Source organism: Tachysurus fulvidraco, chromosome 5, assembly GCF_022655615.1.
Source record: "Tachysurus fulvidraco isolate hzauxx_2018 chromosome 5, HZAU_PFXX_2.0, whole genome shotgun sequence".
Classification (NCBI taxonomy): domain Eukaryota; kingdom Metazoa; phylum Chordata; class Actinopteri; order Siluriformes; family Bagridae; genus Tachysurus; species Tachysurus fulvidraco.
In genome coordinates, this window is record NC_062522.1 from 32,917,232 (window position 1) to 33,057,377 (window position 140,146).

Genomic DNA, 140,146 nt, shown 5'->3' on the forward strand with positions numbered 1-140,146 from the left:
ACGAACAACGACGGAGAAGGTGGAATGAGCTGATGGAGCATATCACATCGTTTCTGAGGGAAGAAGGTGAGGAGGATCAAGGTGTAAATCTTGCCATGTCACCTACCCGATCACCTCCAGAAATGTCACTATGCTCGGCATTCTTCACCCCCACAATCACCACACAGTGAGCTGCATGCCAACCAAAATGCTTGTGCCACCCCAGTAGGGGCCAGAAAGCCTATGGTGGAGGACTCAAATCCTGATTTCGCACCTATACAGCCAGCCAACACATTCCCCATGTTGGGAAAAATCTTGATATGTGCTCTTACTTATGCGCTCTTATGTCGTAGGACATATGGGGGTAGGCCAGATGTTGTAATAGTGTTGAGCTATATGAGTTAATGATTACAATATGATATATTATATATATTATATATATATTAACATTATATATATATATATATATATATATATATATATATATATATATATATATATATATATATATATATATATATATATAATGTTAGACGTGGTTTATTGGGTTTATTGAAGTTATAAAACTCAGAAACTCAGTGCTCAGAACTCTAAGAATTTGAGTAAAACAAGAAAGAAAAAGGGAACCTGTCCTTTAGGAGAGAAAAGAGGAACTAAGGCTTAAAAATAAAAATACATGTGCAGGCCTAATCTGGACAAACAAGACAGACTGAGATCAAATGTCTAGCAAACTTAAGGAGTCAGCATAAACATATGTGCAAAACAATATTATAAAATGCAAAAGCTTAGCTTAGTAATAGGGCAGTACACTTATACTAATCAAACAAAACGTAATCATAAGTCAAATACCACTGATATATGATCCAGTTGATTCTGAACCAGAAGGTTATTTTAATCAAAACCCATAATCCTAACCTATGATCATAAACTTATGTCATAATCATATTCTAAATCTGAACTCCTATACCATAGGTGATAGAGTATCATCATTAATCATTTTATATGTAGAGATGTGATATTAATATAGGTGGATATCTCATACATAGGTTTTTGTGTATGTCACGGTTATCATATTCATGTGTATGTGTGTATGTATGTGTATATGTATATGTGTATATAAGCGTATGATCAGTGGAAATCATATACAGACAAAACATAGAAAAAGGTAGAGAAAAACTCACACCGGTTTCATCAGGTAGTCTGTATTCTCTTTGGCCTGAACAGCAGCATGCTACAGGAGGAGGGACTGTACCGTTAATGCGTACCGAGCTGCAGGATGTTTCTGGAGGTGGTTTTCAGTGCCAAGTGCAGCAACCGCTACAGGCTCCAATACCAGCCTTTCAGCCCCTCAACGTACCTTACGTTCATTCACCAGCTGCACTCTCTTTACAAGGGCATGTCACAGCACCAGTCCTAGCCACCCCTTGCATACAGCCTTTCAGCCAGACTCTGAAGCATCCAGGATATTCGATGCCTCACCACCCTTTGCATGCTGCACCCCAGCCAAAGATTCCAGACTTCGTTAACGATAGTGAGAGGGAGTTTGCTAACCTCAAACTAGCACTTGAGAACCTCCCTGAACCTTATGCAGAGCTGGATGACACATATAAGTACCACATTTTGCTGGAACATCTCAAACTACCTGAAGCACAGATGATTGGCCAATCCTGTCGCCATCATCCATATCCCAATTCAGCAGCTATGCAGGTTCTCCAACTGCAATACGGCCAGCCCCATCAGTTGGCACAAAGTGAGATTGCAGCAATCCTTACTGCAACAGAAGTGAAACCAAACGATGCATGCAGCTTTCAGGGTTTCGTGCTTCGTGTCCACCTCTTAGTGAGTATGCTGTTGTCATTGGAGGGTCCTAGAGGCATGGCGCTAAACTGCTGCTCACATGTGGATCGTCTGCTTAGTAAGCTGCCCAAATTCTTAAGAGGTGGCTTCATAGAGTACCTTCAGCTACAATGAAAGCTCAACTCCCCTAGCATAAATCCGTACAACCTACAGGACTTTGCGAGATGGCTTCAAGTCAAGGACCAGCAACAAAGACTCTCTAGTAAATTAGTACAACGCAATCCCCGGAGGCCAAAGCCTCTTCCATTCCACAGGTATTACGTAAAAAAAAAAACACACCCAGGGTCAACTGCCTTTTCTGTGGTAGCAAAGAGCACTACATCACTCGATGCAGCAGTATTAAAGAGCACTCTGAGGCGGACCTTAGTAAGTGGATTTCAGATGGCAAGCACTGCTGGAGATGTGCTCGTTTACACACACATGACGCTTGCAATCTAAAGAAACCCTGCAATGACTGTGGTGGGATTCACCTCCAGGTACTTCATGGTGTGGCTCAAAGTCACACAACCAATACATCGTCAGTTACCTCTGAGAGCCGTGTCTACCTCTTACCCTCTATTTCGTCAGGCAGAGTACTTTTGAAAGTAGTACCAGTGCTGCTGCACCACAAATCAAAGACGATGGAGACATGCCATATTGGATGATGGAGCACAGCGCACTCAGCTCTTCTAACCAGTCACTTTTGCTGCAGGCCAATCTCTCTCCTGGCTGGCTCGCCACTTTTTGTAACCCACACCAATGGTGTAAATTTTGCATTAACTCCTCAACAGTGTTGTGCTAGTTACTAAGAAATAGCCTATTTCAACTTTGAGAAACTCATCTTGCTCTCGCCTTGACTCACCGCACATACTTGAATAAAAGTATTTAAAAAGTAATGCGTTAGAGTATTTACTGTCAAATGTAAAAACCCACACCTGTGGACTTCTTTTTTGGGCAGAGAGAGAGAGAGAGAGAGAGAGAGAGAGAGAGAGAGAGAGAGAGAGAGAGAGAGAGAGAGAGAGAGAGATTGGAACTGATTTAAATTTAGATTGTTGGTGAAGAAAAATTGCCAATTTTTGAAAAAAAAGTGCTGCTGGTTTTTAACATTGTATTGTAACTTATTGTTTATTTAATAAAGCTGAGTTAAAAAAAACACAGAATTAATCAACACCTAAACATCAATCAGAGTCCAGAATTCAGCAGCGTCATGTTAGATATTTATTCTTTTTATTTTGTTAAAGATTAGATAACAAAAATAAAGTTTATTTCTAAAATAAATGTTTATGTGAGAACAATTCAACTCAAAATATGACAAATTATGTTAATTTGGAAGGTTTGAGTAAAAAATAGCTAAGATCAAAAATTGTGTATAGTGTGTGTTATGTGTATAGTGTGTGTGATGTGTGTGATGTGTGTGATGTGTATAGTGTGTGATGTGTGTGATGTTTATAGTGTGTGTGTATAGTGTGTGATGTGTGTGTGATGTCGGCTTTCAGTGTCCTTGATTGTGTGTGTTTTCTGGTCAGTGGGATTGTGTTATTGAGTTACAGTGTTAGTGAACAGTTTTTATTTTTATTCCTTCTCTGTGGTCTGGTTACATTTTCTCGCTGTACGCCGGAGGATTTTCCCTGGGTGCTGTAGCCATGGCGATGCCGTGCATCATATTGACCTCCTGTGAAAACAACAATAATCATTAAATCATTAAAAACTTGCTGGAGTTGTTCTTAGCTTCAATCGCTAATGAGTAAATGATCAATTTCAAAGGTAATGATAATTGTTGTTGTTGATCCTACAGTGTTAGAGATAAATATAAATATAAAATATAACATGATTTCCATTAGATTAAATAGTTTATGTTGTATATTATATGACAAAATCTATGATAAACTCTTCTGAACTTTATACACAAACTCTAAACCTCCCTCCAGAACTTTTTGTTTTTGCTGCGAAAAAAATTATTTGTTGTCAAGCAGAACGCTAGCTGATAAAAGCTGTTTCTATGGCCACCGGTAGTAGAAAAATCTACTGACAAATTAAGTGCAGCGACAGGAGACATCCAAGTCTTTATATTGTTTTGTGGGCGTGGCTAAAGGTAGAACGTTCCGGGAAAGCACTGGATTATTTACATCTGATTTATCATTTTTTGTCAAGATTATTTCTCAGTTTTGGGCAAAAAGGTTTCAGAATCTTATGGTGGGTTTCAGCTGTGGGTTTCTCTTACCTGCTGAGTGTGATGAGGTGGGAAAGGGTTGTTCACAGGAGCACTAGGAGCAAAACTCTCAGGGTTCTGAACCACGTTGATGATGTTCACCTGTATTACACACACACACACACACACACACACACACACACACACACACACACACACACACACACACACACACACACACACACACACTTCAAAGTTACACAATAACACTGTATAAATAACACAAAATTGTTACCATAGTTACACTCCAAATGGATCCCTACAGAATCTGATCCTCACTAAATAGAAAGCAGACTTTAGTTAATGTCGCACTCCAACTCCCAGAATTCCTCACAACCTCACGATAGGGCACCAGAACTGTTGATGTTCTTACAAGGTTTCTTGGGGAGAATTTCTTCCTCTCACATCTGGAGATCTGAACCTACACCTGAACTGTCCACATGTGGTGTTCATAGAAACAAAGCTGAACTGAACTGAAGTGATTATCTGTGGAGCTGAAGGTGACCTCTGACCTGATCAGCTGACCTGCTATTCCACTGGAGGCTGTTTCACCTGCTGGATCTGAAGTAGCTTGGAGTTGAGCTCCAGCTAGCAGCAGCATCATGCATTCAGGTATCAAGGGGAATAAAGTGAAAGGTCAGAAAGATGAAATGCTTTTCTTCTTCTTTATACTCACGGTCGGTTCACTGGTGCAGGTGGCTTTGCAGGTGAAGACTGAAAGTGCGATAGAGATGCAGAACTGGAGCAGAGTGAAAACCAGCAGAACTCCAGTTATTCCCTGTCCCATGACCTGAAATAAACATCACCGTCACCATCACGGCAAAAAGTCATTCCACTTCACATCACTTCTTCTATTCTTTCTTTCTTTGTAACTCTTTTTTTTTGTATTACAAAATTCCTAAAATATATTTCACGATTACCAAAGTTTATATATTATTTTATCCTTACACACCTCATGATAAAATAAGAACAAACAAATAAATCAAACCTCTGCGGCGGCAGAGTAACTATAGTAACTATATCCATAACTCCCAAACACCAGTTGCAAGATCAGGAAGATGATGGCTATTCCTGCAGATACCGTGCTAAAAATATTCAGTGTCAATGTTGCCTTCACCTGAGAGAAAAACATCATGAAATAAATCAATATATCAATCAATAAATAAATACATTTGCACGGACTCATACACACTTTAGTCTGTTAGAACGTTTCCACTGTCAGCAGTGTTAGTTTGTTTGTTTGTTTTGTCATAACTAGAAAATTAAACTATAAAGAGATTGTAGGAAAAATTTAGCATTATATTATCTTTTAGGCAAATATAGACTGATTTATTGTATTTTTTTTATTATTTAAACATTAATTCATTTGTTTGTTTGTTTGTTTGTTTGTTTACTGAAACATTCTGTCTTTGTGGAAATTTTGTGTTGTTCACTTACATTTTATGTAAAATTCTTTACTCTTTAACCCATGTTCGAGTCTTTGTCATTCTTTATTTGTTTTCAGGTTTCGGTTCTCATTCTGTATTGTTTGTGTTCATGTCAGTGTTTGTTACAGTGACATTTAGAAGCAAAACTATATCATCAGATAAAAGAAACAGAAATCATGACGTACCACACAGGAGTTTAACTTGTTGCTCGCTGAAACAGCCAGAGAGCCGGAAATGATGTGCTGTGAGTACGGAAAAAAAATATTTTATTGTAACCTGAAATAATACCATTTTATATATTTGTATATTTATGTCATTAAAACTGAAGAACACTAACAAACACCGGGCTCCAGAAGACGACTCCGGAGAAGATGATGAAGGACTCAGGGAAGGTCACCAACACGATACCAAACAATAACGTCAACAAACCTACCATTATCTGTACAGTCTGTTTAAAACACACACACACACACACACACACACACACACACACACACACACACACACACACACACACACACACACAAACAATTGCACATAAAAAAACCTGTAAAAATCTTTTTAATGAATACTGTTGTGTGTCTACTGTATATAAACACAAAAAATCTACAGCTACTACCACAAGTACAGGTACAACTACCACTAATACTGTAACTACACAACTACTACTATAACTACACAACTACTACTATACTGTAACTACACAACTACTACTAAGAGAGCAAGTGTTTTGTGATTGTGTAATTGTGTGTGATTGTATTATTGTGTAATTGTGTAACTCACCCCCAGAGCTTTGGGTTCTCCTTTCAGGAACTTGCTCAGTGGGCCGAGTGTCTGAGTGGAATTTTGTTCTGCTGTAGATGAGGGAAGAACTTGAGTGACGACGGTGTAGCCGCTTCCCACATTAGTGAAAGGTAAAGGAGCGCTGGCCATCTTTACACCACAAAGTCTGACCTTTTAATCTGACAAAAAAAAAAAAAAAAACTTTTACAACGAGACAGAAGGAAACACAGGAGTTTTAATAACACTTATTGATCCCGAGGTGTTTATTCTCTGCTTGAGCGTGAACACATGGACTCGACTCAAGAAACTCGTTACAACTCTCAAAGGTTCGTCTGGTCAGAAACTTTGAGAACCAAATTCATCCAGAAACATCAAGAAAGTTCTAAAGTTTACAGAGCAGATTAGCTATTCCTTTGCCAGAAATGTGTTTCTTTTTTAGAGAAGACAAAGATGAAACAGAGGAGTATGCTAATGTTAGCCTTGTGCTGCCAGGTGAAGTTACATCCTGACACATATACATTATTATTATTATTGTTGTTGTTACTACTACTACTACTACTTCTGTTTTTTCTTTACGATTTACCAGAACATTTTAGTAGTTTAATTTTATAACTAGATTTGTAAAGTTCTTCACGACAAACTTTGATGTTGGCTTTGACAAAGCAAGTATTTGCAAAATACGGTGTTTTTTTCAGAGGCGAGTGGACATAAGGATCAGTGTTACGTTTGGAGGTAAGTGGACAGAAAGCTAGTGTGCCGAAACATTTGGAGGCAACTGGAGACGAGCATGTGATGTTATCGGAGAACTCTTGAGGAAGTTACCCACATTGGGCTGAGTGTTTTGATATGTTACATGTCCATGTTGTAAAAAGTTTTTTGATTTTGCATATATTGCAGGTGGGGCTGCGGGACAACCGAAAGGCCAGTTGGTACACCAATTTAAACTTTTGTTCAGAGTATCACCCTAAAGGAGCTGGCCGAGTTTGGTATAGAGAGTTCGAAAGCTTGCCGAGTTATAAAGCTCCAAAATTTATAATGAGAGTCTATGGGAAAAACTGGTACCGGAAGTACCGGAACTCGACTCGCTTAAGAAAAATAGCAACAAACTTCAGACCAGGGTGTACAACATATCCAAATTTGGTGCATGTGGCTCGAAAGCTCTAGGAGGAGTTACTCTTGATAAATTTTTGTCTAAGCTTAAATAGGAAAACAGAATGTTTGCTTCTACAAAGCGTACCCAGCGACTGTTACTTACTTTATTGTCCCCAAAGGGGAAATTCTTTTCCACAACACTGCACTTGTTCGACACACACAAAATAAACATAGACAGTCATAATACACACATGCCAAAAACATTCAGAATAACACTGAGTGATGTCTATTGTTAAGATACTTAATGACTGAGGGAATCAGGCTTCTTCCAAAGCGGGCCCTTCTGCACCTCAGAGCCCTGTACCTGCACCCTGAGGGCAGTGGGGCTAGATACTCATTTAGTGGATGTGTGGAATCCCATTCTATTGAAATGGCAAAGCGTCCGATAGCTGTGTTATTGAGTTCTATAAGGTTGGGTGTAGGAAGACCTAACTTTTGCAGCAATATTGGACACCTTTGTGAGTTTGACCATATTTTTAACAGAAAGCATGCCGAAAAAACAAGTTGAACAATACAGTAAAATTGACTGAATAATGCTTTGATAAAGTAGTAATAGTAAACGAGGAGTGACATTAAGTCCTTTGAGTTTGCGAATGACTGACAGTCTTTGATGACTTCTTTTCTGAATGTCCATAATGTGCTGAGCAAAGGTGAGTGTGCTATCCAGTGTCACTCCCAGATATTTGAAACTGTCCACTATTTCAACTGGTTGATTTTGAATGACAATAGGGTGCTGAGGTGTAGAGGGACTGACTATCAGCTCTTTTGTCTTGTTAACATTCAGATTCAGGTGGTTACCCTCACACCACTGAGTGAAGTGCATAACAGTGGTGTGATAATCCATGACAGAGTTGTTGTCTCTAAGCAGGGCAAGAATGGCTGTGTCGTCAGAATATTTTAAATATTTTATGCTAGACGAAGGGCTGATATTGTCATTTGTGTAGAGTGTATACAGAAATGGACTTAACACACAGCCCTGCGGTGCTCCGGTATTAATAGTAAGAGCAGAGGATGTAATTGAGCCCAGCCGTACTACTTGCTGCCTGTCGCTAAGGAAGTTGTGTATAAGTTGAATCAGCCGAGAGGGGATGTTGAGGTGATACAGCTTCTGAATCATCACATGTCTTTGGATGCAATTAAAGGCAGAGCTAAAATGCACAAAAACTATCCGAGCAAAATTGCCAGGGAATTCCAGGTGCTGAAGGAGGAGATGCAGCAGACAGGCTACAGCGTCCTCTGTGCCTCTTTTAGCCTTATAGGCAAATTGGAGGGGGTCCAGTTGTGGATTGACAACTGGCAAGATGAATTTCAGCAGCAGCTTCTCCAGGCATTTCACAATTATAGATGTAAGGGCAACAGGTCGGTAGTCGTTAAGCTCTGAAGGCCGAGGTTTCTTAGGAACCGGGATTATGATGGACATTTTCCATATGGAAGGTATGATGGCAGTGAGATAAACCTCGCTGAAAAGTAAGTGAAAGACATATGAGAGTTCTTGAGCGCAGTTCTTCAGCACCCGTGCTGAGATACCATCGGGACCCAGGGCCTTGCCCAGCTTACACCTGCTGAGCTGATGCCTCACATCTTCCATGGTAAAGGGGAGTAATTCATCAGGGTCTGGAGGAGGGAGGGCTCTCAAGATGTTATCACATTCAGTTGAAAAGTTCTGCTTGTCAAAACGAGCATAGAATGCATTCAGTTCTTCTACAAATAGTACTGGATCTGTTGCAGAATTTGTACATGAAGTTGTTCTGGGTTCACATCCTGTTAGTGTCCGTACTGTCTGGAATGCTTGTTTTGTGTTCATGTTGGAAAAATCATTTTCCATTCTGTCCTTGTATTTCAGTTTTGCCTTAAATACAGCATTCTTATGTCTTTTTTTATTACTTTTCAAAGCGCCGCCAGTCGACTCCATTCTGCTTGAGGAAATGCCCTAATAAATTAAACTCGATTCTGTGTTTTACCTACAGCATTGACCACGCTGCTGCTTCCTGAAATTTATTGTCGTCTGAACCGTTATATGTGTGTGGGACAGGACACGCCCACTTTGCATTTACTTCTGACGCCCGTGCCCGTGGTGGTTGATTAATGAACAGCAAACATCATAGACTATCGCTTAAACTTATAAGAAAAATACACTTATATATTAAATTACATTAATGTAAAAAAATATAATACATTTTATAGGAAATATGTTGCACAACCGCCTGCGACAGACAGACAAGTTTATCAGGCGTCCTTTAAATTTACCTCAGCGCGTTAAACATGTCGCTCATTTGAGTGTGAGGTTTACTGTTTAATACATTTTGCATTGTGTTTCAATAGGTTTAATATAAGATTCACTTTAAAATATTGCATTTTCTTCAGAAAATTTAATAATTTAATAATTGCAGTATATATGGTTTAGATTGTTATACCAATAACTGTTAAAAGTTCTGTTTGCTGCTGCATTAATACTTTTTTAAGGTTAACGCCGGTATCGGAATCAGATCGGAAGAGAAAAAGTGGTATCGGTACATCCCTAATTATAATCTCTATTATAATCTATATTAATGTCTATTATGAACTGTTTTATAATCTGTATTATAATCTGTATTAATCTCTATTATAATCTGTATTATAATCTCAATCCCAAAGACATTTTTACTTTTTTCTGGTTCTTCTTCAATCCTCTGTTCTTTAGGAAATCTTCACGTCTGGAGTTTTTACGCTGAAGTTTAACTTAAACACTGTTAGAGAGGAAACTTGTGTTGTTTGTGTAACAGAGTAAAAAAAACAGAGGAACAGAAACAGTGTGAACACAAATGTCATAAGCTCACAACACAAACTAGTTGTGTACCATTACAACACTGAGAGGTTTGTCTTCATTGTGTGACTTATACAGTTCGATTATTGTCCTCGACTGTTTATTATTGACTTTCACCGAAGTACGTTTTATGTTTAATTTCTTCCTCTTTCTGATGTTATTCATATTTTTATTTAGAATTTTTTCTTGTCATTTTTCCAGCAAGTCATTGCTTTATTTATACTGAATTTGAGGAAGTAAAATTTCACCCGAGGAAAAACCGCTAACTGAACACATTAAACACTGATCCTGTTACTTGTCTGTTAAAAACACAGAAATACTTTACTTCAGTTTGTTAATTCAGTAAAGAGAAAAAGTCATATTTTACCTTCTGTCCTTTTAGCAGTGCTCTCTCTCTCTCTCTCTCTCTCTCTCTCTCTCTCTCTCTCTCTCTCTCTCCTTTTCTCCCTTTCTCTATCTGCGTTTCTGTTTTCTTCTTCTTCTGTACACTTCTGCTTCTTCACCACGCCTTTATCTTCTGTTCTGAAAGAATGATTACGGTCTCAGTGACGCAGATATTCTGCCACTGGTTCAAGCACAGACACGAGACTTAAACTAAAAATTCCCCTAAAAGCTGCTGTGTGACCAGATGTGCTGAAGATGTGAACTGGATACAGGAACTGGAGCTCCAGAGAGAGAAGCCCAGAAGCCTGCTGTTGTTTATCTTCAAGCTCACTCTACAGTTAACAGCAGGACAGAATGAATACAGTCAGCGCTGCCTAAATACATGACCATACATGAATAGGTGCAAGCAGAGATTCGTGGGGCCAAGCACCAAGGGTGCAGCATTCATTTCCTGAGCAGGTGATAATTACATGATCGTATCTTTATCAGTGAACATACATGTGATCTCTGGGATGTGTGCAGTGGAACGTCACAACGTGACATGACGCTTTGTTAATAGTTTCACCATCACAGTACTAAGCAGCACAACACATTAGCATCATGAATATCTTCGACATCATGCTGATTAAATTTGTTCTAGCTTAAAAAACAACTGTTTAAGAAACTCAGTGGAAAGGCAGAAGAACTAGACAAAAATCCAGCGCTTCGATACCTGCACATTCTGAAGTGTTTTCTTCCTCTTAATTTTTACTTAATTTATTCTGCACTCATTGCTCAGACAACAAGAACTTGCTTCTTTAGCAATCTGACTTTTCTTTCGCAAACAAAAATAGCAGTTTGTCTTGTTCCTGAGAAACCAAAAGGAATTGTGAACTCCTCTGATCTGAAGATGTCGGGGAACTTAAAGCGGACTGAAACTACTTCTAGAAAAAAATCACTTTACAAAACTTCACCACATCAATGATCCGAAAAGAATCTCATTCAGCAGCATGTGGGATAATGTTATGTTTTTATTTTGTATTACTGTGTCCGTAGAAAAGAAAAAAGAAATCATAATAAATAAATAAATAAATAAATAAATAAATGTTTTTTTTATAATAGATAAAAATAAAATAAATTACATTAAAATTAGGATTAAAATATTAACAATAATTCAAATTAAAAAGAAAATTAAATAAAAAGAAAATATGTAATCAAGCATCTTTTATTATCCTTATAATGTGAGAAAAACTTTTAACGAAGTGTAACGAAAGCAGTATGAAGGTTTATAATCCGCTGGATGCTTCGAGTGAACATCTTGTGTACTGTATGCAGTTTGTATGTGAGTCTTTCTGTAACACGTTTGTTTCTTCCATCAACCATTATGACTCAATAAAAATTCCTGTTTTCCTGTGTGAGGTGTCACCTCCCTTTCCTGGTGTTGACTCCCTTTTTCCTTTCTCCACTTTCTTCCAAATCACAGTGTATTAAAATAAACAATAATTAATTTTTTTTTTTTTTTCATTTTTTTGTCCTTGACTGTACAAGTGTGTTTTTTCAGCTTGAGGTTTGCTCGTGTTAAATCCAATGCAGGAAATGAGCTTTGTGTGAGAACAATGGGGAAAATCAGTAAACGACACTGGGATAAAACATGGAGACGGATCTGAACCAGGAGGTATAATCAATAATCAGTGTGAGAGTCAACAGTTAACTGAAGATAGAGAGAGAAACTAAAACGAGCTGGGAGTCAGTTAACATGAAACATTGAATATGTGCAGAACAGAAGGGTTTATACAATAACTAACTAGGTAGATGTTCAAATCAATGGAAAATACCACAGCAGCCACCACACTGATTATATTCATAACCACTGAGACTTTCACCTACCGAGAGAGGAAACAGCACAGAGACAGCAGTGTAATAAACAGTCACAGCTACATGTACAGTGGAACAATGGGCCTCATTTATCAGTCATCAATATTTCAATGTTTTTCTATCATCAGTCTACACCTTTATGGAGGCCTTACAGCTAGTTAAACTAGTTAATTTACATTTACGCCATTTAGCAGACACCCTTATCCAGAGTGACTTACAACTGAGCAACTGAGGGTTAAGGGCCTTGCTCAGGGGCCCAGCAGTGGCAGCTTGGTGGACCTGGGGTTCGAACCCATGACTTTCCGATCAGTAGCCCAACACCTTAGCCACTGATCTACCACATCCCACATACCACATCCCAGTTAATAAACCATTGGTATTATCTTTGTTTGTTAAATGGGTTTATTAATGCGTAATGTTGTATAATTTAAATGAACTGATTTAAACTTCACTGCATAATCTGATAAACTTATCAAATTTACATTCCTTTTTCTTCATCTAAATCAAATTTAATTTGTCAATGCTTCAACTCAGCACGATAAATGAGGTCTATTGCCTTTTCTAACCTGAAATCTGTATGTAGGGACCTTTAAAAGTGCTTTGTTTTCAAAAATGTTGTGTAATATGACATGCAGCATTGTTTTATTTTTCAGATTTGTTTGTCAGGGTTTGTTTTATATAGTCAATTAATGGGTTAAATGTGTATATTATTGTTGGCCAATGACTGTTGAGTTAAAGGTAAAAGGTCATGTAATGACGAGTTACAGGTCGAAGAAAGGGTGAGGAGCCACGCACATGGCGAGAGGATACGTGCAGGCTGCGTGTGAGTGTGGGCTAAAACGGCAGAGGTTAGCATCTTTGGAGAGTGAGAATATTCATTGAAGTATTACGGCCCAAAGTGTAAAGAAACTGTATTCGTTTTAGTTTATTGGATTCTTCTCAAAGTTCAACGTTATTTTTATTTCACAGACTGTGTCACGAAGAGACACAGTGATACAAAGGTGAGTGAGGATCCAAATGCAGTTTAAAGTTTTACTAAATCAAAACAAGAAATAAACAACAAATAGGCAGGCAAAAACAGGGAACAGGAACAGAGACATAACTAGACAACATACTACACCGACAACGACTAACACCAGGGAAGTGAACAAACAGAGTAGATATAGTGAACAAGAACCAATAACAAAGCAGAGACAATCAGAGACAAAGACAACACACTTGCAGGAAAGATTGAGGACAATTAGTGTCCATGGTAACCAAGAAGTGGATGGAGCAAACAATTAACAGGGCAAGGCAGCAGACAGAAACAAAGGAAAACACAGAACTCATTACAGACTGTTTATAAGATATCTTATAAACAGTCTGTAATGAAGGCCTAGCAGTTATCACAGTAACAATGTGTGCCTGACAGTGACTGCAGACGGGATCGAGTTGGACCTAGGACTTCTTTGTTTGCCACTGGATGCGTTGCGTTGCTGCTGCTGTAAAGTTTGCATGTTTGCTCTGTGCTTGGAACGGCCTGACTCATCACACAGGAAGAATTGATCACTGGTAATCGTGAGTTGACTATTGACATTTCATCATTTTCCTCAGATGGATGTAAGTGGATCTATTTTCAACGATTGTGTTTAAGAGGATTGGTCATTATCCTTTACACTGCGAATGTGCACCAACTGGGCCCCAACGAAACACTAGTGTACGTGACTGAGTTGTTGGTTCTTATAAACTGTGAAATACTTTTCATATTGGGTTCTGGTTATATATTTTTTGCATTGCTTTATATGTTTTGAAGTGTTTCAGTGTACTAAAGAGAGATGCAATCTCATGTGATGTGATAGACATAATTTGTATAAATACAGGGTTGTAACAAGAATAGCCAAAGCAAAGTAGAAGGATAATTAATTTTCATACCATTTGATACATGTCTTATTTTGGGTTTCTGGTTTCAAATATTTCATCATCTACTTTTGTTTAATGGTTTCATACATTTGGTTTAAATGATAACTACGTTAAACTCTAAAAGGGTGCTTATTGTGTTTCATTTATTGGGATGGTTAATATAACACAAAGAGAGATTGTGATTTTAGACTGATGTAAATAGAATACTACCGGCCAATTCACTATTCAACTGCCGGGAATCCAGGTTTCTTACTGTAGTTAAGGATAAATAAAATTAAATAAGGAAATTATTTTATAACCTTATGGGTTAAAAACAGGGTTACATGTAAATAGAATTTGAAGTTCATAATCAAGTTTATGCACCACAGAGGGTCTATTGCAGTGCACAGTGCAGATTTATCTGGCATTACTCTTTCCTGTGGCAGATAAGCCATTTTTTGTTCCATTAGCCTTCCTCAGCTTCTTCTGCAGGTCACACACTCTGATGGGACCTTCCTGGCAGCAGAGTTTGCATTGATAATCCAGTATCTCCGACGTAGCCTGGACAACATGTGGTTTCTTCCTGCATGGCAGAGTTGGTGGTGAATATGAATGTTGCCACATGCATGTCTTTACACAGGGTGACAGGGTGCTTGGTCTCTGATGGTAATGCTGCCCTCTTGAGGCGGCCACCCACTCTGACGATTCCACTGTCAATCACTGGATCTAGCCTGTACAAGTTACTGTCCTTTGAGTGGGTGTCGGGGGGTCGCGGGATGATTTCCAGAAACTTTTATTTATTTATTTATATGTTAAAAAAGGTTGTATTGATGTCCTTTTTGGATCACTTTCATAAGTATTTCCCTGAAGGAGACGCTCCCGACCAATATGACTGGATAAGGTCACCATTCAATGTAACCACGGGAAATCATATGGTGTCAGATATGGAAGATGCGCTGATAGAACTTTCAACCGATCAAATCCTGAGGACGGCATTTGACGGCAAGACGCTGGATGAGTTCTGTGTTTCTGTCGCGCTGGAATATCCACAGTTGTCGAAAGACGTGTTGGATGTACTCATGTAATTTGGCTCAACTTATTTATGCGAAAAAGACATTCTCCGCGCTGACTTACATTAAGAATAAACACAGGTCACTGTTTAACTTGGAAGATGATCTGCGGGTGGGGATCTCCATAATGGAACCTAGAGTGGACCTGCTTTGCTCCATGCACAGCGCCCATCCATCACATTAGGTGTTTTTTCTGAATACATTTAATATTACAATAAAATTATACATGAAGTTATAATTGTTCCAAGGTGCCAGCCAACGCTGTACGTTTTACACAACAATTACACACATTTTTTTTATCTGTTTATGTGACCTGATTGGGAACCAGCTGTTGCTATGGAAACGATAAGGTATCAGAGTGAGTACATTAATATAAAACTGCTCTACAGTCAGAGCTACTGTTAGAGAGAATTAATCAACATCTGAACACCAATCAGAGTCCAGAATGTTATTTAATTATTTAATTATATAAATTATTTTGTTTAAGATTAGATACAAAAATAAAGTTTATTTCTAAAATAAATCTGCACAGCTGTTTATGTGAGAAATTCAACTCAAAAGATTACGAATTATTTTAATTAAACATCTTTATTTTTGGATGTTTTGAGAAAAAAGAGCTAGGAGCAAAAATTGTGTATAGTGTGTGTGATGTGTGTATTGTGTGTGATGTGTGTGTGATGTGTGTGTGATGAAGGCTTTCAGTGTCCTTGATTGTGTGTTTTCTGGTCAGTGGGATTGTGTTATTGAGTTACAGTGTAAATGAACTGTTTTTATTTTTATTCCTTCTCTGTGGTCTGGTTACATTTTCTCACTGTACGCCGGAGGATTTCCCCCGGGTGCTGTAGCCATGGCGATGCCGTGCATCATATTGACCTCCTGTGAAAACAACAATAATCAATAAATCTTGAAAAACTTGCTGGATTTGTTCTTGGCTTTGAGCGCTAATGAGTTAATGAGTAAATTATCAATTTCAAAGATAACATAATTTGTCATTTTTTTGTCAAGATAATTTCTCAATTTTGGGCAAAAAGGTTTCAGAATCTTATGGTGGGTTTCAGCTGTGGGTTTCTCTTACCTGCTGAGTGTGATGAGGTGGGAAAGGGTTGTTCACAGGAGCACCAGGAGCAAAACTCTCAGGGTTCTGAACCACGTTGATGATGTTCAGCTGTACCACACACACAAACACACACACACAAACTTTAAAGCTACACAATAACACTGTATAAAGTACACAACATGGTTACCGTAGTTACACTCCAAATGGTTCCCTACAGAATCTGATCCTCACTAAATAGAAAGCAGACTTTAGTTAATGTCGCACTCCAACTCCCAGAATTCCTCACAACCTCATGATAGGGCACCAGAACTGTTGATGTTCTTACAAGGTTTCTTGAGGAGAATTTCTTCCTCTCACATCTGGAGATCTGAACCTACACCTGAACTGTCCACATGTGGTGTTGATAGAAACAAAGCTGAACTGAACTGAAGTGATTATCTGTGGAGCTGAAGGTGACCTCTGACCTGATCAGCTGACCTGCTATTCCACTGGAGGCTGTTTCACCTGCTGGATCTGAAGTAGTTTGGAGTTGAGCTCCAGCTAGCAGCAGCATCATGCATTCAGGTATCAAGGGGAATAAAGTGAAAGGTCAGAAAGATGAAATGCTTTTCTTCTTCTTTATACTCACGGTAGGTTCACTGGTGCAGATGGCTTTGCAGGCGAAGGCTGAAAGTGCGATAGAGATGCAGAACTGGAGCAGAGTGAAAACCAGCAGAACTCCAGTTATTCCTTTACTCATGCTCTGAAATAAACATCACCATCACCATCACGGCAAAAAGTCCTTTCATTTCACATCACTTCTTCTATTCTTTCTGTCTTTGTAACTCTTTTTTTTTTTTTTTGTATTACAATATTCCTAAAATTTATTTCACGATTACCAAAGTTTATATATTTTTTTATTTTTGTTGATCAAATAACAAACAAATAAATCAAACCTCTGTGGCGTAGTTGCATCCGTAACTGTTCTCATAGTCGCAGAATCTATAACTCCCAAAAATCATATCTATGATCAGGAACATGATGGTTATTCCTGCAGATAGCGTGCTAAATATATTCAGTGTCAGTGTGGCCTTCACCTGAGAGGAAAATAGCAAGAAGTAAAATCAATCAATCAATAAATACATTTGCACAGACTCGTACACGCTTTAGTCTGTTAGGACGTTTTCACTGTCAGCAGTTTTTGTTTGTTTGTTTGTTTGTTTGTTTTTCAAAACTAGAAAAAGAAACTATAAAGAAATTGTAGGAAAATTGTTGTATTTTATTGTAATTTAGGCAAATATAGACTAATTGTATTTTTTATTATTTAAATATTTTATTGTTTGTTTGTTTGTTTGTTTACCGAAACATTCTGTCTCTATGGAAATTTTGTGTTGTTCACTTAAATTTTATTTAAAATTCTTTACTGTTTACCTTTAAACCCATGTTCGAGTCTTTGTCATTGTTTATTTGTTTTCTGGTTTCGTTTCTCATTCTGTATTGTTTGTGTTCACGTCAGTGTTTTTTAAAGTGACATTTAGAAGCAAAACTATATCATCAGATAAAAGAAACAGAAATCATGTCGTACCACACAGGAGTTTAACTTGTTGCTCGCTGAAACAGCCAGAGAGCCGGCGGTGATGTGCTGAGAGTACGGAAAAAAAATATTTTATTGTAACCTGAAATAATACCATTTTATATATTTGTATATTTATGTCATTAAAACCGAAGAACACTAACAAACACCGGGCTCCAGAAGATCATTCCGGAGACAATCAGGACAGTCTGAGGGAAGGCCGCCAACACGATACCGAACAATAACGTCAACAAACCTATCATTATCTGGACAGTCTGAGGTTAAAACACACACACACAAACACACACACACACTTGTACTTTAAAAAATCTTTAAAAATCTTTTTAATGAATACTGTTTTTTGTTTGTCTACTGTATATAAACACAAAAAATCTACACCCACAACTATTACCACAAGTACAGGTAAACTACCACTACTGCTGTAACTACACAACTACCACTATAACTACACAACTACTACTATACTGTAACTACACAACTACTACTAAGAGAGCAAGTGTTTTGTGATTGTGTTTGTGTAATTGTGTGTGATTGTATTATTGTGTAATTGTGTAACTCACCCCCAGAGCTTTGGGTTCTCCTTTCAGGAACTTTCTCAGTGGGCTGATTGTCTGAGTGGAATTCTGTTCTGCTGTAGATGAGGGAAGAACTTGAGTGATGACGGTGTAGCCGCGTCCCACATTAGTGACAGGTACAGGAGCGCTGGCCATCTTTACACCACAAAGTCTGACCTTTTAATCTGACAACAAAAAAAATTTTCAACCAGACAGAAGGAAACACAGGAGTTTTAATAACACTTATTGATCCCGAGGTGTTTATTCTCTGCTTGAGCGTGAACACGTGGACTCGACTTTCAAGAAACTCTCGAAGATCCGTCTGATCAGAAACTTCCAGTACCAAATTCGGCCAGAAATGTCAAAAAAGTTCTAAAGTCTTTAGAGCAGATTATCCTCTCCTTTTTCCAGAAATGTGTTTCTTTTTTAGAGAAGACAAAGAGGAAATGGAGAAGTATGCTAACGTTAGCCTTGTGCTGTTGTAAGCAAGAACAGAGTCTTCAGGTGAAATTACATCCTGACACATATACATTATTATTATTATTATTATTATTATTATTATTATTATTATTATTATTATTATTATTATTATTACTACTACTTCTGTTTTTTCTTTACAATTTGGCACAACATTTCAGTAGTTTTATTTTATATTATATAAGCTGTAAAGGTTCGCACCATTTTATCATGTAAAAGTATGTTAAAGTAAATTAAAAGATAATTTTATCTGTATTATCTGTATTAATCTCTATTATTGTAAGAATTATTGTATAAAACTATATTTTCTTATAATTAATAATAATAAAATTAATTAATAAAAGATTAATAAAAATCTTATAATAACCTTTATTTTACCAGGAAAGAAGCACATTGAGATTAAAAATCTCTTTTACAAGAGCGTCCTGGACAAAGCTTACAGATGCAAGCATGTTTGAGTTTAACAAATAACATCCAACAATACATACATACACACACAAGCAAATCCATCAAATTTCAATATCAATAAAACACCTACAGCCCAAAGTTTCATTCTCCAAATCATGTAAAAGTTTTTTAAAAATGTCCAACGGAACCTCACGTGTCCTCAGATTTAATGCACTTTGCAAACAATTCCAGGCAGAGGGAGCAGCAATTTTAAATGCCTTTTTCCCCACATTCAGTACGTATCACTGGAACAGAAAGTAAAAATATTTCTTGTGACCTGAGGCTATAGCTACAAGCATACTTTTTACAGATGTATGTACAAAGATACGATGGAAGTAAACACAGGATAGATTTATATGTAAAAACATGCCAGTGTTTTTGTCTTCGGATGGACAGCGCAGACCAGCCAACCCGAGCATACAACACACAGTGATGAGTGAGGGTTTTAAGATTTGTTTTAAACCTCAATGCACCATGATAAACAGTATCAATAGCATGTAAACACTGAAGATGCATGCATATATATATAACATCACCGTAATCCAGTAAGGACATAAAAGTCGCTTCGACAAGCCTCTTTATTGCCTCAAAGGAAAGATAGGATTTGATTCTAAAATAAAAACCCAATTTCACTTTCAATCTTTTCACCACTTGCTCGACATGAAGGCCAAAGGAGAGAGCGTCAACAATTAAAATCCCCAGATATCTATACTGAGACACAAACTCAATTTCTGAACATACACATCCCTTCTCTCTCTTATACACCCCCCTACACACAATCACGCACACATACACCCCCCCCCCACACACACACACACAAACACCCACACATACACATCCGTTCTCTCTCTTATACACACACACACACACATACACATCCCTTCTCTCTCTTATACACACACACACACACAATCACGCACACATACACCCCCCACACACACACACACACAAACACCCACACATACACATCCGTTCTCTCTCTTATACACACACACACACACCCACACACATACACATCCCTTCTCTCTCTTATACACACACACTCCCACCCCCCCACACATACACATCCCTTCTCTCTTTTATAGACACCCCCCCACACACACACACACACACACACATACACATCCCTTCAGCAGTTGTAAGAAACATGGCTGCTTTTGTAGACACTAGCAACTAGCATTAAGCTCCAGTACACACCCACTACACCCTCCCTCTTCTTGTACGAATATATACAGTATTCCTGTTTTACCTAATAAACTTTGGAACTTCTCGTTGAAAGACTGAAAGAATGGTTATCCTCTCCAAGCGGCAGATTTCTTACAATTATGATCTGTTTTATAATCTGTATTATAATCTCTATTATAATCTGTATTAATCTCTATTATAAACTGTATTATAATCTATTTTATAATCTGTATTAAAATAATCTATTTAATAACCTGTTTCATAATCTCTTTTATAATCTGTATTATTCTCTATTAATCTCTATTATAATCCGTATTATAATCCATACTATAATCTGTATTATAATCTGAATCCCGAAGACGTTTCACTTTTTCTGGTTCTTCTTCAATCCTCTGTTCTTTAGTAAAATCTTCACATATACAGTTTTTACGCTGAAGTTTAACTTAAACACTGTTAGAGAGGAAACTTCTTTGTGTAACAGAGTAAATAAAAACTGAGGAACAGAAACAGTGTGAACACAAATGTCATAAGCTCACAACACAAACTAGTTGTGTATCATTACAACACTGAGAGGTTTGTCTTCATTGTGTGACTTATACAGTTAGATTATTGTCCTCGACTGTTTATTATTGACTTTCACCGAAGTACGTTTTATGTTTAATTTCTTCCTCTTTCTGATGTTATTTATATTTTTATTCAGAATTTTTTCTTGTCATTTTTCCAGCAAGTCATTGCTTTATTTATACTGAATTTAAGGAAGTAAAATTTCACCAGAATAAAAACCGCTAACTGAACACATTACACACTGATCCTGTTACTTGTCTGTTAAAAACACAGAAATACTTTACTTCAGTTTGTTAATTCAATAAAGAGAAAAAGTCATATTTTACCTTCTGTCCTTTTAGCAGTGCTCTCTCTCTCTCTCTCTCTCTCTCTCTCTCTCTCTCTCTCTCTTTCTTTCTCTCCCTGCGTTTCTCTTTTCTTCTTCTTCTTCTTCTTCTTCTTCTTCTTCTTCTTCTTCTTCTTCTTCTTCTTCTTCTTCTTCTGTACACTTCTGCTTCTTCACCACACCTTTATCTTCTGTTCTGAAAGAATGATTACGATCTCAGTGACGCAGATATTCTGCCGCTGGTTCAAGCACAGACACGAGACTTAAACTAAAAATTACCCTAAAAGCTGCTGTGTGACCAGATGTGCTGAAGATGTGAACTGGATACAGGAACTGGAGCTCTAGAGAGAGAAACCCAGAAGCCTGCTGTTGTTTATCTTACAGCAGGAAATACAGTCAGCGCTGCCTAGATATATGACCTGGAGTAACCTTTACACAGCTCCAGCAACAAGATACCCAACAACAATAAAAAATGGGTGCAAGCAGCGATTCGTGGGGCCAAGCACCAAGGGTGCAGCATTAGTTTCCTGAGCAGGTGATAATTAGATGATCGTATCTTCATCACTGAACATACATGTGATCTCTGGGATGTTTGCAGTGGAACGTCACAACATGATATGACGCTTTGTTAATAGCTTCACCATCACGGTACTACACGTTAGCATCATGAATATCTTTGATATCATGCTGATCAAATTTGTTCTAGCTCCTAAACTCGTAAAATAAAATAAAACCCTGCAGAAGGAGAATTGAAACAACACGGTTATGAAACCTGCTCTGAGGTTTTGTGATGATTTAACGCTTCACTACGGTGCCAAATGTGAACAGTGTGAAACGACGATCTGTTAAAACATTAGAGCTCGATGTTTAGCAACAGACACGCTATCAGAAACTAAATAAAAATTGTTTTAAATGGTGACAGAAAACCAGTCAATTGTAACAGAGAGGAGAATTTTATTTTCACAGTCGTGCTCAGAAACGTCTGTTCAGGACAAACTGGATGGGAGTCAGCAATAAAAACAAAGAACTTTAAGAAACTGTTTAAGAGTGGAAAGGCAGAAGAACTAGACAAAAATCCAGCGCTTTGATACCTGCACGTTCTGAAGTGTTTTCTTCCTTTTTTCTTCCTCTTATTTTTTACCCTGGTCTGAAATTTGTCGCTATTACTTTTCTAAGCGATCCGAGTTCCAGTACTTCCGATACCGGGTCTCAAAATGGCCTTTTTTCCTATAGACTCCCATTATAAAATTTTGGAGGTTTATAACTCAGCAAGCTTTCGAACTCTCTACACCAAACTCGGCCAGCTCCTTTAGGGAGCTGAACAAAGGATTAAATCGGTGTACCGACTGGCCTTTTGGTTGTCCCGCAGCCCCGCCCCCAAAATATGCAATGTCAAAAAACATTTTACAACATGGACATGTGGCATATCAAAACACTCAGCCCAAGGAGGGGAATTGCATCACAGGTTTTCGGATGAAGTCACACGCTCGTCTCTACTTGTCTCCAAATGTTTTGGCACCCTAGCGCTCCACTAGATTTCGCAAGTTTTATGTCCACTCGCCTCCAAAAAGCACCGGCCTTTGCAAATACAAATACAAATACATCACATTAAAATTAGAATTAAAAAGAAAATTAAATGAAAAGAAAACATGTAATCAAGCATCTTTTATTATCCTTATAATGTGAGAAAACTTTGTGAACTATCGTATGTATTATACTTTTTTTTTATCCTCAGCTTTCTCATTCGCTTCTTATCTCGCGGTTGTTAACAACAAAGTGTCACATCTTGGATAATGAAAGATAAAATAAAATGAGGAACAAAATGCAGGACAACCACCTAGTAATGCATTACAATAGTCCAGTCTAGAGGTCATGATTGCAGGAACTAGCTTCTCAGCATCAGATACAGACAGGATGTTTCTCAACTTTCAACATTTCTAAGGTGGAAGAAGGCTGTTTTTGACAAGTGTAATATAACACCCAGGTATTTTACTGTCGAGCTACTAGTAACAGTACATCCTTCTAAATGGAAGAATTGAGCTTCTGTGTACTGGTTTGCAAAAGTATGCAAACATAAATGAAATACTACAGTAGAATAAGAAGAAATGAAAACAAACATATTATTAACAAACTAAACTGGAATAAAATTTGGGTAAGTCTCTTCATCTGTGTGTGTGTTTTAATATTCCTGTGGATTCTTCACGTTGTCTGCAGATCGTGGCATAAAATAATAAATAAACAAATAAACAAACAAATAAATAAAAATAATATTAAAAAATTGGAATTATAAAATAGTGATGCATTTATTTATTGATTCAAATTTTTAAGTAGACTAATTTAAATAAATAAATAAATAAATAAATAAATAAATAAATAAATAAATAAATAAATAAATAATGATCATGTAGAATACAGCAAAAAATTCATCATAAAACATTTAAAAAGATATAAAAATACTTCACGCTCTACAGAATTCAACACTGATTATTCTGTTAATTCCCTAAATTTGAGATCTGAGTGCTGTGATGTTGTCTGTGTGTATCGAAGGCAGTATGAAGGTTTATAATCCACTGAATGCTTCGACTGAACGTCTTGTGTACTGTATGCAGTTTGTATGTGAGTCTTGTTGTAACACATCCGTTTCTCTTTCTGTTTATCTTCGAACAACCGTTATGACTCAATAAAAGTTCCTGTTTTCCTGTGTGAGGTGTCACCTCCCTTTCCTGATGTTTACCTTGTCCCTTTCTCCACTTTCTCCACTTTCTTCCAAATGACAGCGTTTAAAAATAAACAATGCGCTTTTTTTTTTTTTTAAATTTGTCCTTGACTGTACAAGTGTGTTTTTTGTACTTGAGGTTTTCTCGTGTTAAAACCCATCGCAGGAAATGAGCTTCGAGTGAGAACAATTGGGGAAAATCAGGAAACGACACAGGGATAAAACATGGAGACGGATCTGAACCAGGAGGTGAAATCGATAATCAGTGTGAGAGTCGAGAGTTAACTGAAGATAGAGAGAGAGAAAATAAAACAAGCTGGGAGTCACTTAGCATGAAACATTGAATATGTGCAACCAACAATTGTTTATTCGGCTCCTGTTCTCCTTAAATGACTCCATATTGATTCTGAGAAATATAAATAAATACTCCTGAAATCCAGGAAAGTCCCTAAAGATTTCATTAGGAAGCGACATGATCAATCATTCTTGGTCTTTAATGTTAAAAATACAACAATCTGCCGTTTTGCTTGCATTTCTTTTCATAATTTTATCGATCTATTCTCTATGACGGTCATCTGAAGCCTCCATCAAACACACCAGAGTCTGAAGGAAATAAAAGACTGGTACAGAAGCTGGATTATTTCACATATTGACTGCTTTAATGAGGTGTTCTTCAACCTCAGAAGAAAAAAGCGAGTGATGAGCCACTTTTCCGTCCTCTAGGCGGCGGTCGGGTCGTAAAATCGCGCTCAGGTTTAATTAAAGGTAAAAGCTGATTTACACGTCTGACTGCCAGCTCACGTGCTAATGAGGGGATCGTATGTGAAGCTCGTTTGTGTCAGAAGCAGATGGTAAATCAACAGAAAGCCACAGAATGTTTCTCTCTCTGTTATACAGTGTGTATAATTCTGGATACTGGAGTCTCCAGTGTTGCTGCTTTACATCATTAAGAATTAAGCTGCAAATTTCAAGTTGCAGTCATAATCATTGTGTTTTTTATTAATTTAGTGTTACCTTTAACGCTGTAACGACAAAGCGAGTGAGTTCCTGTTCCTGATAAACGATCGTTCCCATCAGCAGCCTTTTATTTATTTTTTTATCCTCTAAATTGAAGTCAAACAAATTGCTCTTAGTGAGAAACCACAAACCCGAAACTCCATCCGCTTTCTCACTGATCCGAAGCTCCTGAAACTGGAGACTCCTTCCTTAAATAAGCATGTAAATGATAGATCTAGATTTTGGATGTCCGAATTTGTTGTTTTATTTTGCTGATGAATGTTTGAGATTGATTGTAATGAATTGTGTGGTCCATAGCTTTACATTTTAAAGATTGTTCTTTTTTTTTGGGAACCACAAAGAGAATTCCGCATCTAACCCTTGGTGATTAGCACCTCAATCAGCTCCCATCATGCATGATTGTAAGTGTCATAACCGGGTTTTGACAAGTGATTACGCTCAGGCAGAGTCGAGAAGACCCTCGGCTCGTTCGCTGAATTTTAATCGTTATCTCGTTAATCGTTTAACTTGTTGCTCGCTGAAACAGCCAGAGAGCCGGCGGTGATGTTCTGCGAATACGGGAAAAAAGCATTTTATTGAAATCTGAAATAATACTATTTTATATATTTGTATATTTATGTCATTAAAACTGAAGAACACTAACAAACAGTGGGCTCCAGAAGACGATCCCGGAGGTTATGCTGATGGTTAGAGTGAAGGTCGCCAACACGATACCAAACAATAACGTCAACAATCCCATCATTATCTGGACAGACTGTGGTTAAAACACACACACACACACACACACACACACACACACACACACACACACACACACACACACACACACACACACACAATTGTATTTTAAAAATCTGTAAAAATCTTTTTAATGAATACCACACAACTACAGTAATACCTCAAGATACGGGTTTAATTCGTTCCTTGCTCGTATCTCAAATTCTCGTCAAGATTTTTCGTCCCCCTGTAGTTGGAACACACCCTCCGGTCCCCCTTCTTAAACAGAGGGACCACCACCCCAGTCTGCCAGTCCAGAGGCACTGTCTCCAGCCGCCACGCAATGTTGCAGAGGCGTGTCAACCAAGACAGCCCCACAACATCCAGAGACTTGAGGTACTTGGGGCGGATCTCATCCACCCCCAGTGCCTTGCCACTGAGGAGCTTCTCAACTACCTCAGTGACCTCAGCTTGGGGCATCGACGAATCCACAACCGAGCCCTCTGCCTCTGCTTCCTCAGTGGAAGACATGGTGGTGGGTTTGCGGAGATCCTCGAAGTACTCCTTCCACCGTCCGAGAATGTCCCCAGTCGAAGTCAGCAGATTCCCACTACCACTGAATTTCTTCGAGGCCAACCGATAGTCCTTCTCCATGGCCTCACCGAACTCCTCCCAGACCCGAGTTTTCGCCTCCGCAACCACCCGGGCTGAAGCTCGCTTGGCCCTCCGGTACCTATCAGCTGCCTCCGGAGTCCCCTGAGCCAACCAGGCTTGATAGGAGTCCTTCTTCAGCTTGACGGCATCCCTTACTTCCAGGGTCCACCGCTGGGTACGGGGATTGCCACCATGGCAGGCACCGGAGACCTTACAGCCACAGTTCCGAGCAGCCACGTCGACAATAAAGGTGGAGAACATGGTCCACTCGGACTCAATGTCTCCAACATCCCTCGGGATCTGGTTGAAGCTCTGCCGGAGGTGGGAGTTGAAGATCTTTCTTACCGGAGACTCTGCCAAACGTTCCCAGCAGACCCTCACAGTACGTCTGCAAAGTCCAACTTCCTCCCCTGCCATCGGATCCAACTCAACACCAGGTGGTGATCAGTTGACAGCTCTGCCCCTCTCTTTACCCGAGTGTCCAAGACATTCGGCCGGAGGTCAGATGAAACAACCACAAAGTCGATCATCGACCTCCGACCTAGGGTGTCCTGGTGCCACATGTACTGATGGACACCCTTATGCTTGAACATGGTGTTCGTTATGGACAAACTGTGACTAGCACAGAAGTCCAAAAACAGAACACCACTCGGGTTCAGGTCGGGGGGCCGTTCCTCCCAATCACGCCCCTCCAGGCATCACTGTCGCTGCCCACGTGAGCATTGAAGTCCCCCAGTAGAATGACGGAGTCCCCGGTCAGAGCACTTTCCAGCACCCCTCCCAGAGACGCCAAGAAGGTCGGGTACTTTACACTGCCATTTGGCCCATAAGCACAAGTAACTGTGAGAGACCTATCCCCGACCCGAAGGCACAGGGAAACAACCCGCTCATTCACCGGGGTGAACTCCAACACATGGTGACTTAGCTGGGGGGCTATGAGCAAGCCCACACCAGCCCGCCTCCTCTCACAACGGGCAACTCCAGAGTAGTAGAGAGTCCAGCCTCTCTCGAGGAGTTGGGTTCCAGAGCCCAAGCTGTGCGTGCAGGCGAGCCCAACTATCTCTAGTCGGTATCTCTCAGCCTCCCGCACCAGCTCAGGCTCCTTCCCCCAGGTTACGTGTCCGGGGATTGGGTTGCCGAGTCCCCTGCCTTCGAGTGCCACCCAATCCACAATGCACCGACCCCTTACAGTTCCTCCTGCAGGTGGTGGGCCCACGGAGATCGGCCCCACGTCGCTCCTTCGGGCCGAGCCCGGCAGGGCCCAGTGAGGAAAGACCCGGCCACCAGGCATTCGCATGCGAGCCCCAACCCCGGGCCTGGCTCCAGGGTGGGGCCCCGTTTGTGCCATACTGGGTGACGTCACGGACCTTCATATTGAATTCTTCATAAGGGGCTTTTTGAACCGCTCTTTGTCTGGCCTGTCACCTAGGACGTGTTTGCCTTGGGAGACCCTACCAGGGGCAAAAAGCCCCAGACAACATAGCTCCTAGGATAATTCAGGCATGCAAACCCCTCCACCACAATAAGGTTGCGGTTCAAGGAGAGGTATTGTATTATTGTGTAATCGTGTAACTCACCGCCAGAGCTTTGGGTTCTCCTTTCAGGAACTTCTTCAGTGGGCTGAGTGTCTGAGAGGAATTTTGCTCTGCTGTAGTCGGGGCTGTAGCTGAGGGAATAACTTGAGTGACGACGGTGTAGCCGCTTCCCACATTAGTGAAAGGTAAAGGAGCACTGGCCATCTTTACACCACAAAGTCTGACCTTTTAATCTGACAACAACAAATAAAAACTTTTACAACCAGACAGAAGGAAACACAGGAGTTTTAATAACACTTATTGATCCCGAGGTGTTTATTCTCTGCTTGAGTGTGAACACGTGGACTCGACTTTCAAGAAACTCGTTACAAATCTCGAAGGTTTGTCTGGTCAGAAAGTTCCAGAACCAAATTCATCCAGAAATCAAGAAAGTTCTAAAGTTTTCAGAGCAAATTATCTTCTCCTTTTCCAGAAATGTGTTTCCAGAAGACAAAGAGGAAAAAGAGGAGTATGTTAATGTTAGCCTGCTGTTGTAAGCAACAAGTCTTCAGGTGAAATTTACATTATTTACATTTACATTACATATACATTAGTATTATTGTTGATATTATTATTATTATTATTATTATTATTATTATTATTATTATTATTATTATTATTATTATTACTAGTAATTATGTTTCTGTCTTTTCATTTTTTACAATTTAGCACAACATTTTGTAGTTTTATCTTATAATATATAAGCTGTAAAGGTTATAACCATTTTATCATGTAAAAGCAAATTAAAAGATAATTTTATCTGTATTATAATCTTTATTATTATCTCTATTATATTCTGTATTAATATCTTTAATAATCTGTATTAAAATGAGGAATTGAGGAAGTAAAATTTCACCTGAGGAAAAACCGCTAACTGAACACATTAACCACTGATCCTGTTACAGAAATACTTTACTTCAGTTTGTTAATTCAATAAAGAGAAAAAGTCGTATTTTACCTTCTGTCCTTTTAGCAGTGCTCTCTCTCTCTCTCTCTCTCTCTCTCTCTCTCTCTCTCTCTCTCTCTCTCTCTCTCTCTCTCTCTCTTGGCCATGTGCATCTGTTTATTTGTGTCACATGTCTGTCCCGCCCTTGTCTCTTCCTGCCCGCCTCTGCACACCTGTCCCTTACAGTATGTGTTGATTGTCATGTGTATTTAACCGTGTCACGTTGCCTATGGCATCGCAGAATCCTCTGTTGTCTTCTGATGTTGTCTGCTATTGTCTAGTCTTGTCTTTAGTCTGTGTCCATATTTCATGTTTTTGGTTATTAAACCTGTTTTATTTTACGCTATCCTGCATTTGGGTCTGTTTTATCTCCTCTTAGCTGTCTCACTCTCTGTGCGTCTCTCTTTACTTCTTCTTCTTCTGTGCACTTCTCTTTCTTCACCACTCCTTTATCTTCTGTTCTGAAAGAATGTTTACGGTCTCAGTGACGCTATACGGTCTCCAGATGTTCTGCCGCTGGTTCAAGCACAGACATGAGACAGAAACTAAAAATTCCCTTAAAAGCTGCTGTGTGACCAGATGTGCAGAAGATGTGAACTGGATACAGGAACTGGAGCTCCAGAGAGAGAAGCCAAGAAACCTGATCTTATCTTCATCATTGAACATTCAGGTGCTGGTCATATAATTAGAATATCATCAAAAAGTTGATTTATTTCACTAATATTCCATTCAAAAAGTGAAACTTGTATGTTATATTTATTCATTCATTACACACAGACTGATACATTTCAAATGTTTCTTTCTTGGAATTTTGAAGATTATAATTGACAACTAAGGAAAATCCCAAATTCGGTATCTCAGAAATTTTTAGTATTCTGGCATAACTGAAAAGTATGAACATGAAAAATATGAGCATGTCCAGCACTCAATACTTAGTTGGGGCTCCTTTTGCCTGAATTACTGCAGCAATGCGGCGTGGCATGGAGTCGATCAGTCTGTGCCAAAGCTCAGGTGTTATGAGAGCCCAGGTTGCTCTGATCGTGGCCTTCAGCTCTTCTGCATTGTTGGTTCTGGCATTTCACATTTTCCTCTTCACAGTACACCAGAGATTTTCTATTGACTTAAGGTCAGGCGAGTTTGCTGGCCAATTAAGAACATGGATACCATGGTCCTTAAACCAGATACTGTTAGTTTGGGCACTGTGTGCAGGTGCCAAGTCCTGTTGGAAAATGAAATCTGCATCTCCATAAAGTTGGTCAGCAGCAGGAAGCATGTAATATAACACCGAGGTATTTTACTGTAGAGCTACTAGTAACAGTACATCCCTTTAAATGGAAGTTGAATTGTCAGAGTTTCCGTGTACTTGTTTGCAAAAGTATGCAAAAGTATGCAAACATAAATGAAATACTACAGTAGAAGAAGAAGAAATGAAAACAAACATATTATTAGCAAACTAAACTGGAATAATAAATAAATAATAAATTTAGGTAAGTCTCTTCATCTCTGTGTGTGTGTGTTTATATCCCTGTGGATTCTTCACATTGTCTGCAGATCGTGGCATAAAATAATAAATAAACAAATACATTAATTAATGAATCAAATAATTAAATAAATAAATAAATAAAAATAATATAAAACATTTTGGAACTATAAAATATTGATGCACTTATTTATTGAATCCGATTTTTAAGTAGACTAATTAAAATAAATAAATAAATAAATAAATAAATAAATAATGATCATGTAGAATGCAGCAAAAAAATTATCATAAAACATAGATATAGATATAAAAATACTTCACGCTCTACAGAATTCAACACTGATTATTCTGTTAATTCCCTAAATTTGAGATCTGAGTGCTGTGACGTTGTCTGTGTGTAACGAAGGCAGTATGAAGGTTTATAATCCGCTGGATGCTTCGAGATAAGATGTTGTGTACTGTATGCAGTTTGTATGAGTCTTGTTGTAACACATGCGTTACTTTTTATTTTCCTTCAACCCTGATGACTCAATAAAAGTTCCTGTTTTCCTGTGAGAGGTTTCACCTTCCTTTCCTGGTGTTGACATTGTCCCTTTCTAAAGTGAGTGATGAGCCACTTCTCCGTCCGCTCGGCGGCGGTCGGGTCGTAAAATCACGCTCAGGTTTAATTAAAGGTAAAAGCTGATTTACACGTCTGACTGCCAGCTCATGTGCTAATGAGGGGATCGTATGTGAAGCTCGTTTGTGTCAGAAGCAGATGGTAAATCAACAGAAAGCCACAGAATGTTTCTCTCTCTGTTATACAGTGTGTATGATTCTGGATACTGGAGTCTCCAGTGTTGCTGCTTTACATCATTAAGAATTAAAGCTGCAAATTTCAAGTCATAATCATTATGTGTTTTTATTAATTTATCGTTACCTTTAACGCTGTAATGACAAAGCGAGTGAGTTCCTGTTCCTGTTATTTTTTATCCTCTAAATTGAGGTCAAACAAACTGCTCTTAGTGAGAAACCACAAACTGTTTAAGATTGATTGTAATGAATTGTGTGGTCCTTAGCTATACATTTTAAACATTGATCTTTTTTGGGAACCACAAAGAGAATTCTTGTCTTACTTTCCTCCACCTTGTGTTCTGCCTCTTCCCTGTGAACAGAAAGCCGCATCTAAACCCCGGTGATTTGCGCCTCAATCAGAACCTATCAGCTCCCATCATGCATGATTGTAAGTGTCAGAACCAGCTTTGACAAGTGATTATGCTCAGGCAGCCTGTTCTGGTTCAGCAGGGGTTTCATCAAAGGGAAAAAAGATTCCCAGGAGAGAGGAACGCAGGAGCACCGATCAGAAACCTTTTGTGCCGGCTGTCATGGGCAGATGATTCGAGCTGCCATGTTCAGCCTGTAACAGCTGCACTCTCTTGATTATCTGAGCGGTGGTCCAGTGTGCGTGCTTGTGTGTGTGTGTGTGTGTGTGTGTGTGTGTGTGTGTGTGTGTGTGTGTGTGTGTGTGTGTGTGTGTGTGTGTGTGTGTGTGTGTGTGTGTGTGTGTGTGTGTGTGTGTGTGTGTGAGAGAGAGAGAGAGAGAGAGAGAGAGAGAGAGAGAGAGAGAGAGAGAGAGAGAGAGAGAGACATTTTAGAATATTTCCTTGCTGTAACATTTTATTTCTTTGAAAAGAAAAAGTGAAAGTAATCGGACAAAAATGAAACAAATAAATAAATCACTCTAATGACGTCACCGTACAGTTTATTTGTAAATTGTTAGACAAACTGTTTTTATTATTATTATTAGTAGTAGTAGTAGTAGTAGTAGTAGTAGTAGTAGTAGTAGTAGTAGTAGTAGTAATATTTTATTTATTTATTTATTTATTTATTTATTTATTTATTTATTTATTTATTAGAAATCACCAACCGTCTGCTAATAAATTGTGTTGGTGTTTGATGTGGAAAAGCTGATTAATGTCAGATGTAAGGGTGGACAGATTTCGATTGTTTAATATAAAATGGAAGCGTTTATTTAATTGTATAGTGTTTTTTGGATGTTTTTGAGTAAGGAATGATTTTACTGGTGAATTTTGGTGTTTGAGAAGATAATGAACAGACTGATGGTGTTTGGTGGAACAGTTTGGTATCTGATGATGGTATTTATTATATGTTTAAAACCAGTGTTGTTTTTTTTAACAACGAATGATTTTTAATTCTAAGCAAAGTGTTTTAATCTGGTCATAGTATTCTAAAACATTATGTAGATAATCCATTTTATGTGTAGATTTGTTTTTATATAGATTGTGGATACCTAAAACAAAAATACATTTATTTATATTTTAATAGTCGTGCTCTCAGGTGCATGACATCCCCTGACAGATAGTCTTGACACCATCAGCCATGACAGCTTGGAGGAAACCTGGTGATCCTTCGTGCAGCTCTGCAGCATGTGTGTGTTTTTTTTTGACTGTTTTTCCAGACAGCAGACGGATGTCAGAAAGGTCACAGGACAGAAACCTTTCTCACCTCCTGGGTTTGGCAGCTTCATTTCAGACATAATGCCTAAATGTCTGAGGTTTTCAAGCCTTAAGTTTCTTTCTGCTTAATCACCAAAGAAAATCGCTAATCCTGTCAAACTCTAATGCTGGAATTCAGTTCTAAATGTGGATTTTCAGCCTTTCTGTGAAGCTAGAACACATAAAACCCATAGGATTTTTTTTTCCTCAAACGCTTGATTTTCACTAATAATTGTCTGAATTCACTCGACTGCTTTGATGGCCATTAATTAGCTAACTAGCTAGCTAGTAAAGAGCCTGGACTTTTAAAATATTTGGTTTGTAGAAATTCTTTACAGAAAGTATTATTTGGGTTAAAAAAAATACTTAGAACATTTACAGCTAAAATGAATAATGAATAAAACTTTATAATCTTGTCATGTAGTCCATTTATATCCAAGTTTATTTTATTTAGTTACCTTCTCTTTTTTATTTATACATATTCCACCTTTATATTTTTTATAGTATTCAATTTTTTACTGTTTTTTATTTTATTTCTTAATTGTAAATGTATTTTTTTCTACAGAAAATCGTGTTTACTCTGAATCATTTTTATATTTCATGTGAATTGTCATCACTTAGCATTTTTTTATTCATTTACACCCTTTTTCTATCCACTATAGTTTATATAACAAAAAAAAATTCATAGTTGCTGCAGATTATTTTTAGCCCACGCTGTAAAACCCGATGTATGAGGCGTGTAAACTGAAGCGTGACCCACATCTGAGATGAGATGTTCAGGACGTGTGCAGGGAATATTGGGAATAATTAAATCTATCAGTTCTCCAGCAGGGTTTGAACAGCTCACTTCAGCTGGACTCGGAGGATGCACTCCTGACAGGAGGAAGCTTAGCGTATTCAGGACGGATCGCTGTCAGAACCACCTGTGAACTTTACGTACTTTTCATGAATCTCATTTCCACACAGGAGATTATACACCGCTGTCAGATCCCGTCTCACTACACGTTTTTAAAGGAAACTGAACTTTGTTTAAATGTTTTTTGAGTGACGATGACACGTGGGAATTAGAATAAGACTTGGGTCAGAAATTACGGCTAATCAGTCATGCTGTTATGGATGTGGAGAAGCTTGAGCTATGATCCTTCATAAAACTCACATTTCACTGGAGGTGGTGGATAATAAACTTTTTTTTTTTTTACCCATAATGCCGTATAGAATGCAATTTTTTTTTTATTTAGTTGTTTGCTTGATGGCACGGTGGTTTAGTGGTTAGCACGTTCGCCTCACACCTCCAGGGTTGGGGGTTCAATTCCCGCCTCCGCCTTGTGTGTGTGTAGTTTGCACCCCCCCGCCTCGGGGGTTTCCTCCGGGTACTCCGGTTTCCTCCCCGGTCCAAAGACATGCATGGTAGGTTGATTGGCATCTCTGGAAAATTGTCCGTAGTGTGTGAGTGAATGAGAGTGTGTGTGTGCCCTGTGATGGGTTGGCACTCGGTCCAGGGTGTATCCTGCCTCGATGCCTGATGACGCTCCCCGTGACCCGAGAAGTTCGGATAAGCGGTAGTGAGTGAATGAATGTTTGCTTGATTGATTTTTTTTGTTCCATTCGTTTATTCTTTCAGTCATTTATTTGTTTATTTATTTATTTTTATTATTATTTCTGCTCATTGATTGCATAAACGATGGGAATGCAGCAGGAATAAAGTTTGGTACTGGTTAAAGTAGAAAATTCCACATACTGATGGTTTAGTTTTTCCATCCTAAATGAGCACACTGTGATGAAATTAACACGTGAACACATTTTAAAGATGAAAACGCAAATGTGCAACTAAGTGGTGAAATTATTTTCTAATTTTGTAGCATGGAAATAGTTTTAAAGCTGTATTTCTGAATTTAACATTGTTTATCTCATCAGTTGATGATGAAATTCTCTCGAGTGAGTTTTAACTCAGGATTGATCGTAAGTATGAAGATGATAACACTGAGATAACGCTGATTTGTTCTCCTACGTATCTGATTCATACTGAAACTCAGTTAAACTGAACAAGAAAACTTTCGATTTTTCTTCAAATGTTTCGCTGATTCTCAGTCCTGAAGCTCCAGTTGCTTTTAGGATTCTAATAATTATCATCATGATACAAACAATAATAAAAAATAGCTGGCTCTTCTACAGATAAATGTTTCTTTACAATCATCTCCTCCTGTGATCTAAATGGTCCAACAGGTGGCGACATTTCTACAGTGTACTGTGTACTGTACTGTTATAAACTCTTGGGTAATCATGTTTTATTAATATTACTTTTTACATTTATTTCCCTACTAATAAAATTTCAAAGGAACACTTGTTAGTAGGCAGTACTGATTGTCTCCTACCCAAAACCCAACACCATCGAGGGCTGTCTCACTGTTATCCCACTATATTCCTATAATAATCACCAGCATCTATCTGATCTCACTCAGTCTGCTCCAGCTGATGGAGTCACACCAATGGGCCTTTATCCAGGTTAAAGCAGCTCTTTGAGCCCCTCATAATGTATCTGCTGAAAGGAGACCATCAGGGTGGAAAGAGTTATTACACACTACAGCTATATTAAAAATACCGTTTTCAACAATACCTAATGTAGATGTTCACCGTAAAATATCTGCTATAAAAAGATCTAAAGGTTCTTACCCTCCAACACCACAAGACTTTTGTCAGGGAGTGTATATGGTCTTTTAATTGAAAATATCTTTCATATGAAATGAACATTATTCTGTGTTCCCAGTTCACTAGCTCCCCTCACTAGCTCCCCCTACTGGACTGAATCCCAGCACAGACTTGTCAGATGAGATGATCATATTTTTAACCATCTTTATTAAATATAAATGTTTCATATGTTCTCAGAACCCTGAGTTCTTACAGCAACCGGCATCCTGAGATCACTGAACACTCGACATGTGGCACAGTTGCACACAGAATAACTCCATTCAATTACTCATTACATCATAATTACATACATACTTAATAACATTACATACATAATTCATGCAGTTACATCTGGTGGAAGCTGCTTCCTGGTTTCAGGGTGAATAATTATGCATCTGTTACAATATTTACTTGTATAGAATTATTTATAGTATATTGAGAGAAAGAGAGAGTGAAGCAACCAAGAAGCTGATTTTATGATCCCACCACCATGCTTCAATATTATGTGATATTTTGTGCAGATTTATGACACATAATCCAGATTATAAATGGCTTTCATTTCTGATATGTGAGGTCCACATGCTAATTATCTAAGTCTAAACCTGGGAACACATTAAAAGGTGTCCCTGTGTTATACAGTTCAGTGAGTCGTCTATTCAGGTTGTTAATGTCGGGGCGCCTGAGATTAAATTCGTCTAGCTCAGCTAAGTAGGTGTTCACTATGAGCTGATTATAATCTGTTTTATTCCTGCAACAGTAAGCGCTCCAAGCATGACTGGGAATGTTAATTCCTTCTTGATGTACTTTTCCGTCTCTTGTTATGGGTATCCAGTCCTTCCCTGGGACGACTCCGGTCACAATGTACGCCTGGTGATTTTGGTCAAGTTTGCAGCTTTGATTTATTTTTCTAAGCATCGGGGTCTCCACCTGTTTAGCCCACTGTTCGTTGCTGTCCTTTGTTTGTGGAGCTACGTTAGTTAAAGTGAAGGTGGAATCTGCTTGATCCTGATCAGCAGCAAACTGATATGGAAACAAGTGACCTCTAGAAAACACTGTACCTGTATAATCAGAGCTCACGGCCTGGTTAACTATCTTTCCTGCTTCTCTCGGGGAATCAATCATCTCTTTGTTGTCTTCGATATCTTCCAGCTGTTATGGAGGAGAAATGAAAGAGTAGTGAATAGTGAATTAAACACAGACATCGATCAGCTCACTCAACACACTCTACATGATAGATAAAAAACGTTAATGAACGTCATTAACATGTTAATGAATCAGTAATGAAATAAACACACCGACTGACCTGAGGTTCAATTTTCCACTCATTTCTGCGGACAGTCGTTCCTGCCTGTAAGAGTGTGTAGGCCGAGTAAACAGGGATCCTCCTCAGAGTGTCGTACACGGTGGCAAACCTGTAGCTGTTTTCCCAGCGCTGGCAAATCGTCTTATACTGACGTCCAGTGAAAATAGTGGGGACGATGATGTCACTTGTTTTGTCCGGGTTCGAGATGAAGAAGTTAGGACAGGATGGTTTAAAAGAGTTAACAACCTCTGTCAGGGTCGGTGAGGAGAAAGACGAGAGCAGGAGCACCAGAGCGAGGAGCTGCATCCTGACAGACAGTGGAGTGTGTGATGAGGACGTGTGTGAGGAAGAGTGTGACGAGTAAGGTGGATATCAGAAATCTGTTTGAGGACAAGAGGAACATGAACAGAAATAAATTCATCATCTGAACCTGTTCATCTACAGTGTCTGTAACTGCATTAAAGATTGTTAAAATATTATCAGAAGTGTCGTGTGTTAAATGTCTAAAAGAGAGAAAAAGTTTCTCACCACAGGCTGCTGGAAACTGATGTCGAAGTTCAGTAGATGAAGTGAGATGAACACAGGAGATCTTATTTTAGTGATCTTTAACAGAACCGACTGGTCTCTCGCTCTCCTGCTCTCAGATACTCACCTATTTTTAACACTGCAGTCACGTGGTAGCTTTCCATCGCCTTTCTGCAGTACCTGTTATCTTTGTTCTGGTACTTTCTATAAAATCTTGTGTAAACAGGTTTTTTGCATTCCCTTTCATTAAATAGAGCTAAAATTTGAAACCTTTCCCAGAAACTCTGGAGCATGTCCAACAGTCATTTCAGTTGCACTTTAGGTTATTACTAACAGAATCATTGCCCTGACAGAAGGTGAATTCCACTGCTGCATTGCAGTGCCTTCTGTTTTTCCTGCTGGCCTTTTCTTTTCGTGCCTCGTAACATCTGCTATTCCCTGGTGACAGCAAGCATTTTCTATCCTACATACAGAGCACCAATAACAGGACTTCTTGGAGGGCTGATAAGCTGCCCATATTGATACAAGCGTTCTTTTCTTCCTGTCCCTGACATCCTATGACAGAAAATTCAAATGTATCCATACTGACAACACCACTAGTCAAATATCTGGACGTGATTGATGAGTTGTGATTGATATAAATAAAATCATCTTATTATGGGATGTCGTTGACTTGACATTCTGTTTATAGAAAACAATAATTAACCTTAACTACTAGGCATGTCCAGATATTTGTCATCTGGAAATGCTTTTGTACTGTTTTTTATGATAAAGTTATGTAAAATAACCGCTCAGTGCTGCAAAACAAACAACTCTGCTAATGTTAACTTAATTCTATATAAACTATATAACAGCATAGGCCTATTAGTTACTAGCCTAAACTGGATGGAGCGCCCTCACTGACCTGCCTGCGTTCACAATTCACAAGGTGCAGATGGGAGAGAGAACGGCTGACTACACAGTTTATGGGAATAAATTGTGTATTTCCACTCACAATTGTCACAAAAAACTCACTACACTGTCTGTCTGGTCTCTCTGCACGTTGCTTTGCGAGATCATGTGGCGCAATTTTTTTTCCTCACTGCTGCACGAGTCTGTGTGAAAATATGTGGGTGTAGCGTGAGAATATGTGGGTGTAGCATGAGAGCGTGAGAATTGGGTCAATTGCGTGGCAGACTTGCCAGCCGGTTCTTCTACAGATAAAGATCTCTGTACAAATATCTCCTCCTGTGATAATCTCACATCTTCTACTGAACTCCAACATCAAGTTCCAGCAGCAGAACATCCCCAAGTGTTTTATTCCTCTTATCCTACAGCATTTTCTTACATTTACACTTTTCTGTATCAAAGAAAGACACATTTTATTTTTCATCTCTTTGTAGTTGTTTTGACTGTTTTTAAATGAGTTGTGTTGTAGAATTAGAAGGAAACAGACTGATACCAAGCTGTTTGTTGTATTTCTGTATCATTGGTACATTTCTGTCTGTTAAATCTCCTGCAGATCTTTAATAAATCTTCATTACATCAGACTGAACAGTGACACTTTCTGTACACAGGATTTATTATTAGTAGCGTTTGAATGTCCAGCAGGTGGCGACATTTCACTATTGTGTACAGAGAGAGCTGTGTGTGTGTGTGTGTGTGTGTGTGTGTGTGTGTGTGTGTGTGTGTGTGTGTGTGTGTGTGTGTGTGTGTGTGTGCGCATGTGGGGATTTTATAGAAACATTACCTAAATATAGGTAACAGCTGATCTATTACTACTACAACTATTACTACTACTACTACTACTACTACTACTACTACTACTACTAATAATAATAATAATAATAATAATAATAATAATAATAATAATAATAATAAAAGTTAAATTGATTACATAAAAAATACTTTGTTTATTTATACATAATCTATATATAGACTGACATTTTAATATGACCTTTAAATATTATTATAAAATTTTATCAATTTTTATGTTGAAAGACCTGCAGAACTTCCAAAGATGGTGCTGCCATGTTTGTTTTGTTGTTGTTGTTGTTTTTCGTTTGTTTGTTTGTTTTTGTTTTTACTTCTATACCAAATTAAATAAGATTTTTTTCAGTAGACACAAAGAATTTAAAACACACCACACCAGATCGACTGCAGCTCAGTGAATCTGAACAAGAAAACTTAAAATTTTTGTTCAAATGTTTCTCTGTTTCTGTCCTGAAGCTCCAGCTGCTTTCAGGATTCTAATAATAATCATCATGATACTAACAATAATAAAAATAGCTGGTTCTTCTACAGATAAAATTCTCTTGACAATCATCTCCCCCTGTGATCTAAATGGTCGAGAAGGTGGCGACATTTCACTACAGTGTACTATGTACTGCTATAAACTCTTGTGTATGTGATGAGGAAGAGTGTGAGGAAGAGTGTGATGAGGAGTTTGAGATGATGGATATCAGAAATCTATTTTGAGGACAAGAGGAACATGAACACAAATAAGAGAACATATGAAACATCTATATTTAATATAGAGGAGCTTCATCCTTACACATGGTGAAGGAGTGTGTGATGAGGAAGAGTGTGAGGAAGTGTGTGAGATGACGGATATCAAAAATTCAATTCAATTCAATTCAAGTTTATTTGTATAGCGCTTTATACAATGGGTTTCGTCTCAAAGCAGCTTTACAGAACATAAACATAGAACAGAAGTTAAACATAAGGGTAAAAAAGAATTAATATAGTAAAACATTAAGATGTATATAATTCACAGTGTGTATGTATGTATGTATGTATGTATGTATGTATGTATGTATGTATGTATGTATGTATGTATGTATGTATGTATGTATGTATGTATGTATTTACCCCCAATGAGCAAGTGTGAGGTGACTTAGGCAGCAGTGGCAAGGAAAAACTCCCTTAAATTGGTAAGGAAGAAACCTTGAGAGGAACCGGACTCAAGGGGGAACCATCCTCATATGGGTGACACTGGGGGCGTGATTGTAATATACAGTACAGTCAAACAAGTGAAAGTGGTGAGTGAAACTCCAGAAATTGCCGAACAGTTGTACAGATACCAATAAATATATAGGTAATGAGTTGACAAGTGAAAATGTGCAATTTGCTCATACATATAGTCAGTGCAATATGTGTGTACAATATATACAATATATACAATATATACAATGTTATCCCATTATATTCCTTAACAACATAATGAAATCAACAGGTGAAATGTGCAGTATGCTCATATATATAGCCGGTACGATGTGTGTACAATATGTACAATTAACAACCAGATAATGGAATCAGCAAATGAATATGCGCTCATACGTGTCAGTACACACAGTGTACTATTGGGCCTCCTTTCAGTAGCACTACACATTATATTCAGTATGTATTTATATATGTATATGTGTAAATATATGTAAATATATTATATATAAAATACTATAAGGTGCAGATTGTACAGGTACAGAAGTGTGCATCAGATGGTATCTAGTGGTAGTCAATGGATTATGGCATTGAATGCAGTGTGTATGTAAAGTTCAGTGTGTCTACTGCAGTGTGAGTGTGTAGTCCAGTGGATAGTCCGAAGTTATGTGCAGGACTATCCACTGGACTACACATTTACACTGCACTAGACACACTGTGTAATCATGTTTTATTAATATTACTTTTTACATTTATTTCCCTACTAATAAAATTTCAAAGGAACACTTGTTAGTAGGCAGTACTGATTGTCTCCTACCCAAAACCCAACACCATCGAGGGCTGTCTCACTGTTATCCCACTATATTCCTATAATAATCACCAGCATCTATCTGACCTCACTCAGTCTGCTCCAGCTGATGGAGTCACACCAATGGGCCTTTATCCAGGTTAAAGCAGCTCTTTGAGCCCCTCATAATGTATCTGCTGAAAGGAGACCTTCAGGGTGGAAATAGTTATTACACACTACAGCTATATTAAAAATACCGTTTTCAACAATACCTAATGTAGATGTTCACCGTAAAATATCTGCTATAAAATGATCTAAAGGTTCTTACCCTCCCACACCACCTACTCACTGTTTCCCCATTTTCTTCACCCCTAAAAGCAATGACTATTCATACAATCCTTATTCATTATCTTACCCATATTATTATGTTAAATTACTTTTTTTTTTTGTGTAAAACATTGTATTATTTCAATACTCATTTGAGTATATGGTAGTGTGAATATATACAATTGTGACTTTGTACACTCTGGGTACAGACTGTGTAAGAAATCAAAATAAATGCAAGACCCGATCCGTCATGATATTGTCTCTTGATGAAATTGATGACGACATTGGTGATGACATTGCCCACTAGGTGTGTGTGTGTGTGTGTGTGTGTGTGCGTGTGTGTGTGTGTGTGTGAACGTGCATGCATGTGGGGATTTTATAGAAACACTATTTAAGTAACAGCTGTTCTACTACTATTAATAGTAGTAACAACTAATAATAATAAGAACAACAACAACAACACTAATAATAATAATAATAATAATAATAATAATAATAATAATAATAATAATAATAATAATAATAATAATAATAATAAAAGTTACATTGATTACATCAAAAAGCATTTTTTGCATTTATCATTGGTTCCCTGTGTGTATTTAACCCTTAGATGTTGTTTGTTGTCTGTAATTGCTGTTTTGTGTGCTCATGATTTGTGGTCTGTTTTGCTCTTGCATGGATTACTTTGTGCTTTTGTTTCATTAAAATCTTCTAACCTCATTTGGATCATCTTCTTCATCATTCGTGCCTGCCGGGTCAGTGCCTGCTCAAGTCCTGCCTGGTCGGTCAGTGCCTGCTCACGTCCCTGCCTGGTGGGTCAGTGCCTGCTCACATTGTGCCTGGTGGGTCAGTGCCTGCTCACGTCGTGACGTCAACTACATCGACAAATAAAACGGTGATAAGACATTTTGCTCGTTGTGGTTAATTCAAAATGCACCAGTCACATCGGTGATGCAACACAACATATTTTTATAAATATTTATATACAAAATTTATACATTTATGGTATCTGTACATTTATTTTACCACAAAGACAACCTGTGTTTTGCCTTGTGCGTTGCCCAGCTTTTAAACCCTGACAAAAACATTTATCAAATAGAACAAATCACTTATCAGCTGCAAAAAGAAGAAGATCAAATACACTTTGGTGATGTTTTGGGAATCATTTAAACTGTAAAATTGTAGTGGTGTTCAGTTCACCAAACAAAGCCGGATTTAAATTATTTTATTATAAAAATATAAATATTTTAAATGATAACTAATGTGGATTATGGCTGCAGTAATCTATTAATAACTTCGATTCAACTTTAATTACTATATCAGTTATTACTACAGTATATGGTTTAAGAGAAGACATTGCATGAAAAGTCCAGCAAACTTGCATTACCTTCTGAAGGACACTGAAATATTATTGTAGTAGAAATTTTAAATAACATGAGTGTTATATATACTTTATAATAAATTCTGTGTGTCAGACTATGGAGGGAGATAACAGGAAACCCATGTTCCTGCCATAAACATTCCTGCCACAAATGTTCCATGTGTTAAAAGGATGATAACTAAGGGGAGTGTGGGTGCACATGCCTGATAAGATCTGACTTTACTGAGGGACTGAGGTCACATAAACACACATATCAACACACACAATACAAAGTTACACAAGCACACACCTAGGGGATAAAAGGGAGATCTGAATCACTAATCTTTGCCTCTTCACTGTGTAGACTTCTGCACTGTATGGAAGACGCCTTTTGCTGCAGCAAAATAAATATCATTTTTATTTCTTTGCTTTTACCACCAACTCGGTTTCTGACTGTGTTTTTTATATGTAGATCAAAAGTGCCCCCAGATTATCTCTGGTTGAAAAGCTACTAAAAGACAAAAAGGAAAAGACAGAAGGGTAGAAATGAAACACTGTCTCACCAAGGTTCAGTTGTCTAAGGCCCAATACGTGTGAATGGACCTTAAAACAGTTCCTAATAATTCCAAACTGATTCTAACACACTTCAAACGATTCCTAACAAGTCCTAATAGTTCCTAACGGCAAGTCCTAACAATTCCGAACGGGGCAAAACAGTCATTCGCCGAACCAGGGATATGGGGCGGGTCAAAACAGTCAGTGGATTTTTATTTGAGAATTGACAAACATTGTATGTTTGTGAAAACATAAATAAAAAAGGTAGTGTGTGATTGGCATTTTCTGAATTCACTCTCTCTCTCTCTCTCTCTCTCTCTCTCTCTCATTTTCTACCACTTATCCGAACTACCTCGGGTCACGGGCAGCCTGTACCTATCTCAGGCGTCATCAGGCATCAAGACAGGATACACCCTGGACGGACTGCCAACCCATCGCAGGGCACACACACACTCTCATTCACACACACTACAGTACTACAGTACAATACAGTACAATACTACAGACAATTTTTCCAGACATGCCAATCAACCTACCATGCATGTCTTTGGACCGGGGGAGGAAACCGGAGTACCCGGAGGAAACCCCCGAGGCACGGGGAGAACATGCAAACTCCACACACACAAGGCGGAGGTGGGAATCGAACCCCCTACCCTAGAGGTGTGAGGTGAACGTGCTACCCACTAAGCCACCGTGACCCCCCTTTTCTGAATTCATATTTAGAATAATTTTGTTGATGCTGTTATTGAAACTACTGAACTATTGATCATTCATTATACAAACAATGCATCTGTTTATCCACAGACTGTTTATGACTCGGTGTCAGTTGTGATGACATACAGTCACATCAATCAGCTGCATGAAGACTGCAGTTAAACTGCTGGACACGACCAAAACGGTATTATTAACAATAAACAATACTAAAGTCTCGTCTTGGTGAGCTGGGCTTCTGTTCCACACATTCACTTCAATAATAATAATAATAATAATAATAATAATAATAATAATAATAATAATAATAATAATAATAATAATAATAATAATTAATAATAATTAATAAATATGTAATATATGCTTATTGAGCACTTTATTGTAAATATATGTGTACTATAAAGATACACACACATTATATACATATACGTATATAATGTGTGTGTTATAGAATAAATTGATAGAAAAAATAAAAAATGTTTAAAGTTAAATAAATGCTAATTGATTGAATTACAAAGAGTCTTTCCACTGTTCAATGGACATATAATGCTTTTTTCCAGTTACAGCACTCTTCAGTCAAACAAATGTCTTGATGCAAAAGATCACATGGAGTTCACGTGTCCTCTTTAGTATCGCAGAGTCTAACTGGAGCTGGAAAATCTCTAGATGTCTCAGGATTCTCAGATTCGGCCTCATCTCAGTGGAGGTCCAAAATCTTCATCGCACGGAAGGGCATGACTGCATGAACTAGCTTCTCAGTGTGATGCCCACTAAAGTGCTATCACATTTGTGGTATTTTCTGTAATGTTATAATCAATGTTTGTGAATATTTGTTCATTGAAGTTTGTGAGTATTTGTTCAGGGGTAATGAACCTGGTCCCACCATCCTTGCACTAAAACATTTTATAGAAATGTCAGGAGTAATTGTGGAGTTCGCCAGCAGGGGTAATATGACGCTTATTGTACTCCAGGGGGCTTTGCGTCAGTTCGGTCCGCTTTGTGGTTTTCCTCTTTCTGCTGAGCGAGATAAGAAAACGGATGCAGAGTTTGCCCTGTCTGATTTATTTCTCCTGTTTGCAGAGAGAGCATATACACTGTTTATGTGGTACCAGTCAGTACCTGTAACATCAGCATCAGATACAGACAGGATGTTTCTCAACTTGGCAGCAAGGTGGGAAAAGGCTTGTAATAATCTCTTGTGTGATCATATTTTCTGTTTTCTCTTTCGGGAAGTACAAAAACTAAAATTTTAAAAATTTCCCAGAAACACTGATGAGCATGTCCAACAGTCAATTCAGGGGAACTTTAGAAAAATTGACACTCCTCCAACACCAATCTGCTTGTTTGCTTAGACAAGTTTGCTTTTACATGGAAAAGAGATATTAGTAGATTCCCTAAATTCCAGTTTTCAGTATGAAGTCTTTGCTTTTCACTCTTCAGTGTACATCAGTTTGTCCTTCTCTCTTTTCCTTTGTATTGGTGTCCTGGTCACATTTCAACAGCTCATGAACAGAATCTCCACCTTCAAGGCAAGGCAAGGCAAGGCAAGGCAAGGCAAGTTTATTTGTATAGCACATTTTATACACAGAGGTCATTCAAAGTGCTTTACATAGTGCTTTACACACAAATTCCTGTCTGTGTGGATGACATTATTATTTATAAGCTATCGGGTTCAGTGGTATCTCAGCTGTTAAGACTCTGGGCTACTGATTGGAAGGTCATGAGGTCACATCCCAGCACTACAATGCTGCCATTGTTGGACTCCTGATAAATGCCCTTAATTCTAAACTGCTCAGACATTTGTTTGAAACTGTTATTTGTTTTGGATGAAAGAATTGGCTAAATGTGAATTTCCAGCAGTTTACTGGAAAATTACAGGAAACTGATCCCAATTTCCCATAACAACACATCCATAAGTGTGTTATTCCTCTTACACCATAATGACTCAGTGTTGTTTGCAGTTTAAAAAGTTGGATGAATGACCATCAGACACTTTATCTGTTTATAATTACAGTTCTGTTGTGGAATGTCTGTGAAACACTGAGAGACTTGGCAGTGCTGATGTGTGTACAGTATAAGCTCTTCAGTAACAGTTGCATCAATAACACGTAACACGTGACCAGTGTACGTGACAGCAGTGTTATAAAAAGGCGAGTATCTGAGACAGGAGAGCGAGAGACCAGCCGGTTCTTCTACAGATAAAGATCTCTGTACAAAGATCTCCTCCTGTGATCATCTCACATCTTCTACTGAACTCCAACATCAAGTTCCAGCAGCTTGTGGTGAGAAAATCTTATTCTCTCTCTCTCTCTCTCTCTCTCTCTCTCTCTCTCTCTCTCTCTCTCTCTCTCTCTCTCTCTCTCTCTCTCTCTCTTTCTCTCTCTCTCTCTCTCTCTCTCTTATTATGGGGGTAAAATTTTAATTCTATCTGATTGTCTTCTTTAAATAACATTAACAAAGGTTCAGATTCGAAACCAAGTTTTACTTCAACTAGCAGACTGAAGAGTTTCCTAACTTAGAACAGGACAGAAAACACCACAAACACCCGACTGTCTGAATATGAAACTGACTTTACTGCAGGACGAAGCAGCAGCTTGTAGCTCAACGGTCTGCGTTCATGATAATCACAATATTCACTTTACTCATCAATATTACTCTATATTACATTACTTCACTTTACTCATCAATATTACTCTATATTACATTACTTCACTTTACTCATCAATATTACTCTATATTACATTACTTCAAGTGCTAATAGTAAATGCAGTAAATAAATCAAACATTTGTGTTGTGGTTCTTCTGTTCATCTTTAGGTCTTCTGGTAGATTTCTTCTCTCCATCACCTCATACATACATCAAACCATCCTCACACACTCCACACACTCCTCATCTCACACTGTCCTCATCACACACACCTCCACCGTGTGTCAGGATGAAGCTTCTCGCTCTGGTGCTCCTGCTCTCCACTTTCTCCTCACTGACCCTGATGGAGGTTGTGAAGGATTTTCAAAAGATGTCTTGTTCCAAGTTCTTCATCCAAAGACCACATGGTACACAAATCATCACCCCGACTGTTTTCAAAGGCTCTAAGTATAAGCCGATTTGTCAGTGCCTGAACAACACATACACATTTGCTACGCTGTATGACATGAATCACAGGATCCCCGTCTACTCAGCCTACACGTTCTCAGGGGGAGATCAGTCCATGGATAGGGAGGAGGAGTGGAAAAATGAACCACAGGTAAGTGAAGTGTTTGACATGCAGAGTTTGACTGTTCTAAAGAAAAACTCTAGCAAATCATTACATATAATTTGTTTGCAAACGATTTAGTTGTTTTTGAATGAGTCACTCAGTAAGAATCAGTCTCTGAGTCAATTCATTATTTCATCTCATTTCCTGCTTCAAAATGCAGTGTTCAGTTCATGAGTTAAACATCACTGAAAACCTTTTTTCACAAACCCTCTTTGACTCCGACTCCAGTAAATAATGTATTTATGAGTTTTCACTGACTGACTCCTTTGTCTTTCTTCATAACAGCTGGAAGACATGAGGAACAGTACAGAAATGCAGATCATCTCAAATGAAAAGATGGGTGGGTATTTTCACCAGGCTGTGAACAGAGACTATATACAGGAAATTGGTAGAATTGCTTATACTAGAGGTCATGTGTTTCCAAATCAATATGCTGCTGATCAGAATCAGGCACAATCCACCTTCACATTTACCAATGTAGCACCACAAACACAACACAGCAATGGAGAATGGGCAAGAGAAGTAGAGACACCGATGAGGAAAGAGATAAAGAGAGTGTGCAATCCAAACAATACAAACAAGACTTTTATAGTGACTGGAGTAGTTCCAGGGAATAATTGGATATCCATAACGAGAATAGATAATAATAATATAAATAAGACAATTGATCAAGGCATTAACATTCCCAGTTTTTACTGGACTGCGTTCTGTTGTTACATTAATAAGAACACAACAATTTCGAGAGCCTACCTCGCTCGGCAAAATGAACCGAACCCCAAATCTTATGAAATAACTGATTTGAGTGTTGATATCCTGAACGGACGCCTCAGCGATCTGTATAAGGAGGATTTCAAAGTATTTGGTGATTTGTGTTTGACTTGAGTACAGTCCAAGCTCGTTCCATCTGATTCTCTGGTTTGACCTAAAACTGCTTCATCAAATAACTTCAACAAATGTTTATAATGAATCAGAGAATCTTTGGTGTGCTTTACTTCACCTGCAGACACTGATTATATTCCTGTAACAAAACGTCCTCAAGTGTTTTATTCCTCTTATCCTACAGCATTTTCTTACATTTACACCTTTCTGTATTAAAGAAAGACACATATTTATATTTTATCTCTTTGTAGTTGTTTTGACTGTTTTTAAATGAGTTGTGTTGTAGAATTAGAAGGAAACAAACTGATACCAAGCTGTTTGTTGTATTTCTGTATCATTGGTACATTACTGTCTGTTAAATCACCTGCAGATCTTTAATAAATCTTCATTTCATCAGACTGAACAGTGACACTTTCTGTACACAGGCTTTAATATTAGTAGCGTTTGAATGTCCAGCAGGTGGCGACATTTCACTGTTGTGTACAGAGAAAGCTGTGTGTGTGTGTGTGTGTGTGTGTTTGTGTGTGTGTGTGTGTGTGTGTGTGTTTGTGTGTGTGTGTGTGAGCACAGGCATGTGGGGATTTTATAGAAACACTACTTAAATATAGGTAACAGCTGTTCTACTACTAATAATAATATTAATAATAATAACAACGACAACAACAATACCAATAATAATAATAATAATAATAATAATAATAATAATAATAATAATAATAATAATAATAATAATAATAAAAGTTAAATTGATTACATCAAAAAGCATTTTTTGCATTTATCATTGGTTCCCTGTGTGTATTTAACCCTTAGATGTTGTTTGTTGTCTGTAATGGCTGTTTTGTGTGCTCATGATTTGTGGTCTGTTTTGCTCTTGCCCGGATAACTTTGTGCTTTGTTTCATTAAAATCTTCTAACCTCATTTGGATCATCTTCTTCATCATTCGTGCCTGCCGGGTCAGTGCCTGCTCATGTCCTGCCTGGTGGGTCAGTGCCTGCTCAGGTCGTGCCTGGTGGGTCAGTGCCTGCTCACGTCCTGCCTGCCGGGTCAGTGCCTGCTCACGTCGTGCCTGGTGGGTCAGTGCCTGCTTACGTCCTGCCTGTCGGGTAAGTGCAGGCACTCACCCACAAGGCACAATGTGAGCAAGCACTGACCTCACATTGTGATGTCAACTACATCGACAAATAAAACGGTGATAAGACATTTTGCTCGTTGCGGTTAATTCAAAATGCACCAGTCACATTGGTGATGCAACACAACATATTTTTATAAATATTTATATACAAAATTTATACATTTATGGTATCTGTACATTTATTTTACCACAAAGACAACCTGTGTTTTGCCTTGCGCATTGCCCAGCTTTTAAACCCTGACAAAAACATTTATCAAATAGAACAAATCACTTATCAGCTGCAAAAAGAAGAAGATCAAATAAACTTTGGTGATGTTTTGGGAATCATTTAAACTGTAAAATTGTAGTGGTGTTCAGTTCACCAAACAAAGCCGGATATAAATTATTTTATCCATCCATCCATCCATCCATTTTCTACCGCTTATCCGGGGCCGGGTCGCGGGGGCAGCAGTCTAAGCAGGGATGCCCAGACTTCCCTCTCCCCAGACACTTCCTCCAGCTCTTCCGGGGGAATACCGAGGCGTTCCCAGGCCAGCCGAGAGACATAGTCCATCCAGCGTGTCCTAGGTCTTCCCCGGGGCCTCCTCCCGGTTGGACATGCCCGGAACACCTCCACAGGGAGGCGTCCAGGAGGCATCCGAAACAGATGCCCGAGCCACCTCAGCTGACCCCTCTCAATGTGGAGGAGCAGCGGCTCTACTCTGAGCTCCTCCCGAGTGACTGAGCTCCTCACCCTATCTCTAAGGGTGCGCCCAGCCACTCTGCGGAGGAAACTCATTTCGGCCGCCTGTATCCGGGATCTTGTCCTTTCGGTCATGACCCAAAGCTCATGGCCATAGGTGAGGGTAGGAACGTAGATCGACTGGTAAATAGAGAGCTTCGCCTTGCGGCTCAGCTCTTTCTTCACCACAACAGATCGGTATATCGACCGCATCACTGCGGAAGATACACCGATCCGCCTGTCGACCTCCCGCTCCATCCTTCCCTCACTCGTGAACAGGACCCCAAGATACTTAAACTCCTCCACTTGAGGCAGGAACTCTCCACCAACCTGAAGAGGGCAAGCCACCCTTTTCCGGCTGAGAACCATGGCCTCGGACTTGGAGGTGCTGATTCTCATCCCCGCCGCTTCACACTCGGCTGCAAACCGTCCCAGTGCATGCTGAAGGTCCTGATTTGAAGAAGCCAACAGGACAACATCATCTGCAAAAAGCAGAGACGAAATCCTGTGGTCCCCAAACCTGACTCCCTCCGGCCCCCGACTACGCCTAGAAATCCTGTCCATATAAATAATGAACAGGACCGGTGACAAAGGGCAGCCCTGCCGGAGTCCAACATGCACCGGGAACAAGTCTGACTTACACCCGGCAATGCGAACCAAACTCCTGCTCCGGTCATATAGGGACCGGACAGCCCTTAACAGAGGGCCCCGGACCCCATACTCCCAGAGCACCCCCCACAGGCCATCACGAGGGACACAGTCAAATGCCTTCTCCAGATCCACAAAACACATGTGGACTGGTTGGGCAAACTCCCATGAACCCTCCAGCAACCTGGTGAGGGTATAGAGATGGTCCAGTGTTCCACAACCAGGACGAAACCTGCATTGTTCCTCCTGAATCCAAGGTTCGACTATCGGCCGAATTCTCCTCTCCAGTACCCTGGCATAGACTTTTCCGGGGAGGCTGAGGAGTGTGATCCCCCTATAGGTGGAACACACCCTCCGGTCCCCCTTCTTAAACAGAGGGACCACCACCCCAGTCTGCCAGTCCAGAGGCACTGTCCCCAACCGCCACGCGATGTTGCAGAGGCGTGTCAGCCAAGACAGCCCCACAACATCCAGAGACTTAAGGTACTCAGGGCGGATCTCATCCACCCCCGGTGCCTTGCCACTGAGGAGCTTCTCAACTACCTCAGTGACCTCAGCTTGGGGGATCGACGAGTCCACAACCGAGCCCTCCACCTCTGCTTCCTCAATGGAAGACATGTTGGTGGGGTTGAGGAGATCCTCGAAGTACTCCTTCCACCGTCCGAGGATGTCACCAGTCGAAGTCAGCAGATTCCCACTCCCACTGTAAACAGTGTGAGCAGGGCACTGCTTCCCCCTCCTGAGACGCCGGACGGTTTGCCAGAATTTCTTCGAGGCCAACCGATAGTCCTTCTCCATGGCCTCACCGAACTCCTCCCAGACCCGAGTTTTTGCCTCTACAACCACCCGGGCTGAAGCTCGCTTGGCCCTCCGGTAACTATCAGCTGCCTCCGGAGTCCCCCGAGCCAACCAGGCTCGATAGGACTCCTTCTTCAGCTTGACGGCATCCCTTACTTCCGGGGTCCACCACCGGGTTCGGGGATTGCCACCACGACAGGCACCGGAGGCCTTACGGCCACAGCTCCGTGTGGCTGCATCAGCAATGGAGGTGGAGAACATGGTCCACTCGGACTCAATGTCTCCAACCTCCCTCGGGATCTGGTTGAAGCTCTGCCGGAGGTGAGAGTTGAAGATCTCTCTGACAGGAGACTCTGCCAAACGTTCCCAACGGACCCTCACAGTACGTTTGGGTCTGCCAAGTCTGTCCAACTTCCTCCCCTGCCATCGGACCCAACTCACCACCAGGTGGTGATCAGTTGACAGCTCCGCCCCTCTCTTTACCCGAGTGTCCAAGACATACGGCCAGAGGTCAGATGAAACAACCACAAAGTCGATCATCGACTTCCGACCTAGGGTGTCCTGGTGCCATGTGTACTGATGGACACCCTTATGCTTGAACATGGTGTTTGTTATGGATAAACTGTGACTAGCACAGAAGTCCAATAACAGAACACCACTCGGGTTCAGTTCGGGGGGGCCGTTCCTCCCAATCACGCCCCTCCAGGTGTCACTGTCGCTGCCCACGTGAGCGTTGAAGTCCCCCAGTAGAACGACGGAGTCCCCAGTCGGGGCACTTTCTAGCACCCCTTCCAGAGACGCCAAGAAGGTCGGGTACTCTACACTGCCATTTGGCCCATAAGCACAAATAACAGTGAGAGACCTCTCCCCGACCCGAAGGCGCAGGGAAACGACCCTCTCGTTCACCGGGGTGAACTCCAACACATGGCTGCTGAGCTGGGGGGCTATGAGCAAGCCCACACCAGCCCGCCGCCTCTCACTGCGGGCAACTCCAGAGTAGTAGAGAGTCCAGCCTCTCTCGAGGAGTTGGGTTCCAGAGCCCAAGCTGTGCGTGGAGGCGAGCCCAACTATCTCTAGTCGGTATCTCTCAACCTCCCGCACCAGCTCAGGCTCCTTCCCCCCCAGCGAGGTGACATTCCATGTCCCTAGAGTCAGATTCCATGTCCGGAGATTGGGTCGCCGAGGCTCCCGCCTTCGACTGCCACCCAATCCACATTGCACCAGCCCCTTACGGTTTCTCCTGCAGGTGGTGGGCTGAGCCCGGCCGGGCCCCGTGGGGTAAGACCCGGCCACCAGGCGCTCGCATGCGAGCCCCAACCCCGGGCCTGGCTCCAGGGTGGGGCACCGGTTGCGCCATACCGGCGACGTCACGGACCTTGTTATTATTTTCTTCATAAAGGGTTTTTGAATTATTTTATTATAAAAATATAAATATTATAAATGATTACTAATGTGGATTATGGCTGCAGTAATCTATTAATAACTTCGATTCAACTTTAATTACTATATCAGTTATTACTACAGTATATGGTTTAAGAGAAGACATTGCATGAAAAGTCCAGCAAACTTGCATTACCTTCTGAAGGACACTGAAATATTATTGTAGTAGAAATTTTAAATAACATGAGTGTTATATATACTTTATAATACATTCTGTGTGTCAGACTATGGAGGGAGATAACAGGAAACCCATGTTCCTGCCATAAACATTCCTGCCACAAATGTTCCATGTGTTAAAAGGATGATAACTAAGGGGAGTGTGGGTGCACATGCCTGATAAGATCTGACTTTACTGAGGGACTGAGGTCACATAAACACACATATCAACACACACAATACAAAGTTACACAAGCACACACCTAGGGGATAAAAGGGAGATCTGAATCACTAATCTTTGCCTCTTCACTGTGTAGACTTCTGCACTGTATGGAAGACGCCTTTTGCTGCAGCAAAATAAATATCATTTTTATTTCTTTGCTTTTACCACCAACTCGGTTTCTGACTGTGTTTTTTATATGTAGATCAAAAGTGCCCCCAGATTATCTCTGGTTGAAAAGCTACTAAAAGACAAAAAGGAAAAGACAGAAGGGTAGAAATGAAACACTGTCTCACCAAGGTTCAGTTGTCTAAGGCCCAATACGTTTAGTGCGTGGATCCTCCACACTGTATGAATAAATACAGGCATAGAGCACCCTGTGGTGAATGGACCTTAAAAAATTCCTAACAGGTTCTAACACACTTCAAAAAAATCCTAGCATAGGTCCTAATAGTTCCTAACGACAAGTCCTAACAATTTCGAACACGGCAAAACAGTCATTCACCGAAGCAGGGATATCCAGTGAGTCACTGGATTTTTATTTGAGAATTGACAAACATTGTATTTTTGTGAAAACATAAATAAAAACGGTAATGTGTGATTGGCCTTTTTCTGAATTAATATGTAGAATAATTTTGTTGATGCTGTTATTGAAACGACTGAACTAAGTGAGTGACGTGAGTGAAGTGACATACAGCTAAGTGTGACCCATACTCAGAATTTGTTCTCTGCATTTAACCCATCCAAAGTGCACACACACACACAGCAGTGAACACACACACACACACACACACACACACACACACACACACACACACACACACACCGTGAACACACAGCTGGAGCAGTGGGCAGCCATTTATGCTGAGGCGCCCGGGGAGCAATTGGGGGGGTTCGGTGCCTTGCTTAAGGGCACCTCAGTTGTGGCCGGCCCGAGACTCTAACCCACAACCTTTGGGTTACAAGTCAGACTCTCTAACCATTAGGCCATGACTGCCCCCATACTGATCATTCATTATACAAACAATGCATCTGTTTATCCACAGACTGTTTATGACTCAGTGTCAGTTGTGATGACATACAGTCACATCAATCAGCTGCATGAAGACTGCAGTTAAACTGCTGGACACGACCAAAACGGTATTATTAACAATAAACAATACTAAAGTCTCGTCTTGGTGAGCTGGGCTTCTGTTCCACACATTCACTTCAATAATAATAATAATAATAATAATAATAATAATAATAATAATAAATAAATATGTAATATATACTTATTGAGCACTTTATTGTAAATATATGTGTACTATAAAGATACACACACATTATATACATATATTTATATAATGTGTGTGTGTGTTATAGAATAAATTGCTAGAAAAAAATAAAAAGTGTTTGAAGTTAAATAAATGTTCATTGATTGAATTACAAGTGTTCCCCCATTTTTGCGAGTCAATTCAGGGGAACTTTAGAAAAATTGACAATCCTCCAACACCTTGCTTGTTTGCTTTTACATGGAAAAGAGATATTAGTAGATTTCCTAAACTCCAGTTTTCAGTATGAAGTCTTTGCTTTTCACTCTTCAGTGTACATCAGTTTGTCCTTCTCTCTTTTCCTTTGTGTTGGTGTCCTGGTCACATTTCAACAGCTCATGAACAGAATCTCCACCTTCACACAAATTCCTGTCTGTGTGGATGACATTGTTATTTATAAGCTATCGGGTTCAGTGGTATCTCAGCTGTTAAGACTCTTGGCTACTGATTGGAAAGTCATGAGGTCACATCCCAGCACTACAATGCTGCCATTGTTGGACTCCTGATAAATGCCCTTAATTCTAAACTGCTCAGACTTTTGTTTGAAACTGTAATTTGTTTTGGATGAAAGAATTGGCTAAATGTGAATTTCCAGCAGTTTACTGGAAAATTACAGGAAACTGATCCAAATTGTCCCATAACAACACATCCATAAGTGTGTTATTCCTCTTATACCATAACGACTCAGTGTTGTTTGCAGTTTAAAAAGTTGGATGAATGACCATCAGAAACTTTATCTGTTTATAATTACACTTCTGTTGTGGAATGTCTGTGAAACACTGAGAGACTTGGCAGTGCTGATGTGTGTACAGTATAAGCTCTTCAATAACAGTTGCATCAATAACACATAACACGTGACCAGTGTACGTGACAGCAGTGTTATAAAAAGGCGAGTATTTGAGACAGGAGAGCGAGAGACCAGCCGGTTCTTCTACAGATAAAGATCTCTGTACAAAGATCTCCTCCTGTGATCATCTCACATCTACTGAACTCCAACATCAAGTTCCAGCAGCTTGTGGTGAGAAAATCTCATTCTCTCTCTCTCTCTCTCTCTCTCTCTCTCTCTCTCTCTCTCTCTCTCTCTTACAGCTCTGTAGTGACTGTATTTTTGTAGGAGTTCACTAATTTGTTAAAATCACTGTGTGATCTGTACGATTAAATCAGTTATATGTATCACTCATACATTTTAGATGGATTCCAGGCCGAGACTGATTAACAGATCCATTACTATTGCTCATGGATGTGGTAGCTCAGTGGTTAAGATGCTGGATTGCTGATCACAAGGTCATGAGTTCAAATCCCAGGTCCATCAAGCTGCTACTGAGCAATGCACTTAATCCTCAATTGCTCAGTGGGATAAATTGAGAAATAATTTGTAAGTCACTGTAGATAAGGCAGTCTGCTAAACGACTGTATAATAGTTAGTTAGTAGATATAACCATTGACTGATTGTGAGTTGAAGCTCTGTATCTGAGAACTCTTCTGTTATTTTGTCCCATGAAGATTTCTGCTCTCCTGAGAACAACACTCCTCATCTCACACTCTTCCTCATCACACACTCCTCCACCGTGTGTCAGGATGAAGCTTCTCGCTCTGGTGCTCCTGCTCTCCACTTTCTCCTCACTTACCCTGATGGAGATTGTGATGGATTTCCAAAAGTCTTGTTCCATGTTCTTCATCTGAAGCCCAAATGTAAAACATGTCATCACCCCGACTGTTTTCAAAGGCTCTCAGTATAAGCAGATTTGTCAGCGCCTGAACAACACATACACATTTGCTACGCTGTATGACATGAATCACAGGATCCCCGTCTACTCAGCCTACACGTTCTCAGGGGAAAAACAGACGGTTCGGAACGAAGTGTGAAAAAATTGAACCACAGGTAAGTGAAGTGTTTGACACGCAGAGTTTGACTGTTCTAAAAAAAACTCTAGCAAATCATTACATATAATTTTTTTGCAAACGATTTAGTTGTTTTGAATGAGTCACTCAGTTGTAAGAATCAGCCACTGAGGCAGTTCATTATTTCATCTCATTTCCTGCTTCAAAATGCAGTGTTCAGTTCATGAGTTAAACATCACTGAAAACATTTTTTCACAAACCCTCTTTGACTCCAGTAAATAACGTATTTATGAGTTTTCACTGACTGACACCTCCTTTGTCTCTCTTCATAACAGCTGGAAAATATGAGGAACAGTTCAGAAATGATCTCAGATGATAAAAATATGGATAGGATTTTTCACCAGGCTGTGGACAGAGACTATAAAGAGAGTGGCACATACACTAATATTAATTATACTAGAGGTCATGTGTTTCCAAATCAATATGCTGCTGATCAGAATCATGCAGACTCCACATTCACATTTACCAATGTAGCACCACAAACACAACACAGCAATGGAGAATGGGCAGACAAAGTAGAGACACAGATGAGGGCAGCGATACGGAGAGAATGCAGTCAAAATTATGCAAACAAGGCATTTATAGTGACTGGAGTAGTTCCAGGGAATAAATGGATATCCATAACGAGAAAAGATAATAATAAAGATAAGATAATTGATAAAGGCGTTAACATTCCCAGTTTTTACTGTACAGCGTTCTGTTGTTACATCAATCAGTACACAACATTTTCGAGAGCCTACCTCGCTCGGCAAAATGAACCGAACCCCAAATCTTATGTATTAACTCGTTTGAGTGTTGATATCCTGAACAGACGCCTCAGCAGTCTGTATAATCAGGATTTCAAAGTATTTGGTGATATGTGTTTGACTTGAGTACAGTCCGAGCTCGTTCCATCTGATTCTCTGGTTTGACCTAAAACTGCTTCATCAAATAACTTTAACAAATGTTTATAATGAATCAGAGAATCTTTGGTGTGCTTTACTTCCCTGCAGAAACTGATTATATTCCTGTAACAGAACGTCCTCAAGTGTTTTATTCCTCTTATCCTACAGCATTTTGTGTGTGTGTGTGTGTGTGAGTGTGTGGGGATTTTATAGAAACATTACCTAAATATAGTTTACAACTATTCTACTACTACTATATTATTATTATTATTATTATTATTATTATTATTATTATTATTATTATTATTATTGTTGTTGTTGTTGTTGCTGTTGTTGTTAATATTATTAATAATAACAACAACACTAATAATAATAATAACAACAACAACAACAACAACAACAATAATAATAATAATAATAATAATAATAATAATAATAATAATAATAATAGTAATAATTTAGTTTTTACTTCTGTACTGAATTAAATAAGATTTTTTCAGTAGCCACAAACAATTTAAAACTCACCTCATCACCCTTTGGGTCAGTCAGCAAACATCTAAAACGGTCTGATTTGTTCTCTTACGTATCTGATTCATAATGAAACTCAGTTTAACTGAACAAGAAAACTTTCGATTTTTCTTCAAATGTTTCTCTGATTCTCAGTCCTGAAGCTCCAGCTGCTTTCAGGATTCTAATAATTATAATCATGATACAAACAATAATAAAAATAGCTGGTTCTTTTACAGATAAATGTTTCTTTCCAATCATCTCCTCCTGTGATCTAAATGGTCCAACAGGTGGCGACATTTCTACAGTGTACTGTGTAATGTACTGCTATAAATTCTTGGGTAATCATGTTTTAATAATATTACTTTTTACATTTATTTCCCTACTAATAAAATTTCAAAGGAACACTTGTTAGTAGGAAGTACTGATTGTCTCCTACCCAAAACCCTACACCATAGAGGGTTGTCTCACTGTTATCCCACTATATTCCTATAATAATCACCAGCATCTGTCTGACCTCACTCAGTCTGCTCCAGCTGATGGAGTCACACCAATGGGCCTTTATCCAGGTTAAAGCAGCTCTTTGAGCCCCTCATAATGTATCTGCTGAAAGGAGACCTTCAGGGTGGAAAGAGTTATTACACACTACAGCTATATTAAAAATACCGTTTTCAACAATACCTAATGTAGATTTTCACCGTAAAATATATGCTATAAAAAGATCTAAAGGTTCTTACCCTCCAACACCACAAGACTTTTGTCAGGGAGTGTATATGGTTTTTTTAATTGAAAATATCTTTCATATGAAATGAACATTATTCTGTGTTCCCAGTTCATTAGCTCCCCCTACTGGACTGAATCCCACAAGCACAGACTTGTCAGATAACATGTTCAAATTTTAAACCGTCTTTATTAAATATAAATGTTTCATATGTTCTCAGAACCCTGAGTTCTTTCAGCGACAGGCATCCTGAGATCACTGAACACTCGACATATGTCGCAGTTGAACACAGAATAACTCAATTCAATTACTTATTACATCATAATTACATACATATGTAATAACATAGATAATTCATGCAGTTACATCTGGTGGAAGCTGCTTCAGGGTTTCAGGGTGAATCATTATGCATATGTTACAATATTTACTTATAAATAGAATTATTTATAGTTTATTGAGAGAAAGAGAGAGTGAAGCAACCAAGAAGCTGATTTTATGATCCGACCACCATGCTTCACTATTATGTGATATTTTGTGCAGATTCATGACACATAATCCAGATTATAAATCGGTTTCATTTCCGATTTGTACTTGACTTGGATCCGTGAGGTCCACATGCTAATTATCTAAGTCTAAACCTGGGAACACATTAAAAGGTGTCCCTGTGTTATACAGTTCAGTCAGACGTTTATTCAGGTTGTTAATGCTGGGGTGCCTGAGATCAAATCTGTCTAGATCAGCTAAGTAGGTGTTCACTATGAGCTGATTATAATCTGTTCTATCCCTGCAACAGTAAGCGCTCCAAGCATGACTGGGAATGTTAATTCCTTCCTGATAGTTTTTTCCTTCTCTTGTTATGGGTATCCAGTTCTTCCCTGGGACGACTCCGGTCACAATGTACGCCTGGTTATTTTGGTCGAGTATGCATTCTTGGTTAATTTCATTAAGCATCGGTTCCTCCACTTGTGCAGCCCAATTTTGGTTGCTGCCCTGTGTTTGTGGAGCTACGTTAGTTAAAGTGAAGGTGGAATCTGCTTGATCCTGATCAGCAGCAAACTGGCGTGGAAACACGTGACCTCTAGTAAACACTGTACCTGTATAATCAGAGCTCACGGCCTGGTTAACTATCTTTCCTGCTTCTCTCGGGGAATCAATCATCTCTTTCTTCTCTTTATATTCTTTAATATCTTCCAGCTGTTATAAAGGAGAAATGAAAGAGTAGTGAATTAAACACAAAGACGTCGATCAGCTCACTCAACACACTCTTCATGATAAATAAACACGTTACACATGTTAATGAATCAGTAATGAAATATTTAAACACACTGACTGACCTGAGGTTCAATTTTCCACTCATCGCTGCGGACAGTCGTTCCTGCCTGTAAGAGTGTGTAAGCCGAGTAAACAGGGATCCTCCTTACAGTGTCGTACACGGTGGCAAACCTGTATTTGTTTTCCCAGCGCTGGCAAATCGTCTTATACTGACGTCCAGTGAAGATAGTGGGGATGATGATGTCACTTGTTTTTTTCGGGTTCCGGACAAAGAAGTTAGGACAGGATTGTTTAAAAGATTTAACAACCTCCGTCAGGGTCAGTGAGGAGAAAGAGGAGAGCAGGAGCACCAGAGAGAGGAGTTTCATCCTTACACACAGTGAAGGAGTGTGTGATGAGGAAGAGTATGATGACAAGCGTGAGATGATGGATATCAGAAATCTGTTTGAGGACAAGGGGAACATGAACACAAAGACTCAAATTCATCATCTGAACCTTTCATCTATCTGTAACTGCAATAAAGATTGTTAAAATATTATCAGAAGTGTCGTGTGTTAAATGTCTAAAAGAGAGGAAAAGTTTCTCACCACAAGCTGCTGGAAACTGATGTTGAAGTTCGGTAGAAGAAGTGAGATGAACACAGGAGATCTTATTTTAGTGATCTTTAACTGTAGAAGAACCGACTGGTCTCTCGCTCTCCTGCTCTCAGATACTCACCTTTTTATAACACTGCTGTCACGTGGTAGGTTTCAATCTCATTTCTGAAGAAACCGTTATCTTTGTTTTGGCACTTTCTATAAAATCTTTTGTAATCAGGTTTTCGGTTTTCTCTTTCACGGAGTAGAACTAAAATTTAAAGCCTTTCCCAGTAACACTCTGGAGCATGTCCAACTTTAGTTAATTAATAACAGAATCTCCACCTTCACACAAGTTCCTGTCTGTGTGGATCCCATTGTTATTTATAAGCTGTGGGGTTTAGTGGTAGCTCAGCTGTTAAGACTCTGGGCTACTGATTGGAAGGTCATGATATCAAATCCAAGCACTACAATGCTGCCATTGTTGGACTCCTGATAAACGCCCTTAATTCTCAGCTGTTCAGACTTTTATTTGAAACTGTAGACACTTGTTTTGGATGAAAAAAAATTAGCTAAATGACACCAATGTAAAATTATAGTTTATCTTGTATTAAAGCAGTTAAAATTTGTTGCTTTGAGTACAATTCTCTCATAATGTCAACACTGCATGTTTAACATGGGGCCTCATGGCAAAGAATACTCTTAGGATTTGAGAAATAGAATTGTTGCTGTCCACAAAGATGGCCTCGGCTATAAGAAGATCAGTAACACCCTGAAACTGAGTTACAGTACAGTGGCCAGGGTCATACAAAAGTTTCCCAAGATGGGTTCCACTCAGAACGGGCCTCGCAAGGGTCGATCGGAGAAGTTGAGTCCTCGTGCTGTGCATCAGGTGCAGAAGTTGGCTTCCAGCATTGCTTTAGAGGTTGCAGAAATAGAAGGTCAGCTTGTCACTGCTCAGACTGCAACAAGTCAGTTTGCATGGCGGTCGTCCCAGAAGCCTCTTCTGAATCTGGCTCAAAAGAAAGCCTGGAAACAGTTTACTGAAGACAAATTACAAGAGCATGAATTAGTAAAATTATGTCCTGTGGTCTGATAAGACTAAAATAAACTTGTTTGGCTCAGATGGTGTCCTGCATGTGTGGCGACACCCTGGTGAGGAGTTGTGTCTGTTCTGTAGATTACCACTAGATTTACTGGATTTTTTATTTTCTGTGGGTCCTGAGGTGTGATTCCCCCCTGTTGAGATTTTCACAGTTCTTCAGCCCTGCTTTTGTTGTGCAAACGCCCCCAAAACCTGTGAGGCCTGGCTCATTTACATTTGTTCACTCAGAGTAGCTCAGATCCAAGGCAGGCCAAACCTCTGTCTGTGACGGAAACCTTCATGGCCTATCTATACAAAATAGTCTGTTTAATTTATATAAAAAAATTGAGTGCTGTTTGAAATTGCCATAGTACATATCATATTTATATAACCCTTGTGCAGACCTGGGGTCTATTTGACTCATCTGGAAAGTTTAGTGTATCATAACTTGGGTTTCCTTCCACATATTTGCCTGAAATTTACCAGGATTGTTCCAAGTTATGAACTTTGCAAGTAGTATTAATCTTGTCTATTTTCGTTGAACTATGTGTTCGTAAAATAAATACATCCAAAGCACACACTCACACATCACAAGCCAGACGACAAAAGACGGCACTGTGTGGGTAGAAGAGGACATTGGAATGCCCAGTGCAGAAGCAAATCGCTTGTGCTTCACTGCGCATGCTGGACCCTGGGCGACTGGGGTACTTTCCCAAGTAAGGAGATGCATTGCAGACATATTTGGTCTCCAAATCCGTGGCCATCCCGAACTTGATCCCAAATTTGTCTGGCTTGGTTGCGATATACTGTGTGAATGGACAACAAACCATGGTAGGGAACAGCTGTTCATCTATGGTCATGTGTTTTCCTGGAGTGAAACTCTCAGCACAGTTCTTGTTGAAGCATGTCCAGATGTCGGAGACCGCAGCAAATTTGTCTGTTAGAAGGTGTTGCATAATTGAAATGAATCTGTCTCTTGGCATTGTCTCTTTGAAAGCCAGGAGATTGTTTTGAAACTATTTTGACCATTTATAATGTCAGTAAATAAGGTCAAATTGACTTGAATGCTTATAAATTAAGAATTCTACAATGATCACCATTATGTGTGATCAGCTTACATTTGTGAACATTTTACACTTGTTTTGTCTATTTTGCCTACCAGATGCCATCTGATCACCCAAAAATGGGCCCCCCCCACACACACACACACACACACACACACACACACACACACACACACACACCACTCAAAAACTTGGCATAATTTATTGTGAATAAAACTTTCTTTACACCTCTTATGCTTTTTATTATATTTAATTTATAAACAATAAACCTCATGATATTATGCCATGATTTTAAGTAAAATAAGCAGAAATTATTAAATATTATTTTGGATAACCACTGGCTGGTGTATGTCAAACATCCCCAGGTGAAAGCTGACTGAAGCAACTAAATTCATGAATACAAGAGAGAAAACAAATATGATTTGAATATGAAAACACAACATCTGTGTGTGTGTGTTTGTGTGTGTGTGTGTGTGTGTGTGTGTGTGTGTGTGTGTGTGTGTGTGTGTGTGTGTGTGTGTGTGTTTCGGTAGATCATATTTTGCCCTCTACTTGGCAAAGGCATTTCAAAAGTGTGAAATATTTACAAATGTGTAGCTTTTTTTGGAAGCCTAATGAGATGCAATGCCCAATTTGTGTGTGTGTGTGTGTATGTGTGTGTGTCTGTGGTGTGTGAGTGTGTGTTTTGGGTGCGTGTGTTAGTGGAAATTTTATGTGTGCATTTTTGTGTCTGTACGTATGTTCATTGCGCTGAAAATGGCAAAAGTGTGACCTATTGCCTCACTAAATGTGGCCGGGTCAAATTGACCCAGGAGGACTTGAGGAGGAATGTATTTATTTTGAACATTGAGGAGGAGCAGGTTGGACTTGATCACTGCCCTGAATGTTGGCAAGATGAAGTTGAGCTCTGAGCTGTTTTTTGAGTAGTGAAAGTGCAGGAGCAGCTAAAGGTCACCCAATGCGGAGTGAGTCTCTCTCTATCTCTCTCTCTCTCTCTCTCTCTCTCTCTCTCTCTCTCTCTCTCTCTCTTCTGAATGTTATTCAGCACTGACACTGGAAACCTTCACCATATCAACAATTACACACACATTTTTTTATCTGTTTATGTGACCTGTCTATTGTAGACAATTCAGAAACCAGCTGTTGCTATGGAAACGATAAGGTATCAGAGTGAGTACATTAATATATTATAATATAATTTTCAGCATACAGACCACTCGTCAGACGCTCTAAACTGGTTCTGAAGCAGGTGAAAACATGGTTAGCAGGAGCCACCTCTGCTCTTCAGGACTGCTTTGAGTGCACTGACTGGAACATCTTAAGGAAGGCTGCAACCAATGGCGACACCATCAACCTGGAGGAGTACACGTCATCAGTGACCAGCTACATTTGCAAGTGCATTGATGATGTGATCGTCTCCAAGACCATCACAACACACTTCAAACAGAAGCTGTGGATGACTTCTAAAGTGCATGCGCTGCTAATGACTAGAGACCTAGCCTTCAGAACAGGGGACAGGGCGGCCCTAAGAACAGCAAGTGCCAAACTATCCCGAGCCATAAGAGATGCAATGCGCGCCCATGCCCAGGCAATCCACAGCCACTTCCAGGACAGCAGAGACACCTGGCGCATTTGGCTTCACTAGCTTGTGTCCATCCCCGAAATGACCAGGTACTCTGTCTATCCACGGCAGACGTGAGGAGAACTCTTTGCAGAGTTAATCCACAGAAGGCTGCTGGACCAGACAACATTCCCTGCAGGGTGCTCAGAGAATGTGCAGAACAGCTAGTGGAGGTCTTCACTGACAGCTTCAACATTTCCCTGAGCAACGTCGTTGTTCCTATGTGCCACAAGACAACCACCATTGTCCCCATCCCAAAGAAGTCTACAGACTCCTGCCTCAATGAGTATCATCCCGTCACACTCACACCCATTGTTAAGAAGTGCTTCGAGAAGCTCGTCATGAGGCACATCAAGACCCACAACAGCTCCCATTCAGAACTCAGCAGCTTCATGTTTGATATTTATTCTTTTTATTTTGTTTAAGATTAGAGAACAAAAATTAAGTTTATTTCTGAAATAAATCTGCACATCTGTTTATGTGAGTAATTCAACTGAAAAGATGATGAATTATGTTAATTAAGCATCTTTATTTTTGGAAGTTTTGAGCATAAAAGATCTAGAAGCAATAATTTGTAGTGTGTGATGTGTATAGTGTGTGTGGTGTGTATAGTGTGTGTGATGAGTGTGTTGTGTGTGTGATGTGTGTGTGATGTGTTTTGTGTGTGTATAGTGTGTGAGATGTGTATAGTGTGTGTGATGTGTATAATGTGTGTATAGTGTGTGATGTCTGTATGATCTGTATAGTGTGTTTGATGTGTGTGTTGTGTGTGTGATGTGTATAGTGCGTGTTGTGTGTATAGTGTGTGATTGTGATTTGTACAGTATAGTGTGTGTGATGTGTATAATGTGTGCATAGTGTGTGATGTGTATAGTGTGATGTGTATAGTGTGATGTGTATAATGTGTGTGTATGTGATGTGTGTGTGAGAGGTAGGTTTTCAGAACCCTTGATTGTGTGTGTTTTCTGGTCAGTGGGATTGAGTTAAAGTGTAAATTAACAGTGTTTATTTTTATTCCTTCTCTGTGGTCTGGTTACATTTTCTTGTTGTATGGCGGAGGATTTTCCCCGGGTGCTGTAGCCATGGTGACGCCGTGCATCGTATTGACCTCCTGTGAAAACAACAATAATCAATAAATCATTAAAAACTTTCTGTATTTGTTCTTAACTTCAGTTGCTAATGAGCTAACGAGTAAATGATCAATTTCAAAGATAATAATAATAGTTGTTGTTGATCCTACAGTGTTAGAGAGAAATATAAAATATAACATGATTTCCAGTAGATTAAATAGTTTATGTTGTATATTATATGATAAACTCTTCTGAACTTTATACACAAACTCTAAACCTCCCTCCAGAACTTTTTGTTTTTGCTGCAAAAAACAAATTGTTGTCAAGCAGAACGCTAGAACGCTAGCTGATAAAAGCTGTTTCTATGGCAACCGGTAGTAGACACAGCTACTGACAAATAAAGAGCAGCGACAGGAGACATCCAAGTCTTTATATTGTTTTGTGGGCGTGGCTAAAGGTAGAACGTTCCGGGAAAGCACTGGATTATTTACATCTGATTTGTCATTATTTTGTCAAGATTATTTCTCAATTTGGGGCAAAAAGGTATCAGAATCTTATGGTGGGTTTCAGCTGTGGGTTTCTCAAACCTGCTGAGTGTGACGAGGTGGGAAAGGGTTGTTCACAGGAGCACTAGGAGCAAAACTCTCAGGGTTCGGAATCACGTTGATGATGTTCAGCTGTACCACACACACACACACACACACACACACAAAGACACACACACAGACACACACAAACACAAAGACACACACACACACACACACAACTTTAAAGTTACACAATAACACTTTATAAAGTACACAACATGGTTACCAAAATGGTTCCCTACAGAATCTGATCCTCACTAAATAGAAAGCAGACTTTAGTTAATGTCGCACTCCAACTCCCAGAATTCCTCACAACCTCATGATAGTCGCACCAGAACTGTTGATGTTCTTACAAGGTTTCTTGAGGAGAATTTCTTCCTTTCACATCTGGAGATCTGAACCTACACCTGAACTGTCCACATGTGGAGTTGATAGAAACAAAGCTGTACTAAACTGAAGTGATTATCTGTGGAGCTGAAGGTGACCTCTGAACTGATCAGCTGACCTGCTATTCCACTGGAGGCTGTTTCACCTGCTGGATCTGAAGTAGCTTGGAGTTGAGCTCCAGCTAGCAGCAGCATCATGCATTCAGGTATCAAGGAGAATAAAGTGAAAGGTCAGAAAGATGAAATGCTTTTCTTCTTCTTTATACTCACGCTCGGTTCACTGGTGCAGGTGGCTTTGCAGGTGAAGGCTGAAACTGCGATAGAGATGCAGAACTGGAGCAGAGTGAAAACCAGCAGAACACCAGATATTCCCTTCCCCATGCCCTGAAATAAACATCACCATCACAAAGTCCTTCCACTTCAAGTCAAATTTTTTTGTATCACAATATTCCTAAAATATATTTCACGATTTTTAATCTTACACACCTCATGATCAAATAACAACAAACATATAAATCAAACCTCTAAGGCGTAGCATCTGTAATCGTACTCATAGTCACAGTATCCAATACTCCCAAAAATCAGATCCAAGATCAGGATGATGATGGTGATTCCTGCAGATAGCGTGCTAAAAATATTCAGTGTCAATGTTGCCTTCACCTGAGAGAAAAACATCAATAAATCAATCAATCAATCAATCAATCAATAAATAAATGAGTTTGTATACACGCTTTAGACTTTTAGAAAGTTTCAACTGTCAGCAGTGTTTGTTTGTTTCTTTGTTAAAACTAGAAAATTAAACTATAAAAAGATTATAGGAAAATGTTAATATTTTATTTTATATTAGGCAAGTATAGATTAATTTATTGTATTTTTTTATTATTTGAATATTTATTTATTTGTTTGTTTGTTTACTGAAACATTCTGTCTCTGTGGAAATGTTGTGTTAATTACATTTTATTCAAAATTCTTTTCCGTTTACCTTTAAACCCATGTTTGGATCTTTGTCATTGTTTGTTTGTTTTCTGGTTTCGTTTCTTATTCTGTATTGTTTGTGTTCATGTCAGTTTTTGTTACAGTGACTGTCAGCACTCTATCCACACTTCTTGGTTTGCTACACTACATCCAGGTCGTCAGCCATCTTGGATTTTCACTTATCATGTATTGGATTTTAGGTATTAGGCACTATTTAAGGACGCTGCATTCACATGGCTCCTTGCCAGATGGTCTTCTCAGCTTGCCATGTGCACTGTGACTCATCCAGCCTTGTTCCTGTTCTGCCCTGCCTGGTTTGACTCTGTTTGTTTCTGGTTTCTATGTTTTTGCCTGCCCTGTATTACCCTGCCTGCCTGTGTACTGGATTATTGGACTGTATTTCACTCTGTGTTTTAATTAAAGACTGGCCTTTACCTGATAAGCAGATAACTGACCTTACAAAGGCTACCATTGAACTCATCGACCGGATTAGTGCTCTCTCCAGTTCAGTCACCTCTGCACCCGTGGATCTCGGGACTTTTTCAGCCCCTCCTGTATCGACTCCAGCCCGAGAGCCACATCTGCCTCACCCTGAGCATTTAGCTGGAGAACCAGGAATGTGCTGGCCATTCCTTATACAGTGTGCAGCCCTCTGTTTTTCCATCAGATCTCTCCAAGGTGGCTTTTGTTGTCTCCCTGCTGACGTCAAGGCCAGACGGTGGGCAACCACCAATTTGGGAATGCCAGTCAACTCTCTGCCTTTCCTATGTAGCGTTCAGCAGAGAGGTTCGCAAGATATTCACCTCCCTACACAAGATTTGCCCCCTTACACCAGCTAACGTCAACACTTCAAGCCTTCAGCTGGAATCCTGAAGCTGAGCAAGTTTTTACCAGACTCAAACTCCTCCCATTCACAACAGCTCCCATTCTGGCTCTCCTTGAGTCAGACCAGCAGTTTATTGTGGAGGTGGATGCATCTGATGTCAGCTTGGGGGCCATTCTGTCTCAGCGATAAGCCTCAGACAACCAGCTCCATCCTTGTGCTTTCTTCTCAAGATGCCTCAGCCTTGCTGGATGTAAATATCTTATAGGTGATCGGGAACTCTTGACCGTCAAGTTGGCCATTGAGTAATGGCAGCACTAGTCGGAGGCCACCTCCAGTCTTCTAGTTCCAGAGGGCTGTCCAGAGGGAAGGCTGTTCATTCCGGACCGTCTATTCTCCCAAGTCCTACAATGGTACCACATCTCTCACCATTCTGTCACCCTGGCTCTTCCTGCAATTTGTCGGTCCTCCAGCAGCCCTTCTGGTGGCCTAAGATAAAGAAGGACATCCGGGAGTTTGTGGCAGCATGTCCTGTCTGCGCTCAGAATAAGACACCCCAGGGGCCCCCAGTCTGCTTGCTCCATCCTTTTGCTGTTCCCAGGCAGCCCTGGTCTCACATCTCCATAGACTTTGTTACTGGCTTACCCCCGTCGGCTGGGCTCACCACCCATCGTGGTGGATCGATTCTCCAAAATGGCACGTTTCAGTGCCTTGCCCAAACTTCCGTCAGCTTTACTCATGCTCCAGCATGTTTTTCGCCTGCATGGCCTCCCACATAACATTGTATCTGATTATGGTCCTCAGTTCACCTCTAACTTCTGGAGAGAGTTTTGCCAGCGCCTAGGGTCACCATCAGCCTGTCTTCTGGGTTCCAACCTCAGTCTAATGGACAAACCGAGCAGTTAAACAAGGAACTAGAAAAAGGACTTTGCATCCTGTGTTCCGAAGAACCTACATTCTTGTCCTTTAACCTGGTGTGGGTGGAATACGCCCACAACTTCCTGCCATCAGCAGCCACAGGTCTCTCCCTCTTCCAGGCAGCGTATGGATACCAGTCTCCACTGTTCTCCATTCAGGAAAGGGAGGCCTCGGTACCTTCTGCCCTTGTCAAATGTTGCTGACATGTCTGGTGAGCTTGTCTGCTCCTCCTCAGTGCTTCTAGGAGCTACACCCGGTGGGCCAATCACAAGCGCAGTCCGGCACCCCTTATCATGTTGGTCAGATGGTTTGGCTATCCACCAGAGACCTGCCGCTTAAGGTTGCCTGCAGGAAACTTGCCCCATGCTTTGTTGGCCCTTTTCCCATCTCCATGGTGCTCAATCCTGTGGCGGTCCGACTCAAGCTCCAGAGTCCTACGTATTCACTCTAGCGTCCATGTCTCTAGACTCAAGCCGGGTTCCCTCCACCAGACCCCATCCACCCACCCGGTTCATTGATGGGGGCTCTGCTTACACTGTTCAATGGCAACTACGTTCCAGTGGAGGATTACAGTACAGTATAGTTTGGGAGGGTTGGGGTCTGGAGGAGCACTCCTGGGTTCTGGCATGCCACATTTTGGATGCTGACCTCATCACACAGTTCCATCGTGTCCATCCTGACCAGCCTAGAAAGACATGAGACGTCCCGTGAAAGGAGGGGTACTGTCAGCACTTTGTCCACATTCCCTGGTTTGCTACACTTCCACTTTGGTGGCCATCTTGGATTTTCACATCTAGGGTGGTGGCCATTTTAGGTGTTATGCACTATATAAGGACTATATAAGGCTTTCACATGGTTCCTTGCCAGATGGTCTTCTCAGCTTGCTCTGTGCACTGTGATTCATCCAGCCTTGTTCCTTGTCTGCCCTGCCTGGTTTGACTCTGTTTGTTTCTGGTTTCTGTGTTTTTCCCTGCCCTGTATTACCCTGCCTGCATGTGTAACGGATTACTGGATTGGTTTTTACTCTGTGTTTTTGCCTGCCCTGTATTCTTTGCTTGCCTCTGTACTGTATTAAAGACTGATCTTTACGCTGAGTGTTTGCCTGCTTTGCCTGATTATCTTGTCAAGCTCATTAAAGACTTTTATTATTTACATCAGCGTCCTGCATTTGAGTCCTTCCTTCCGGCCCACCCTGACAGTGACATTTAGAACCAAAACTATATCATCAGATAAAAAAAACAGAAATCATGTCGTACCACACAGGAGTTAAACTTGTTGCTCGCTGAAACAGCCAGAGAGCCGGCGATGATGTGCTGTGAGTACGGGGAGGGTGGGGCACACAATGTTTTATTGAAACCTGAAATAATACCATTTTATATATTTGCATATTTATGTCATTAAAACTGAAGAACACTAACAAACACTGGGCCCCAGAAGACGATTCCGGAGATTATGCCGATGGTCAGAGTGTAGGTCACCAACACGATACCAAATAACTCCGTCAACAAACCTATCATTATCTGGACAGTCTGAGGTTAAAAAAAACACACACACAATTGTAATTTAAAAAAATCTGTAAAAAACTTTTTAATGAATACTGTTGTGTGTCTAATGTAAATAAACACAAAAAGATCTACAACTACTACCACACGTACAGGTACAAATACCACTATAACTACACAACTACTACTACATGTATAAGAGCAAGTGTTTTGTGATTGTGTTTGTTTGTGTAATTGTGTGTGATTGTATTATTGTGTAATTGTGTAACTCACCCCCAGAGCTTTGGGTTCTCCTTTCAGGAACTTGCTCAGTGGGCCAAATGTCTGAGTGGAATTCTGTTCTGCTGCAGGTGAGGGAAGAACTTGAGTGATGATGGTGTAGCCGCTTCCCACATTAGTGACAGGTACAGGAACGCTGGCCATCTTTACACCACAAAGTCTGACCTTTTAACCTGACAACAAAGAAAAACTTTCACAAACAGACTGAAGGAAACAGGAGTTTTAATAACACTTATTGATCCTGAGGTGTTTATTCTCTGCTTGAGCGTGAACACATGGACTCGACTCAAGAAACTCGTTACAACTCTCGAAGGTCCATCTGATCAGAAACTTCCAGAACCAAATTGATTCAGAAACATCAAGAAAGCTCTAAAGTCTTCAGAGAAGATTAGCTTCTCCTTTTCTAGAAATGTGTTTCGAGAAGACAAAGAGGAAACGGAGGAGTATGCTAATGTTAGCCTTGTGCTGTTGTAAGCGACGAGTCTTCGGGTGAAATTACATCCTGACACATTTATTATTATTATTATTATTATTATTATTATTATTATTATTATTATTATTATTATTATTATTATTACTTCTGTTTTTTCTTGACAATTTAGCACAACATTTTAGTAGTTTTATTATTTTATTATTTCTTATATAATATATAAGCTGTAAAGGTTCACAACATTTTATCATCATGTAAAAGTATTTTAAAGCAAATTAAAAAATAATTGTATCTGTATTATAATCTATATTACAGTTTTTTTTTACAATCTCTATGACAGTTTTTTCAATAAATTTAACAAGTATCCTAAACTTGTTAGCACTTGTTATCCGTCTTTGTAGGCTATACAATTAACACATTTCTTGCAGTGATGTCCTTTTGAAAATAAAGTCTTTACTGCAGCAATTATGTGTCTGTATTTGTTTTACATAAACTGTACATTTTATAAAGCTACTGAGATGAGATGGTCATTCATTTTTATTGAATTTCTGCAGCAAAAGAAACAAAAGGCATTTACTAAACCCAAGAAAACAAAAATGCAGAGAGGCTTCAAAAGAAACTCCAGTGCAAAACACAATCTATGATCAATACAATATCCTGTTTATTGTATAAGGGCAGACCTGACACATATAAGGACAGACCTGACACATATAAGGACAGACCTGACACATATGACAGACCTGACACATATAAGGACAGACCTGACACATATGACAGACCTGACACATATAGAGACAGACCTGACACATATGACAGACCTGACACATGTATGGACAGACCTGACACATATAAGGGCAGACCTGACACATATAAGGACAGACCTGACACATATAAGGGCAGACCTGACACATATGACAGACCTGACACATATAAGGGCAGACCTGACACATATAAGGGCAGACCTGACACATATGACAGACCTGACACATATTACAGACCTGACACATATAAGGGCAGACCTGACACATATAAGGACAGACCTGACACATATAACAACAGACCTGACACATATAAGGGCAGACCTGACACATATGACAGACCTGACACATACTGTATAAGGACAGACCTGACACATATAAGGGCAGACCTGACACATATAAGGACAGACCTGACACATATAAGGACAGACCTGACACATATAAGGGCAGACCTGACACATATAAGGGCAAACCTGACACATATGACAGACTTGACACATAAAATAACGCAGTTTCTGTAATTCAAGCTGATGATAGTGTTTTTTTGTCATTGTGTTATGATTGACTAAATGTTCCTGTTGGAAGAGAACATGTGTTAGTGTTTTGAATAATTATTTGAATTTAAAACATGTTTGCAGTGTTTTGTTGACATGGTGTATTGTGTTAGTTTATTATTGTATTTTGACAATTAGTTTTGGAGTTTAGTTTACAATGTGTGATTTTGAGCATGAAATTAACCATTTTGCCAGTTGTGTGTTTTAGGTGTGTTGGTGCGTTAAGAGTTTAAGAAACTTGTTAAATGTATTGGAAAAAACTGTCATAGCCATTGTAAAAAACTGTATTCTCTATTATGATCTGTTTTATAATCTGTTTTAATCTATATTATAATCTGTATTATAATCTCTATAATATTTGTTATGAATCTCTTTAATAATCTGTGTTAATCTGTATTAGAAAGAGGAATTGAGGAAGTGAATTTGAGGAAGTAAAATTTCACCTGAGGAAAAACCGCTAACTGAACACATTACACACTGATCCTGTTACTTGTCTGTTAAAAACACAGAAATACTTTACCTCAGTTTGTTAATTCAATAAAGAGAAAAAGTCATATTTTACCTTCTGTCCTTTTAGCAGTGCTCTCTCTCTCTCTCTCTCTCTCTCTCTCTCTCTCTCTCTCTCTCTCTCTCTGTCTCTCTCTCTTAGTCTCTCTTTTATTCTTCTTCTTCTGTACACTTCTGTCTCTTCAACACACCTTTATCTTCTGTTCTGAAAGAATAAAGAATGTTTACGGTCTCGGTGACACAACACCGAAATTAAAAACTAAAATTGGATACAGTAAATGGAGCTCCAGAGAAGGAAGTCCAGAAACCTGCTGTTGTTTTTCTTACAGCTCACTGCACAGTTCCTGGCAGGAAAGACCGAATACAGTCAGCGCTGCCTAGATATATGACCTGTAATAACTTTTATACAGCTCCAGCAACAAGATAGACAACAACAATAAAAATAGGGGCAAGGAGCGATTCATGGGGCCAAGCACAAAAGGTGCAGCATTAGTTTCCTGAGCATAATATACATGTGAAACGTCACAACATGACATGACACTTTGTTAATAGCTTCACCATCACGGTACTAAGCAGCACAAAACCTTTGCATCATGAATATCTTTGACATCATCAAATTTGTTCTAGCTCCTAAACTCCTAAAATAAAATAAAACCCTGCAGAAGGAGAATTGAAACAACACAGTTATGAAAGCTGCTCTGAGTGAGAACAGTGTGAAACGACGAACTGTTAGAACATTACGGCTCAATGCTTAGCAACAGACACGCTATCAAAAATGGTGACAGAAAACCAGTCAATTGTAACAGAGAGGAGGATTTTATTTTCACAGTTGTGCTCAGAAACGTCTGGTAGTCAGCAATAAATACAAGGAACTGTTTAAGAAACAGAGAAAAATCAGAAGAACTAGACAAAAATCCAGCGCTTCGATACCTGCACGTTCTAAAGTGTTTTCTTCCTCGTTTCTTCCTCTTATTTTTTACTTATCATTTTATTCTGCACTCATTGCTCAGACAACAAGAACTTGTTTCTTTAGCAATCTGACTTTTTCTTTCACAAACAAAAACAGCAGGTTGTCTTGTTCCTGAGAAACCAAAAGGAATTATGACCTGAAGATGTTGGGGAACTTAAAGCGGCACCTCGGACTGTTACACAGCAGAGCTGAAACTGGAGACTCCTTCTGTACATGTAGAAAAAAAATCACTGAACAAAACTTCACCAAATCAATGATCAATCAGAATAAGTCTTCAGCAGCATGTGGGATGATGTTATGTTTTTATTTTGTATTACTGTGACTGTAGAGACTGTCAGAGAGAGTGATAGTGAAATAGTTTACTGTAAAAAAAAAAAAAAAGAAGGAACCCAGACATGAAGGTTTGGTCTGAACTGTTCTCGTAATGGTGTGGGCTCAGAGAACAGGCAGAAAAAGAAGAGAGGCAGGAGTCAAAGAAGAGAGAGAGAGAGAGAGAGAGAGAGAGAGAGAGAGAGAGAGAGAGAGAGATGTGGAGGAGTTTAGCTGAATGTCGGAACCTGTTCTTTTCTTAAAACTATAATTCGTTAATATTTCTTGTTCTTGCTTTAAAAAAGGACGATCCTAAAACATGAAGAATTCACCCAAAAACTGAAGGGTGAACCAGAGAAGAAACCATGGGTAAAAGTGTAGATTCTTTTATTATAATGGATGACTGAATCACTTTGATTCACAAACGATTCTTTAAAAATGAGTCATAATGGGTCTCATATAAAAAATTTAAAGAAACAATAAAGGGAAAAAAAAATTAAATACCAGGTCAAATAATGGTTCTCTGAGACATACACTAGTTGTTTTCTGTGAACTCTGGACCTGAGATGAATCGCTGGATCAGGTCCCAAACACTAACTCTAGATCCTTCAGGTTTCTTATCACACTTTATTATAACTTACGGCCAACAGGAAAACTACATGCCAGTCACACCTTTGATCTAAACTATGTCAGGAGGAAGGTCTAAAAAAGGAAGGAAGAAAATTCAGCTTTGTAGCGAGAAAGAAATAAAGATGGAGTCTCGTAAGAGGAAAAGATGAAGGAATAGAAAGAAAGAAAGAAAGAAAAAAGAAAGAAAGAAAGAAAGAAAGAAAGAAAGACTGCATGGAGTTGCTGTCTCCTCTTTAGTATCACAGAGTCTAACTGGAGCTGGTAGATCTCTAGATGCCTCAGGAACCTCACAGATTCGGCTTCATCTCAGTGCAGGGGAAAGTGTGTCTGAGCCCCGAACACTATCAGGGAGACTATTCCAAAGTTTGGGAGCTAAATAAGAAAACGCTCTACCACCTTTAGTAGACTTAGATATTATGGGAACTACCAGAAGTCCTGAGTTTTGTGATCTCAGGGAGCGTGAAGGATTGTAACGTGTTAGAAGACTAGTTAGATACATGGGAGTTAAACCATTAAGAGCCTTGTATGTAAGTAGCAGCAGTTTGTAATCAGTTCTAAACTTAACAGGTAGCCAGTGTAGAGATTCTGAGCATCAGATAAAGACAGGATGTTTCTCAACTTGGCAATATTTCTAAGGTGGAAGAAGGCTGTTTGTGTAATATGGTGATATGGTTTTAAAGACAAGTTGCAGTCTAATGTATCACACAGGTTCCATCTCATTTCTACAGAAACGGTTAACTTGGTTCAGCCACTTCTTACAAACTCTTGTGTAATCATATTTTCTGTTTTCTTTTTCGGGAAGTACTAAAACTATAATTTTACACCTTTCCATCTCAGCTGTTAAGGCTCTGGGCTACTGATTGGAAGGTCATGAGGTCAAATCCCAGCACTACAATGCTGCCATTGTTGGACTCCTATATGACTTTTATTTGAAACTGTAATTTGTTTTGGATGAAAGAAATAGCTAAATGACACCAATGTAAAATTATAGTAAGAGCCGACAATGACGTGGACTCGACTTTCAAGAAACTCCTTACAACTCTCGAAGGTCCGTCTGGTCAGAAACTTCCAGAACCAAATTCATCCAAAAACATCAAGAAAGTTCTAAAGTTTTCAGAGCAGATTATCTTCTCCTTTTTCAGAAATGCGTTTCTTTTTTAGAGAAGACAAAGATGAAATAGAGGAGTATGCTAATGTTAGCAAGACTCATGCCATATTGGGAGAACCATTACTTGAGCTGGTATTTTTTTTCCTATATTTTTTGTTTAAATTTAAATTTTTATATGAGACACATTATGACTCATTATAACTTACGGCCAACAGGAAAACTACACACCAGTCACACCTTTGATCTAAACTATGTCAGGAGGAAGGTCTAAAAAAGGAAGGAAGAAAATTCAACGTTGTAGAGAGAAAGGGATTAAGATGGAGTCTCGTAAGTGGAAAATATTAAGAAAAAGAAAGAAAGAAAGAAAGAAAGAAAGAAAGAAAGAAAGAAAGAAAGAAAGAAAGAAAGAAAGAAAGAAAGCGGTGGAGCAAAAAACAGAGTAGGGATTAAATAGACAAAGAGTGAGTTGAAAGGAAAACAGAGGGAATGCATTTGACTCACAAGCTTGCGATTTGACTCAAATAATTGACTCAAATAATTGAAGAACCGAAGAATTTCCCAAGTCAAACCTTAAGAAAGAAAGGGAACGGGAAAGAATGTACCAAATAGTCAGTTTGGTTACTTCACTTTGGGTTTACATTTTTTTTTACATTTACAGCATTTGGCAGACGCCCTTATCCAGAGCGACGTACATAAGTGCTTAAATCTCTAACATTGATAAAGATAGGATCATATTTTCTGTTTTCTCTTTGTGGAAATACTAATATTAAAATTTGAAAAATTTCCCAGGAAGACAGAGGAAGACAACATGTCCAACAATCATTTCAGGAGAACTTTAGATAATTAATGTCCTGTCTTTGACACTCCTCCAACACCAATCTGCTTGTTTGCTTAGACAATTTTGCTTTTACATGAAAATGAGATGCTAGTAGATTTCCTAAACTCCAGTTTTCAGTATGAAGTCTTTGCTTTTCACTCTTCAGTGTACATCAGTTTGTCCTTCTCTCTTTTCCTTTGTGTTGGTGTCCTGGTCACATTTCAACAGCTCATGAACAGAATCTCCACCTTCACGCAAATTCCTGTCTGTGTGGATGACATTATTATAGCAGCACTGATCATCTGAGGTCCTTGTGATATGCACACTATCCCGACTTGTCAGTAGGCAGTACTGATTGCCTCCTACCCAAAACCCAACACCATCAAGGGCTGTCTCACTGTTATCCCATCATATTCCTATAATAATCACCAGCCATCTGTCTGACCTCACTCAGTCTGCTCCAGCTGATGGAGTCACACGAATGGGCCTTTATCCAGGTTAAAGCAGCTCTTTGCTGAAGACTTCACAGACTGAAGACTTGTCTTACATTCACATGTTATTTTTTTTACCCCACAGATCAAAACCAAGTTTTACCAAAGTTAGCAGACAAGAGTTTCTTTAGAGGAGGTCTGTGTGACGCTGAACACAAACACCTGACTGTCTGAATATGAAACCGTCTTTACCACAATAAGAAGCAGCAGCTTACTGGGAAATTACAGGAAAAGTTCCTGCTGCTTTAGGTGTAAATAAGAGAAGTGTTGAGTCGCAGAAAACTAATATTGACAACAGTTCAATGAGACTCAGGTGAAGTGAAGTGGAATTACTCTAATCATCATGAAGGTGATTATTTCCCTCACACACACTCAACACACTCTTCCTCATCACACACTCCTCACCCACTCCCCCAATGTGTGTCAGTATGAAGCTCTTTGCTCTGGTGCTCCTGCTCCAGCTCCTGCTCCTCTGTAACAGCTGGAAAATATTGAAAAATATAAAAACTTGAGAGAGATGATTGATTCCCCGAGTGAAGCAGGAAATATAGTTAACCAGGCCGTGGATTCTTATTATACAAGTACAATTTTACTAGAGGTCACATGTTTCCATGCCAGTTTGCTGCTGATCAGGAACAAGCAGATTCCACCTTTACTTTAACCAACGCAGCTCCACACACAAAGGACAACCAAAAATGGGCTAAACAAGTGGAGACCCCAATATGTAAAGACATAAAACAAAGCTGCAAAGTCGACCAAAATCACAGGAGTCGTCCCAGGGAGGAACTGGATATCCATAACAAGAGATGGAAAAGAATAGCAAGCAGGAATTAATATTCCCAGTCATTTTTGGAGCGCTTACTGTTGCACCAATAAGAAAGGACAATTCGTAGCGAGGGCCTACATCGCTGAGCAGGAGAACTTTAAAGTCAAACACTCCAACATTCAGGACCTGAATACTGAGCTCACTAAACTGTATAATTTACCCTTCAGTGTGTTTCCAGGATTAGACTTAAAGTAACATGAATACAGTGTGTGTGAGTACGTGCGGGTGTGTGTGTGTGTTCGAATCAGTAACTTTCCTGTTAGAAACATGTCAAAGCATCATAAAAATGTATCACTTTGTTGAGCTTCTTTTTCTTTTTCTCTTTTGTGCAAAATAATCTTAAAAATAATAAAAGCCTGGTTAGTTTGATTCTCTGGCAATTAAAGCTTCTTATAAACAATGTGCAAATATTATGTTAAACAAATTAAGTACATTTATCTCTGTTAATTCTCCTGCAGATCTTTCATAAAACTTCACTGTTTGCTGTGAAACTAATGGATTTTGTCGCTTCATTTCTTCACACTGAACAGTGACACCTTCTGTACACAGCATTTATTAGTAGTGTCATAGTGAACCAGCAGTTGGTGACATTTCACTACTGTGTACAGAGAGACCATTTTATGTGTGTGTGTGTGTGTGTGTGTGTGTGTGTGTGTGTGTGTGTGTGTGTGTGTGTGTGTGTGTGTGTGTGTGTGTGTGTGTGCGTGTGTTCGAATCAGCAACTTTCCTGTTAGAAACGTGTCAAAGTATCATAAAAATATATCACTTTGCTGAGCTTCTTTTTCTTTTTCTCTTTTGTGCAAAATAATCTTAAAAATAATAAAAGTCTGGTTAGTTAGATTCTCTTGCAATTAAAACTTTTTATAAACTATATGCAAATATTATGTTAAACAAAATAAGTACATTTATCTCTGTTTATCTCAGCATTTATTAGTAATGTCATAGTGACACATTTCACTACTGTGTACAGAGAGAGCGTTTTATGTGTGTGTGTGTGTGTGTGTGTGTGTGTGTGTGTGTGTGTGTGTGTGTGTGTGTGTGTGTGTGTGTGTGTGTGTGTGTTTTGTGTGTAATAATAATAATAATAATATTGGCGACACCACTTCCAGGACAGCGGAGACACCCGGCATATGTGGCAGGGCATATAGGAGATACAGCTTCACCTCTTTGTGATAGCGATGCCTCCATCCAAGATGCGCTTCTATGCTCGGTTTGCGGTACAAAAGAACGTAGCGACAAGGAAGACCATCCCTCTCCCCACCGACCAGGGACTCTGTTTATCCACGGCCAATATAAGAACTCTATGTAGAGTTAATCCACAGAAGGCTGCTGGACCAGACAACATTCCTGGCAGGGTACTCAAGGAATGTGCAGAACAGCTAGCGGAGGTCTTCACTGACATTTTCAACATTTCCCTGAGCAGCGTTGTTTTTCCTAAGTGCCTCAAGACAACCACCCTTGTCCCCATCCCAGAGAAGTTTAAAGTGTCCTGCCTCAATGACTACTGTCCCATCGCATTTTAAGAAGCTCGTCATGAGGCACAGCAAGACCCAGTTACCACCCTGCCTGGACCCCCTACAGTTTGTGTATCGTCCAGACCGCTCCACGGACGATGCCATTGCCACAACCTTTTTGCTCTTTGCACACTCTGTCTAACATTTCAGGCGTTTGCTGGTTTGCACAATTCTTTACATTATCTCAGGGACCTGCTGCTATGAAACTGTCTTCATTAAAGCAATATTGCTGAAAATACAGTATTTACACTGCTCAGCACTTTATGTATGTACTAAGTCCTTAGCCCTGTCTTTGCTTTATTTATCACTATGATTTTGGAGAAACGTTGTCTCACTTCACTGTGTACTGCAACAGCTATAGATGGTTGAAATGACAATAAAAGCTTCTTGACTTGACTTGAGCTGATATTAGAGAGAACTAATCAACACCTGAACACCAATCAGAGTCCACATATTTATTCTTTTTATTTTGTTTAAGATTAGAGAACAAAAATAAAGTTTATTTCTAAAATAAATCTGCACAGCTGTTTATGTGAGAAATTCAACTCAAAAGATGACGAATTATGTTAATTAGACATCGTTATTTTTGGAAGTTCTGAGCAAAAAAGATCTAGAAGCAATAATTGTGTAGTGTGTGATGTGTATAATGTGTGTGTAGTGTGTGTATAGTGTGTGTAGTGTGTGTGATGTTGGCTTTCAGTGTCCTTGATTGTGTGTTTTCTGGTCAGTGGGATTGTGTTATTGTGTAACAGTGTAAATTAACAGTTTTTCATTTTTATTCCTTCTCTGTGGTCTGGTTACATTTCTCGCTGTACGCCGGAGGATTTTCCCCGGGTGCTGTAGCCATGGCGATGCCGTGCATCGAATTGACCCCCTGTGAAAACAACAATAATCAATAAATCATTAAAAACTTGCTGAAATTGTTCTTAGCTTTTTTCAAAGACAAATAATCGCTAATTTCAAAGGCAAATAATAATTGTTGTTGTTGATCCTACAGTGTTAGAGATAAATATAAATATAAAATGTAACATGATTTCTAGTAGATTAAATAGTTTATGTTGTACATTATATGATAAAATCTATGATAAACTCTTCTGAACTTTATACACAAACTCTAAACCTCCCTCCAGAACTCCCTCCAAAAATTTGTTGTCAAGCAGAACGTTGTTTTAACGTTAGGTGATAAAAGCTGTTACTATGGCAACCGGTAGTGGAAACAAATTAAGTGCAGCGACAGGAGAAATCCAAATCTTTAGATTGTTTTGTGGGTGTGGCTAAATGTAAAATGTCCCAGGAAAGCACTGTATTGTTTACATCTGATTTGTCATTTTTTTTTGTCAAAATTATTTCTCAATTTTGGAAAAAAGGTTTCAGAATCTTATGGTGGGTTTCAGCTGTGGGTTTCTCTTACCTGCTGAGTGTGATGAGGTGGGAAAGGGTTGTTCACAGGAGCACTAGGAGCAAAACTCTCAGGGTTCGGAATCACGTTGATGATGTTCAGCTGTACCACACACACACACACACACACACCCACACAACTTTAAAGTTACACAATAACACTGTATAAAGTAAACAACATAGTTACCATAGTTACACTCCAAATGGTTCCCTACAGAATCTGATCCTCACTAAATAGAATGCAGACTCCCAGAATTCCTCACAACCTCACGATAGGGCACCAGAACTTCAGGAGAATTTCTTCATCTCACATCTGGAGATCTGAACCTACACCTGAACTGTCCACATGTGGTGTTGATAGAAACAAAGCTGAACTGAACTGAAGTGATTATCTGTGGAGCTGAAGGTGACCTCTGACCTGATCAGCTGACCTGCTATTCCACTGGAGGCTGTTTCACCTGCTGGATCTGAAGTAGCTTGGAGTTGAGCTCCAGCTAGCAGCAGCATCATGCATTCAGGTATCAAGGAGAATAAAGTGAAAGGTCAGAAAGATGAAATCCTTTTCTTCTTCTTTATACTCACGCTCGGTTCACTGGTGCAGGTGGCTTTGCAGGTGAAGGCTGAAACTGCGATAGAGATGCAGAACTGGAGCAGAGTGAAAACCAGCAGAACTCCAGTTATTCCTTTCCTCATGCCCTGAAATAAACATCACCATCATGGCAACAAGTCCTTTCACTTTACATAAATTTTTTTGTATTGCAATATTCCTAAAATATATTTCACGATTACCAAAGTTCATATATTTTTTATCCTTATACACCTCACGATCAAATAAGAACAAACAAATAAATCAAACCTCTGAGGCGTAGTAGTTGTAACTGTAACTGTCCTCATAGTATGAGTATCTATATACATAACTCCCAAAAATCAGATCCAAGATCAGGATGATGATGGTGATTCCTGCAGATAGCGTGCTAAAAATGTTCAGTGTCAGTGTGGCCTTCACCTGAGAGAAAAACATCAAGAAATAAATCAATCAATCAACCAATCAAGTTTGCATGCATGCGTTAGTCTTTTAGAACGTTTCCACTGTCAGCAGTGTTTGTTTATTAGTTTGTTTATTTGTTTGTTTGTTTGTTTTGTCAAAACTAGAAAATTAAACTATAATAAGATTGTAGGAAAATGTTAGTATTTTATTATATATTAGGCAAATATAGACTAATTTATTGTATTTTTTATTATTTGAATATGTATTTATTTATTTGTTTATTTGTTTGTTTTTTGATTGTTCTTTTTACTGAAACATTCAGTCTCTGTGGAAATTTTGTGTTGTTCACTTACATTTTATTTAAAATTCTTTACTGTTTATCTTTAAACCCATGTTCGAGTTTTTGTCATTGTTTATTTGTGTCCTGGTTTTGTTTTGTTTTTGTTTTGTTTGTATTCACGTCAGTTTTTGTTACAGTGACTGTCAGCACTCTGTCCACACTTCCTGGTTTGCCACACTTCCAGGTCGTCGGCCATCTTGGATTTTCACTTTCAGGGCGGCAGCAATTTTAGGTGTTAGGTACTATATATCGGATAAAGCGGTAGAAAATGAGTGAGTGAGTGAGAGTGTGGTACTATATAAGGACGTTGCTTTCACATGGTTCCTTGCCAGATGGTCTTCTCCGCTTGCCCTGTGTACTGTGATTCATCTGACCTTGTTCCAGACCTGCCCTGCCTGGTTTGACTCTGTTTGTTTCTGGTTTCTGTGTTTTTGCCTGCCCTGTATTACCCTTCCCTGTATTACCCTGCCCTGTATTACCCTGCCTGCCTGTGTACTGGATTACTGGATTGGTAATGAATTAGAGAATGGCCTTTACGCTGAGTGTTTGCCTGCCTTGTAAGATTATATTGTCAAGCTCATTAAAGATTTTAATTATTTACATTGGCGTCTTGCATTTGAGTCCTCCCTTCCGGCTCACCCTGACAGTACCATCTGGCCAGTTATGAATTCAGCAGATGCACCAGGCCTGAAAGCCCGTCAAGTTGGTCCTGGAGGAATGGCGGCACTGGTTAGAGGGTGCTGGACAGCCCTTTCTAGTGTGGACGGACCACCAGAATCTTGAATCTTTGTTCGGCCAAGCGTCTGAATTCCAGGCAATCCTGTTGGGGTCTTTTCTTTGGACATTTTAATTTCCCCCTGTTCTATAGCCCGGGATCCAAGAATGCCAAGCCGAACACTATCTCAGCAATACACCATGTAGGAGGAGGGAGAACCTGTTTGCCCTTCGCCTTCGCCTTCGCCTTGATTTTGAAAGGAGGGTACAGCAGGCCACCTCCAGTCTTCTGGAGGGTACAGCAGGCCACCTCCAGTCTTCTGGAGAGTACAGCAGGCCACCTCCATTCTTCTAGTTCCAGAGGGCTGTCCAGAGGGAAGGCTGTTTGTTCCGGTCCGTCTTTGCTCCCAAGTCCTCCAATGGTGTACCAGCTCTCACCTGTTCTGTCATCCTGGCTCTTCCTGCACTTTGTCAGTCCTCCAGCAGCCCTTCTGTTGGCCTAAGAACAAGAAGGATGTCCGGGAGTTTGTGGCAGCATATCCTGTCTGCGCTCAGAATAAGACACCCTGGGGCCCAGCTGGCGTGTTCCATCCTCTTCCTGTTCCCTGGCGGCCTTGGTCCATAGACACTCCATAGACTTTGTTACTGGTTTACCCCCTTCGGCTGGGATCACCACCATTGTGGTGGATCAATTCTGCAAGATGGCCCGTTTCATTGCCTTGCCCAAACTTCTGTCAGCCAAAGAAACAGCTCTGCTCATGCTCCAGCATGTCTTTTGCCTGCATGGACTCCCACACAACATTGTATCTGATCATGGTCCTCAGTTCACTTCTAACTTCACTTCTGGAGAGAGTGTTGCCAGCACCATCAGGCTGTCTTCTGGGTTCCATCCTCAGTCTAATGGACAAACTGAGCAGTTAAACCAGGAACTAGAAAAAGGACTTCGCATCCTGTGTTCCGAAGAACCTTCATCCTGGTCCTTTAACCTGTTGTGGGTGGAATACCCCCACAACTCGCTGCCATCAGCAGCCACAGGTCTCTCACCCTTTCAGGCCACATGGATACTAGCCTCCACTGTTCTCCAATCAGGAAATGGAGGCATCGGTTCCCTCTGCCCTTGCCCCAATTGTTGCCAACCTCCTCAGTGCTTCTAGGAGCTACACCCAGTGGGCCAATCACAAGCGCTGTCCAGCACCCCGTATCATGTTCGTCAGATGGTTTGGCTATCCACCAGAGACCTGCTGCTTAAGGTTGCCTGCTGGAAGATTGCCCCATGCTTTGTTGGGCCTTTTCCCATCTCCATGGTGCTCAAACCAGTGGTGGTCTGACTCAAGCTCCAGAATAATATGTATTTACCCTAGCTTCCATGTCTCTAGACTCAAGCTGGTTCAAGCCTGTTCGCTGGTGTTTTTGCCTGCCCTGTATTACCCTCCCTGCATGTGTACTGGATTACTGGTTTGGATTTCATTCTGTTTTTGCCTGCCCTGTATTCTTTGCCTGTCTCTGTACTGGATTAGAGACTGGTCTTTACGCTTGTGTTTGCCTGCTTTGCCTGATTATTTTGTCAAGCTCATTAAAGACTTTTATTATTTACATCAGCATCCTGCATTTGAGTCCTTCCTTCTGGCCCACCCTGACAGTGACATTTAGAATCAAAACTATATCATCAGATAAAAGAAACAGAAATCATGACGTACCACACAGGAGTTTAACTTGTTGCTCGCTGAAACAGCCAGGGAGCCGGCGATGATGTGCTGCAAGTACGGGGGGTACAATGTTTTATTGAAATCTGAAATAATACCATTTTATATATTTGTATATTTATGTCATTAAAACTGAAGAACACTAACAAACACCGAGCTCCAGAAGACGATTCCAGAGAAAATGCTGATCATTGGAGTGTAAGTCGCCAACACGATACCGAACAAAAACGTCAACAATCCTATCATTATCTGGACAGTCTGGGTTTAAAACACACACAAACACACACACAATTGTACTTTAAAAATATGTAAAAATCTTTTTAATGAATACTGTTGTGTGTCTACTGTATATAAACACAGAAAATCTACAACTACTACCACAAGTACAGGTACAACTACCACTATAACTACTAAACTACCACTATAACTACACAACTACTACTATAAGAGCAAGTGTTTTGTGATTGTGTTTGTTTGTGTAATTGTGTGTGATTGTATTATTGTGTAATTGTGTAACTCACCCCCAGAGCTTTGGGTTCTCCTTTCAGGAACTTGCTCAGTGGGCTGAGTGTCTGAGTGGAATTCTGTTCTACTGTAGACGAGGGAAGAACTTGAGTGATGATGGTGTAGCCGCGTCCCACATTAGTGACAGGTACAGGAACGCTGGCCATCTTTACACCACAAAGCCTGACCTTTTAATCTGACAACAAAAGAAAAAACTTTCACAAACAGACTGAAGGAAACACAGGAGTTTTAATAATACTCGATCTTTCAAGAAACTCGTAACAACTCTCGAAGGTCCGTCTGGTCAGAAACCTTATAGAAACAAATTCATCCAGAAACACCAAGAAAGTTCTAAAGTTTTCAGAGCAGATTATCTTCTCCTTTTTTGTTTCTTTTTTAGAGAAGACAAAGAGGAAATAGAGGAGTATGCTAATGTTAGCCTTGTGCTGTCGTAAGCAACGAGTCTTCAGGTGAAATTACATCCTGACATTTATTATTATTATTATTATTATTATTATTATTATTATTATTATTATTATTATTATTAATAATATTATTATTATTATTATTATTATTATTATTATTATTATTATTATTATTATTATTACTACTACTACTACCACTTCTGTTTTTTCTTTACGATTTAGCACAACGATTTAGTAGTTTTATTTTATAATATATAAGCTGTAAAGGTTTGCACCGTTTAATCATCATGTAAAAGTGTGTTAAAGCAAATTAAAAAATAATTGTATCTGTAACTGTATTATAATCTATATTAATCTCTATTATAATCTGTTCATAATCTTTATTAATCTATTTTATAATCCATATTATAACCTCTATTATAAACTGTAGTAATCTATATTATAATTTGTATTATAATCTTTATTATTATCTCTATTATATGTGTTATGAATCTCTTTAATAATCTGTGTTAATCTGTATTAGAATTGAGGAACTGAGGAGGTGAATTTGTGGAAGTAAAATTTCACCTGAGGAAAAACCGCTAACTGAACACATTACACACTGATCCTGTTACTTGTCTGTTAAAAACACAGAAATACTTTACCTCAGTTTGTTAATTCAATAAAGAGAAAAAGTCATATTTTACCTTCTGTCCTTTTAGCAGTGCTCTCTCTCTCTCTCTCTCTCTCTCTCTCTCTCTCTCTCTCTCTCTCTCTCTCTCTCTCTCCGTATCTCTTTTATTCTTCTTCTTCTGTACACTTCTGTTTCTTCAACACACCTTTATCTTCTGTTCTGAAAGGATGTTTACCGTCTCAGTGATGCAGATATTCTGCATCAGGTTAAAGCACAGACACAGAAAGTAAAAACTAAAACTGGATACAGTAAATGGAGCTCCAGAGAGAGAAGCCCAGAAACCTGCTGTTGTTTTTCTTACAGCTCACTGCACAGTTCCCGGAAGGAAAGAACGAATACAGTCAGCGCTGCCTAGATACATGACCTGAAGTAACCTTTACACAGCTCCAGCAACAAGATACCCAACAACAATAAAAAATAGGTGCAAGGAGCGATTAATGGGGCCAAGCACAAAAGGTGCAGCATTAGTTTCCTGAGCATAACATACATGCGATCTCTGGGATGTGTGCAGTGGAACGTCACAACATGACATGACACTTTGTTAATAGCTTCACCATCACAGTACTAAGCAGCACAAAACCTTTGCATCTTGAATATCTTTGACATCATGCTGATCAAATTTGTTCTAGCTCCGAAACTCCTAAAATAAATTAAAACCCTGCAGAAGGAGAATTGAAACAACACGGTGACCTGAAGATGTCAGGGAACCTAAAGCGGCACCTCGGACTGTAACACAGCAGAGCTGAAACTGGAGACTCCTTCTATACATGTAGAAAAAAATCACTTTACAAAACTTCACCACATCACTGATCCAATCAGAATGAAAAATGGTGGAGCAAGGAAAAAAAAATAGAGTAGGGATTAAATAAACAAAGAGTGAGTTGAAATGAAAACAGAGGGAATGCATTTGACTCACAAGCTTGCGATTTGATTCATATAATTGAAGAACTGAAGAATTTCCCAAGTCAAACTTTAAGAAAGAAGGGGAACGGGAAAGAATGTACCAAATAGTCTGTTTGGTTATTTCAAAAGTATAAAACCACAGAAGTTTCTACAATGTTCTGCACTTTGGGTTTATTTCATTTCAGCTTCGATATACTAATATAGGTATAAATAATACCTATATTAGTATAATAAATATAATAAAATATAAATAATTATAATATTAATTAAAAATAATAAATATTCGATATAATAATATAGGTAAAAACTACTACCTAGATCTCTAGATGCCTCAGGAGCCTCACAGATTCGGCCTCATCTCAGGGGAGGTCCAAAATATTCATGGCACAGAAGACAATCGGAGTTGGTACAATATCTGGATGACTTGGGATGGGTAGAAAGAGAGAAACAGTGGAGAGGGATTAACGTAGCTGCTGTTCATAATAACATTTGGTCTGATGTATTAGAGCACAATATTATGGGATGTATTATGTGTATGTATGACTGAAGAGTTTTTAATCTACATTTAAACTGGGAAAGTGTGTCTGAGCCCTGAACACTATCAGGAAGACTATTCCAAAGTTTGGGAGCTAAATAAGAAAACGCTCTACCACCTTTAGTAGACTTAGAAATTCTGGGAACTACCAGAATTCCTGAGTTTTGTGATCTCAGAGAGCGTGAAAGATTGTAACATGTTAGAAGGCTAGTTCGATACATGGGAGCTAAACCATTAAGAGCCTTGTATGTAAGTAGCAGCAGTTTGTAATCAGTTCTAAACTTAACAGGTAGCCAGTGTAGAGATGATAAAATAGGGGTTATATGGTCTGGCAGCTGCATTTTGGACTAACTGTAGCCTATTTATTAAAGATGCAGGACAACCACCTAGTAATGCATTACAATAGTCCAGTCTAGAGGTTATGAAGGCATGAACTAGCTTCTCAGCATCAGATAAAGTCAGGATGTTTCTCAACTTGGCAATATTTCTAAGGTGGAAGAAGGCTGTTTGTGTAATATGGTGATATGGTTTTAAAGACAAGTTGCTGTCTAATGTATCACGCAAGTTCTTTCTCATTTCTAAAGAAACTATTATCTTGGTTCAGCCACTTACAAACTCTTGTGTAATCTTATTTTCTGTTTTCTCTTTCACAACAAGTACTAAAACTAAAATTTTACACCTTTCCATCTCAGCTGTTAAGGCTCTGGGCTATTGATTGGAAGGTCATGAGGTCAAATCCCAGCACTACAATGCTGCCATTGTTGGACTCCCACTGTATATGACTTTTATTTGTTTACTCTAAAATTACAGAAAAATAATCCATATATAATCCAATAATCTAAATTTCACATAACAGCACATCCATAGTTACAGGTACAGGAGCACTGGCCATCTTTACACCACAAAGTCTGACCTTTTAATCTGACAACAAAAAAAAAACCTTTCACAAACAGACCGAAGGAAACACAGGAGTTTTAATAACACTTATTGATCCCGAGGTGTTTATTCTCTGCTTGAGCGTGAACACGTGGACTCGACTAAGGAAACTCCTTACAACTCTCGTGTGTGTGTGTGTGTGTGTGTGTGTGTGTGTGTGTGTGTGTGTGTGTGTGTGTGTGTGTGTGTGTGCGCGCGTGTGTGTGTGAATTTGTATGTGTGTGTGTGTGTGTGTGTGTGTGTGTGTGTGTGTGTGCAGATGAGCAAGACTCACACCACATTGGGAGAACCATTACTTGAGCTGTTTTTTTTCCCCTTTATTTTTTCTTTAAATTTTCATTTTTATATGAGACACATTATGACTCATTATAACTTACGGCAAACAATAAAACTACATGCCAGTCACACCTTTGATCTTTTTTTTTTTTTTTTTTTTTTTTTAATTTTAATTAGGACAATGCACATTAATCAACAAATCAGCAATAAGCATCAGTGTAAATATGCCAGAATTAGCACAATAGTCCTAACGCAAGTATCATAAAACACAAAATACAAATTACTTACAACCTCAATATGCATGTAGACATGTTACACAGACAGTAAACTAAACTATGTCAGGAGGAAGGTCTAAAAAAGGAAGGAAGAAAATTCAATGTAGCAGAAAGAGATTAAGATGGAGTATCATAAGTGGAAAAGATGAATAAATAAAAAAGAAAGAAAGAAAGAAAGAAAGAAAGAAAGAAAGAAAGAAAGAAAGAAAGAAAGAAAGCGGTGGAGCAAAAAAAACAGAGTAGGGATTAAATAAACAAAGAGTGAGTTGAAATGAAAACAGAGGGAATGCATTTGACTCACAAGCTTGCGATTTGACTCAAATAATTGAAGAACCGAAGAATTTCCCAAGTCAAACTTTAAGAAAGAAGGGGAACGGGAAAGAATGTACCAAATAGTCCGTTTGGTTAGTTCAAAAGTATAAAACCACAGAAGTTTCTACAATGTTCTGCACTTTGGGTTTATTTCATTTCAGCTTCGATATACTGATATAGGTATAAAAGTTAAATACATCAACGGTTTATTTGTGAATACTTTTATTTATTTGAATCTTAACTGTCACATTAGTTAAGACATGATGTATTGTGTATATAAACTAGAGAGAGAGAGAGAGAGAGAGAGAGAGAGAGAGAGAGAGAGAGAGAGAGAAAGATCGCTTTGGAGCATGACTGAGAAAGAAAGAAAGCAAGAAAGAGTATTTCAGAGTCTAACTGGAGCTGGTAGATCTCTAGATGCCTCAGGAGCCTCACAGATTCGGCCTCATCTCAGTGGAGGTCCAAAATATTCATGGCACAGAAGACAATCGGAGCTGGTACAATATCTGGATGACTTGGGATGGGTAGAAAGAGAGAAGCAGTGGAGAGGGATTAACGTAGCTGCTGTTCATAATATTATAACATTTGGTCTGATGTATTAGAGCACAATATTATGGGATGTATTATGTGTATGTATGACTGAAGAGTTTATGACTTAGATATTCTGGGAACTAGCAGAAGTCCTGAGTTTTGTGATCTCAGAGAGCGTGAAGGATTGTAACGTGTTAGAAGACTAGTTAGATACATGGGAGCTAAACCATTAAGAGCCTTGTATGTAAGTAGCAGCAGTTTGTAATCAGTTCTAAACTTAACAGGTAGCCAGTGTAGAGATGATAAAATTGGGGTTATATGGTCATACTTTCTTGTCCTAGTGAGAACTCTGGCAGCTGCATTTTGGACTAACTGTAGCCTATTTATTAAAAACGCAGGACACCACCTAGTAATGCATTATAATAGTCCAGTCTAGAGGTCATGAACGCATGAACTAGCTTCTCAGCATCAGATAAAGTCAGGATGTTTCTCAACTTGGTAATATTTCTAAGGTGGAAGAAGGCTGTTTGTGTAATATGGGCGATATGGTTTTAAAGACAAGTTGCTGTCTAATGTATCATGCAAGTTCCATCTCATTTCTAAAGAAACTATTATCTTGGTTCAGCCACTTACAAACTCTTGTGTAATCTTATTTTCTGTTTTCTCTTTCGGGAAGTACTAAAACTAAAATTTTACTCCTTTCCCAGGAACACTGAGGAGCATTTTTATTGTTTTATTTTATAACAGTTTTTTATTACTGTTAGTCCAACAGTCATTTCAGGAGAACTTAAGATAATTAATGTCCTGTCTTTGACTCTCCTCCGACACCGATCTCCTTGTTTGCTTAGACAAGTTTGCTTTTACATGGAAATGAGATATTAGTAGATTCCCTAAACTCCAGTTTTCAGTATAAAGTCTTTGCTTTTCACTCTTCAGTGTACATCAGTTTGTCCTTCTCTCTTTTCCTTTGTGTTGGTGTCCTGGTCACATTTCAACAGCTCATGAACAGAATCTCCACCTTCACACAAATTCCTGTCTGTGTGGATGGCATTATTATTTATAAGATGTGTTGTTCAGTGGTATCTCAGCTGTTAAGACACTGGGCTCCTGATTGGAAGGTCATGAGGTCAAATCCCAGCACTAAAATGCTGCCATTGTTGGACTCCTGATAAATGCCCTTAATGCTCACCTGCTCAGACATTTATTTGAAACTGTTATTTGTTTTGGATAAAATAATTGGCTAATTGACAGGAAAATAATCCATATATAATCCAATAATCTAAATTTCCCATAACAACACATCCACAAGTGTGTTATTCCTCTTACACCAGAACAACTCATGATGATCTGTTTATAATTACAGTTCTGTTGTGGAACGTCTGTGAAACACTGAGAGACCTGGCAGTTGATATGTGTGTGTAAGCTCTTAGTTTCATCATCAACCCCACTGCAACACTTGACCAGTGTACCTGACAGCAGTGTTATAAAAAGGCAAGTATCTGAGACAGGAGAGCGAGAGACCAGCCGGTTCTTCTACAGTGGAAGAAGATCATCTCACATCTTCTACTGAACTCCAACATCAAGTTCCAGCAGCTTGTGGTGAGAAAATCTCTCTTTCTTTTTTTAGGTTTTTAAGCCATGATCTACTGTCTATTAATTTAACATGACCAATAAAGAATAAACATTTTATATAAAGCAGGAATATATCATATCAAAATCACAAAATTAAAAATACTCAAAGTATCAGACAAGATGAACAAAACAGGAATAAAAACTTTGCAGCAAACATCCAACAAACAGCAGACAAAAGGACAAACATCAACATTACACTTATCATATGAACTAATTCTCACCTGTTTACGGGCTGTTTATGGCCCTGGGTTTAATACATGTGCAGTTTATTAAGATGTGTTTATTATGACATGGACATTGATGTCCCTGTAAATATAAAGGAATAAAAGTCTAGGTTATGTGTATCTGTGGACATTGTTATTTTTAAAATAATAGTAATATTGATTTATTTTGATTTATCAGCATATTGTTTCATACTTAGATCTAAAATAACTCCAGAAGTGTAATTATAGTTATAGTTATATTTATAGTAAAACTGTAGTTAGTGGATATAACCTTTAGATAATATATATCTGAATATCTGATCATATGAATCTGTATCTGAGAACTCTTCTGTTATTTCGTCCCTTGTAGATTTCTGCTCTCTTGAGATCAACTCCTCACACACAATCATCACACTCTTCCTCATTACAAACTCCCCCACCGTGTGTCAGGATGAAGCTCCTCGCTCTGGTGCTCCTGCTCTCCTCTTTCTCCTCACTGACCCTGATGGAGGTTGTTAAATCTTTTAAGGATGTATGTAGTGACTTCTTCATCCATAAAGAAAATGACATCATCATCCCCACTATCTTCCCTGGAGTTCAGTATAAGACGATTTGCCAGAGCTGGAAAACAAATACAGGTTTGCCACCGTGTACGACACTGTGAGGAGGATCCCTGTTTACTCGGCCTACACATTCTCAGGGAAAGAACAGAAGAGCCGCAAAAGAGAGTGGAAAATTGAACCTCAGGTCAGTCAGTGTGTTAAATGTTACAGTATTTATTCATTAACATGTGTAATGTGTAATTTATCTTGAAGAGTGTGTTGAGTGAGCTGATCGACGTCTTTGTGTTTATTTCACTACTCTTTCATTTTTCCTCCATAACAGCTGGAAAATATTGCAGAATATAAAGATTTGAAAGAGATGATTGATTCCCCGAGTGAAGCAGGAAAGATATTTAACCAGGCCGTGAACTCTGATTATATAAATATAGAGTTTACTAGAGGTCACTTGTTTCCATATCAGTTTGCTACTGATCAGGATCAAGCAGATTCCACCTTCACTTTAACCAACATAGCTCCACAAACAAAGGACAACAACCAAAAATGGGCTAAACAGGTGGAGACCCCGATACGTAAAGAGATAAAACAGGGCTGCAAACTTGACGGAAGTCACCTGGTGTACATTGTGACCGGAGTCGTCCCAGGGAAGAACTGGATATCCATAACAAGAGACGGAAAAGAATATCAAGAAGGAGTTAATATTCCCAGTCATTTTTGGAGCGCTTACTGTTGCACCAGTAACAAAGGACAACTCGTAGCGAGGGCCTACATCGCTGAGCAGGAGAACTTTAAAGTCAAACACTCCAACATTCAGGACCTGAATACTGAGCTCACTGAACTGTATAAATCAGCTTTCAGTGTGTTTCCAGGATTAGACTTAAAGTAACAAGAATACAGTGTGTGTGAGTACGTGCATGCATGCGTGCATGTGTGTGTGATAGAATCAGTTCCTGTTAGAAACGTGTCAAAGCATCATAAAAATATATCACTTTGTTGAGCTTCTTTTTCTTTTTCTCTTTTGTGCAAAATAATCTTAAAAATAATAAAAGGCTGGTTAGTTTGATTCTCTGGCAATTAAAGCTTTTTATAAACAATATGCAAATATTATGTTAAACAAATTAAGTACATTAATCTCTGTTAATTCTCCTGCAGATCTTTAATAAAACTTCACTGTTTGCTGTGAAACTAATGGATTTTGTCGCTTCATTTCATCACACTGAACAGTGACACCTTCTGTACACAGCATTTATTAGTAGTGTCATAGTGAACCAGCAGGTGGCGACATTTCACTTTGTACAGAGAGAGCGTTTTGTGTGTGTGTGTGTGTGTGTGTGTGTGTGTGTGTGTGTGTGTGTGTGTGTGTGCTTCATAATAATAATAATAATAATAATAATAATAATAATAATAATAATAATAATAATAATAATAATAATAATAAGTGCATTTAATAATCATCTATAAGTAGATTAAGATTTATTCTACAGTTTGAAGGACCTTCAGTTCTTTCCAAGTTGGTCCCCTGTGTTCAGATGTCGTCCTGGTCGCTCCATTAAGAGTGTGCTCTCATTTATTTGTTATTTATTTATTTTTAAATTCTCCTTTTGCAAACACAACATCTGCACTGACCTACAAAAGCAGTGTAAACTTTTGTACACCAGTAAACACTATACTCACCTTTCCGTGTGTTTTGTGATGTTTTATCCATCGACTCAAAGTGACAAATCAGATCCTCTGTGACATGGAGGAGAGCAATGACCACACGAAGAAAGAAACACAGAGGGAAACACACTGGGGCCAGATCACATGTTCAGTCATTGAAGAACAAGATGGTGAACTTGTCATCTGTTATACTGAAAAACTGTGTATGTGATAAATAAAGCAATTGAAATCTTGATCTTTAATAAAACTTCACTGTTTACTTTGAACATGGAGGATTTTATCTCCTCGTGTCACATCATCGATCTGCTGAGGTTTCAGCTTTTTTTAGAAACACACTGAGCTGTTTAACTGTTTAATATTATTATATTCTTTTTAGTGTGTTGAGAGCCAGTGGCATGCACAAGATATCAGACACTGGCATGTACAGGATGGAGTTACAGGATTCTCAGCAAATAAATAATCACCACAACCAATTATTAACTTATCCTTCAGTAGACAGACGTACATAGATAATAGAAAGAGAAGGAGAAATTAGGAAAGAAAAGAGAAACGTGAGGTGAATAAACAAAGAAAGTTTGATGTAAAAATACAAAAGAGTTGAAAGATTTGAATATTTGAGTGTTTAAAAGAAGACACAGAGGCATCAGACGCTGTACCCAGACAGCTGGAAGAAGATTATAATGCATTATGTGTTATGTTTTATTTTCAGAATTTTCAAGAAAATTTTCTTTTCTTTTTCTTATAATCATGTATTCTCATGTAATAGAGTTTAGAGATTAATATTGTTTATTTTACTGTAAACTTTCTTGCATTGAAAGCTTATAAAGCCTACTGTGTATTACCAAAAGTATCTGCATGCAAAGTGTTTCAAGGCTTGCTGTTGAAATAAAGCCTTCTGTGTATTCGCGGGGAGTAATCTGCACACGCAGTGTTTTATAGCTCGCTGTCAAATTCCACGGCGAGAGAAAGCTTCAGTTCTATATAATCACTGCCTGAGAAGTCGCAGGAAGTATGACCATATATAGAAGTGTTAACCTTGAGGTTAGAAAAAAAAAGACATTAGAAGCGCACACAGAGTCGGCAGCGAGATATGTTTGGGAACCGAGATGGGTTTATGAAAAAAGATGGTAGCCGTCTAAAAGGCACAAAGCCAACCAAACCTGACAGCCAAATTCATCTGGCCACAGTAAAAATGTATAAAAGCCCACCTTAGTGTGTGCATTCTATTGTAGACAGCCTTAGGGCATGTTATACTTTAGGTACATCATAGAACAAACACTTGGAGAGTGTTTCTTGGTTTGTTATAATCTTTGCATCTTAATACCTTTTACTTATTCTAATACTGTGTGATTATTTGAAGGAAGTTTTTATTTGTAATCTGTTTCTTTTTATTTTACATATATTACACACACCTATTTGTATTACTCTACTTTTAATAAAAATAAGGCCTTCCATTGTGAGGATCCTGAAAAGACAAAAAGGTATAAGTCTGTGTCCTTCATTTAAAAGATTCAAACAATAGATTAAGTAGAAGACCTTGGAGAGGAGCCTTTGTTTGAAGACCGAGGGGACTTCGAAGGACACCGGCATTAAAGGTAAGACCAACTTTGATAGTTGATCTTGTGTCTCCAACACGACCCCGTGCCAATTAAGACACATTCCTTAGCGGGGGGGAGGGGGCATTTACTCTGTCTGTTCTCTTCCCTGGTGTTGGACGTTGTTGGTGTTTGGTGTGTTATGTTCCCTGTTCCCTGTTCCCTGTTCCGCTCTATGTTATAGCCTGTTTTGCCTGCTTATCTGTTTTCTGTTTTGTCATTAAATCTTCAACTGCACTTGGATCCTCACTCGCCTTTTTGTCTCACCATGTCACATCGTGACAGTCGCTAAGGGACAAATATGTCAGTATAAGTACTTCAAGTGAAATGTTTTCAATGTTTTCATGTGTTTAAAACCACAGACCAGTGGAAATTCACACCAGTGGCTTTGTGGTACTTTTAAACTGCTGCATGATGTTTATTGAGGTTTGGAGGTGTGAAATGAGCTGTTGCTAGAAGACATTAGAGTTTAAAGAACATTTTTTTTATTTATTCCAGGTTTATTGTGATTATTCTGATGCTTTAGGTCATGCGGCTTTGCCCGGTTTCATGTGGCTCTTATGTTCATATCGAAGTTTGTATTTGTGTCTTTTCATGTGCGTGTTCGCTTCGCTTGAGCTCAACACAGTATTTTTGTCAAACATGCATGTGAGTGGGATGAAAATACCTCAAAGTTTCCCAGTAGGAGCAAGCTCATTTGAGTAAAAAAATTGTGTCAAGTTCACTCTCAAAATGGCTAGAAAAAAGGTGTAGTTCATGTGTGCCCATGTGTATGATGTGGCTCTTTGTGATAACACAGTATAAAATGTGGCTCTTGGTCTCTGTTTGGTTGGCCACCCCTGTTTTAGGTGAAAATAAGAGAAGCTTTGAGTCTCAGTGAACTAACATTTATTGTGTTATAACAGGAAAATAATCCACAACAGTTCAGTGTGAAGCACATGGAGTGAAGTGAAATTACCATGAAAGTGATTATTTGTCATAAAAGCACATCCAATGGGGTTCATTTTCCAGGTAGAGTACTAACCCAGTCACTGAGTGGTTAACTACCAGTGCTGGGCGCAAGCCTGGAGAAAATGTCCAGCCAATCATTATTGTGTTTGTTCCAGATTTTCTGCCAAAGCAGCCCTGACCTGTCGAGGCATATACTCCACTAGACCCCTGAATGTGTGCTGTGGTATCTGGCACCAAGGTGTTAACAGCAGATCCTTTAAGTCCTTTAAGTTGTGATGTTTGGATCAGACTTGTTTGTTCAGCCCAATTCAACACCTCAAACTCCTTGCTGTGCTCCTCAAACCATTCCTCAGCATTATCCTGTTGTAAGAGGCCTCAGCCATCAGAGAATACCCTTTCTATGAAAGGGTATACTTGATCTGCAACAATGCTTACTGTAGGTAGGTGGTCATGTCGAAATGACATCCACATGGTTGGCAGGACTCATAGTTTCCCAGCAGAACATTGCCCAAAGTATGACACTGCCTCTGCCAGATTGCCTTCTTTCTATATTGCATCCAGGTGCCATGTGTTCCACAGGTGAGTGATGCACACGCGCCTGGCATCCATGTGATGTAAACGATGTCATGATTCATCAGACTGGCCCAACTTCATCCGTTGCTCCGTGGTCCAGCTAGGGCTATGCAGCCCATACACAACAAATTGTGATACACAGTGTATTCTGAAACCTTTCCATTAAAACCCACATTAACTTCTTTAGCAATTTGAGCTACAGTAGCTCGTCTGTTGGACTGGACCACACGGACCAGCCTTCCAAACCAATTTGCTGCTGATCAGACTGACAGATTCCACCATCAGATTTACCAATATAATGTGTCACATGCAGGACAGCAAGGGAGAACACAGACCGAAGGCAGGATACAGAAGACAAAGCAGATCGTTACCGGCTACATTGAATACAACTTCTTACTTCTACTACTGCTGAGCCTGGCTCACTCCAATAATTTTCTACTGGTGGGTAACGAGTCAGAGGGCAATCTTGATTGGTTCCTCTGTTGTTGGCATGCTTTTATCTGCCCCGCCTTGCATCCACAGCCACACTTAGACGTTATACCAATGGTGCTGAAGAGCCACTGTTTTTTCAGCCTCTGTGTGCACTATGAAGGGGATGTTTTAGCAGCCCCGGACCACTCTAGTAGCACAGGTACACTTGCGATGATGTGGCAATGGGCATAGAGTACTATATATCAATGAGGCACTGTAAGGCAGTAAGGGCCCCATGTAGGCCGTTGGGAGAACCCTTGCCATTATCCATTAGTTAGGTCCAAAGTTCAGATGAACCGGGCCCTCCCAAGGTGCTGCACAAGCACCAAAAACAAAACACAGCAATGAAGAATGGGAAGCATGAGTAGACACACAGCTTAAGGGAGTGATAAACAATATATGCGAGCCAAATCATTCAAACCTGTCTATTATAGTAACCCGAGTAGTGGCAGGGAATAATTATATAGCCATAAGGAGAAAGTAAGCTTAGAGTTTTGTCTAGAGTTTTAACATTCCCAGTTTTTCCTGGACTGCATTCTGCTGTTCAATCTGACCGAAACATCAGAAGCTTACATCCCTCTGCCAAACGAACCGAACAACAAATCTTGTGAAATAAGATATATGAGTGTTTAGAAACACACTGAGCTGTTTAACTGTTTAACTTTTTTTTATTATGTTTAGTGAAATGTTTTTTTTTGTCTCAGCATGGTGTGTATTAAGACCACAGACCAGTGGGAATTCACACCAGTGGAAATTCACACCATTGGCTCTGTGAAACTGCTGCATGATGTTTATTGAGGTTTAGAGGTGTGAAGTGAGCTGGTGGTAGAACATTTACATCATTTAGCAGACGCCCTTATTCAGAGCAACTTACATTTTATGTCTTTTTTTTATACAGCTTGGCAACTGAGGGTCAAGGGCCTTGCTCAGGGGCCAGCAGCAGCAGCTTGGTGGACATAAGAATCAAGCTCAAAACCTTCAGATTGGTAGCCCAACATCTTAACTACTAGGCTACCACATGCCCATCTGATGTAGAAGACATCAGAGCCAGAAGAACATTTGTACAACAATTAAGACAGTGACCTTCAGCAATAGATTATTCCAGGATGATGTTTCTGCTGCTTTTGGTGTAGATAAGAGAAGCTTAGTGAAGTGGAATTATTCTAACCACCATGAAAGTGATTATTTCTCATAACAGCACATCCACACGTGTTCTATTCCTCTTATACCAGAACGTTATTTACAGTTTTTCACCAGTTATTGAATGACCCATTATACATCCCATGGTAGTTCCATGGTGGCAGGGCCTCGTGCTCTAACCACTGTGACCTGGGTTAAATTTCCAAGTAGAGAACTAACCCAGTCACTGAGGGGTTAACTACCAGTGCTGGGCCCAAGCCTGGAGAAAATGGGAGGTTTCTGTCATGAAGGGTGTCCTGTGTAAAACCTGTACAAAAGCATATCTGTGGATGAGATGATCTGCAGTAGTGACCACAAAAAGGTATCCGCTGAAGGACAACGACAACTGAATGTAGTTTCACATCATACACTTCATTAGTTTATAATTATAATTAACCTTGTTGAATGTCTGTGAAACCTTTTAGCAGCTCCAGCATAACCAGCTGTGTTGTGTATGTTGGTGTCAGTACAGTCTCTGGATACTGAGGCTGATGGCATGGGGAAGAAGCTGTTACTGTGAGGGTCTGATGGTTTCATGACCAATTTTCCAGAGGGTGAAGATTTTGCATGGGGGTCGTCCACCATCTGCTGCTGATATCTTTGCAGCTGCATCATTTGGTGTAAAAGCATTCACCTTGTTCACTGAGAGACTGGGCCGTGCTGATGTGTGTAAGGTGTTAGTTTCATCATCAACCCCACTGTAACATGTGACCAGTGTACGTGACAGCAGTGTTATAAAAAGGCGAGTATCTGAGACAGGAGAGCGAGAGACCAGCCGGTTCTTCTACAGATAAAGATCTCTGTACAAAGATCTCCTCCTGTGATCATCTCACATCTTCTACTGAACTCCAACATCAAGTTCCAGCAGCTTGTGGTGAGAAAATCTCTCTCTCTCTCTCTCTCTCTCTCTCTCTCTCTCTCTCTCTCTCTCTCTCTCTCTCTCTCTCTCTCTCTTTCAATCTCACTCTCTCTCTTACAGTTACATTTCCATGTCTTTTGGTCATAAGATTTTTTTTTTATCTTTAGCAGTCTAATAATTTATCAGTTTAAGTTTGATTAGAGTTTGATATATAACTCGCTGATACGTAAGTCACTGTATTAGTGCTCCTGTGGAGACGAGTACAGCTCTCTGGAAAATCCTGTATTTCAATTATATCAATTTTTTAAGCGATATATCAATTTTTTTTATTTACTGCAGTAAATGCAGTAAATAAATCAAACATTTGTGTTGTGGTTCTTCTGTTCATCTTCAGGACTGCAGGTAGATTTCTGCTCTCCATCATCTGGTACAAACCTCACACATTCTTCATCACACATTCATCTCACACACTCTTTATCTCACTCTCATCACACTCCTCATCTCACACTCTTCCTCATCACACATTCATCTCACACACTCTTTATCTCACTCTCATCACACTCCTCATCACACACTCCTCCACCGTGTGTCAGGATGAAGCTTCTCGCTCTGGTGCTCCTGCTCTCCACTTTCTCCTCACTGACCCTGATGGAGGTTGTGACGGATTTCCAAAAGTCTTCTTGTTCCAAGTTCTTCATCCGAAGCCCAAATGTAAAACATATCATCACCCCGACTGTTTTCAAAGACTCTCAGTATAAGCAGATTTGTCAGCGCCTGAACAACCTATACACATTTGCTACGCTGTATGACACGATTCGTAGGATCCCCGTCTACTCAGCCTACACGTTCTCGTGGGAAAGACGGACGGTTCGTAACAACGTGTGGAAAAATGAACCACAGGTAAGTGAAGTGGTTGACACGCAGAGTTTGACTGTTCTAAAGAAAAACTCTAGCAAATCATTACATATAATTTGTTCGCAAACGATTCAGTTGTTTTGAATGAGTCACTCAGTTGTAAGAATCAGTCACTGAGTCAATTCATTATTTCATCTCATTTCCTGCTTCATAATGCAGTGTTCAGTTCATGAGTTAAACATCACTGAAAACATTTTTTCACAAACCCTCTTTGACTGCGACTCCAGTAAATAACGTATTTATGAGTTTTCACTGACTGACACCTCCTTTGTATTACTTCATAACAGCTGGAAAACATGAGCAACGGTCCAGAAATGAGGAAGATCTCTGATGATGAGATGGATGGGTTTTTTCACCAGGCTGTGAACAGAGACTATAAAGATAGTGGCAAATATACTAAAATTAATTATACTAGAGGTCATGTGTTTCCAAAGCAATATGCTGCTGATCAGAATCAGGCAGACTCCACCTTCACATTTACCAATATAGCACCACAAACAAATAACAGCAATGGAGAATGGGAAAAAGAAGTAGAGACACCGATGAAGGCAGAGATACACAGAAAGTGCGAACAAAACTATAGAATCAAGGCTTTTGTAGTGACTGGAGTAGTTCCAGGGAATAATTGGATATCCATAACGAGAAAGGATAATAATAATAAAGTCAAGACATTTGATAAAGGTGTTAACATTCCCAGTTTTTACTGGACTGCATTCTGTTGTTATATCAATCAGACCACGACAATTTCTAAAGCCTACCTCGCTCAGCAAAACGAACCGAACCCCAAATCTTCTGAAATAACGTATTTGAGTGTTGATATCCTGAACAGACGCCTCAGCAGCCTGTATAAGGAGGATTTCAAAGTATTTGGTGATATGTGTTTGACTTGAGTACAGTCCGAGCTCGTTCCATCTGATTCTCTGGTTTGACCTAAAACTGCTTCATCAAATTACTTCAACAAATGTTTATAATGAATCAGAGAATCTTTGGTGTGCTTTACTTCACCTGCAGAAACTGATTATATTCCTGTAACAGAACGTCCTCAAGTGTTTTATTCCTCTTATCCTACAGCATTTTCTTACATTTACACTTTTCTGTATTAAAGACACGTCTTATTTTTCATCTCTTTTTAGTTGTGTTGACTGTTTTTAAATGAGTTGTGTTGTAGAATTAGAAGGAAACAGACTGATACCAAGCTGTTTGTTGTATTTCTGTATCATTGGTACATTTCTGTCTGTTAAATCTCCTGCAGATCTTTAATAAATCTTCATTACATCAGACTGAACAGAGACACTTTCTGTACACAGTGTTTTTTATTATTAGTAGTGTTTGAATGTCCAGCAGGTGGCGACATTTCACTATTGTGTACAGAGAGAGCTGTTTGTGTGTGTGTGTGTGTGTGTGTGTGTGTGTGTGTGTGTGTGTGTGTGTGTGTGTGTGTGTGTGTGTGTGTGTGTGTTAAAAGTTAAATTGATTACTTCAAAAAACTTTGTTTATTTATACATAATCTATATATAGACTGACATCTTAATATTATATTCAAAATGATTTCTTTTCATATAAATCAATTTAAGACCTGCAGACCTTTCAAAGATGGTGCTGCCATGTTTTTTTGTTGTTGTTGTTTTTTTTTTTTTGCTTTGTTTTTTTAGATTTTTAGATTTTTTTCTATAGCCACAAACAATTTAAAACTCACCTCATCACCTTCTGGGTCAGTCAGCAAACATCTAAAATGGTCTGATTTGTTCTCCTACGTATCTGATTCATACTGAAACTCAGTTTAACTGCAGCTCAGTGAATGTGAACAAGAAAACTTAAAATTTTTCTTCAAATGTTTCGCTGTTTCTCAGTCTTCAAGCTCCAGCTGCTTTCAGGATTCTAATAATAATCATCATGATACAATAATAAAAATAGCTGGTTCTTCTACAGAAAAAAAATCCCTTGACAATCATCTCCTGCTGTGATTTAAATGGTCCATCAAGTGGCAACATTTCACTACAGTGTACTGTGTACTGCGATAAACTCTTGTGTAATCATGTTTTATTTACATTTATTTCTCTACTAATAAAATTTCAAACCTTTCCCAGGAACACTGAGGAGCATTTTTATTGTTTTATTTTATTATTGTTAGTCCAACAGTCAATTCAGGAGCACTAAAGATAATTAATGTCCTGTCTTTGACACTCCTCCAACACCAATCTGCTTGTTTGCTTAGACAAGTTTGCTTTTACATGGAAAAGAGATAATAGTAGAATCCCTAAACTCCAGTTTTCAGTATGAAGTCTTTGGTTTGTCATGATATTGTCTCTTGATGACATTGATGATGACATTGGTGATGACATTGCTCACTAGGTCGCTAACGGTATCCTTGGACGTTTTTTTTTTTAATGAGGTTTAGCAATAGCGAATCCTCTTGTGATGAATGGAACAGCAATTCTAAAAAGGCTTTTGAACAAAGCCCCTAACCTTGGCCCATACAATGTGGGGGCGCCGTAAAATCCTAGAAGCCCGTCGTCCGTTCTACATGTCCTATTCATCATGTTCATGTCTTTGTCTGCGGAACAGGACCATACAAATTTGCTTATCTTGTATTAAAGCAGATAAAATTTGTTGCTTTGAGTACAATTCTCTCATAATGTCAACACTGCATGTTTAACATGGGGCCTCATGGCAAAGAATACTCTTAGGATTTGAGAAATAGAATTGTTGCTCTCCACAAAGATGGCCTCGGCTATAAGAAGATCAGTAACACCCTGAAACTGAGTTACAGTACAGTGGCCAGGGTCATACAAAAGTTTCCCAAGATGGGTTCCACTCAGAACGGGCCTCGCAAGGGTCGATCGGAGAAGTTGAGTCCTCGTGCTATGCATCAGGTGCAGAAGTTGGCTTCCAGCATTGCTTTAGAGGTTGCAGAAACAGAAGGTACCATCTCGGATCGCAAGACCCTGCAGCGTATAGAGAGGACAGCTGAGAAGATCATCGGAGTCTCTCTTCCCTCTATCATGGACATTTACACCACACGCTGCATCTGCAAAGCCAACAGCATTGTGGATGACCCCACACACCCCTCAGACACACTCTTCACCCCACACACCCCTCACACACACACTCTTCACCCTCCTGCCATCTGGAAAAAGGTACCAAAGCATTCTGGCCCTCACAACCAGACTGTGTAACAGTTTCTTTCCACAAGCCATCAGACTCCTTAGTAACTGGAACCAAACTGTTCTGAGCACAACATACAAACGCACATCGAACAAACTGTGTTCATTAAAGCATTACACAATATTGTTGAACATACAGTATTTACTGTACACTGGTTGGCACTTTATGTGGCTAGGACTTACTTACTAAGTCCTTAGACATGTCTTGGCTTTATTTAGCACCATGGTCCTGGAGAAACGTTGTCTCACTTCACTGTGTACTGCAACAGCTATAGATGGTTGTAATGACAATAAAAGCTTCTTCACTTGACTTGATAAACCTGATCTACAGTCAGAGCTGCTGTTAGAGAGAATTAATCAACACCTGAACACCAATCAGAGTCCAGAACAGAGCAGTGTAGTGTTAGATATTTATTCTTTTTATTTTGTTTAAGATTAGAGAACAAAAATCTGCACAGCTGTTTATGTGAGAAACTCAACTCAAAAGATGACGAATTATGTAAATTAAACATCTTTATTTTTGGAAGTTTTGAGCAAAAAAGATCTAGAAGCAATAATTGTGTAATGTGTGTGATGTGTATATTGTGTGTAGTGTGTGTATAGTGTGTGTGTAGTGTGTGTAGTCTGTGTAGTGTGTGTATAGTGTGTGTGTATAGTGTGTGATGTGTATAGTGTGTGTGTGTGTATAGTGTGTGATGTGTGTGTGATGAAGGCTTTCAGTGTCCTTTATTGTGTGTGTTTTCTGGTCAGTGGGATTGTGTTATTGAGTTAAAGTGTAAATTAACAGTTATTATCTTTATCCATTCTCTGTGGTCTGGTTACATTTCTCGCTGTACGCCGGAGGATTTTCCCCGGGTGCTGTAGCCATGGCAATGTCGTTCTTCGTATTTACCTCCTGTGAAAACAACAATGATCAATAAATCATCAAAAACTTGCTGATCACTAATCAGCTAACGAGTAAATGATCAATTTGAAAGATAACTAATAATTGTTGATGTTGACCCTACAGTGTTAGAGATGAATATAAATATAAAATATAACATGATTTCTAGTAGATTAAACAGTTTATGTTGTATATTTCACAATGAACTCTATGATAAACTCTTTTAAACTTTATACACAAACTCCAAACTTCCCTCCAGAACATTTTGTTTTTGCCGCAAAAAAAAAAATTGTTGTCAAGCAGAACATTGTTTTAACGCTAGGTGATAAAAGCTGTTACTATGGCAACCGGTAATAGAAACGGCTGCTGACAAATTAAGTGCAGCGACAGGAGAAATCCAAGTCTTTATATTGTTTTGTGGGCGTGGCTAAAGGTAGAATGTTCCGGGAAAGCACTGGATTATTTACATCTGATTTGTCTTTTTTTGTCAAGATTATTTCTCAGTTTTGGGCAAAAAGGTATCAGAATCTTATGGTGGGTTTCAGCTGTGGGTTTCTCTTACCTGCGCTGGGAAAGGGTTGTTCACAGGAGCACTAGGAGCAACACTCTCAGGGTTTGGAACCACGCTGATGGTGTTCAGCTGTACCACACACACACACACACACACACACACAACTTTAAAGTTACACAATAACACTGTATAAAGTACACAACATGGTTACCGTAGTTACACTCCAAATGGTTCCCTACAGAATCTGATCCTCACTAAATAGAAAGCAGACTTTAGTTAATGTTGCACTCCAACTCCCAGAATTCCTCACAACCTCATGATAGGGCACCAGAACTGTTGATGTTCTTACAAGGTTTCTTGGGGAGAATTTCTTCCTCTCACATCTGGAGATCTGAACCTACACCTGAACTGTCCACATGTGGTGTTGATAGAAATAAAGCTGAACTGAACTGAAGTGATTATCTGTGGAGCTGAAGGTGACCTCTGACCCGATCAGCTGACCTGCTATTCCACTGGAGGCTGTTTCACCTGCTGGATCTGAAGTAGCTTGGAGTTGAGCTCCAGCTAGCAGCAGCATCATGCATTCAGGTATCAAGGAGAATAAAGTGAAAGGTCAGAAAGATGAAATGCTTTTCTTCTTCTTTATACTCACGGTAGGTTTACTGGTGCAGATGGCTTTGCAGGTGAAGACTAAAAGTGTGACAGAGATGCTGAGCTGGAGCAGAGCGAAACCCAGCAGAACTCCTGTTATTCTCTGTGCATTGGCCTGAAATAAACATCACCATCACCATCATGGCAAAAAGTCCTTCCACTTCACTTCAAATTTATTTGTATTGCAATATTCAAAAAATATATTTCACGATTACCAAAGTTTAGATATTTTTTATCCTTATACACCTCATGATCAAATAAGAACAAACAAATAAATCAAACCTGTGCGGGGTAGACGTATCCAAATATCCCAAAAATCAGATCTAAGAACAGGATGTGGATGATGATTCCTGCAAATGTCGTGCTAATAATATTCAGTATCAGTATGGCCTTCGCATGAGAGAAAAACTGCAAGAAATAAATCAATCAGTTAACCAATCAAGTTTGCATACATGTGTTAGTCTTTTAGAACAATGTTTCCACTGTCAGCAGTTTTTGTTTATTTGCTTGTTTATTTGTTTCTTTGTTTGTTTTGTCAAAATTGGAAAATTAAAGTAGGAAAATGTTAGTATTTTATTATATATTAGTCAAATATAGACTAATTTGTTGTATTTTTTATTATTTGAATATTTAGTTATTTATTTCTTTGTTTCTTTGTTTTTTGTTTGTTTGTTTACTGAAACATTCTGTCTTTCTGGAAATGTTGTGTTGTTCACCTACATTTTTTTAAGATTCTTTACTGTTTAAATTTAAACCCATGTTCGAGTCTTTGTCATTGTTTTTTTGTTTCCTGGTTTCGTTTCTCATTCTGTATTGTTTGTGTTCATGTCAGTGTTTGTTACAGTGACTGTCAGCAGTCTGTCCACATTCCTGGTTTGCTACACAACGTCTAGGTCGGCGGCCATCTTGGATTTTCACTTCCAGGGAAGCGGGCATTTTAGTTGTTATGTACTATATGTACTATATAAGGCTTTCACATGGTTCTTTGCCAGATGGTCTTCTCAGCTTGCCCTGTGCAGTGTGATTCATCTGACCTTGTTCCTGTTCTGCCCTGCTTGGTTTGACTCTGTTTGTTTCTGGTTACTGTGTTTTTGCCTGCCCTGTATTACCCTGCCCTGTATTACCCTGCCTGCCTGTGTACCAGATTACTGAAATGGTTTTCACTCTGTGTTTTTGCCTGCCCTGTATTACCCTGCCCTGTATTACCCTGCCCTGTATTACCCTGCCTGCCTGTGTACCAGATTACTGAAATGGTTTTCACTCTGTGTTTTTGCCTGCCCTGTATTCTTTGCTTGCCTCTGTACTGGATTAGAGACTGGTCTTTTCGCTGAGTGTTTGCCTGCTTTGCCTGATTATTTTGTCAAGCTCATTAAAGACTTTTATTATTTACATCAGCGTCCTGCATTTGAGTCCTTCCTTCCGGCCCACCCTGACAGTGACATTTAGAATCAAAACTATATCATCAGATAAAAGAAACAGAAATCATATCGTACCACACAGGAGTTTAACTTGTTGCTCGCTGAAACAGCCAGAGAGCCGGAAATGATGTGCTGCGAGTATGGAAAAAAATATTTTATTGAAACCTGAAATAATACCATTTTATATATTTGTATATTTATGTCATTAAAACTGAAGAACACTAACAAACACCGGGCCCCAGAAGATGACTCCAGAGTAAATGCTGATGATTGGAGTGTAGGTCGCCAACACGATACCGAACAAAAACGTCAACAATCCTATCATTATCTGGACAGTCTGGGTTTAAAACACACACAAACACACACACAATTGTACTTTAAAAATATGTAAAAATCTTTTTAATGAATACTGTTGTGTGTCTACTGTATATAAACACAGAAAATCTACAACTACTACCACAAGTACAGGTATAACTACCACTACTACTGTAACTACACAACTACCACAGCAAGTGTTTTGTGATTGTGTTTCTTTGTGTAATTGTGTGTGATTTTATTATTGTGTAATTGTGTAACTCACCCCCAGAGCTTTGGGTTCTCCTTTCAGGAACTTGCTCAGTGGGCTGAGTGTCTGAGTGGAATTATGTTCTGCTGTAGATGAGGGAAGAACTTGAGTGGTGATGATGGTGTAGCGGCGTCCCACATTATTACAATGTATAGGAGCGCAGGCCATCTTTACACCACAAAGTCTGACCTTTAAATCTGACAACAACAAAAAAACTTTTACAAACAGACTGAAGGAAACACATGATTGATCCCGAGGTGTTTATTCTCTGCTTGAGCCTGAACATGTGGACTCGACTCAAGAAACTCGTTAGAACTCTCGAAGGTCCGTCTGGTCAGAAACTTTCAGAACCAAATTCATCCAAAAACATCAAAAAAGTTCTAAAGTTTTCAGAGCAGATTATCTTCTCCTTTTTTCAGAAATGTGTTTCTTTTTTAGAGAAGACAAAGAGGAAAGGAGGAGTATGCTAATGTTAGCCTTTGTGCTGTCGTAAGCAACGAGTCTTCAGGTGAAATTATATCCTGACACATATACATTATTATTATTATTATTATTATTATTATTATTATTATTATTATTATTACTACTTCTGTTTTTTCTTTACAAGTTAACACAACATTTTAGTAGTTTTATTTTATAATATATAAGCTGTAAAGGTTCGCACCATTTTATCATCATGTAAAAGTGTGTTAAAGCAAATTTAACAATAACTGTATCTGTATTATAATCTATATTAATCTCTATTATAATCTATTTTATAATTTGTATTATAATCTCTATTTTATTCGTTATTAATCTCTTTAATAATCTGTGTTAATCTGTATTAGAATTGAGGAACTGAGGAAGTGAATTTGAGGAAGAAAAATATCACCTGAGGAAAAACCGCTAACTGAACACATTACACACAGATCCTGTTACTTGTCTGTTAAAAACACAGAAATACTTTACTTCAGTTTGTTAATTCAATAAAGAGAAAAGGTCATATTTTACCTTCTGTCCTTTTAGCAGTGCTCTCTCTCTCTCTCTCTCTCTCTCTCTCTCTCTCTCTCTCTCTCTCTCTCTCTCTCTCTCTCTCTCTGTCTCTCTCGCTCTCTCGCTCTCAGTATCTCTTTTCTTCCTCTTCTGTACACTTCTGTTTCTTCAACTCACCTTTGTCTTTTGTTCTGAAAGAATGATTACGGTCTCAGTGACACAGATGTTCTGCATCAGGTTAAAGCACAGACACGAGACAGAAACTAAAAACTAAAGCTGGATACAGTAAATGGAGCTCCAGAGAGAGAAGCCCAGAAGAATGCTGTTGTTTAACTTACAGCTCACTGCACAGTTCCCGGCAGGTAAGAATGAATACAGTCAGCGCTGCCTATATACATGACCTGGAGTAACCTTTACACAGCTCCAGAAACAAGATACACAACAACAATACAAATAGGTGCAAGGAGCGATTAATGGGGCCAAGCACAAAGGGTGCAGCATTAGTTTCCTGAGCATAACATACATGTGATCTCTGGGATGTGTGCAGTGGAACGTCACAACATGACATGACACTTTGTTAATAGCTTCGCCATCACGGTACTAAGCAGCACAAAACCTTTACATCATGAATATCTTTGACATCATGCTGATCAAATTGTTCTAGCTCCAAAACTCCTAAAATAAAATAAAGAAAGTAAGAGTATCCCAGAGTCTAACTGGAGCTGGTAGATCTCTAGATGCCTCAGGAGCCTCACAGACTCGGCCTCATCTCAGGGGAGGTCCAAAATATTCATGGCACAGAAGACAATCGGAGCTGGTACAATATCTGGATGACTCGAGATGGGTAGAAAGAGAGAAGCAGTGGAGAGGGATTAACGTAGCCGCTGTTCATATTATCAAGCATTAGATGATAATGTGCATTTGGTCAGATGTAATAGAGCACAATATTATGGGATGTATTATGTGTACGGCTGACTAAAGAGATGAGTTTTTAATCTACATTTAAACTGGGAAAGTGTGTCTGAGCCCCGAACACTATCAGGAAGAGTATTTCAAAGTTTGGGAGCTAAATAAGAAAACGCTCTACCACCTTTAGTAGACTTAGATATTCTGGGAACTAGCAGAAGTCCTGAGTTTTGTGATCTCAGAGAGCGTGAAGGATTGTAACGTGTTAGAAGACTAGTTAGATACATGGGAGCTAAACCATTAAGAGCCTTGTACGTAAGTAGCAGCAGTTTGTAATCAGTTCTAAACTTAACAGGTAGCCAGTGTAGAGATGATAACATTGGGGTTATATGGTCATACTTTCTTGTCCTAGTGAGAACTCTGGCAGCTGCATTTTGGACTAACTGTAGCCTATTTATTAAAGATGCAGGACAACCACCTAGTAATGCATTACAATAGTCCAGTCTAGAGGTCATGAAGGCAGGAACTAGCTTCTGAGCATCAGATAAAGACAGGATGTTTCTCAACTTGGCAATATTTCTAAGGTGGAAGAAGGCTGTTTGTGTAATATGGTGATATGATTTTAAAGACAAGTTGCTGTCTAATGTATAATGTGTCTAACGCAGTTTCCATCTCATTTCTAAAGAAACTGTTATCTTGGTTCTGGTACTTGTAATAAACTCTTGTGTAATCATATTTTCTGTTTTCTCTTTCGGGAAGTACTAAAACTAAAATTTTACACCTTTCCATCTCAGTTGTTAAGACTCTGGGCTACTGATTGGAAGGTCATGAGGTCAAATCCCAGCACTACAATGCTGCCATTGTTGGACTCCTACTGTATATGACTTTTATTTGAAACTGTAATTTGTTTTGGATGAAAGAAATAGCTAAATGACACCAATGTAAATTATAGTAAGAGCCGACAATGACAAGTTCCAGCAGTTTACAATAATCTAAATTTCCCATAACAACACATCCACAAGTGTGTTATTCCTCTTACACCAGAACAACTCAGTCTTGTTTACAGTTTAAAAAGTTACTGGATGACCATCAGACACTTCATCTGTTTATAATTACAGTTCTGTTGTAGAATGTTTGTGAAACAATGAGACTGGGCAGTGAGTGCTGATGTGTGTGTAAGCTCTTGGTTTCATCATCAATTCCACTGTAACATGTGACCAGTGTAAATGACAGCAGTGTTATAAAAATGTGAGTATCTGAGACAGGAGAGCGAGAGACCAGCCGGTTCTTCTACAGATAAAGATCTCTGTACAAAGATCTCCTCCAGTGATCATCTCACATCTTCTACTGAACTCCAACATCAAGATCCAGCAGCTTGTGGTTGAGAAAATCTCATTCTCTCTTTTGTTTATTTGATTAAGGCGTGATCTACTGTCTGTTAATTTAACATGACTATTATAGAATTTTATACAAAGCAGGAATATATAATATATAAGTGCAGAACAACAAAAAGATGACAAAATTAAAAATACTCAAAGTATCAGAAGAGATGAACGAAACAGGAATAAAAACTTTGCAGCAAACATCCAACAAACAGCAGACAAAAGGACAAACATCAACATTACACGTATCATATGATCTAATTCTCACCTGTTTACGGGCTGTTTATGGCCCTGGGTTTAATACATGTGCAGTTTATTAAGATGTGTTTATTATGACATGGACATTGATGTCCCTGTAAATATAAAAGAATAAAAGTCTAGGTTATGTGTATCTGTAGAAGGTCTCAGATTATTATTTTTAAAATAATTGTAATATTGATTTATTTTGATTTATCAGCATATTGTTTCATATTAGATCTAAAATAATTCCAGGAGTGTAATTATAGTTATATTTATAGTTAAAGTTTGTGTTTGACTGGTTACTTGATGCTGATTGGTCACATAAAGTTAAAATTAACATGAATTATTAGAATTGATTATCTGATTAACAGAACAACTAGTTAACATTCCATGAGCATGGATTAGTGAATAAAAGTCAATTAGTTAGTGAAGTGAATGTAACCTTTATATATATATATATATATATATATATATATATATATATATATATATATATATATATATATATATATATATATATATGTGTGTGTGTGTGTGTGTGTGTGTGTGTGTGTGTGTGTGTGTGTGTGTGTGTAGATTATGGGTCCAAGCACTGAATCTGTATCTGAGAACTCTTCTGTTATTTTGTCCCTTGTAGATTTCTGCTCTCTTGAGACAACTTCTCACACACATTCATCACACTCTTCATCACACACTCCTCACACACTCCTCACACAATCCTCATCACACACTCCTCACATTCTTCCTCACACACTCCACAAACTCCCCCACCGTGTGTCAGGATGAAGCTCCTCGCTCTGGTGCTCCTGCTCTCCTCTTTCTCCTCACTGACTCTGATGGAGGTTGTTAAATCTTTTAAGGATGTATGTAGTGACTTCTTCATTCATAAAGAAAATGACATCATCATCCCCACTATCTTCCCTGGAGTTCAGTATAAGACGATTTGCCAGCGCTGGAAAAACAAAAACAGGTTTGCCACCGTGTACGACACTGTGAGGAGGATCCCTGTTTACTACACATTCTCAGGGAAAGAACAGAAGAGCAACAAAAAGAGAGTGGAAAATTTAACCTCAGGTCAGTCAGTGTGTTTATTTCATTACTGAATCATTAACATGTGTAATATTTAAGTAATGAACTAAAGACTAGACACTGTTAGTGCAGTAAAACACAGTGGACACAGAGAGAAGCAAGTTAATACGATAGTTAAATGTGTCTCACTGTTTTATATAGTTTTTTATTTATCATGAAGAGTGTGTTGAGTGAGCTGATTAACATCTTCGTGTTAAATTCACTACTCTTTCATTTGTCCTCCATAACAGCTGGAAGATATTACAGAGATGAATGTATCCACGATTGAAGCAGGAAAGATATTTAACCAGGCCGTGGACTCTGATTATCCAAATATAAAGTTTACTAGAGGTCACTTGTTTCCATATCAGTTTGCTGCTGATGAGGATCAAGCAGATTCCACCTACACTTTAACCAACGCAGCTCCACAAACAAAGGACAGCAACCAATATTGGGCTACACAGGTGGAGACCCCGATACGTAGAGAGATAAAACAGGGCTGCAAACTTGACGAAAATCACCAGGTGTACATTGTGACCGGAGTCGTCCCAGGGAAGAACTGGATATCCATAACAAGAGACGGAAAAAAAATCAAACAGGAATTAACATTCCCAGTCATGCTTGGAGTGCTTACTGTTGCACCCATAACAAAGGACAACTCGTAGCGAGGGCCTACATCGCTGAGCAGAAGAACTTTAAATTCAAACACTCCAACATTCAGGACCTGAATACTGAGCTCACTAAACTGTATAATTTACCCTTCAGTGTGTTTCCAGGATTAGACTTAAAGTAACATGAATACAGTGTGTGTGAGTACGTACATGCATGTGTGTGTGTGTGTTTGTTAGAATCTGCAACTTTCCTGTTAGAAACATGTCAAAGCATCATAAAAAAATATCACTTTGTTGAGATTCTTTTTCCTTTTCTCTTTTGTGCAAAATAATCTTAAAAATAATAAAAGTCTGGTTAGTTTGATTCTCTTGATTCTTTTGATAAACTATATGCAAATATGATGTTAAACAAATTAAGTACATTTATCTCTGTTAATTCTCCTGCAGATCTTTAATAAAACTTCACTGTTTCCTGCGAAGCTAATGGATTTTGTCGCTTCATTTCATCACACTGAACAGTGACACTTTCTGTACACAGCATTCATTAGTAGTGTCGTAGTGAACCAGCAGGTGGCGACATTTCACTACTGTGTACAGAGAGAGTGTTTTGTGTGTGTGGGTGTGTGTGTGTGTGTGTGTGTGTGTGTGTGTGTGTGTGTGTGTGTAGTAATAATAATAATAATAATAATAATAATAATAATAATAATAATAATAATAATGTGCATTTAAAAATCATCTATAAGTATATTAAGAACGATGGGACGATGTCTCTTGGCTGGCCTTAGAACGCCTCGGTATTCCCTCGGCTGAGCTGGAGGAAGTGTCTGGGGAGAGGGAAGTCTGGGCATCCCTACTTAGTCTACTGCCCCCGCAACCCGGCCCCGAATAAGCGGTAGAAGATGGATGGATGGATGGATGGATGGATGGATGGATGGATGGATGGATGGAGTATATTAAGATTTATTCTATAGTTTGAAGGACCTTCAGATCTTTCCGAATTGGTCCCCTGTGTTCAGATGCTGTCCTGGTCGCTCCGTTTTGAGTGTGCTTTATTTATTTGTTATATATTTATTTGTAATCTCTCCTTTTACACACACAACATCTGTTAAAAACCTGAGGTACATTTATCTCTGTTAATTCTCTTGCAGATCTTTAATAAAACATTTCATCACAGTGAACATTGATACTTTCTGTACACAGGATTTATTAGTAGTGTCATAGTGAACGAGCAGGTGGTCTTCATGACTGCTTTGAGTGCACTGACTGGAACATTTTCAAGGAGGCTGCAAGCAATGGCGACACCACTTCCAGGACAGCGGAGACACCCGGCACATGTGGCAGGGCATATAGGCGATACAGCTTCACATGTTTGTGATATCGATGCCTCCATCCCAGATGCGCTGAACGACTTCTATGCTCAGTTTGTGGTACAAAACAACGTAGCGGCAAGGAAGACCATCCCTCTCCCCACCGACCAGGTACTCTGTTTATCCACGGCCAATGTAAGAACTCTATGCAGAGTTAATCCACAGAAGGCTGCTGGACCAGACAACATTCCTGGCAGGGCACTCAAGGAATGTGCAGAACAGCTAGCGGAGGTCTTCACTGACATTTTCAACATTTCCCTGAGCAGCGTTGTTGTTCCTAAGTGCCTCAAGGCAACCACCATTGTCCCCGTCCCAGAGAAGTCTACAGTGTCCTGCCTCAATGACTATCGTCCCATCGCACTCACACACATCGTTATGAAGTGCTTTGAGAAGCTTGTCATGAGGCACAGAAAGACCCGTTTACCACCCTCCCTGGACCCTCTACAGTTCGCGTATCGTCTGAACCACTCCACGGACGATGCCATTGCCACAGCACTCCATTTAGCCCTCACTCACCTGGACAATAAAGACACTTATGTACAATTGCTGTTCATAGACTTTGGTTCAACATTCAATGCAATCATCCCTCAGCACCTGATTGAGAAGCTGAGCCTGCTGGGACTAAACACCTCTCTCTCCAACTGGATCCTGGACTTTCTGACTGTGAGACCTCAGTCAGTACGGAACAGGAACAGCGTCTCCAGCACCACCACACTGAACACTGGAGCCCCACAGGGCTGCATGCTAAGCCCACTGCTGTTCACCTTGCTGACTCACGACTGTGCAGAAATGCACAGATTGAACCAAATCATATCAAGTTTGCAGATGACACGACCGTAGTGGGTCTCATCAGCAAGAACGACAAGTCAGCATACAGGGAGGAGGTGCAACAGCTAACTACCTGGTGTAGAGCCAACAACCTGTCTCTGAATGGTGATAAATGGTGAGCACAGAGCGAACACTCTATGCTGAACATCGACGGACCATCTGTAGAGATCGTCAAGAGCACCAAATTTCTCTGTGTTCATCTAGCGGAGAACCTCACCTGGTCACTCACCAGCTCCATCACCAAGAAAGCCCAGCAGTGTCTCTACTTCTTACCAAGGCTGAGAAAGGCACATCTGCCTCCCCCAATTCTGACTACTTTTTACAGAGGGACCATTGAGAGCGTTCTGAACATACAGTATTTACTGTTCACTGGTTGGCACTTTATGTGGCTAGGACTTGCTTATTAAGTCCTTAGACCTGTCTTGGCTTTATTTAGCACCATGGTCCTGGAGAAACGTTGTCTCACTTCACTGTGTACTGCAACAGCTATAGATGGTTGTAATGACAATAAAAGCTTTTTCACTTGACTTGATAAACCTGATCTACAGTCAGAGCTGCTGTTAGAGAGAATTAATCAACACCTGAACACCAATCAGAGTCCAGAACAGAGCAGTGTAGTGTTAGATATTTATTCTTTTTTTTTTTGTTGTTTAAAATTAGAGAACAAAAATCTGCACTGTTATGTGAGAAACTCAACTCAAAAGATGACAAATTATGTAAATTAAATCTTTATTTTTGGAAGTTTTGAGCAAAAAAGATCTAGAAGCAATAATTGTGTAGTGTGTGTGATGTGTATAGTGTGTGTGTAGTGTGTGTATAGTGTGTGATGTGTGTGTGATGAAGGCTTTCAATGTCCTTGATTGTGTGTGTTTTCTGGTCAGTGGGATTGTGTTATTGAGTTACAGTGTTAGTGAACAGTTTTTATTTTTATTCCTTCTCTGTGGTCTGGTTACATTTTCTCGCTGTATGCCGGAGGATTTTCCCCGGGTGCTGTAGCCATGGCGATGCCGTGCATCGTATTGACCTCCTGTGAAAACAACAATAATCAATAAATCATTAAACACTTGCTGAAATTGTTCAATCACTATGAGCTAACAAGTAAATGATCAATTTCAATTATAATAATTATTGTTGATGTTGATCCTACAGTTTTAGTTATATTTATATAAATATAAATATAATATATAAAATATAACATGATTTCTAGTAGATTAAGTAGTTTATGTTGTATATTTCACAATGAACTCTATGATAAACTCTTCTGAACTTTATACACAAACTCCAAACCTCCCTCCAGAACTTTTTGCTTTTGCCGCAAAAAAAATTGTTGTCAAGCAGAACGTTGTTTTAACGCTAGGTGATAAAAGCTGTTACTATGGCAACCGGTAATAGAAACAGCAGCTGACATATTAAGTGCAGCGACAGGAGAAATCCAAGTCTTTATATTGTTTTGTGGGCGTGGCTAAAGGTAGAATGTTCCAGGAAAGCACTGGATTATTTACATCTGATTTGTCTTTTTTTGTCAAGATTATTTCTCAGTTTTGGGCAAAAAGGTTTCAGAATCTTATGGTGGGTTTCAGCTGTGGGTTTCTCTTACCTGCTGAGTGTGATGAGGTGGGAAAGGGTTGTTCACAGGAGCACTAGGAGCAAAACTCTCAGGGTTCTGAACCACGTTGATGATGTTCACCTGTATTACACACACACACACACACACACACACACACACACACACACACACACACACAACTTTAAAGTTACACAATAACACTGTATAAAGTACACAACATGGTTACCGTAGTTACACTCCAAATGGTTCCCTACAGAATCTGATCCTCACTAAATAGAAAGCAGACTTTAGTTAATGTCGCACTCCAACTCCCAGAATTCCTCACAACCTCACAACAGGGCACCAGAACTTTTGATGTTCTTACAAGGTTTCTTGGGGAGAATTTCTTCCTCTCACATCTGGAGATCTGAACCTACACCTGAACTGCCCACATGTGGAGTTGATAGAAATAAAGCTGAACTGAATCGAAGTGATTATCTGTGGAGCTGAAGGTGATCTCTGACCCGATCAGCTGACCTGCTATTCCACTGGAGGCTGTTTCACCTGCTGGATCTGAAGTAGCTTGGAGTTGAGCTCCAGCTAGCAGCAGCATCATGCATTCAGGTATCAAGGAGAATAAAGTGAAAGGTCAGAAAGATGAAATGCTTTTCTTCTTCTTTATGCTCACAGTCGGTTTACTGGTGCAGATGGCTTTGCAGGTGAAGGCTGAAAGTGCGATAGAGATGCAGAACTGGAGCAGAGTGAAAGCCAGCAGAACTCCAGTTATTCCCTTCCCCATGCTCTGAAATAAACATCACCATCACCATCACGACAAAAAGTCCTTCTATTTTACATCAAATTTTTTGTATTACAATATTCCTAAAATATATTTCATAATTACCAAAGTTTATATATTTTTTATCCTTACACACCTCATGATCAAATAAGAACAAACAAATAAATCAAACCTTTGAGGTGTAGTAGTTGTAACTGTCACTGTCCTCATAGTATGAGTATCTATATACATAACTCCCCAAAATCAGATCTATGATCAGGATGATGATGGTGCTTCCTGCAGATAGCGTGCTAAAAATGTTCAGTGTCAGTGTGGCCTTCACCTGAGAGAAAAACATCAAGAAATAAATCAATCAATTAACCAATCAAGTTTGCATACATGCGTTAGTCTTTTAGAACATTTCCACTGTCAGCAGTGTTTGTTTATTAGTTTGTTTATTTGTTTGTTTGTTTTGTCAAAACTAGAAAAATAAATTATAAAAAGATTGTAGGAAAATGTTAGTATTTTATTATATATTAGGCAAATATAGACTAATTTATTGTATTTTTTTATTATTTGAATATGTGTTTATTTATTTGTTTGTTTTTGTTTGTTTGTTTACTGAAACATTCTGCCTCTGTGGAAATTTTGTGTTGTTCACTTACATTTTTATTTAAAATACTTTACTGTTTATCTTTAAACCCATGTTTGAGTTTTTGTCATTGTTTGTTTGTTTCCTGGTTTCGTTTCTTATTCTGTATTGTTTGTGTTCGCGTCAATGTTTGTTACAGTGACTGTCAGCACTCTGTCCACATTCCTAGTTTGCTACACTACTTCCAGGTCCTCGGCCATCTTGGATTTTCACTTCCAGGACGGCAGCCATTTTAGGTGTTATGGTACTATATAAGGACGTTGCTTTCACATGGTTCCTTGCCAGATGGTCTTAGCTTGCCCTGTGCACTGTGATTCACCTGTCCTTGTTCCAGACCTGCCCTGCCTGGTTTGACTCTGTTTGTTTCTGGTTTATGTGTTTTCGCCTGCCCTGTATTACCCTGCCCTGTATTACCCTGCCTGCCTGTGCACTGGATTACGGGATTGGTTTTCATTCTGTGTTTTTGCCTGCCCTGTATTTTTTGCCTGCCTCTGTAATTAATTAGAGACTGGCCGTTACGCTGAGTGTTTGCCTGCTTTTCCTGAGTATATTGTCAAGCTCATTAAAGACTTTTATTATTTACATTGGCGTCCTGCATTTGAGTCCTCCCTTCCGGCCCACCCTGACAGTACCATCTGGCCAGTTATGAACTCAGCAGATGCACCAGGCCTGATGGCCCGTCAAGTTGGCCCTGGAGGAATGGCGGCACTGGTTGGAGGGTGCTGGGCAGCCCTTTCTAATGTGGACGGACCACCAGAATCTTAAATCTTTGCTCGGCCAAGTGTCTGAATTCCAGGCAAGCCTGTTGGGGTCTTTTCTTTTGGACATTTCAATTTCACCCCGTTCTATATCCTGGGATCCAAGTCTGCCAAGCCGGACACTCTATCTCAACAATTCACCATGTAGGAGGAGGGAGAACCTGTTTGCCCTTCGCCTTCGCCTTGATATCGAAAGGAGGGTACAGCAGGCCACCTCCAGTCTTCTACTTCCAGAGGGCTGTTCAGAGGGAAGGCTGTTTGCTCCGGACCGTCTTTGCTCCCAAGTCCTCCAATGGTGCCTCAGCTCTCACCTATTCTGTTACCCTGGCTCTTCCTGCACTTTGTCAGTCCTCCAGCAGCCCTTCTGGTGGCCTAAGATAAAGAAGCATGTCCGGGAGTTTGTGGCGGCATGTCCTGTCTGCGCTCAGAATAAGACACCCCGAGGCCCGCCAAATGGCTTGTTCCATCCTCTTCCTGTTCCCTGGTGGCCCTGGTCCATAGACACTCCATAGACTTTGTTACTGGCTTACCTGCTTCGGCTGGGATCACCACAATAGTGGTGGGTCGATTCTGCAAGATGGCCCGTTTCATTGCCTTGCCCAAACTTCTGTCAGCCAAGGAAACAACTCTGCTCATGCTCCAGCATGTCTTTTGCCTGCATGGACTCCCACACAACCTTATCTGATCATGGCTCTTAGTTCACCTCTAACTTCTGGAGAGAGTCTTCTGTGTCCCATCCTCAGTCTAATGGACGAACTGAGCAGTTAAACCATGAACTAAATAAAAGGACTTCGCATCCTGTGTTCCGAAGAACCTACATCCTGGTCCTTTAACCTGATGTGTGTGGAATACCCCCACAACTCGCTGCCATCAGCAGCCACAGATCTCTCTCCCTTCCAAGCCACATGGATACCAGCCTCCACTGTTCTCCAATCAGGAAATGGAGGCATCGGTTCTCTCTGCCCTTGCCCCAGTTGTTGCCGACCTCCTCAGTGTTTCTAGGTGCAACACCCAGTGGGCCAATCACAAGCGTCGTCCAGCACCCCGTATCATGTTCGTCAGATGGTTTGGCTATCCTCCAGAAACCTGCTGCTTAAGGTTGCCTGCTGGAAACTTGCCCCATGCTTTGTTGGGCCTTTTCCCATCTCCATGGTGCTCAAACCAGTGGCGGTCTGACTCAAGCTCCAGAATAATATGTATTTACCCTAGCTTCCATGTCTCCAGAATCAAGCTGGTTCAAGCCTGTTCGCTGGTGTTTTTGCCTGCCCTGTATTACCCTGCCTGCATGTGTACCGGATTACTGGTTTGGATTTCACTCTGTTTTTGCCTGCCCTGTATTCTTTGCCTGTCTCTGTACTGGATTAGACACTGGTCTTTTCGCTGAGTGTTTGCCTGCTTTGCCTGATTATTAAAGACTTTTATTATTTACATCAGCATCCTGCATTTGAGTCCTTCCTTCCCTCCACAGTGTCTGACAGTGACATTTAGAACCAAAACTATATCATCAGATAAAAGAAACAGAAATCATATCGTACCACACAGGAGTTTAACTTGTTGCTCGCTGAAACAGCCAGAGAGCCGGCGGTGATGTGCTGCAAGTATGGAAAAAAAAAAAAAATTTGAAACCTGAAATAATACCATTTTATATATTTGTATATTTATGTTATTAAAACTGAAGAACACTAACAAACAACGGGCTCCAGAAGACGATTCCAGAGTAAATGCTGAAGTTTGGAGTGTAGGTTGCCAACACTATACCGAACAATAACGTCAACAATCCTATCATTATCTGGACAGTCTGGGTTTAAAACACACACAAACACACACACAATTGTACTTTAAAAATATGTAAAAATCTTTTTAATGAATACTGTTGTGTGTCTACTGTATATAAACACAGAAAATCTACAACTACTACCACAAGTACAGGTACAACTACCACTATAACTACTAAACTACAGTACCACTATAACTACACAACTACTACTATAAGAGCAAGTGTTTTGTGATTGTGTTTGTTTGTGTAATTGTGTGTGATTGTATTATTGTGTAATTGTGTAACTCACCCCCAGAGCTTTGGGTTCTCCTTTCAGGAACTTGCTCAATGGGCTGAGTGTCTGAGTGGAATTTTGTTCTGCTGTAGATGAGGGAAGAACTTGAGTGATGACGGTGTAGCCGCGTCCCACATTAGTGACAGGTACAGGAACGCTGGCCATCTTTACACCACAAAGTCTGACCTTTTAATCTGGCAACAAAAAAAAACTTTTACAAACAGACTGAAGGAAACACAGGAGTTTTAATAACACTTATTGATCCCAAAGTGTTTATTCTCTGCTTGAGCGTGAACACGACTCACGAAACTCCTTACAACTCTCGAAGGTCCGTCTGGTCAGAAACTTTCAGAACCAAATTCATCCAAAAACATCAAAAAAGTTTTAAAGTTTTCAGAGAAGATTAGCTTCTCCTTTTTTCAGAAATGTGTTTCTATGCTAATGTGAATGTTCAGGTGAAATTACATCCTGACACATATACATTATTATTATTATTATTATTATTATTATTATTATTATTATTATTATTATTACTTCTTTTTTTTCTTTACAAGTTAGCACAACATTTTAGTAGTTTTATTTTATCATATATAAGCTGTAAAGGTTCGCAACATTTTATCATTATGTAAAAGTATGTTAAAGCAAATTTAACAATAATTGTTTCTGTATTATAATCTATTTTATCATTTGTATTATGATCTTTATTATTATCTCTATTTTATTCATTATTAATCCATTTATTAAACTGTGTTAATCTGTATTAGAATTGAGGAATTGAGGAGGTGAATTTGAGGAAGTAAAATTTCACCTGAATAAAAACCGCTAACTGAACACATTACACACTGATCCTGTTACTTGTCAGTTAAAAACACAGAAATACTTTACTTCAGTTTTTTAATTCGATAAAGAGAAAAGTCGTATTTTACCTTCTGTCCTTTTAGCAGTGCTCTCTCTCTCTCTCTCTCTCTCTCTCTCTCTCTCGCTCTCTCACTCTCTTGCTCTCCGTATCTCTTTTATTCTTCTTCTTCTGTATACTTCCGTTTCTTCAACACACCTTTATCTTTTGTTCTGAAAGAATGTTTACCCTCTCAGTGACGCAGATATTCTGCCTCAGGTTAAAGCACAGACACGAGACAGAAACTAAAAACTAAAGCTGGATACAGTAAATGGAGCTCCAGAGAGAGAAGCCCAGAAACCTGCTGTTGTTTTTCTTACAGCTCACTGCACAGTTCCCGGCAGGAAAGAACGAATACAGTCAGTGCTGCCTAGATACATGACCTGGAGTAACCTTTACACAGCTCCAGAAACAAGATACACAACAACAATACAAATAGGTGTAAGGAGCGAATAATGGGGCCAAGCACGAAGGGTGCAGCATTAGTTTCCTGAGCATAATATACATGTGATCTCTGGGATGTGTGCAGTGGAACGTCACAACATGACATGACACTTTGTTAATAGCTTCACCATCACGGTACTAAGCAGCACAAAACCTTAACATCATGAATATCTTTGACATCATGCTTAAAAATTTGTTCTATCACCTAAACTCCTAAAATAAAAGAAAAACTCTAGGCAGCATTAAATTTTATAAATTTTTGTCTAAGCTTAAATAGGAAAACAGAATGTTGGCTTCAACAAAGTGACATAATAAAACCCTGCAGAAGGAGAATTGAAACAACATGGTGACCTGAAGATGTCGGGGAACTTAAAGTGGCAGCTCGGACTGTTACACAGCAGAGCTGAAACTGGATGCTCCTTCTATACATGTATAAAAAAATCACTTTACAAAACTTCACCACATCAATAATCCAATGAGAATGAGATCCAATCATAATTTATTAATAAATAAATAAATAAATAAATAAATAAATAAATAAATAAAATTTGAATTTACATTTTATAAACAATAATTAAAATTAAAAAGAAAATAAAAAAGGGAATTATATTATCAAGCATCTTTTATTATCTTTATAATGTGAGAAAAACTTTGTTATCTATCGTATATATTATCCTTTTTTTTATCCTCACCTTTCTCATTCGCTTTTTATCTCGCTGTTGTTAACAACAAAATGGTCACATCTTGGATAATGAAAGATTATAAAATACAATTCTATGAGAAACCACAAACTGGTCTTCATTTAAACAAAAATACAACATCCATAATTCCATTTTTACCTCAAAAGATTTTGAACAACAGCAAAATCACTCAAATTCTGCTTAAAAGTAGAATGTATGAGAGAAGAATTCTTAAAAAGCAAAAATATTGTTTTCTAAATGTATTTCCTCATGTGTTATGAGAAGAAAATAAGTTTGTGAGTTTGTGTGTGAGTTTGTGTGTGTGTGTGTGTGTGTATATATATATATATGTGTGTGTGTGTGCACATGTGTGTGTATGAGTTTGTGTGTGTGCACACGTGTGTGTGTGTGTGTGTGTGTGTGTGTGTGTGTGTGTGTGTGTGTGTGTGTGTGTGTGTGTGTGTGTGTGTGTGTGTGTGTGTGCAGATGAGCAAGACTCACTCCACATTGGGAGAACCATTACTTGAGATGGTATTTAATTTTTTTCCTTTATTTTTTCTTTCAATTTTCATTTTTATTTGAGACATATTATGACTCATTTGACTCATTATAACTTACTTAACAGTAAGGGGTTTTAAACACCTTCCTTTGTTTTCTGTGATCCGATAGCTATCCGATGGTAAAAAGACCAGGTCTATATGAGACGGATATAAATCCGATGGTACAAACCCCTTCAGGAGGTTGTCTGGGACGCGTTTCAGATGAAACTGGACAGGTGTAAATGAATGTGGTTGTTCAAGCCACATACTTAAGCGCTATACTCCTCCCAAATGGAAGTACGTCACTTGCAGGTTTCTCGCGAGTCGTGTATTGTGCCAGAAACAAATATGTTTTCTCACCAGTGCTGCTCTGATCTTACACCCAGGCGTCTCGTTGGGTCTAAAAATGCGCTGCTGCTGCCAGCGAATATGCAGCAAACAGTAAATGCTGTTTTTTGTAGCAACCACATACACCAAAGTGTGTTCTATTTCAATTACCCTGGAAATGAGGTAAAATTTATTAGCATATTGGGCGGGAGTAATAAAATCAGATTGATATCCGATTTGCCGAGACACATTTATGTGGCCTAATGTAAATGGAACAGTTTTAAAAAATCAGATAGCTATCGGATCAGAGAAAACACATGAAGTGACCGGGTGTAAAAAGGTGTAAAAAATGGAGCGTGACAAAGAAAGAAAGCAAGAAAGAGTATCACAGAGTCTAACTGGAGCTGCTAGATCTCTAGATTTCTCAGGATCCTCACAGATTCAGCCTCATCTCAGGGGAGGTCCAAAATATTCATGGCACAGAAGACAATCGGAGCTGGTACAATATCTGGATGACTTGGGAGGGGTAGAAAGAGAGAAGCAGTGGAGAGGGATTAACGTGTCTGAGCCCCGAACACTATCAGGAAGAGTATTCCAAAGTTTGGGAGCTAAATAAGAAAACGCTCTACCACCTTTAGTAGACTTAGATATTCTGGGAACTAGCAGAAGTCCTGAGTTTTGTGATCTCAGAGAGCGTGAAGGATTGTAACGTGTTAGAAGACTAGTTAGATACATGGGAGCTAAACCATTAAGAGCCTTGTACGTAAGTAGCAGCAGTTTGTGATCAATTCTAAACTTAACAGGTAGCCAGTGTAGAGATGATAAAATTGGGGATATATGGTCATACTTTCTTGTCCTAGTGAGAACTCTGGCAGCTGCATTTTGGACTAACTGTAGCCTATTTATTAAAGATGCAGAACAACCACCTAGTAATGCAAAAACAAAGGACAACAACCAAAAATGGGCTACACAGGTGGAGACCCAGATATGTAGAGAGATAAAACAAAGCTGCAAACTTGACCAAAGTCAACTGGTGAACATTGTGACCGGTGTCGTCCCAGGGAAGAACTGGATATCCATAACAAGAGACGGAAAAGAATATCAAGAAGGAGTTAATATTCCCAGTCATTTTTGGAGTGCTTACTGTTGCACCAATAAGAAAGGACAACTCGTAGCGAGGGCCTACATCGCTGAGCAGGAGAACTTTAAAGTCAAACACTCCAAGATTCAGGACCTGAATACTGAGCTCACTGAACTGTATAAATCAGCTTTCAGTGTGTTTCCAGGATTAGACTTAAAGTAACAAGAATACAGTGTGTGTAAGTGCGTGTGTGTGTGTGTGTGTGTGTGTGTGTGTGTGTGTGTGTGTGTGTGTGTGTGTGTGTGTGTGTGTGTGTGTGTGTTCGAATCAGCAACTTTCCTTTTAGAAACATGTCAAAGCGTCATAAAAATATATGACGTTGTTGAGCTTCTTTTTCTTTTTCTCTTTTGTGCAAAATAATCTTAAAAATAATAAAAGTCTAGTTAGTTTGATTCTCTTGCAATTAAAGCTTCTTATAAACTATATGCAAATATTATGTTAAACAAATTAAGTACATTTATCTCTGTTAATTCTCCTGCAGATCTTTAATAAAACTTCACTATTTCCTGTGAAACTAATGGATTTTGTCGCTTCATTTCATCACACTGAACAGTGACACCTTCTGTACACAGCATTTATTAGTAGTGTCATAGTGAACCAGCAGGTGGCGACATTTCACTACTGTGTACAGAGAGCGTTTTGTGTGTGTGTGTGTGTGTGTGTGTGTGTGTGTGTGTGTGTGTGTGTGTGTGTGTGTGTGTGTGTGTGTGTGTGTGTGTGTGGTTATGTTTGTGTGTGTGCTTCATAATTAATAATAATAAGTGCATTTAATAATCATCTATAAGTAGATTAAGATTTATTCTATAGTTTGAAGGACCTTCAGATCTTTCCAAGTTGGTTCCCTGTGTTCAGATGCCGTCCTGGTCGCTCAATTTAGCGTGTGCTCTCATTTTTATTTATTTATTTATTTTTAATTTCTCCTTTTGCACACACAACATCTGCACTGACCTACAACAGCAGTGTAAACTTTTGTACACCAGTAAACACTAAACTCACCTTTCTGTGTGTTTTGTGATGTTTTATCCATCGACTCGAAGTGACAAATCAGATCCTCTATGACATGGAGGAGAACAATGACAACATGAAGAAAGAAACACAGAGGGAAACACACTGGGGTTCATGACAGGTTAAGGGCCAGATCACACATGTTCAGTCACTGAAGAACAAGATGGTGAACTTGTCATCTGCTATAATAAAACTGTGCATGTCATAAATAAAGCAATTTAAATCTTGATCTTTAATAAAACTTCACTGTTTACTGTGAACATGGAGGATTTTATCTCCTCATGTCACATCATTGGTCTGCTGAGGTTTCAGCTTTTTTAGAAACACACTGAGCTGTTTAACTGTTTAATATTATTATATTCTGTTTAGTGAAATGTTTTCTCAGTATGGTGTGTGTTAAAACCTCAGACCAGTGGAAATTCACACCAGTAGCTTTGTGAAACTTATAAACTGCTGCATGATGTGTATTGAGTTTTGGAGGTGTGAAGTGAGCTGGTGCTAGAAGTCATTAGGGCTTGAAGAACATTTGTATTAATTATATTACAATTAATACACAGTGACCTTCAGCAATAGATAATTCCAGGTTGATGTTTCTGCTGCTTTAGGTGTAGATAAGAGAAGCTTTGAGTCTCCATAAACATTTATTGTGCTATTACAGGAAACATTATTCTAACCACCAAGAAAGTGATTATTTCTCATAACAGCACATCCACAGGTGTTCTATTCCTTTTATACCAGAACATTGTTTACAGTTTTTAACCAGTTACTGAAAGAACCATAATACATCCCATGGTGGTCCAGTGGCAGAGCCTCGTGCTCTAACCACTGTGACCTGGGTTCAATATCCAGGTAGAGAACTAACCCAGTCACTGAGGGGTCAACTACCAGTGCTGTGCCCAAGCCTGGAGAAAATGGGAGGTTTCTGTCATGAAGGGTGTCCTGTGTAAAACCTGTACAAAAGCATTTGTGTGGATGAGATGATCTGCAGTAGTGACAACAAAAAGTGATCAGCTGAAGGACAACGACAACTGAATGTAGTTTCACATCATACACTTAATTAGTTTATAATTATAATTAACCTTGTTGAATGTCTGTGAAACCTTTTAGCAGCTCCAGCATAACCAGCTGTGTTGTGTATGTTGGTGTCAGTACAGTCTCTGGATACTGAGGCTGATGGCATGGGGAAGAAGCTGTTACTGTGAGGGTCTGATGGTTTCATGACCAATTTTCCAGGGGGTGAAGATATTGCATGAGGGTCGTCCACCATCTGCTGCTGATATCTTTGCAGCTGCATCATTTGGTGTAAATGCTTTCACCTTTGTACACTGAGAGACTTGGCAGTGCTGATGTGTGTGTAAGATGTTAGTTTCATCATCGACCTCACTGTAACATGTGACCAGTGTACGTGACAGCAGTGTTATAAAAAGATGAGTATCTGATACAGGAGAGCGAGAGACCAGCCAGTTCTTCTAGAGATAAAGATCTCTGTACAAAGATCTCCTCCTGTGATCATCTCACATCTTCTACTGAACTCCAACATCAAGTTCCAGCAGCTTGTGGTGAGAAAATCTTATTCTCTCTCTCTCTCTCTCTCTCTCTCTCTCTCTCTCTCTCTCTCTTATTTTGGGGGAAAAATCTATTCTATCTGATTGTCTTTTTTAAATAACATTAACAAAGGTACAGATTCGAAACCAAGTTTTACTTCAACTAGCAGACTGAAGAGTTTCCTAACTTAGAACAGGACCAGAAAACACCAGAAAACACCACAAACACGCGACTGTCTGAATATGAAACTGACTTTACTGCAGGACGAAGCAGCAGCTTATAGCTCAACGGTCTGCGTTCATGATAATCACAATATTCACTTTACTCATCAATATTACTCTATATTACATTACTTCAAGTGCTAATAGTAAATGCAGTAGATAAATCAAACATTTGTGTTGTGGTTCTTCTGTTCACCTTTAGGTCTTCTGGTAGATTTCTGCTCTCCATCACATCATACATACATCAAACCATCCTCACACACTCCACAAACTCCCCCAACGTTTGTCAGGATGAAGCTCCTCGCTTTGGTGCTTTTGCTCTCCTCTTTCTCCTCACTGACCGTGATGGAGGTTGTTAAATCTTTTAAGAATGTATGTAGTGACTTCTTCATCCATACAGCAAATGACATCATCATCCCCACTATCTTCCCTGGACATCAGTATAAGATGATTTGCCAGCGCTGGAAAGACAAATACAGGTTTGCTACCGTGTACGACACTGTGAGGAGGATCCCTGTTTACTCGGCTTACACATTCTTACAGGCAGGAACGACTGTCCGCAGAAATAGTTGGAAATTTGAACCACAGGTCAGTCAGTGTGTTTATTTCATTACTGAATTATTAACATGTGTAATTTTTGAGTAATGAACTAAAGACTAGAAACTGTTAGTGCAGTAAAACACAGTGGACACAGAAAGCAGCAAGTTAATATGATAGATAAATGTGTCTCACTGTTTTATATTTTACTGTTTTATAGTTTTTTTATTTATCATGAAGTGTGTGTTGAGTGAGCTTATTAACATCTTTGTGTTTAATTCACTACTCTTTCATTTGTCCTCCATAACAGCTGGAAAATATTAAAAAATATAAAGACAAGAAAGAGATGATTGTATCCCCGACAAAAAAAGGACAGATAGTTAACCAGGCCGTGAACTCTGATTATTCAGATACAGTGTTTACTAGAGGTCACTTGTTTCCATGCCAGTTTGCTGCTGATCAGGATCAAGCAGATTCCACCTTCACTTTAACTAACGCAGCTCCACAAACACAGAGCAGCAACCAAAATTGGGATAAATGTGTGGAGACCCCGATGCTTAATGAAATTAACCAAGACTGCATACTCAACCAAAATCACCAGGCGTACATTGTGACCGGAGTCGTCCCAGGGAAGAACTGGATACCCATAACAAGAAAAGGAAAAGAATATCAGAAAGGAATTAATATTCCCAGTCATTTTTGGAGCGCTTACTGTTGCACCAGTAACAAAGGACAACTCGTAGCGAGGGCCTACATCGCTGAGCAGGAGAACTTTAAAGTCAAACACTCCAACATTCAGGACCTGAATACTGAGCTCACTGATCTGTATAATGAGATACCTTTTAATGTATTTCCAGGAATAGACTGTAACGAACGTAAATAATAAAGCTGATTAAATATTATGCAGCAAAACACAATGAAAATTCTCTATTATCAAAAAAATTCTTATTTTTAAATGTAGTAATTTGAGGCCTTTATTTACGTCTGCTTTCACAGTCAGATGCACGTCACAGAGAACTGTACAGGAAGTCGACATCTGGATTACTGACAATAACATATCAGGAAGCTAGGCTAGTGCGTTATTATGGTTAGTTATGTGTGTGTGTGTGTGTGTGTGTGTGTGTGTGTGTGTGTGTGTGTGTGTGTGTGTGTGTGTGTGTGTGTGTCTGTTAGAACCAGCAACTTTCCAGTTAGAAACGTGTCAAAGCAGCGTAAAAATATATCACTTTGTTGAGCTTCTTTTTCTCTTTTGTGGAAAATAATCTTAAAAATAATAAAACTCTGGTTAGTTTGATTTTCTTGCAATTAAAGCTTACTATAAATTATGTGCAAATATTATGTTAAAAACCTGAAGTACATTTATCTCTGTTAATTCTCCTGCAGATCTTTAATAAAACTTCACTGTTTCCTGCGAAGCTAATGGATTTTGTCGCTTCATTTCATCACACTGAACAGTGAGTGACACTTTCTTTACACAGCATTCATTAGTAGTGTCGTAGTGAACCAGCAGGTGGCGACATTTCACTACTGTGTACAGGGAGAGCATTTTGTGTCTGTGTGTCTGTGTGTGTGTGTGTGTGTGTGTGTGTGTGTGTGTGTGTGTGCGTGTGTGTGTGTGTGTGTGTGTGTGTGTGTGTGTGTGTGTTTATGTTTGTGTGTGTGTGCTTCATAAGTAGTAATAATAATAATAATAATAATAATAATAATAATAATAATAATAATAATAATAATAATAAGTGCATTTAATAATCATCTATAAGAAGATTAAGATTTATTCTATAGTCTGAAGGACCTTCAGATCTTTCCAAGTTGGTCCCCTGTGTTCAGATGCCGTCCTGGTCACTCCATTTAGAGTGTGCTCTCATTTATTTGTTATTTATTTATTTTTAATTTCTCCTTTTGCACACACAACATCTGCACTGACCTACAACAGCAGTGTAAACTTTTGTACACCAGTAAACACTATACTCACCTTTCTGTGTGTTTTATCCATCGACCCAAAGTGACAAATCAGATCCTCTGTGACATGGAGGAGAACAATGACCACATGAAGAAAGAAACACAGAGAGAAACACACTGGGGTTCATGACAGGCTAAGGGCCAGATGTTCAGTCACTGGAGAACAAGATGGTGAACTTGTCATCTGCTATAATGAAAAACTGTGCATTTGATAAATAAAACAATTTAAATCTTGATTTTTAATAAAAACTTCACTGTTTACTGTGAACATGGAGGATTTTATCTCCTCGTGTCACATCATCAATCTGCTGAGATTTCAGCTTTTTTTAGAAACACACTGAGCTGTTTAACTGTTTAATATTATTATATTCTGTTTAGTGAAATGTTTTCTCAGTATGGTGTGTGTTAAAACCACAGAGCAGTGGAAATTCACACCAGTGGCTTTGTGAAACTTGATGTTTATTGCAGTTTGGAGGTGTGAAGTGAGCTGGTGGTAGAAGACATTAGAGCTTGAAGAACATTTCTACAACAATTAATAAACAGTGACCTTCAGCAATAGATTATTCCAGGTTGATTGTGATTATTCTGATGCTTTAGGTGAAGATAAGAGAAGCTTTGAGTCTCAGTGAACTAACCCTTATTGTGCTATTACAGGAAAATAATCCACAACAGGGCGGTGTGAGGCACATGAAGTGAAGTGAAACTACTCTAACCACCATGAAAGTGATTATTTGTCATAACACACATCCAATGGGGTTCAATTTCCAGGTAGAAAACTAACCCAGTCACTGAGTGGTTAACTATCAGTGCTGGGCCCAAGCCTGGAAAAAAAGTACAGCCATTTATTCATTCATTTATTCACATCATTATTGTGTTGGTCCCCCTTTTTCTGCCAAACAGCTCTGACCTGTCGAGGTCATAGGCCAAGGTGTTAACAGCAGATCCATTAAGTTGTGAGGTTTGTATCAGACTTGTTTGTTTAGCCCAATTCAACACCTCAAACTCCTTGCTGTGCTCCTCAGGCATCAGCTTGGGCTATGGGCTTGGGCTTGGGCTTGGGCTTGCAGCCCATACACAACAAACTGTGATACACAGTGTATTCTGACACCTTTCCATCAAAACCCATATTAACTTCTTTAGCAAATTGTTTCCAAACCAATTTGCTGCTGATCAGACTGACAGATTCCACCATCAGATTTATCTATATAATGTGTCAGACGCAGGGCAGCAAGGGAGAACACAGACTGAAGGCAGGATACAGAAGACAAAGCAGATCATTACCGGCTACATTGAATACAAGTTCTTACTTCTACTACTGCTGAGGCTGGCTCCCTCCTAGAATTTTCTCCTGGTGAGTGAAGAGTCAGAGGGCAATCTTGATTGGTTCCTCTGTTGTTGGCATGCTTTTATATGCCCCGCCTTGCGTCCACAGCCACACTTAGACGTTATACCAATGGTGCTGAAGCTCCTCTGTTTTTTCAGCCTCTGTGTGCACTATGAAGGGGAGGATTTAGCAGCCCCCGACCACTGTAGTAGCACAGGTACACTTGCGATGATGTGGCAATGGGCATAGAGTACTATATATCAATGAGGCACTGTAAGGCAGTAAGGGCCCCATGTAGGCCGTTGGGAGAACCCTTGCCATTATCCATTAGTTAGGTCCAAAGTTGAGATGAACCGGGCCCTCCCAAGGTGCTGCACAAGCACCACAAACAAAACACAGCAATGAAGAATGGGAAGCATGAGTAGACACACAGATTAAGGGAGTGATAAACAATAAATGCAAGCCAAATCATTCAAACCTGTCTATTATAGTAACCCGAGTAGTGGCAGGGAATAATTATATAGCCATAAGGAGAAAGTAAGCTTAGAGTTTTGTCTAGAGTTTTAACATTCCCAGTTTTTCCTGGACTGCATTCTGCTGTTCAATCTGATCGAAACATCAGAAGCTTACATCGCTCTGCCAAACGAACCGAACAACAAATCTTATGAAATAAGGTATATGAGTGTTTAGAAACACACTGAGCTGTTTAACTGTTTAACTTTTTTTTTAATTCTGTTTAGTCAAATGGGTTTTTTTCTCAGTATGGTGTGTGTTAAGACCACAGACCAGTGGGAATTCACACCAGTGGAAAATCACACCTGTAGCTTTGTGAAACCTTTAAACTGCTGCATGATGTTTATTGAGGTTTGGAGGTGTGAAATGAGCTGGTGATAGAAGAAGATAGAGCTTGAAGCTGCTTTAGTTGTAGATAAGAGAAGCTTTGACACTCAGTGAAAATTTATTGTGTTATTACAGGAAAATAATCCACAACAGGACGGTGTGTTGCGCGTGAAGTGAAGTGGAATTATTCTAACCACCATGGAAGTGATTATTTCTCATAACAGCACATCCACAGGTGTTCTATTACTCTTATACCAGTATGTTGTTTACAGTTTTTCACCAGTTACTGAATGACCCATTACATGTCCAATGGTGGTCCGATGGTGGCAGGGACTCGCGCTCTAACCACTGTGACCTGGGTTCAATTTCCAGGTAGAGAACTAACACAGTCACTGACCTGGAGAAAATGGGAGGTTTCTGTCATGAAGGGTGTTCTGTGTAAAACCTGTACAAAAGCATATCTGTTTATGAGATGATCTGCATTAGTGACCACAAAGAGTGATCAGCTGAAGGGCAACGACAACTGAATGTAGTTTCACATCATACACTTCATTAGCTTATAATTATAATTAACCTTGTTGAATGTCTGTGAAACCTTTCAGCAGCTCCAGCATAACCAACTGTGTTGTGTATGTTGGTGTCAGTACAGTCTCTGGATACTGAGGCTGATGGCATGGGGAAGAAGCTGTTACTGTGAGGGTCTGATGGTTTCATGACCAATTTTCCAGAGGGTGAAGATTTTGCATGAGGGTCGTCCACCATCTGCTGCTGATATCTTTGCTGCTGTATCATGTGGTGTAAAAGCATTCACCTTGCTCACTGAGAGACTGGGCAGTGCTGATGTGTGTGTAAGGTGTTAGTTTCATCATCAACCCCTCTGTAACACGTGACCAGTGTACGTGACAGCAGTGTTACAAAAAGGTGAGTATCTGGGACAGGAGAGCGAGAGGCCAGCCAGTTCTTCTACAGATAAAGATCTCTACAAAGATCTCCTCCTGTAATCATCTCACATCTTCTACCGAACTCCAACATCAAGTTCCAGCAGCTTGTGGTGAGAAAATCTTATTCTGTTATCAGTTTGAGTTTGATTAGAGTTTGATATATAACTCGCTGATACGTAAGTCACTGTCTTAGTGAGACGAGTACAGCTCTCAGGAAAATCCTGGATTTCAATTATATCAATTATTTTAATTCTTTTCAATTCAATTCAATTCAAGTTTATTTGTATAGCGCTTTTTACAATAGACATTGTCTCAGAGCAGCTTTACAGAACATAAACATAGAGCAGAAGGTAAACATAATTAACGATAAAGGAAATAACAAATAATAAAACTAAAAGAATTGACAGAATAAAATTCTAGATTATTATTAGATGTATATAGTTCACAGTGTGTATGTATTTATTCCCCTATGAGCAAGTCTGAGGTGACTCAGGCAGCAGTGGCAAGGAAAAACTCCCTTAAATTGGAAAAGGAAGAAACCTTGATAGGAACCGGACTCAAGGGGGAACCCATCCTCATATGGGTGACACTGGGGGTGTGATTGTAATATACAGTCAGTTAAATGTTGTATTGGTGTAAGGATCATGGACTTCGGATCTCCTTAGTATCACAGAGTCTAACTGGAGATGTCTCCGGATTCTTAGAGTCGGCCTCGGCTCAGTGGACGTCCAAAGGCTTCGTCACACAGAGGACGTTGGGAGCTGGTACAGTGTCTGGGTGCCTCGGGATGGGTACAAAGAGAGTAGCAGTGGAAAGGGATTAACATATTTGCTGTTCATAAAAATGCGCTGGTCTGATGTACTGGTGCATGATATTATGGGATGTATTATGTGTACGCCTGACTAAAGAGATGAGTTTTTAATCTACATTTAAACTGGGAAAGTGTGTCTGAGCCCCGAATACTATCAGGAAGACTATTCCAAAGTTTGGGAGCTAGATAAGAAAACGCTCTACCACCTTTAGTAGACTTAGATATTCTGGGAACTAGCAGAAGTCCTGAGTTTTGTGATCTCAGGGAGCGTGAAGGATTGTAACGTGTTAGAAGACTAGTTAGATACATGGGAGCTAAACCATTAAGAGCCTTGTACGTAAGTAGCAGCAGTTTGTAATCAGTTCTAAACTTAACAGATAGCCAGTGTAGAGATGATAACATTGGGGTTATATGGTCATACTTTCTTGTCCTAGTGAGAACTCTGGCAGCTGCATTTTGGACTAACTGTAGCCTATTTATTAAAGATGCAGGACAACCACCTGGTAATGCATTACAATAGTCCAGTCTAGAGGTCATGAAGGCATGAACTAGCTTCTGAGCATCAGATAAAGACAGGATGTTTCTCAGCTTGGCAATATTTCTAAGGTGGAAGAAGGCTGTTTTGGTAGTATGGGCGATATGATTTTTAAGTTGCTGTCTAATATAACACAGAGGTCTTTCACTGTCGAGCTACTAGTAACAGTACATCCCTCTAAATGGAAGTTAAATTGTGAGAGTTTCTGTGCACTGGTTTTTGGACCTATGAATAGTATTTCTGTCTTATCGGAGTTTAACAATAGAAAATTACAGCTCATCCAGTCTTTTATCTCTCTAAGGCATTGAGTTAATTCGGACACTTTGGCTATTTCATCTGGTTTTGATGAGATATATAACTGTGTGTCGTCAGCATAGCAGTGGAAACTAATCCCATAGATAGATAGATAGATAGATAGATAGATAGATAGATAGATAGATAGATAGATAGATAGATAGATAGATAGATAGATAGATAGATAGATAGATAGATTGATAGATTGATTGTTTGATTGATTATGGGTTGAAGCACTGAATCTGTATCTGAGAACTCTTGTGTTATTTTGTCCCTTGCAGATTTCTGCTCTCCTTCTCTCACACTCACTCATCAAACTCTTCCTCATCACACACTTCACACATACTCGTCACACTTCACACACTCCTCATAACATACTCCTGATCACACACCCCTCACACTCTTCCTCATCACACACTCACCCACTGTGTGTCAGGATGAAGTTCCTCGCTCTGGTGCTCCTGCTCTCCTCTTTCTCCTCACTGACCCTGATGGAGGTTGTTAATTCTTTTAATGAGTCATGTAATGACTTCTTCATCCAGAATGAAAATGACATCATCATCCCCACTATTTTCCCTGGATGTCAGTATAAGATGATTTGTCAGCGCTGGGAAAACAAATCCATGTTTGCCACCGTGTACGACACTGTGAGGAGGATCCCTGTTTACTCGGCTTACACATTCTTACAGGCAGGAAGAACTATCCGCAGAAATAGGTGGAAAATTGAACCACAGGTCAGTCAGTGTGTTTATTTCATTACTGATTCATTAACATGTGTAATATTTGAGTAATGAACTAAAGACTAGACACTGTTAGTGCAGTAAAACACAGTGGACACAGAGAGCAGCAAGTAAATACGATAGTTAAATGTGTCTCACTGTTTTATATAGTTTTTTATTTATCATGAAGAGTGTGTTGAGTGAGCTGATTAACATCTTTGTGTTTAATTCACTACTCTTTCATTTGTCCTCCATAACAGCTGGAAGATATTGAAGAATATAGAAACTTGACAGAGATGATTGTATCCCCGAGAGAAGCAGGACAGATATTTAACCAGGCCGTGTACTCTGATTATACAGGTACAGGGTTTACTAGAGGTCACATGTTTCCACATATGTTTGCTGCTGATCAGGATCAAGCAGATTCCACCTTCACTTTAACTAACATAGCTCCACAAACACAGGGCAGCAACGACAAATGGGCTAAACAAGTGGAGGAACCGATGCTTAATGAAATAAAACAAGACTGCATACTCAACCAAAATCACTCGGCGTACATTGTGACTGGAGTCGTCCCAGGGAAGAAATGGATATCCATAACAAGAGACGGAGAAGAATATCAGGAAGGAATTAACATTCCCAGTCATTTTTGGAGCGCTTACTGTTGCACGAATAAAAAGGATCCTAATAAATTCATAGCGGGGGCCTACATCACTAAGCAGGAGAGCTTTAATCTCAGACGCCCCAATATTCACCACCTGAATACTGAGCTCACTAAACTGTATAATAAGAAGATACGTTTTAATGTGTTTCCAGGAATAGACTGTAAAAAACGTAAAAAAATAAAGATCTTTAAAAAAAGATTAGATCTTATGCAGCAAAAAACATTGAATATTCTCTATTATCAAAAAAATTATTATTTTTAAATGTAGTAATTTGAGACCTTTATTTACGTCTGCTTTCACACTCAGCCAGCGCACGTCACAGAGAACTGTACAGGAAGTCGACATCTAGATTACTGACAATAACATATCAGTTCTAGTGAGGAAGCTAGGCTAGTGTGTTATTATGGTTAGTTATGTGTTTGTGCGAGTGTGTGTGTGTGTGTGTGTGTGTGTGTGTGTGTGTGTGTGTGTGTGTGTGTGTGTGTGTGTGTGTCTGTCTGTCTGTCTCTTAGTATCAGCAACTTTCCTGTTAGAAACGTGTCAAAGCAGCATAATATATCACTTTGTTGAGCCTCTTTTTCTCTTTTGTGCAAAATAATCTTAAAAATGATAAAACTGGTTAGTTTGATTCTCTTGCAATTAAAGCCTCTTATAAATTATGTGCAAATATTATGTTAAAAACCTGAAGTACATTTATCTCTGTTAATTCTCCTGCAGATCTTTAATAAAACTTCACTATTTGCTGTGAAACTAATGGATTTTGTCGCTTCATTTCATCACACTGAACAGTGACACTTTCTGTACACAGCATTTATTAGTAGTGTCGTAGTGAACCAGCAGGTGGCGACATTTCACTGTGTACAGAGAGACCATTTTGTGTGTGTGGGTGTGTGTGTGTGTGTGTGTGTGTGTGTGTGTGTGTGTGTGTGTGTGTGTGTGTGTGTGCTTCATAAGTAATAATAATAATAATAATAATTATAATAATAATAATAATAATAATTGCATTTAATAATCATCTATAAGAAGGTTAAGATTTATTCTAAAGTTTGAAGGACCTTCATATCTTTCCAAGTTGGTCCCCTGTGTTCAGATGCCGTCCTGGTCACTCCATTTAGAGTGTGCTCTCATTTATTTGTTATTTATTTATTTTTAATTTCTCCTTTTGCACACACAACATCTGCACTGACCTACAACAGCAGTGTAAACTTTTGTACACCAGTAAACACTAAACTCACCTTTCCGTGTGTTTTATCCATCGACTCAAAGTGACAAATCAGATCCTCTGTGACATGGAGGAGAACAATGACCACATGAAGAAAGAAACACAGAAGGAAACACACTGGGGTTCATGACAGTTTAAGGGCCAGATCACGATGAACTTGTCATCTGCTGTAATGAAAAACTGTGCATGTGATAAATAAAACAATTTAAATCTTGATCTTTAATAAAACTTCACTGTTTACTGTGAACATGGAGGATTTTATCTCCTCATGTCACACCATCCATCTGCTGAGGTTTCAGCTTTTTTAGAAACACACTGAGCTTTTTAACTGTTTAATATTATTATATTCTGTTTAGTGAACTGTGATGGGTTGGCACTCCGTCCAGGGTGTATCCTGCCTCGATGCCCGATGACGCCTGAGATAGGCACAGGCTCCCCGTGACCCGAGAAGTTCGGATAAGTGGTAGAAAACGAACGAATGTTTAGTGAAATGTTTTTTCAGTATGGTGTGTGTTAAAACCTCAGACCAGTGGAAATTCACACCAGTAGCTTTGTGAAACTTGTAAACTGCTGCATGATGTTTAATGAGTTTTGGAGGTGAGAAGTGAGCTGGTGCTAGAAGACATTAGAGCTTGAAGAACATTTGTATTAATTATATTACAATTAATACACAGTGACCTTCAGCAATAGATAATTCCAGGTTGATGTTTCTGCTGCTTTAGGTGTAGATAAGAGAAGCTTTGAGTCTCCATGAACATTTATTGTGTTATTACAGGAAAAATTATTCTAACCAGCAAGAAAGTGATTATTTCTCATAACAGCACATCCACAGGTGTTCTATTCCTTTTATACCAGAACGTTGTTTACAGTTTTTAACCAGTTACTGATATCTTTGCAGCTGCATCATTTGGTGTAAAAGCTTTGTACACTGAGAGACTGGGCCGTGCTGATGTGTTTATAAGGTGTTAGTTTCATCTTCAACCCCACTGTAACATGTGACCAGTGTACGTGACAGCATTGTTATAAAAAGGTCAGTATCTGAGAGAGGAGAGCGAGAGACCAGCCGGTTCTTCTACAGAGAAAGATCGCTGTACAAAGATCTCCTCTTGTGATCATCTCACATCTTCTACTGAACTCCAACATCAAGTTCCAGCAGCTTGTGGTGAGAAAATCTCTCTCTCTCTCTCTCTCTCTCTCTCTCTCTCTCTCTCTCTCTCTCTCTCTCTCTCTCTCTCTCTCTATCTCTCGCTCTCTCTCTCTCTTATTTTGGGGGAAAAATTCAATTCTATCTGATTGTCTTGTTTAAATAACATTAACAAAGGTACAGATTTGAAACCAAGTTTTACTTCAACTAGCAGACGGAAGAGTTTCCTAAATTAGAACAGGACCAGAAAACACCACAAACACCCGACTGTCTGAATATGAAACTGACTTTACTGCAGGACGAAGCAGCAGCTTGTAGCTCAACGGTCTGCGTTCATGACGATCACAATATTAACTTTACTCATCAATATTACTCTATATTACATTACTTCACTTTACTCATCAATATTACTCTATATTACATTACTTCACTTTACTCATCAATATTACTCTATATTACATTACTTCAAGTGCTGATAGTAAATGCAGTTCAACTTTAGGTCTTCTGGTAGATTTCTTCTCTCCATCACCTCATACATACATCACACCATCCTCACACACTTCTCACACACTCCACACACTCCCCCACCGTGTGTCAGGATGAAGCTCCTCGCTCTGGTGCTCCTGCTCTCCTCTTTCTCCTCACTGACCGTGATGGAGGTTGTTAATTCTTTTAAGGGTGTATGTAGTGACTTCTTCATCCACAAAGAAAATGACATCATCATCCCCACAGTCTTCCCTGGAGATCAGTGTAAGACGATTCGCCAGCGCTGGAAAAACAAATACAGGTTTGCCACCGTGTACGACACTGTGAGGAGGATCCTTGTTTACTCGGCCTACACATTCTCAGGGAGAGAACAGAAGAGCCGCAGCAATGAGTGGAAAATTGAACCTCAGGTCAGTCAGTGTGTTTATTTCATTACTG

General features: G+C 39.2%; 14 protein-coding genes and 3 long non-coding RNA genes across 22 annotated transcripts in view; 8 read left to right on the forward strand and 9 right to left on the reverse strand.

Moving 5' to 3' along the window:
- Window positions 1-10,876, reverse strand: part of LOC113638718 — an 84,009-nt gene extending 73,133 nt beyond the window's left edge. The window contains exons 1-8 of the mRNA XM_027140157.2: window positions 10,557-10,876; window positions 6,235-6,413; window positions 5,789-5,899; window positions 5,637-5,693; window positions 5,013-5,141; window positions 4,701-4,814; window positions 4,037-4,126; window positions 3,414-3,487 (exon numbers count right to left, since the gene is read on the reverse strand). Of these exons, the coding sequence (XP_026995958.2) occupies window positions 3,414-3,487; window positions 4,037-4,126; window positions 4,701-4,814; window positions 5,013-5,141; window positions 5,637-5,693; window positions 5,789-5,899; window positions 6,235-6,384 (725 nt within the window). The 5' untranslated portion in view covers window positions 6,385-6,413; window positions 10,557-10,876. The remainder of the gene's footprint in view (window positions 1-3,413; window positions 3,488-4,036; window positions 4,127-4,700; window positions 4,815-5,012; window positions 5,142-5,636; window positions 5,694-5,788; window positions 5,900-6,234; window positions 6,414-10,556) is intronic.
- A 5,068-nt stretch (window positions 10,877-15,944) lies between these two features.
- LOC125138336 (membrane-spanning 4-domains subfamily A member 4A-like) lies at window positions 15,945-21,934 on the reverse strand. The gene is made up of 8 exons (XM_027140138.2): window positions 21,559-21,934; window positions 18,566-18,744; window positions 18,149-18,259; window positions 17,997-18,053; window positions 17,368-17,508; window positions 17,061-17,174; window positions 16,451-16,540; window positions 15,945-16,251 (listed from the first exon to the last, which is right to left on the reverse strand). Exons 2-8 carry the CDS (start codon window positions 18,713-18,715, stop codon window positions 16,174-16,176), a joined length of 741 nt encoding a protein of 246 aa, XP_026995939.2. The 5' UTR covers window positions 18,716-18,744; window positions 21,559-21,934; the 3' UTR covers window positions 15,945-16,173.
- A 6,393-nt stretch (window positions 21,935-28,327) lies between these two features.
- On the reverse strand, window positions 28,328-29,255 carry LOC125141172. Its single transcript, XR_007140534.1, has 2 exons — window positions 29,194-29,255; window positions 28,328-28,429 (listed from the first exon to the last, which is right to left on the reverse strand). It is a non-coding gene; the product is annotated as an uncharacterized LOC125141172 (long non-coding RNA).
- A 6,734-nt stretch (window positions 29,256-35,989) lies between these two features.
- LOC113661358 (endonuclease domain-containing 1 protein-like) lies at window positions 35,990-50,053 on the reverse strand. Of its 2 annotated transcripts, XM_047813266.1 has the most exons (4): window positions 49,379-50,053; window positions 42,419-42,577; window positions 37,145-37,524; window positions 35,990-36,990 (listed from the first exon to the last, which is right to left on the reverse strand). In XM_047813266.1, the coding sequence occupies exons 3-4, from the start codon at window positions 37,448-37,450 to the stop codon at window positions 36,424-36,426; spliced, it is 873 nt and encodes a 290-aa protein (XP_047669222.1). In that variant the 5' UTR covers window positions 37,451-37,524; window positions 42,419-42,577; window positions 49,379-50,053; the 3' UTR covers window positions 35,990-36,423. The 2 variants fall into 2 exon arrangements, with proteins under 2 accessions (XP_047669222.1, XP_027031251.1); XM_027175450.2 differs by lacking the exons at window positions 42,419-42,577; window positions 49,379-50,053 and adding an exon at window positions 37,673-37,832.
- LOC113661357 (endonuclease domain-containing 1 protein-like) lies at window positions 46,454-48,861 on the forward strand. The gene is made up of 3 exons (XM_047813265.1): window positions 46,454-46,610; window positions 47,145-47,572; window positions 47,870-48,861. The coding sequence occupies exons 2-3, from the start codon at window positions 47,264-47,266 to the stop codon at window positions 48,464-48,466; spliced, it is 906 nt and encodes a 301-aa protein (XP_047669221.1). The 5' UTR covers window positions 46,454-46,610; window positions 47,145-47,263; the 3' UTR covers window positions 48,467-48,861.
- A 4,892-nt stretch (window positions 50,054-54,945) lies between the features above and the next one.
- LOC125141171 lies at window positions 54,946-56,545 on the forward strand. Its single transcript, XR_007140532.1, has 2 exons — window positions 54,946-55,910; window positions 56,396-56,545. It is a non-coding gene; the product is annotated as an uncharacterized LOC125141171 (long non-coding RNA).
- Window positions 56,546-59,075: 2,530 nt separating this feature from the next.
- Window positions 59,076-62,048, reverse strand: LOC113638707 (endonuclease domain-containing 1 protein-like). Its single transcript, XM_027140128.2, has 3 exons — window positions 60,766-62,048; window positions 60,241-60,619; window positions 59,076-60,100 (listed from the first exon to the last, which is right to left on the reverse strand). The coding sequence occupies exons 2-3, from the start codon at window positions 60,544-60,546 to the stop codon at window positions 59,525-59,527; spliced, it is 882 nt and encodes a 293-aa protein (XP_026995929.2). The 5' UTR covers window positions 60,547-60,619; window positions 60,766-62,048; the 3' UTR covers window positions 59,076-59,524.
- A 3,391-nt stretch (window positions 62,049-65,439) lies between these two features.
- LOC113638711 (membrane-spanning 4-domains subfamily A member 12-like) lies at window positions 65,440-73,651 on the reverse strand. Its single transcript, XM_047813277.1, has 8 exons — window positions 73,367-73,651; window positions 71,057-71,235; window positions 70,700-70,810; window positions 70,538-70,594; window positions 67,088-67,225; window positions 66,836-66,949; window positions 66,180-66,269; window positions 65,440-65,633 (listed from the first exon to the last, which is right to left on the reverse strand). The coding sequence occupies exons 2-8, from the start codon at window positions 71,204-71,206 to the stop codon at window positions 65,556-65,558; spliced, it is 738 nt and encodes a 245-aa protein (XP_047669233.1). The 5' UTR covers window positions 71,207-71,235; window positions 73,367-73,651; the 3' UTR covers window positions 65,440-65,555.
- A 6,765-nt stretch (window positions 73,652-80,416) lies between these two features.
- Window positions 80,417-87,049, reverse strand: LOC113638714 (membrane-spanning 4-domains subfamily A member 4A-like). Its single transcript, XM_027140147.2, has 8 exons — window positions 86,735-87,049; window positions 85,641-85,819; window positions 85,267-85,377; window positions 85,114-85,170; window positions 82,231-82,380; window positions 81,957-82,070; window positions 81,388-81,477; window positions 80,417-80,850 (listed from the first exon to the last, which is right to left on the reverse strand). The coding sequence occupies exons 2-8, from the start codon at window positions 85,788-85,790 to the stop codon at window positions 80,752-80,754; spliced, it is 771 nt and encodes a 256-aa protein (XP_026995948.2). The 5' UTR covers window positions 85,791-85,819; window positions 86,735-87,049; the 3' UTR covers window positions 80,417-80,751.
- Window positions 87,050-90,842: 3,793 nt separating this feature from the next.
- On the forward strand, window positions 90,843-92,776 carry LOC113638710. The gene is made up of 2 exons (XR_007140531.1): window positions 90,843-92,088; window positions 92,695-92,776. It is a non-coding gene; the product is annotated as an uncharacterized LOC113638710 (long non-coding RNA).
- On the forward strand, window positions 92,776-94,069 carry LOC125138356 (endonuclease domain-containing 1 protein-like). Its single transcript, XM_047814125.1, has 3 exons — window positions 92,776-92,856; window positions 92,931-93,071; window positions 93,210-94,069. Exons 1-3 carry the CDS (start codon window positions 92,776-92,778, stop codon window positions 93,768-93,770), a joined length of 783 nt encoding a protein of 260 aa, XP_047670081.1. The 3' UTR covers window positions 93,771-94,069.
- A 5,930-nt stretch (window positions 94,070-99,999) lies between these two features.
- On the forward strand, window positions 100,000-102,366 carry LOC113663333 (endonuclease domain-containing 1 protein-like). 2 transcript variants are annotated; one of them, XM_047813262.1, is made up of 4 exons: window positions 100,000-100,186; window positions 100,566-100,694; window positions 100,745-101,071; window positions 101,374-102,366. In XM_047813262.1, exons 3-4 carry the CDS (start codon window positions 100,766-100,768, stop codon window positions 101,974-101,976), a joined length of 909 nt encoding a protein of 302 aa, XP_047669218.1. In that variant the 5' UTR covers window positions 100,000-100,186; window positions 100,566-100,694; window positions 100,745-100,765; the 3' UTR covers window positions 101,977-102,366. The 2 variants fall into 2 exon arrangements, with proteins under 2 accessions (XP_047669218.1, XP_047669219.1); XM_047813263.1 differs by having other exon boundaries at window positions 100,001-100,186; window positions 100,574-101,071.
- A 2,384-nt stretch (window positions 102,367-104,750) lies between these two features.
- Window positions 104,751-109,316, reverse strand: LOC113663332 (membrane-spanning 4-domains subfamily A member 4D-like). Of its 2 annotated transcripts, XM_047813278.1 has the most exons (8): window positions 109,269-109,316; window positions 108,294-108,475; window positions 107,940-108,050; window positions 107,789-107,845; window positions 106,578-106,703; window positions 106,297-106,410; window positions 105,696-105,773; window positions 104,751-105,145 (listed from the first exon to the last, which is right to left on the reverse strand). In XM_047813278.1, exons 2-8 carry the CDS (start codon window positions 108,444-108,446, stop codon window positions 105,047-105,049), a joined length of 738 nt encoding a protein of 245 aa, XP_047669234.1. In that variant the 5' UTR covers window positions 108,447-108,475; window positions 109,269-109,316; the 3' UTR covers window positions 104,751-105,046. The 2 variants fall into 2 exon arrangements, with proteins under 2 accessions (XP_047669234.1, XP_047669235.1); XM_047813279.1 differs by lacking the exon at window positions 107,940-108,050.
- Window positions 109,317-116,364: 7,048 nt separating this feature from the next.
- Window positions 116,365-122,733, reverse strand: LOC113663331 (membrane-spanning 4-domains subfamily A member 4A-like). Its single transcript, XM_027178551.2, has 8 exons — window positions 122,361-122,733; window positions 121,450-121,628; window positions 121,071-121,181; window positions 120,919-120,975; window positions 118,167-118,316; window positions 117,887-118,000; window positions 117,250-117,339; window positions 116,365-116,679 (listed from the first exon to the last, which is right to left on the reverse strand). The coding sequence occupies exons 2-8, from the start codon at window positions 121,597-121,599 to the stop codon at window positions 116,602-116,604; spliced, it is 750 nt and encodes a 249-aa protein (XP_027034352.2). The 5' UTR covers window positions 121,600-121,628; window positions 122,361-122,733; the 3' UTR covers window positions 116,365-116,601.
- Window positions 122,734-127,906: 5,173 nt separating this feature from the next.
- Window positions 127,907-130,145, forward strand: LOC113663334 (endonuclease domain-containing 1 protein-like). Its single transcript, XM_027178553.2, has 3 exons — window positions 127,907-128,024; window positions 128,434-128,819; window positions 129,079-130,145. The coding sequence occupies exons 2-3, from the start codon at window positions 128,523-128,525 to the stop codon at window positions 129,649-129,651; spliced, it is 870 nt and encodes a 289-aa protein (XP_027034354.2). The 5' UTR covers window positions 127,907-128,024; window positions 128,434-128,522; the 3' UTR covers window positions 129,652-130,145.
- Window positions 130,146-132,805: 2,660 nt separating this feature from the next.
- LOC113663327 (endonuclease domain-containing 1 protein-like) lies at window positions 132,806-137,601 on the forward strand. 3 transcript variants are annotated; one of them, XM_047813122.1, is made up of 4 exons: window positions 132,806-133,942; window positions 135,754-136,206; window positions 136,452-136,551; window positions 136,656-137,601. In XM_047813122.1, exons 2-4 carry the CDS (start codon window positions 135,910-135,912, stop codon window positions 136,676-136,678), a joined length of 420 nt encoding a protein of 139 aa, XP_047669078.1. In that variant the 5' UTR covers window positions 132,806-133,942; window positions 135,754-135,909; the 3' UTR covers window positions 136,679-137,601. The 3 variants fall into 3 exon arrangements, with proteins under 3 accessions (XP_047669078.1, XP_047669077.1, XP_027034346.2); XM_047813121.1 differs by having other exon boundaries at window positions 136,452-137,601; XM_027178545.2 differs by lacking the exon at window positions 132,806-133,942 and having other exon boundaries at window positions 135,628-136,206; window positions 136,452-137,601.
- A 1,054-nt stretch (window positions 137,602-138,655) lies between these two features.
- Window positions 138,656-140,146, forward strand: part of LOC125141261 (endonuclease domain-containing 1 protein-like) — a 2,684-nt gene continuing 1,193 nt past the window's right edge. The window contains exons 1-3 of the mRNA XM_047814126.1: window positions 138,656-138,675; window positions 139,126-139,240; window positions 139,900-140,118. Coding sequence (XP_047670082.1) covers window positions 138,656-138,675; window positions 139,126-139,240; window positions 139,900-140,118 — 354 coding nt within the window. The remainder of the gene's footprint in view (window positions 138,676-139,125; window positions 139,241-139,899; window positions 140,119-140,146) is intronic.

What these genes read in the sequence shown, in the direction of transcription:
- LOC113638707 (XM_027140128.2), bottom strand. Translation starts at nt 60,546, where the DNA reads ATGAAACTCCTCTCTCTGGTGCTCCTGCTCTCCTCTTTCTCCTCACTG. An exon ending in AGTGGAAAATTGAACCTCAG is followed by an intron (nt 60,101 to 60,240) that starts GTCAGTCAGTGT and finishes CCTTTATAACAG; the next exon opens with CTGGAAGATATTAAAGAATA.
- LOC113663331 (XM_027178551.2), bottom strand. Translation starts at nt 121,599, where the DNA reads ATGGCCAGCGTTCCTGTACCTGTCACTAATGTGGGACGCGGCTACACC. An exon ending in TCTTCTGGAGCCCGTTGTTT is followed by an intron (nt 120,976 to 121,070) that starts GTTAGTGTTCTT and finishes CCATACTTGCAG; the next exon opens with CACATCACCGCCGGCTCTCT. An exon ending in ACAACTACTACACCTCAAAG is followed by an intron (nt 118,001 to 118,166) that starts GTTTGATTTATT and finishes TGTTTATTTCAG; the next exon opens with AGCATGGGGAAGGGAATAAC.
- LOC113663327 (XM_047813121.1), top strand. Translation starts at nt 135,910, where the DNA reads ATGAAGTTCCTCGCTCTGGTGCTCCTGCTCTCCTCTTTCTCCTCACTG. An exon ending in GGTGGAAAATTGAACCACAG is followed by an intron (nt 136,207 to 136,451) that starts GTCAGTCAGTGT and finishes CCTCCATAACAG; the next exon opens with CTGGAAGATATTGAAGAATA.
- LOC113663334 (XM_027178553.2), top strand. Translation starts at nt 128,523, where the DNA reads ATGAAGCTCCTCGCTTTGGTGCTTTTGCTCTCCTCTTTCTCCTCACTG. An exon ending in GTTGGAAATTTGAACCACAG is followed by an intron (nt 128,820 to 129,078) that starts GTCAGTCAGTGT and finishes CCTCCATAACAG; the next exon opens with CTGGAAAATATTAAAAAATA.
- LOC113638711 (XM_047813277.1), bottom strand. Translation starts at nt 71,206, where the DNA reads ATGGCCAGCGTTCCTGTACCTGTCACTAATGTGGGAAGCGGCTACACC. An exon ending in ACAAGTTTAACTCCTGTGTG is followed by an intron (nt 67,226 to 70,537) that starts GTACGACATGAT and finishes TTTTTCTCTCAG; the next exon opens with GTGAAGGCAACATTGACACT. An exon ending in CACCTCGTCACACTCAGCAG is followed by an intron (nt 65,634 to 66,179) that starts GTTTGAGAAACC and finishes TTGTTTTCACAG; the next exon opens with GAGGTCAATACGATGCACGG.
- LOC113661358 (XM_047813266.1), bottom strand. Translation starts at nt 37,450, where the DNA reads ATGCAGCTCCTCGCTCTGGTGCTCCTGCTCTCGTCTTTCTCCTCACCG. An exon ending in AGTGGAAAATTGAACCTCAG is followed by an intron (nt 36,991 to 37,144) that starts GTCAGTCGGTGT and finishes CCTCCATAACAG; the next exon opens with CTGGAAGATATCGAAGACAA.
- LOC125138356 (XM_047814125.1), top strand. Translation starts at nt 92,776, where the DNA reads ATGAAGCTCCTCGCTCTGGTGCTCCTGCTCTCCTCTTTCTCCTCACTG. An exon ending in TTGTTAAATCTTTTAAGGAT is followed by an intron (nt 92,857 to 92,930) that starts GTATGTAGTGAC and finishes AGTTCAGTATAA; the next exon opens with GACGATTTGCCAGAGCTGGA. An exon ending in AGTGGAAAATTGAACCTCAG is followed by an intron (nt 93,072 to 93,209) that starts GTCAGTCAGTGT and finishes CCTCCATAACAG; the next exon opens with CTGGAAAATATTGCAGAATA.
- LOC113638714 (XM_027140147.2), bottom strand. Translation starts at nt 85,790, where the DNA reads ATGGCCAGCGTTCCTGTACCTGTCACTAATGTGGGACGCGGCTACACC. An exon ending in GAGAACCCAAAGCTCTGGGG is followed by an intron (nt 85,378 to 85,640) that starts GTGAGTTACACA and finishes TTTTAAACCCAG; the next exon opens with ACTGTCCAGATAATGATAGG. An exon ending in TCTTCTGGAGCTCGGTGTTT is followed by an intron (nt 85,171 to 85,266) that starts GTTAGTGTTCTT and finishes CCGTACTTGCAG; the next exon opens with CACATCATCGCCGGCTCCCT.
- LOC113663332 (XM_047813278.1), bottom strand. Translation starts at nt 108,446, where the DNA reads ATGGCCTGCGCTCCTATACATTGTAATAATGTGGGACGCCGCTACACC. An exon ending in GATACGTCTACCCCGCACAG is followed by an intron (nt 106,411 to 106,577) that starts GTTTGATTTATT and finishes TGTTTATTTCAG; the next exon opens with GCCAATGCACAGAGAATAAC. An exon ending in TCTGCACCAGTAAACCTACC is followed by an intron (nt 105,774 to 106,296) that starts GTGAGTATAAAG and finishes TGTGTGGTACAG; the next exon opens with CTGAACACCATCAGCGTGGT.
- LOC113663333 (XM_047813262.1), top strand. Translation starts at nt 100,766, where the DNA reads ATGAAGCTTCTCGCTCTGGTGCTCCTGCTCTCCACTTTCTCCTCACTG. An exon ending in TGTGGAAAAATGAACCACAG is followed by an intron (nt 101,072 to 101,373) that starts GTAAGTGAAGTG and finishes ACTTCATAACAG; the next exon opens with CTGGAAAACATGAGCAACGG.
- LOC113661357 (XM_047813265.1), top strand. Translation starts at nt 47,264, where the DNA reads ATGAAGCTTCTCGCTCTGGTGCTCCTGCTCTCCACTTTCTCCTCACTG. An exon ending in AGTGGAAAAATGAACCACAG is followed by an intron (nt 47,573 to 47,869) that starts GTAAGTGAAGTG and finishes TCTTCATAACAG; the next exon opens with CTGGAAGACATGAGGAACAG.
- LOC125138336 (XM_027140138.2), bottom strand. Translation starts at nt 18,715, where the DNA reads ATGGCCAGCGCTCCTGTACCTGTCACTAATGTGGGACGCGGCTACACC. An exon ending in TCTGCACCAGTGAACCTACC is followed by an intron (nt 16,541 to 17,060) that starts GTGAGTATAAAG and finishes TGTGTGGTACAG; the next exon opens with CTGAACATCATCAACGTGGT. An exon ending in CACCTCATCACACTCAGCAG is followed by an intron (nt 16,252 to 16,450) that starts GTAAGAGAAACC and finishes TTGTTTTCACAG; the next exon opens with GAGGTCAATATGATGCACGG.